Source organism: Leucopleurus acutus (genome assembly GCF_964270905.1).
Source record: "Leucopleurus acutus genome assembly, chromosome: 13".
In the NCBI taxonomy this organism is placed as follows: Eukaryota; Metazoa; Chordata; class Mammalia; order Artiodactyla; family Delphinidae; genus Leucopleurus; species Leucopleurus acutus.
The window spans coordinates 14,500,353-14,644,531 of NC_139155.1; the positions used below are offsets into that span (position 1 = coordinate 14,500,353).

The window sequence follows — 144,179 nt, forward strand, 5'->3', positions numbered from 1 at the left end:
AGAGTTTAGGAAAGTTTAGGCTGTTTCTACCCAAAGAACCACTCCAATCCAGTGGCTTAACCAGAAATCATGGAATTAGTTAGTACTCTTAGGAGGCGAAAACAACCAAACCAAAAAAACAGTCCTCCGTTAATTCTAATGGAGAGTTTTGAGTGAAAGTCTCCTGACTGGCTCTCAGTGCTTCATCCTGTCTTATCTTAGAACTTTCATTCGAATTCACTGGAGACAAATAATACAGGGTGGTGGTGCATGGGGATGTTTACAGGAGGGTGTGGAGAGAACAAAGGGACTTTGGGGCGTAGCCAAGTTAGTGCAGTTTGGGAATTCTTGCCTGGTGCAGAGCCAGCCCTAATAGTTTCCTTCCTTCAGGTATTTTAACAATTAATTGTTAAAACAAAAATAAATAAAGGTGACTGTTTTCCCTCTCTGGTCGTGTCTCAGATCTGGAAGCCCCTTTATTCTCCTTTATTGGGCCCCCTTAGCACCGCACTGGATGTCTCCCTGGGAAGGGACAAAGTCCTGCTATGTCAATTGGTTATCAATCACCCTATTTTATTTTTCTATTTTTAATTTAAAAATTCATTCGTTCATTCATTTTTTGGCCGCGCTGCACAGGCCTGCGGGATCTTATTTCCCCAACCACGGATTGAACCCGCGCCCTTCCCAGCGAAAGCGCGGAGCCCTAACCACTGGACGGCCAGGGAATTCCCTATCACCCTATTTTAAGCCTGGAATGGGGGAGACGCTGCTGACAGGGCCAGAGACACTATTTCCACCTCCTGATGAATCTGAGCCTTTGTCTCTTCAATAGAAAATCTTCCAAAAATACTCCCTGAGAATTTTCTAGGCATTATTGTCCTCATAGCATGCATTGCTGATGGGAGACTAATTGTTTTTGAACATCTATCCTGGCTTGTCTGAAAGAGATAAAATGTTGGAAGTTGGGCGTGCTGTGACCCCGTCTTCCAGGCTCCCCACCTGCTGGTGCAGTGCTTCTAGGCTGCAGGTGTTGGAAGCACAGCCCGCGTCCGCTGGACGTAGCTGGGAGGCGGGGCGGCGCCGACCGCAGTGAAGAGACCACGGAGGAGGAGAAGCGCCCTCCTGTGGCCGAAAGTAAGACTGCCCGCAGAGAGAGGCGCGCCCAGGGCGCGGGGAGGAAATGTTTTCTCTGCAAATGCCCTTTCCTGCGGATGGAAACAAGGCAAACCCAACCTTCAGCCTCTGCTGCTCTACCACCTTGACTTCCCTTTCTCAGATGGGAGAATGATGGACGCTGGGGAAGGAAAAGAAAAAGCTAAGGATTTTTCCTGTTTCGGCTTTTGTCCCCCTTCTCCCCACTCTACCTCCTCCCAGCCCACTGGCTGACCCAGACCTTCTCTGGATACCACCCTCCCCTGTTTCGCCTCCTTGTCTGTCATAAGTGTTATTTCATTTTGCCTCTCAATGAAGTAAGTGGTTCATTTGCCTGCCTCCTCTTCCAGACGGTATTTCCTAGAGGACACAGGTCACATCCTAGTTATGCATGCATGGGGCATTGCATACTCCATACAGTATGTGCTGGAAATAGGCTCGTAGCACATCGAATGGCAGAAAGGAATTTCTTGGTTATCTGGGGAGAGTCCTGTATGATTGTCTGACTGCAAGTTAGGATTGTCAGTCGTGGTGAGCCAAGAGCACAGGCTGATTCTAAATGTTGGTTCTACCAGCTCCCTCAGTGCACTTAGTTTTACACAACGTCCTAGCTCACGTGGTTTCATTGGAAACATTCCTTTTGCCTTCGAAACAGCTGAGTGAATTAGATGGGGTGAATGTGACTATCCTTATTTTAATTTTTTAAAATTTTATTTATTTATTGGCTGCACCATGTGGCTTGCGGGATCTTGGTTCCCGGACCAGGGATTGAACCCAGGCCTTCGGCAGTGAGACCACGGAGTCCTAACCACTGGACCACCAGGGCACAATCCTTATTTTTAGATAAGAAAAATGTTCAGAAAGTGCAAGTGACTTGCCCAAGGTTGTCTGGACAGTGAGTCACAGCTCAGACCTGGCCCTCTTGCCTCTCTGTCCAGAGCTCTGACATTCTTCATCAGGCTACCTTTCAGGGCTCATGCCCTCTGGGTAAGTAAATGACCTCCACATTCTCACCCAGGGTCCTCAGTGAGTTGGGGTAGCTATCTTTCCCCATCACATTTGGTCCTATCCCCAGCGGGCTGGTGACTCATTGAACATATGACATCGGGCAAGTCATTAACCTGTACCTACATTTCAGTTCCTTCATCCTGAAAATAAAGATGACAATAGAGGCTGGCTGCCTTAAATGGTGTGAAGATTAATGAGACCATGCAGGGAAGTGCCCTAAGCTTCTGGGATGAAAGGCTTAGCAGAGGTACAGAGTCTAATTACGATTTCTCAACAGTTTCAAAGGAGCCTCTGGGAAGGCTAGTTCTTGCTTCTAAAGTTAGAGAGGATGCCCATGTGGGGTGGAGGCCCTCTACTTGTAGTCCCAGCAGTCTGCTTGTGCTGGTCTTGAGGGCTCTGCTCTGATCCAGTAGCTCCACCCTTGATCCAAGGTCTACCCTTGGATCTCATCAACAATGGATGCTAGAGGCCTCCAAAGGCACTGCCCCCACCTTCCATGCCCATAGGAAGGAACAGGAGAAATCTATACATCAGATGGGCATCTTTAACTTTAGGTAATCCGGACACAGTCCTTAGTCTCAGGGAAGGCACGTAGTTAGTATAGATCAACAAGACTATAAGAAGTCTGCTGGGACATTTCAGGAAAGGTTTTTCCTCCCTGGTAAGAGGAAGGTCCAGAAGAGAACCTGTCCTAGCCCTGTCTTCGGCTTCCTGCCCTTGAACCAGTGCAAGATCTGATCCTTGGAGCTACTGCTGCCATCTTGCAACCTGAGAATTGTAGCAATATTGACCTTGGCAGCACTGAGTCACTGAGGCAACATGGGAGTTCTTATTTGTGAGAAAAAGAAATCTTTGCTTAGGTCACTGTTAGTACACCTTTCCGTTACTTAGGGACATAGACTCCTAAATGACACATGGCCATATCCACCACGATGTGGGCCAGGATGAGGGGGTAGTTGTGGATCTCTGACCTGAAACGTTACTGTAGAGGTTTTGGAACACTGGATTTTACATGGATAATCTTTGGCTTTGCTCACTTTATACCCTGTTTTGACTTCCTGCTGGCCATTCTCTCCCCCAGCTCCTCTCAAATGCTCTATCCTGAATGCAGAAATAAAATCAGCGTTGAGAGCCAGCTTCCAAAGAGTGGGGAGGTGAGCTTTGTCTCCACTCTTTCCCAGCCAGATAGCCAGAGCCCCTCACGGCCCTGACTTCCTACCCTGTTCTCACCTGTGTCTATGCCTCCTGGTCCAGGCGTGCCCTCCCTCATGCAAACCTCTCTCTCTCTCTTTTTTTTTCGGCTGCACCGAGTGGCTTCTGGGATCTTTGTTCCCCAGCAGGGATCGAACCTGGGCCCTTGACAGTGAAAGCACAGAGTCCTAACCAGTGGACCACCAGGGAATTCTCCAAATCCCTCTCTTTCATGTCCTAGTTCTTCAGAGCCATAATTGGGGGTGGCGTAGTGTGTCACCTTCACCCGTGGCACCAACATTTTCACATAGTGGAGATGATTCTAGGCACAGTTGACCCTCTCACTGCCCTTTTCTGTTCTCTTCTTTCCTCTACTCATAAAACCTTTCAAGCATCTAGTGCTTTCTTGCTGTTCAGTGGGGTACCGCTCTTAACTCTAAGGGACTCAGTTGTCTTATTTCTGAAATAGGGACCACAGTGTTCTGTCTGATCAGAGATTGAGGAATCTTTACTCTCTTTTGGGTGCTCTCTGGCTCTACATTCTGGATATATAGACCCAGGCACCATCAGAGCCCTTTTCTTCCTGGCTCTGCAAAAATTTCCATCACTTCTGTGCCCTCATCAATGCTGCAATGGAAAAAAAAAAAGTCTTGATAAAGAGGGTTTATCTCCCTCAGGTTATTTGCATTTTGAGTAAGGACCTGTAGGGGAAATGCTGAGAAGTGACAGACCTTTTCTGGAACCCAATGTGAACAGTCAACTACTTTATCTTTATGACCAGTCTCTTCCTGTTCCGGGTATAGGAAAATCCACGGGCTAGCTTTCAGTTGATTTTCCCTTGTTTCAGATTTATGGTGGATTAGGGTGCCCAGAATTAGCTAAGGCCTTCAACATTTCATGATTAGTGGTGGAAAGGAAATAATAAGATGAAATGCTCGTCTCAGAAAGCCGTAGAACTTTGAAAGCAAATACACATTTCCTAGCCACCTCTAGGGAAGGGGCCATCTTCCTGAGACCTGTAGGAAGCGAACAGATACTTTCAGATACTTAAAGGAATGATAAACCAGCTGAGCTAATTAAAACATCCCCCAAACACCACAGCTCGGGAAGATTAATGCTAAAAGATTAATTTGTCTGTAAGGGATATGATTTCAAATGATAAAGTTGACTGGAGAACCTCGCAGTCATTAAGTATCTTGGGAGAAGACCTTCAGTTGGGTTTCTCTGTGTGTGAGACAGAACTCTGTGTTTTGGTTGCATTTTAATACAGTGAAACTTAGTCCTCACTAGATTGAAATGTGCTAGTTCTTAGGTAATCAGGACTTTTTCCCAGCCCAAATGAGCAAATTGGCTTTGCCACATGCTTGGGAAGAAAGTCGAGTATATGTGGAAACCAGCAGATACCTTACCTGGGTGCCAACTCATTGAGGTAACTAGCGAATGAATAACTAGAAATTCTGTTGAGGGATGTGGTATGTGTACACAGTCATTGGTGACACAGCTATACGCACGTGGAGTCTCACTTCTGCAGATTAACTTTTATTTTTGCCTCTTAAGTCTTAGGTTTCCTGTTTTGTCCTCATTGATTAATGATGGTCTATTACTTCAAACACCCCAAGTCTGGCTCTGGTCGTTGACTGTTCCGTTGGTTGCTCTGATGTAATCATCGATGGGAATGACAATGACCATGGCACAGTTGGCACCAATGTATGGATGGTCTGATTGGCTACCAGAGTGACCCAGTTAATTGTCAGGTAATTGGCCATGAAGTGAGCCAACACTCACAGACTTAGTAATTCAGTTTTCCTAAATCACTGCTTAGTATGAGATGACAGGCGCAGAAAGAAAAGGAGTAATATCCAATGTTTGTCCTATACTTTTTTAAACAAATATAGTGGAGGCCTTGCTGTGGGCCAGGTGCTGTGCCAAGTTCTGAGAAGGTGTCAGAGGAGGGATTAGAAGATAAACAAGAGAGGGGATCTTCAAGGTGGTGGAGGAATAAGACGTGGAGATCACCTTCCTCCCCACAAATACATCTACATGTGGAACAACGCCTACAGAACACCTACTGAACGCTGGCAGTAAGACCTCAGACCTCCCAAAAGGCAAGAAACTCCCCCCACGTACCTGGGTAGGGCAAGAGAAAAAAGAAAAAAAACAGAGACAAAAGAATAGGGACGGGACCTTAACCTAAGGGAGGGAGCTGTGAAGGAGGAAAAGTTTCCACACACTAGGAAGCCCCTTCACTGGCAGAGACGGGGTGGGGGGGGGGCGGCTGGCGGGAGGGGGAAGCTTCGGAGCCGCGGAGGAGAGCGCAGCCACAGGCGTGCAGAGGGCAAAGCGGAGAGATTCCCGCACAGAGGATCGGGGCCGACCAGCGCTCACCAGTCCGAGAGGCTTGTCTGCTCACCTGCCGGGGCGGGCGGGGCTGGGAGCTGAGGCTCGGGCTTCGGAGGTCACACCCCAGGGAGAGGACTGGGGTTGGCTGCTAGAACACAGCCTGAAGGGGGTTAGTGCGCCACAGCTGGCCGGGAGGGAGTCCGGAAAAATGCGTGGACCTTCCCAAGAGGCATGAGACCATTGTTTTGGAGTGCACGAGCAGAGGGGATTCAGAGCACCGCCTAAATGGGTTCCAGAGAAGGGTGTGAGCCGCGTCTATCAGCGCGGACACCAGAGACGGGCATGAAACGCTAAGGCTGCTGCTGCCGCCACCAAGAAGCCTGTGTGCGAGCAATTACAGAAAGAAGAACAGAAAACCCCAAAGTTAGCAGAAGGGAAGAAATCATAAAAATCAGATCAGAAATAAATGAAAAATGAAGGAAACAAGCAAGGATCAATAAAACCAAAAGCTGGTTGTTTGAGAAGATAAACAAAATGGATAAACCATTAGCCAGACTCATCAAGAAAAAAAGGAAAACACTCAAATCAACAGAATTAGAAATGAAAAGGAGAAGTAACAACTGACACTGCAGAAATACAAAGGATCGTGAGAAAATACTACACGCAACTCTATGCCAATAAAATGGACAACCTGGAAGAAATGGACAAATTCTCAGAAAAGCTCAACCTTCCGAGACTGAACCAGGAAGAAATAGAAAATATAAACAGACCGATCAGAAGCGCTGGAATTGAAACTGTGATTAAAAGTCTTCCAACAAACAAAAGCCCAGGATCAGATGGCTTCACAGGCGAATTCTATCAAACATTTAGAGAAGAAATAACACCTATCTTTCTCAAACTCTTCCAAAATATAGCAGAGGGAGGAACACTCCCAAACTCATTCTACGAGCCCACCATCACCCTGATACCAAATCCAGACAAAGATGCCACAGAAAAAAACACTACAGGCCAATATCACTGATGAACATAGATGCAAAAATCCCCAGCAAAATACTAGCAAACAGAATCCAACAGCACATTAAAAGGATCATACAACATGATCAAGTGGGGTTCATCCCAGATATGCAAGGATTCTTCAATATACACAAATCAATCAATGTGATACACCATATTAACAAACTAAAGGAAAAAAACCATATGATCATCTCAGTAGATGCAGAAAAAGCTTTTGACAAAATTCAACACCCATTTATGATAACAACCCTCCAGAAAGTAGGCATAGAGGGAAGCTTACCTCAACATAATAAAGACCATATGTGACAAACCCACAGCCAACATCGTTCTCAATGGTGAAAAACTGAAACCATTTCCTCTAAGATCAGGAACAAGACTAGGTTGCCAACTCTCACCACTATTATTCAACATAGTTTTGGAAGTTTTAGCCACAGCAGTCAGAGAAGAAAAAGAAATAAAAGGAATCCAAATCGGAAAAGAAGCAGTAAAACTGTCACTGTTTGCAGATGACATGATCCTATACATAGAGAATCCTAAAGATGCTACCAGAAAACTACTAGAGCTAATAAATGAATTTGGTAAAGTAGCAGGATACAAAATTAATGCACAGAAATCTCTTGCATTCCTGTACACTAATGATGAAAAATCTGAAACAGAAATTAAGGAAACACTCCCATTTAGCAGTGCAACATAAAGAATAAAATGCCTAGGAATAAACCTACCTAAGAAGACAAAAGACCTGTACGCAGAAAACTATAAGACACTGATGAAATAAATTAAAAATGATACAAACAGATGGAGAGATATACCATGTCCTTGGATTGGAAGAATCAACATTGTGAAAATGACTATACTACCCAAAGCAATCTACAGATTCAATGCAATTCCTATCAAACAACCGATGGCGTTTTTCACAAAACTAGAACCAGAAATCTTAAAATTTGTATGGAGACACAAAAGACCCTGAATAGTTAAAGCAATCTTGAGAACGAAAAGCAGAGCTGGAGGAATCAGGCTCCCTGACTTCAAACAATACTACAAAGCTACAGTAATCAAGACAGTATGGTACTGGCATAAAAACAGAAGTATGATCAATGAAATAGGATAGAAAGCCCAGAGATAAACCCATGCTCATATGGTCACCTTATGTTTGGTAAAGGAGGCAAGAATATACAATGGAGAAAAGACAGCCTCTTCAATAAGTGGTGCTGGAAAAACAGGACAGCTACATGTAAAAGAATGAAATTAGAATACTCCCTAACACCATACACAAAAATAAACTCAAAATGGATTAAAGACCTAAATGTAAGGCCAGACACTATCAAACTTTTAGAGGAAAACATAGGCAGAACACTCTATGACATAAATCACAGCAAGATCCTTTTTGACCCACCTCCTAGAGAAATGGAAATAAAAACAAAAATAAACAAATGGGACCTAATGAAACTTAAAGACTTTTGCACAGCAAAGGAAAACATAAAGAAGATGAAAAGACAACCCTCAGAATGGAGAAAATATTTGCAAACAAAGCAACTGACAAAGGATTAATCTCCAAAATATACAAGCAGCTCATGCAGCTCAGTATCAAAAACACAAACAACCCAATCCAAAAATGGGCAGAAAACCTAAATAGACATCCAAGGAAGATATACAGATTGCCAACAAACACATGAAAGGATGCTCAACATCACTAGTCATTAGAGAAATGCAAATCAAAACTACAATGAGGTATCACCTCACACCAGTCAGAATGGCCATCATGAAAAAATCTACAAACAATAAATGCTGGAGAGGGTGTGGAGAAAAGGGAACCCTCTTGCACTGTTGGTGGGAATGTAAATTTTACAGCCACTATGGAGAACAGTATGGAGCTTCCTCAAAACATTAAAAATAAATCTACCATAGGATACAGGAATTCCACTCCTGGGTATATATGTGAAGAAAACAAAAACACTAATTTGAAAAGATACCTGCACCCCAATATTCATAGTAGCATTATTTGTAATAGTCAAGACCTGGAAGCAACCTAAGTGTTCATCAACAGCTGAATGGATAAAGAAGATGTGATATATATAATGGAATATTACTCAGCCATAAAAAATAATGATATTTTGCCATTTGCAACAACATGGATGGACCTGGAGGGTATTATGCTTAGTGAAGTCAGACAGAGAAGGACATATACTGTATGTTTTCACTTATATGTGGAATAGGAAAAATAAAACAAACAAGTGAATATAAGAAAAAAAAAAGAGAGAGAGGGAGAAGATGAACAAGATATTGCTTCTGATCTTGGTAGGGATTATTTGGCTAAAGAAGAGTTTAGGCCCTGTACCTATTTTATTCAACTCAGAAAGAGTCTCAGAAAGCACTGAGGTTTAAAATGCAGGAATGTGCAGGTCATCGTGTAAAGACACATGGTAAAAATGTCAGGCAGGCTGAGGAATGGTAGAAAGTATAGTTAAAAGTCACTGTAGTATTTTCTTAGTGTTGCCGTAACAAAGTACCAAAAACTGGGTGACATAAAACATCAGGACTTTAATCTTTCATAGTTCTGGAGGCCGGAAGTCCCAAATCAAGGTGGCAGCAGGGCTGGTTCCTTCTTGGGGGTCCAGAGGCAGTATCTGCTTGTGCTCATCTCCCAGATTCTAGGAGTTGCCGACATCACTTGGCGTTCCTTGGCCTGTAGCTGCGTGATCCGATCTCTGCATCTGTTGTCACATGGCTACATTCCCTCTGTGCGTGTCCATCTATGGGCACAGTGCTGTTTTATTCTTTAATCTTGAAAATGTGTGCTGTTAATTTGAGAAGAAATGGAAAAAAGATGAATTGGTCAACAAAATCCACTCTTACTCATGGTAAGAAACAACCAGGGCACATGTATTTTGGAGGAGGCATCGGTAGTCATCATGCATACCAGTCATACCAGTTGGTTAATTCCTCTTCTTAAGGGAAGTTAACAGTTTTTGTCATTGTCATGTTAGTCTGGATAGGCAAAATTATACTGTGGTAATAAGTAACTCCAAAATCTCAGTGACTTAACACTGTGAAAGTTGGTGTGTCTGTCCTGTGACAGCTCTCATTTCAGCTCAGGCTACAGGCCAGCAGGAGGACCCTACTTAATACGGTCACTCACACCTAGGCAGAAAGAGGTTCCATTTGGCACAGACTTCAAAGATCACTGCAGCAGGAAGGGGCAAGGAACCGGCAAATCCCACATTGGCTGTTACTCCTGCTCATGTTTCCTCAGCTCAGTGCAGTCACGTGGTCGGATACAACCGTAACCTGATGGAGAAGTTCAGACCCATGTGTACCTAGACGGAGGGTAATTGTAATATTTGTGACCTGCCCCAATGTCTACCACATTGAGATGCACATTTCTTCAGCTCCAGAATTATTACCCGTTGATATTACCATTCTTTTCAGTTTGGGAGAGGGCGAATTCTCCCCTGTAGGATGGAACTTTGGCCAAACAACTGAATACAATGCTGAGCAAACTCTTAGAACGCGGCCATGTGTAATAATGCCATTCATAAGCAAAGACTTAGAACAGAACGATACAGGATGTATGGTCATCCCTTGAATAGTCTTATGATCAGTATCCAATAATTTAGGCTCCCAAGTGTGCTAGTTAATATAGAAGTTATAAAAATAATCTATCTACTAAACTTGCTATTTATCTAGTTTATCTGTTTAGGCTTTATTAGAAAACTTGGCCAAGGATGACCAAGTAATAGAATTAATGTGAACCTCATTTAGATGATCACATTTCTCCTGTGTTGGAATTTTTGAATCTAGTTTACTTTTGGCTAGAGGGACCCTATAGAAGAGATTTCTGTCTATGCTGTTAAGTTCCTATTTCTGCAGCTTCAAGTGTCTTTTTTGCTTTTTCTCTTTGAGATAAAATGAGAAGGTTCCATCATTTCCTTTTCCTTCAAAGGAAAGTGTTTAGTCAGGAGGGAAACAAACCAACTAGGATGATGCTAAAGGATGATCCCTAATCAAGTTATATTTTAATGGAGTTTGAAGATTTACTGATGGACTCAGTGAGGATGGCACTGAAACGGAAAGAGAAAAAATAAGCTCTAGCCTTACATTTCAAGAAGTCAAAAATCTGTGCCTTTTTTTTTTTTTTCTTCAAAATAAAAGGATTGCACTGGAGCAATTTCCACTTTTTCTGTTCTACATCTGCAACAAAAGAACAACTTTGAATAATGAACAGCCTACCTTCACAGTAGGAAACTAAGCTACGGAAAGGCTCTCAATAATGTACTTAATAATTAGAAGTATGAGCAGGAACTGACCTTCCAAGATGGATATATTATTATTCACTTTACCTGCTCACTGTCACAGTGGATGCTGTCACCGAGACGGTGACTAAAAACTCTGATCAAGACATCTCTGCCAGGTCCCATAAATAATCTGTTTGCCCATTGTGCCTGAGGTGTACATGGCATATGCTTAGATCCATGTGGGAATCTGGATGTGATAAGTGGCTTGGAGTTTACAGAGAATTTGTACCCAGTTTGTAGGTAAGGGACACACTGTAAATATGGCAGTGTGCCAGTGTTCTCCAGAAATAGCCTCCCGCTCCTTTGAGAGGAGATTAACCTGGGTTATGTAAGGTTCCTGATAATGAAGTCCTCTCCAATGATATCTATTTTTTAAAAATCTTCACATAATAGTGAAATATACATACTTTCTGGAAAGAACATAGGACTGAATTTCAAAAGCATGATCACTCCCTATTTCTCAGATGATGCTTGCCAGCTGTCCTTACCTGGTTTCACTGCCCACTTGTAGGCCAGTATTCAGTTCTCTAGGGTTTAATGTAGACGGGATATCAACAATCAATGGTGAAGGATGTATGCAAAGCTCCTTACATGTTATAGCTCCCAGAGGAACCAATGGTATCAACATGAGGTGAGTGTTTCACAAATGGCTCTGTGTTCTTTTCTGGTTTTAGGTCTGTGCTCTGCTCGTTTTCAACATGATCATTAGTGTAAAAGCACCTGGCACTGTGCCGGCATACAGTAGGTGCTCAATAGTTGGCCATGACCTTCTCCTTCCCTTTGCTTCAGCTCAGCAGCAGTGACGTCTGCCTGGAGCATGCTGATGAGGCCTTGAGTCCCCTCTTGGGTGTAACTAATATTCATCCTCAGGTAATGCCCTGCATTTAAGAATCTCATCTCACACCAACCATCATATAGTCCAATAGCCACAGTCCCAAGAAGTCATTGGCAAATGTAAAAATTTGAGGTTGATGAGACCAGTCCTGGAGGTAAACACGGGGGCAGACTGTTGGTGCCCCGCCCTCCCCCAGTAGGCTAGTGAAGACTAGCAATTAGGATGAGTGAATTTCACTGCATATGGGCCTGGCAGGGAAACACAGAGGATTGTATCTGTTTCCCCGGGGCAGCAGGGGAATATCAAGTACAAGAGACAGAAGGAAACCACGCAGCCTGCTCTTTGAAGGTTAATTCTTTCACTCTGCTGTGCAGCTCTTCACTTGCAGAGTCATGCCAAGGGTACATATGCTCCGTATTGCGGGCGAGTGGGGGACACCTCTCTGAATGCTGTCCTTTTGCTGTGCTGCCTGAGGACAATGGGCACTTAGCGTCGTTTTCAGCAGCTCCTGCCTTCTCTGCTTTCTCTGTAACCTCTCTGCACCGCCCACATCAGTGGGGTCATATGAATGGAAGTGTCTCTTCTCAGCCATCTGGTGATTCATTCTTCCCTCCCGCTTGCCTGCAACTGTGAGAGCTGCTTGCAGGCTGCCAAGTCAGCCGGAGAGTTCTGCTGCTGCCTGAGACCTGCCAGAGAGCAGGGCATCTTCAGAGCCCTCTCCATACACTCCAACCATATGCAAAGGCTGAGTCGAAATAAAAAAAGATCCTGCAAAACGAACACACTGATTAGTTAGTTAATTAATTAATAAGCAACCTGGTGTGTGGATGTGTTGTAGATCCAGCCAAAGTGACAAGGACATGTAAAGGGTTCATACTGAGTTATTTTTTATGTTAAAATAGATCTTTAAAAATGTATTATATAAGGCTTCTATTGGTTTCCTAGGGCAGCCAGAACAAATTGGGTGGTTTAAAACAACAGAAAGGTATTCTCTCATACTTCTGGAGGCTAGAAGTCTGAACTCAAAGTGTGGGCAGGGTTGGTTCCTTCTGGAGGGAGAATCTGTCCCAGGCCTCTCCCTCACTTTTGGTGTCGCTGACAATCCTTAATACTCCTTGGCTCGTGGATGCATCTCTTCGATTGTCTGCCTCAGTTGTCACATGGCATTCTCCACTCTGTGTCTCTGCTTCTGTGTCTAAATTTCTCTCTTATAAAGACACGAATCATTGGTCCAGTATGACCTCAAGTCCATTTGATTACATCTGTAAACAAAGATCCTATTTCCAAATAAGGTCACATTCACAGGTACTGGGGGTTAGGACCTGAACATATCTTTGTGGCAGACACAATTCAACTCACAACAAAGGCAATGCAGTAAAAAAATTGATAGCCTTTTTCAATAAATGGTTCTAGAACAATTGGATATCCATATGCCAAAAGAGAAAAGAAAAACAGAGCTTCAGTTCATACCTAAAAATCTACAAAAATAAATCCCAAATGAATTATAGACCTAATGTAAAACCTAAAACCACAAAAGTTCTAGAAAAAAAACATGGAAGAAAATATTTGTGACCTTGGGTAGGCAAAGATTTTTTTAGAAATGACACTGAAAGCACAATACAAGAGAACAAATTGATGAATTGGGATTTCATCAAAATAAAAAAACTCCTGCCCTTCAAAAGACATTGTCAAGGGAATGAAAAGACAAGCCACAGACTGGAATAAAAATCTTTACAAAGTCTGTACCTGATAAAGACTCATATCCAGGAAATAAAAAGAAATCTCAAAACTCAACAATAATGAAACAATTAAAAATGGACAAATACCTCTGGGTACTCCACCAAAGAAGATATTTGGATAGCAAATAAATATGTGAAGAGATGCTCAGCATTATTAGTCATTAGGATATTACAAACTAAAACCACAGTGAGATACTACAACATTTCTATTACAATGACAAAAATGAAAAAAAAACAGCCCATACCAAGTATTGGTGAAGGTGAAGAGGAAATGGAACCCTCATATACTGCCGGTGGGAATTTGAAATGGTAAAAAGACTTTGGAAAATAATTTGGCAGTTTAAAAAAACCAAAACAAGAACTGAAAACATATACCGACCATATGACTCCAGCCATTCCACTCCTAAGCATTTATTCAAGACAAGAGAAAATATATGTCCATAAAAAGACTCACATGCAAGTGTTCTTAGCAGCCTAACTTGTAACAGCCAAAAGCTGCAAACAATCAAAATGTCCATCAACATATGAATTGTTATGGACTGAATTGTGTCCCCCTCCATGCCCCAAATTCATATGCTGAAGCCCTAACCTCTAATGTGACTGTATTTGGAGTAAGGAAGTAATTAACTAAGGTTAAATGAGGTTACATGGCTGGGGCACTAATCTGATATGATTAGTGTCCTTATAAGAACAGACACCAGAGAGCTCACTTGCTCCTGCCACCATGTGAGGATACAATGAGAAAGTGGCCATTTGAAAACCAGGAAGCAAGTCCTCACTGGAATCTGACCATACTGGTATCCTGATCTTGGGCTTCCAGCTTCCAGAACTAAGAGAAAATAAATTTCTGTTATTTAAGCCGCCCAATATATGGTATTTTATTTTGGCAGCATAAGCAAACTAATACGTGAATGAATAAACAAATTGTGGTTTATCTACACAATGGAATACTGCTTATCAACAAAAAGCAATGAACTGTTGATATACACAGTGGCATGTATGATACTCAAACTAATAATGCTGAGTGAAAGAAGCCAGACCCCCTCTCCCATCCTCCACACACAAGAAAGAGTATACTCTGTATGATTACATTTATATAAAACTCTAGAAAATGTAAACAAATCTACAGTGATAGAAGGCACACTGGGGGTTGCTTGCAGTTGGGGGAGGTGGTTGGCAGGGATGGGAGAGAGGTATTACAGTAGGGTATGAGAAAACTCTTGAAGGTAACAGATATATTTACTATCTTGAATGGGGTGATGGCTTCATGGGTGTATACATATGTCAAAACATTAAATAATATGCTTTACCTGCAGTTTATTATATATTAATTATACTTCAATAAAAATATATTGTGTGCCTTTTATATATCAGATATTTTGCTAAGTATTTTCATGAAATACTCATTTATTTCTGAAAGTAGTGCATGGTAGGGATAAAACTGAATTTTGGAGAATAATATACCTATAAAACAAGAATGTATTCTATAGAGAGGAGGGGGAATGGAAGAGAGAAAAGAAATGGTGAATGGAATCCAAAGTGATGCCTGGAATAGAGGAAGGAGGCAGAGTAGAAAAAAGGGAAAGACAATATAGCTGATTGGGGACTTCCCTGGTGGCGCAGTGGTTAAGAATCCGCCTGCCAATGCAGGGGACACGGGTTCGAGCCCTGGTCCAGGAAGATCCCACATGCCGCAGAGCAACTAAGCCCGTGCGCGACAACTACTGAGCCTGCGCTCTAGAGCCCGCGAGCCACAACTACTGAGCCCATGCACCACAACTACTGAAGCCCGTGCACCAACAGCCCGTGCTCCGCAACAAGAGAAGCCACCACAGTGAGAAGCCCGCGCACCGCAACGAAGAGCAGCCCCCACTCGCCACAACTAGAGAAAGCCTGTGTGCAACAATGAAGACCCAAAGCAGACAAAACAAAACAAAAAACAGAAAAATAAAAAAAAGATTGTCGTTTCACACCACTAAGTTTAGTGTCTTTTTATGCAGCAATGGTGGTAAAACAGTTGATATGAAGAAGGGGAAGAAGTGGAAATAAAAAAAGAAAAGCTAGTATCCAAACTTCCTGAAAAATAAGAAAAGACTCATAGGTAGTTTTACTAGCTTTTGGAAGTGTGTCCTCTCAGAGAAGTGGTCTAAGGTTTTCTGGGATGGAAAGTAGCCCTTGTCATCATGGGTACCAGGAAGGTGGCCTCAGCGGCTAAAATGTTGGAGTGGAAGAAACAGCCCTGTCATCAGTCATATGGAATCCTTACAAACCAAAAGTATGGACAAACACATGGGGTAGGATTTGCCAGCTTCCCATCCCAGGAGGAAAGATTTAAGAAAAATTGTGTTTTTGGTTGATGTTGTAGTTAATTACACATACTATAAATTAGTACTCACAATTTTTGCACAACATGAATCACAAGAGACAGATATGTCTCATTAGTAGGTCATTTTAAAAAGAAGATTCCTTGATCTAATTTTGTCCATTCCCTGTACCAGAACCTTGACCCTCAGGGTCAAGCAGAAGCCTCCCAAATCCAGGTATTTACACATAAAAATATCTTGAAAGTTCTTTATTATGAAGATGACAAATGGATTTGAGAATGGGTCCATCTGTGAAAAGAACTGCTTGCAAAGTATATCCTGTGCTCATGTATTTCCAGCGCTAGAAAGGAAATACTGGGAATTTTGACATCAAGGTTTAGTTCTCGATCACTAGTAAACTAGTAACAATGCATAGTCAATGTGCCTGTACTGATTTTGGCTTGTTTGAATTCGTTTTCAGGATTTATAGATTCTTTCTTGTGCAAACTACTCCCTTCTTTGCCTTTGCTATCTGCCATGTTGGGATATTCTGCTTTTATGATTTAGAAAATTCATTGCTAATCTTTATCTTTGCTTGTGTTCTTGTTCAGAATACCGTTCCAGACAAAGTCTTATCAATTGATTTCCACAGATGTTCCTTTTCCCTCTAACATAAATTAAAGGCTAGCTGCTTTACCTGTTTACAAATAAATGGCTGGATAATTTTACAGCTCTCTTTTTTAACCTGATCACACTGCATTCTGTCTGGTGGCAATGATGTTTTATTTTCAGATGAACCAGCATTTGTGGTAAACTGTGGCAGTGGAAAGGGAATTCTAAAACTCATCTGGAGGGAAGAGTCTCTATTAGCTTAGAGTGTGAGTTGAAATGGATCTCCTATTCTGTGCTTCTCTCACACTTCCTGTATCACACCATTAAACATCCTCCCAGGGACCAGAAGCTCCAGGAGATTCTGCTCAAGCACTTCATGCCCAGTATCATGGGGGGCCACATTTGCAGGATATGGGGCAATGATAATTCCCTGTGGTTAGGATAACAGCTGTTCCCAGTTTTTAAAACAAGCAACACGGAGTGAGCTAGTCAAAAAACTATCCTCAGGGCTAGTGACAGAAAAGAATGTTATAATGGTCAATTTGCCCACATTCACATAACTGGTATGTTGTAAAGCCTAGTTTGGACTCAAGTTCATGTTTTTTCTTTTTCTTTGCTAAGTTTATTTATTTTTACATCATACTTTACCCTCAAAGAGCATGTATGAGAGCTGCCTTTCATGGAGGAAAGGGTTAGTATGCTGAAGGTTGAAGATGAGAACTTGCCTAGCTATTAGTGTACCACGTAATAAAGCATGAAGCACATCCTGCTGGTTCCCAGACATCCATTAGCCTTCTCACATGTTTCTGCCAAACTCTCGTTTTTACTGGAAAAGAGATTCACAATACTATTCTACTGATGGGGTAGGCCCCAGTGCAATCTAATCTTTCTATATTTGAGAAAGCGTGACCATATACCAAAGGTTCTCAAAGTGTGGTCCCTGGACCAGCAGCATCAGCATCACCCAGGCACTTCTTAAAAATGCAAATCGCCCCAGATCAACTGAATTAGAAACTTTGTGGGTAAAGGCCCAACAAGCTATAGTTTAACAAGTGATTCTGACACACATTAAAATTTGAGAATCTTTAACCGAGACACTCAGAAAACTATTTTGTTCACAATTTGTTCCCAATGGTGAGGATAACTGTGTAAAATATCCTTTAATAATACGACGTCAAAGAAAGAGATCCCTTCCATCATGTACCCATTAAGCACTTATTAAGTACCCACTCTTAGCTACTGTGGGGAAAGGAAACATGAATAAAATATGGCCCCACTGTTCTGTGAGCTCATCCAGTATTGACAAGATGTACATATTTGTACATATTTTTGGTACATATTTGATTTGCCAACAGAACAGAGATGAAAGTAGCACAGTGGCCTGCTTCACTGGTGGCTGTGTGCAATACACTCTCACAAAACAAAAAAAATATGGGCTAAACTCACTATTGTATTGCTGGTGTTATCAAACCATCCTTTGCTCTTTTAAGGGATGGGGAAATGAAAAATATTCATGAAAAGCTTTACAGCTTTACAGTTTAAACCATACGTTCATCTGATCAGTGACCGAAATAGAATGCACAGCCTCATACTTCTGTGCTGTTGTCTTTGTTTTATGAATGAGCCCCAGCCCCAAGAACCTGAGACTAGGTCAGGATCACAAAACCTTACCTGCTCAGCAATTAAACACATGTGCAATAGACTTTCCCTTCTATTTAACTTTTATTAAAAGAGATGCTAAGGTACTGAGATGCAGTACATCATATTTATTACCAAAATTATTAACAAATATACAAAACTTATACATGTAATTTTCTTACATCCATTCTCTATAATACTGATTTGTGTTCAAGTAGGTTATCTACAGTATGTAAACATCCCTTGAATTGACCTCACACAGATTAGGAAAGCCCTCTAACCCATGCTTTTATCAGATACTTCTTTTTTTTGGCTTTCATTTGTAGAATCTAATCTTCACATTTGGCACATGGAAGAGACATCTACAGTGCAAAAGAGGCAGATTTTCTGGTTTCCTTCTGAATAATTTTGCAGGGGCACAGTTAAAGAGCTGAGAGAACAAGAGCACTCTTACTCCATGGAGGTGGATTTGTTGTAATGCCAACAACTCTTGGTTCAGCCATTAAACTTGAGCTTAAAGTCAATGCCTCTTCCTTCTCCCACCCCCCTGCCCACCCCCCATGCAAGGTCAATTAGGCCTTAACCTTGTCTTAAAAGTATTAAAAGAAATTCCATCCATCCCAGAACAAGTAGGTTAATTTCACCGAGGAATAATTTTTCAGTGTTCTTTTATGGGGGTTGGTTTGTGCAGTGTGATGAGCCAGCAAAACTTTTAAATGGAGAAAAAAACATGATTAAAAATAAAAACAAAAAACGGATAGGAGAGTAGAACTTTCTATTTGCTTTCAACTGCCACCTCTGCAATGAAAAGCACAGCCTCTCTGAGGCGGCAAAATGACCAAGTGAAAGGCGGAGAAAAGTCAAGCCCGCCATACTTAACCTTGGACTCCACGCCTTTGAATACAGTATCACAAAAACTAAAAAAGAAGAAAAGGTCACTGGAGATTCTGCCCCCCTCTGCCTGTGTTTCCTTTTGATTATTTAACTTAATCTAACCAAGTAAAGCTGATTCAGAGAGAGCTCCGCTCGCCCGCTCCCGCCGCAAACTCACTCTCCAGCAGTCTTGCTCTTGCGGTTGGCGGCGCCTCTTCCGCGAAGCCTCCGCCCCAGAACGGCCGGGTTTGGCCGCGCGCCGGCCTCCCGGCTTCCGTCACCACAGGGGCGCGGGCCCCTCCGACGCCCCGTAGAGCTCCGCCAGCTTCCGGAAGCGGGGTCCCCAGTCCGTCAGGAAGTCGAAGCTCTGCTCCGAGTCTGAAGTGGCCGACTGCAGGGAGCTCAGAGACCCGGCGACCGAGCCGTCCCCCTCGAACATGTACGTTTGCAGGGAGTCGAAGGGCGCGGCCCACAGGTCCATGTCGGCCTCGTAGAGTTTGGCCAGGACGTAGCTGTGGACGGTGCTGCTGACGGCGCACGTCTGAGGCACGTAGCGGGAGAGGCTCTCGATCTCGGGCAGCATGTCCTGCCGCGTCTTGGAGGCGCCGCCCGCCTGCGCCTCCCGTGGGTTCCACATGGCTGCGATGTCGAAGGCCTCGGTGTCCTCCTCGCCACCGCCCTCGTCGTCGTAGCGCACAATGTTCTCGTGGATGTTCTCCTCGTCGTCGATGATGTATGGCTGCTTCCGGTGCCTCCGCATGGACAGGATGAGCAGCACCAGCACTGCCGGAAACACAGAGGACCGGGTGTTGGCGGAAGAGCCCCGGCCGTGTGGGCCGAGACCAGAGCTCTTGAGTAACACAGGTAGGGCGAGGGCTGTCTGGGTGGGGAGAGCAGGGGCAGTGTTTGGATATGTGACCTCACAGGGTCTACCCTGTTCTCACTCTTCCTGCACTGTTGGAGAGTCTGTGGGCGAGTGAACGCTACGTGACATGATTCCACGTGGTTTAAGTAGAAGTTGCATGTAGAGGCTCTGCACACACCTTATCGCTTTGAAATGTGTGTGCGTTTGTACACCCAGCCACCCAGTGTAACATCTTATTAACAAAGCACGAAGCCCTGTGGCCCCGTGGAGTATATGCTAAGGATCAGATCATGTTTTCTGACTGCGTGAGGACGAATACGTGTTTCTCCATTATAATGTGAAAACCTTACTGTATAGGTGGAATCCTGCTTTTTTACATTGGCCTCTCAATAGGATCCTACTTTGTAAATATACTGTGGACCCTGGAACAACATGGGTTTGAATTACTGGGGTCCACTTAGCTGTGGATTTTTAAAAATAAATACATACTGCAGTACTACTGCAGTTGGTTGCTGCAAATGCTGAACCATGGATACTGAGGGCCGACTATAAGTTATTCACAACTTCAGGGCAGGTCTAAGCCCCTAACCCCACCCCACCATTGTTCAAGGGTCAATTGTGATCATATATTAATTAAATGAGTATAGACACATGTGTTAAATATGAGCCAAAGTCTTAGTCTTTCTATGTTTTCTCCAAAAAATAAGAGAGCATAAATGACCATCTTTGTCCAGTTAACTCAGATTCCTCAGAAAAGCCTTCCATTAGAGAGGAGGTTGTGACTTTCTAGATCTAAGGATGTTCATGGAAGAGAGGGAATGAACAGTGACATTTTATATAATTTCATCAGGTTATCAAAGACGCACCACACTGTTAGATGTGCCCTTGCAGGTTTGGATGAGTTTATCCCAACGTATGTTTTTTTTTTTTTTTCCCCAGGATGTGTTCACTGGGGTTTAAAGGAGAGATGGAGGTAATCCCATTGAACCATTTATCTCTGTGAGTAAAAATGTTTTCCAGGAAGTGTGTTGAGATTTTGGCTGTAGAACTTTTTTTTTTTTCTAGCATGCTTTGTTATAGCTGGTGAACGGTGACAGCTAGACAACACTGCAAAATAAGAGCCCAGTTTATCCAAGGGGTGGGGGGGGAATGGAGTACAGTCATATGCCCAGTAAGATAATGGACTAACTTAAAAAAATAACAATAATGGTTTTTTAAACTTGAATGTGGAATGTGCTTTTTGTAAATTGCAGTGAATGATGTTAATACATGATATTTTCCTGAATAGCTCGGGTGACAAAATGCACACACAGGAAACAGTTATATACTCTTGTATTTTATCTCTGTGCAAAAATGTAACTCATAGGCTAGAGGACTATGGGATTTCAGAGAAGTGGACTAATAGGACTTTGATGAAGTGGGGGCTTGAACTGGGCATTGGAGGGGAGGTTGGGGTGTGATTTGGATGGATGCAGGGTGGAGAAATGGGATTCTGAGTGAACTTGCTGTGTTTGTGGGATTCAGTAAGGAGTTACTAAACTCAAATATTTTTTAGACATTATCTGAAGCAAAACAGAAACAAAGTAGAATGTGACATGATTTCTGTTTTTACAAGCATGCAATCGAAGGAGATAATAGACATTAATGATTAATATCAAACAGGTGGTGATAGGACTATCATAGAGCTGCAAGAGTTTTGCAGAGAATACAGAAGCAGGGCCAGTTAATTCTTCCTGGGGACCTGAGAAAACCTCCACACAGGTGACACTGAAGTGCTAGGTGTGGTATTTCAGAAAATGCTGGGAAGCAATATTAGAAAAGTCTTTGAGTTTGTACTGGAAAGAATTCTGATGATATAGAATTAGGCAGTTTATAGAACTCTGAAAAAAATAAAGATTGCTACGTATCTTATTTTTAGGTAATCTTATATAAATATCAAGTATTATATAGTCCCCTGAAAATCAAATTTTGGGAAAAATGATCCTATTCAGCTGAAGGGCTTCCCTGACAGAAGAGAATCAGTTCTAGAGATGTTTATTCTTTAGTATCTATAGGCACAGTGCATAGGGCCTATGAGATTTTCTAGGAACTAGATACATATTTGAAACATGGAAAAAAATCCATAGTCAAAATTAATGTGTTAATATAATTATCCACAAAATATAGTATTTCTTTGACAAATCAACTGCAGTTCAGTCTTACTCAGTTTTATGAATTATATTTAATGTGGGATGTACACTGTTAGAAGTGAAAGTGCCTAAAACTCTGAGGATTTTATGAGCTTTGCTCGGTTTAGGTGCTGAAAACTGTCTGTTTATTCTGCGCAATTCCAAAAGCAAGACATAATGGGTTTGGGAGGCACGAAATAAATGGCCCCTTGCACACCGCTTCTAAGTTGAGAGCCTCTTTGTGCCAGCCTCTTTAAGTCAGCCCCGCTGAAGTGGCGGCTCCTTCTACTGTTTGTGGGCCAGGGTGAACTCATAATGTAGACATTTCCAAAGATAGAAGTAAGGACAGCCAGACTGGAAGTTTCTCCTAGGAGCAAGTTTCTTCAAAGGCCTCTTTCAGGGTGTCCTGTTATGCACTCAAGGACTCCCAGTGCCACCTTATGGACACTCAGGGAATTGCAAGAGGGTTTTATTTGTCAGTACAGAAAGGGACCAGAAGCCGTAACAATTCTCTCTGATCCAGGGATCCAAGGACTTTGAAAGGTTACTTCTTTATACTGTTTTTCCCTTCATGTAGCACTGAACTACATGAAGCATATTCCACAGACCTACTAGAAATTCAGTCAAGCAACTGACATTTTAGTTAGACCTTCTTTCTTTGGTCTGACTCAGTCTCTTGGTTTGGAGGTAAACCTGGGATCAGGGCTTAAATTCTAATTTTAATCCTCAAATCTTTACTCTTTTCCCTTACTAGGATTTCTTCCATATTGAATAATATTACTATCTACTAAGTCTGTTTTTCTCTAAGCAAAATAAGTATGCTGTGAATTATTTCAGTCAGAAGAGTTGGCAGATATGTACAGATAGTTTTTTGGTTTCAGGAATTGGTTTAGATGTTTTACTGTTTGTTTTGAGTGTGGATTTTGAGGATAATAGCATGAATGGCCTTAGTACAAGGGAGTTGGGAGCTGCTTTGCAGTATGACTTTAGATGAAGAGGAAAGGATCCCCTATCCCAGTAGTGCTCTCCCACTGGCCTGTCATCACATCTTTATTTCACAAGTAGAGGCAAACTGACCCTGGTTAGAGGCCACGGTACCCAGGGAGGGGGGTGCTAACGCCCCCAAACAGCTTACCTTCCCAGATATCCATGTGGTTCACTCTGCCACTTTTCAGATCTCTGCTCAGAGGTCGTCTTATCAGTGAGGTCCCCCCTGACCACCCTAGTTAAACTGGCACCCACCCCTGTCTCCTGTCCTCTCAGGACTCCCTGTCTCTCTTCCCTTCTCTGTAACACTTACCACATCCTGAATCTGGGGATGAACATTTGGGGGAAAGGCCGTACTGCGCAGATACAGGGATGTGCAATGCGGGGCCTGCCTGTGTTTCAGCCCTGGCTCTGCGACTGAGATTTGGCCTTGGGCCCGTCACTACCTCTTTGTGATTTAGCTACTACTTATCTGAAATGAGGGGGTTAGAAGAAGTGATCATCATAGCCTGTCCAAAATTATTATATAGGTTCTATGATGTCAAAATGAACTTGCTTTATTTTGAATTAAGCTCTGTGAAGGCTGGGGCATTTCTGTCTTATTAATCCCAGCACCTAGAAAGGCAGCCTGGCCTACACTAGATGGTTGATAAATATATGTGCTTTCATTTGGCCACAGAGGCCATGAGTTCCTTGAAGGAGGGGACTGTCTCCAAGTTCTTTACTTTTTCCCAGCCTTACTCTCCCACCTTTTCAATAAGCACGGTGTGGAAAACCAGTTCTGGCCAGCTGTGTCAGTGTGATAACGGAATGGTATCTAAGTAAGCACTTGCAGGACCCCACAGAATGGAGAGGAGCCACTGACTCACCTAAGAGGACAAAGATGCAGGCCAGGATGGCGATGAGGGCGCCGCGGCTCAGTCTGACTGGGAGCATGTAGGCCTCGGGGCTGCAGGACAGGACGTGGCCATCGTCATCACAGCTGCACACCTGGATAGTCAGCGTGCCCGTGCTGCTCAGCACCGGCTGCCCATTGTCCGATATCAGGATGGGCAGGTAAAAGACACTCTGCTCCTGCTGCCGGAAGCCAGACCTCCTAGTTAGAATCCGGGCAGTGTTATCTGAAGAAGACAGGGGTTCCGGGATCAAAAAAGGAGAGAGAAGAGGAAAATGAAAGAACCAACAAGAGAATTAATTTTTTGGATTGAGGAAAGCAAGGGGGCAGGAACTGGGTGGGGAAGGAGAGAAGGGACAGCATGCCCTGGAGGCGGTTAGCTACAGCCAAGGTTGGGTTTTTTGGGATCAGCAGTTGGATTCAGAAACCAAGATTTTTGCTTGCTTCTAGGGAAAACCCTGAGGCCTTTTTTGAGAGTCTGTCTTACCCTTTGTGACAAAGTACCCAGGGCAAACTGTCAGACTTCAGATCTAACTGAAATGTCCCTGGGGAAACTTGACAGAAATGAACAGTCACTGGCGACTTGTGGTCCCTGTTGGTTCTGGCTCAGCAGCTTTCCAAGGCCCTGTGCTGCTTTGTGCCCCCGGGAAAAGAATGCTGAGGAGCCCACGCAGCTGTGGCACATTGCTTATTTTTGCCACTTTGGCTGGAGTTCAAGTCTTCTGCTATTTTCTTTTATGCCTCTGAAATGCAGTCACCAACTCCTGTGCTTTCTGATGAACCTGCTCGTTTAGCAGAAGCTTATTTGAAATCCCCTAATCATGACACACCCTGCTATTTCCCGCTAATTGGTGGTCTAAGTTTAAGCAATTAATATGAATTTCGTGAACATTCAATACTAGTTTTTTTCCCCAGTTTTAAAGGGGATTAGCAAAATTGTTTGGTATGTTTCCACAAAGCTGATGTATGTGTGTGTGTCTGTATCTGTATTTATATTTGCCTAGTGTAATGTTTTGGGATCTTTTAAAATCTATGTTCTCAAGTTTTCTTGAGTGGGTTTGACTTATAAATCAGATATATTTTCTGGAAAGCTGGTATCTTTCAGCAGAGGAAAAGTTTGAGAGATGTGGTAGGACGTATAATCAAGTGACAAAGCTAACGTCATCAGTATGGAAGGTCCTCTAGATGTGTTTCACATTTCACAGGGAAGAGTCTAGAACTTCACAAAAAATTCTGAGAGTCTAGCCAAAGTAAACATTATTCAGACCAATATCAATATTTCTGGACATAATAAAGGATTATACTTTTCTCCCCTCTTGAATTTGGGCATGTCTGTATCATTTGCTTTAGATGATGGAAATGAGCAAAACTGATTCGTGTCACTTCCGGACAGCAGCATGTATCAATAATAGCTGGTATGTTATTCTTGTGCTCTCTTGCCTTGTTGTAATATATGAAAGAACATTAGAGATGGAGAGCCAGGCAGCCTACACCTGGACAGCTGTCCTTGGTCGCCAGACCCACAGTCAGCTTTATGTGAGCAAGAAATTAACTTTAGTTGCGTTAAGCCACTGAGATTTTGGTGTTTTTTCCTGCAGCCTAACCTGGCCTATTCTGACTAATACATAATTCCTTAATTAACTTTTCCACCTCCTCCTCCCCCGTTTTATCATGAGAGCAGTTGTGTTTTGAGTGCTTATGTGCAAGGTATTTAGACTTTACATGCAGTATCTCATTTAATCTTTATCACCATTTGGTGAGATAGTGATAATCTCACCCTTTTACAGTGAGAGTTAAGGCCTAGAGAGATTATGTAATTGGTTCAAAGTCACCAATTTAGTAGAAGAGCTGGGATTTGAACTCTGGTCTCTTGACTCCAAATACACACTCCTTCCATTGTGCTGTGTAACCGCTTACTTAGTTTTGTAACATTAATGTTGAAAATTATTCAGCTAATTGAAATCTCTTCCTACTTTGGTACAGGCCTTTTCCCTCTTATTTCCTTCTCAGTGGAGAAAGATAGCAGTTGGTTACCAACCTGAAGATTATATTCATATTTCCACCTACCACACAATCCATCTTCTTTTCTGTTTTCCAGATTTAATAGCTAAGTACTAGTAATTTTGCTTCACAGTTTCAGTTTCGTTTTGTTTTTGTCAGAAGTAAAGTTTTTCTCGAACAGAAATCTTTTTTATTTTTCATTTTAATCAAGGGCAGTTCATCAGACTTTGAGAAAGCCGGAGAAGAGCTGAATTTCATATAAGTATTACATTATGCCTACTATGCATCATAGATTTCTTGATCTCAGAATTATTTAAGATTAAGAAAAAAAGATCAGAGCATCACATTGCTGAGACTAGTCCTACAAAGGAGCTGGCAAAATTTAGCCACTTGCAAAATTTTGTTGAATATTATAACTGGAGCTTGAATAACCCATTTGGATATAGTATCCAGGGTGACACAAAGATTGTGTGTGTGTGTGTGTGTGTGTGTGTGTGTGTGTGTGTGTGTGTGCTAAAACAGGAGGTCTCAACTTCCAGTCCCAATTTTAATACTTACTCTCTATTCCATGGGCCATTTACTTTCTTTCCTTGTCTATCAGATGAGACAATGAGAATCATCAGAGGCATTAGTAACTTTCTTAAGACCTTAAAGGATTATTATAAATATCAAATAAAGCAAAGTATGAGAAAATGCATGTGAAACTGTGAAGTATATGGACAATCCTTTTCACAATGCTTTGGGGATTAAGAAAGGCTTTACTTGAAATAGTGCACTGTTGTGTTAATAAATGAATATCATGTTTTGGGCACGGGAGTTGGAGGGCTTGACAGTAGATCCACCACATCAGATGTTGGTCAGGTTTTTTTTTTTTTTTTTTTTTACCGGTACACAGGCCTCTCACTGTTGTGGCCTCTCCCGTTGCGGAGCACAGGCTCCGGACGCGCAGGCTCAGCAGCCATGGCTCACAGGCCCAGCCACTCTGCGGAATGTGGCATCTTCCTGGACCGGGGCACGAACCTGTGTCCCCTGCGTCAGCAGGCGGACTCTCAACCACTGCGCCACCGGGGAAGCCCGGTCAGTTTTTTAATGAGCCTCAGTAAAGGATACTCGAGGGATAAATTGTCATGAGATTAAGAGTTCATTCTTTCTATTGAAGATGTTCCAACTTCCGTTTTGAAAAAAACCTTCCAAGAGATGAGCCATTTCTTTTTATAGTCATCAGGTTCCAGGAGCCCATATTTTTAAGGTATTGGCCCCATGAATTGGTGCCCAAAGTCATTGTTAAGAAATTTGCAGCATTTTGCTGTGTATTGTTTCTGTATTGATTCAGACAAATATCAGAGTGGAGGAATAGAGTGACACTTAGCTGAAAATTTGAAGAAACAGTATAATGTAGTATTTTTTCCCCAGGATTTCTACTATGAAACCTATCCTAGGGAATTCCTTGGTGGTCCAGTGGTTAGGACTCCATGCTTCCACTGCAGGGGCAGGGGCCCTGGGTTTGATCCCTGGTCTGGGAACTAAGATCCTGCAAGCCTGTGGCATGGCCAAAAAAAAAAAAACCTATCCTGAAGGGTCTGAAACAATGTTTTGCAGGAAGGGTTTCCAAGTGAAGCAGATAAATGAATAATTCAAAATTTGACCCAGTAAAAAATATCAGGATATTTAATTGTAGCACTTCTGTTGTTATAATTTATATTACTCTTCCTTTCAGAATTATAGTGATTTGATGTAGATGATTAAACAGATGACTAAATGCTTTCCATTTAGAAGAAAACAGGTTTGATATTCTCTAGTTTTAATAGCAGAATATCGTGTGGGGTGCATTTAATACTTTAAGTCCCAAACAGTTGATTTTTGGACTAAGACTAGGTATGCCTAAATCATGACTTTTTGTTACCCTTTGTTTAGATTGTTCTAAAGTGACAGAACTTTAGAATTGGAATAAAAATGAGGCCACCACAGCCCAGAGAAGTGATGCCCTCCCTCTCCAAGGTCAGACAGCTAGTTGGTAGCAGAGTTAGCAACATAAGGGGTTCACTTGACAGATTTAAATTATTTTTTCACCTGCTCTGACCTTTCTCTGAAAATCTTCTGGCCAAAATACTGAAGCCCCTCCTTTTCCCATCTGTGCCCAATGAAGAGTGTGCTAGGTCTGTGAACTCCTTAGCTGGTCTGAATGCTTTTTGGAATAGAGGGGTCTATAATTCCATTCTAGCAAAGATGTAGAGGGAAGCACTTTCTGGAATAGGGAACCCCACCCGACTCTTCTTTCTGAATCATTCCAAAATAATAAAGTGGTTTCAGTGCCAGAACTACTGGTTGTGTTCCTGTATTTGTCCTTTGCTCTTAAGTAACTCAAAAGTTACTTAGCCTTTGTCTCCCTTTGGTTCTGGGAGCTTTCACTGTTTCCCCTTTGATCCTTGCTTAGAAGTGTTCAATCAGGATTTTCTCCTTGGGCCTCTTTCTGTCAGCTTTCTCAGATTCTTCCTGTAGTTAAAGAACATACAAACATGGCTGCTCTCTGTGGGGATGAAGGAAGCCTGTGTGCCTCACACAGTGTCTGGCCCAGAGCCTGTGCTCAAATGTTTGAGTGAACTGACTGACTGAGTAAAAGTTTCAGAATCAGCAGAGGATGTTCTTTGTCTTTCATGTTCTGAAACAAAACTTTAAAAGACCGTACAAATTAACATTAATGTCTTTCGTGCTATTAAAGAGCAGGTGACCTCTGACACTGTTTGCGTGGTATAGTGACCCAGAGTTTCCAGCCCACGCTGTAGAAAAGCATCGGTAGCCAGCTGATTACCTTGGTTGTCCCTTACGGTGAAGTTGGGGTTGTTAGCAGCCTCAGGAGCCAAGCTGTAGTAGAAGTGCTGGCCATTGCGTGGGTCATCTTGGTCCACTGCGCTCACTGTCTGGATCAGCTGAGGGAGGGACATGAAATCAGGTGAGTCAGAGTCAAAAGAAAAGCTTCAAGGGCGGGGGGGATCCCAAACCCTGAAATCCAGTAGTAGATTGTTTTACCTAATGAAGACATCCTGAAACTTCCCTCGGCAGTCTCTGTGCCATCACACAGTGCAGAATTGAATTTTGGTTTACTGTTGGGCCTGAGTGTGTTAACAGGCACACGGTAGATGATACCTAAATGCCTCAGATGTTAGACATCGACATAACACACTATTCTCACCCCAGGTCTGGCCCCTTTTAGGCAGTTGAAACAGAAGACTTTGAGTGAAATAATTCTGGGATGCCACAAGGTCCTGCCTGTTTCCCAGTTTTTTTTGTCCCCTCGCCTCACCTTCTTAGCCTCACATTTGGGTTAATATTTCATGGTCAGATTGCTATGTTTGAGAGCCCTCTATTTAAAAATGACCAGTACTAGTGGGAAGTAAGCAGACACTACATTGATTGTGTCAGCTTAATGGAAAACAGATGTGAGGGGGTAGGTCGCAGAGCAGTCACTCTTTGTTGGCAGGAAGGGGAGCTAGGCAAAGTGTAGAGCACAAGACCCCCAGGGTGGGCTTTATAGAACAGACTGGAGTCAGAAGCAAGGCTTGGGGCTGAGGAGAGGAAGAGGTGGAGTGGCTTCCTCTTGAGCTCTTTGGCCAAAATTTTGCCCTTTCCATGTGTTTTTCAAAGTCGTAAGTTACCATGAAGGTTATGAAGATCAGGATGGAAAAGTTCCTAAAGAAAACAGTGAGAAATAACACAATTGAAACACTGGCAGGCGGACTGGGGGGATATAGAACAGGTGTCGAAGGGGTGGTCTCCTTCCTGTGTGTTTGCTCTCTCGCCAACCAATGGCACAGACTCCCCCCACCCCTCTCGGGCCTGGCCCTGTAGACACCACGCTCCTGCTGTCAAAAGCTGGCTATTAACAGGGTAGAAAATGGAACATTCAGGGTCAGCTGGAGGGCTGAGGTGGGCTTGCTTAGTCTTTCTTTCTTCATCTGTAAATTAAGGAGGTAATGCTACCCTCACAGTATGCGGAAGATTAAATAACAGAGGGGAAAGCTTCCAGCAAGGGGCCTGCTGGTAAACATGGTGTTGCTCAGACCCCCTTTAGTGAAGGACTTGATACCTTCACCTGTCAGTCTCTTTGGCGGTTGCTTCAGTTGCTGAGAGCCACCTACCCACAATCACCACATTCTTCCAGGACATTCCATATCCAGTGACTGATGCGATAGTATAAAGCCTGGCCATCCCATTTCAACTCAGGAGAACCCTAGTCCTAGAACTCTTTGAAGTCATCCGGGGCTGTTAGTGGGTCTGCACTGCAGCTGGACTTCTCCTTTTGCCCAGTCTTGCAGAAGTTCTTCCTTTCCAAGGGCATTGGCCCCAAGGGCATGCCTTAATAAACATCTTAGACCAGAACTCCATCTCATTTATGCCTCCTGGTGAACCCAGCTGGCAGCGGGGCTCTGTTGAATCTAAAGGTCGGGGGGCTGGAGTTGAAATAAAGGAGAGGGATCAGGAGAGCACTGAAGATAAATCTGCCCCACAGTCCAGCCTGGCGTCAATGCTGCTCATACACGAGGGTCACTCCACTGCCCCATTCCTGCCGAGACAAATCCTGTACGTTCTGTCTTGTGCATGGTGCCAAACACGTGATGACATGTTTCTTCATGAATGTTATAAATAGGTGATTATGTATAACTTGGAAAACAGAAAGTCATTTCAGAACATCTGACCTGTGAAATTGTATATATGTATATTGGTGAGGTGGGGACCTGAGGCATATGATGGGTTGGTTACAGGGCTTTAAAGAATGGGTGAGCGATGATACAGGGCTTTAAAGAATGGGTGAGCGATGATACAGGTCGGGAGCACCAGAGCCTGCTCTCCTGGCCTCCCCTCTCCTGGCAGGTCCAATTTCATCCTCAGCCCTACTTGCCATTCAAGATTCTGCTCAGCAGGTTTCACGCCGCCCTCAGCCTGCACCAAAGACGTCGTCTGATTTCTTTCTGGGCTTCGTTTCTCCCTAAGAGGAAAGCACACATCCCAACTCGGCAGATACAAAGCTAACGACAGTGTCTGACAAATCTAACACAAGGAGGAGGCCTGATTCTTCATAAACCAGACATACCTACTGAGCTGTGTGCTTTTGAAAATCTTCAAAACATGTCCCAGAGCCAAAATCAAAGAGTAGGGTTTACGTATCTTGGGCTAAAGATGACAAATATGACAGACTATGATAGACTTGTGGCTCACAGTCTGAACTTGAAGTCACAGATAAACCATGCTTCAAAGGACTGTATAATAGACAATTCGAAGATGAATGTAGAAATGGGAGGTGTGCTTGTGTGCTGCAAAAACAAGAGAGGTGGTAACATGCTATTAACCTGTCCTTCTGGACTTCCCTGGTGGTGCAGTGGTTAACAATCCTCTTGCCAGTGCAGGGGACACGGGTTCGAGCCCTGGTCCAGGAAGATCCCACATGCTGTGGAGCAACGAAGCCCGTGCGCCACAACTACTGAGCCGGCACTCTAGAGCCCACGAGCCACAACCACTGAGCCCATGTGCCATAACTACTGAAGCCCACGCGCCTAGAACCCATGCTCCACAACAAGAGAAGCCTCTGCAATGAGAAGCCTGTGCACCGCAACGAAGAGTAGCCCCCGCTTACCGCAACTAGTGAAAGCCCACACACAGCAATGAAGACCGAATGCAGCCAAAAATAAATAAATGAATAAATAAATAAATTTATATATATAAAAAAACCCTGTCCTTCTATTCTGAAGCCTGTTAAGAAATGTTTCACTTTGGGGAATGAGGGGTTTAATTTATTGTGCTACTATTACTCTTTATATTACAGATTAAGAATTAGTTTCTTGTCATATTAAAATATAAAGTATTATGTTTGTCATATTATAATGATAATCTTATATAATATAAAACAAAAAATTATGTATGGTGTTTCTATAATATATAAGTAAATTGTCATGTTACAATAAAAAAATCATTAAAGTCCCAAATCCCTTCGCTCAAATCTCAACTACCTTAGCACAGTAACTATTGCTATTTTTGCATCCTGCCTCCCAATTTTTGTTCACATGCAGATACAGTTTTACATAACTTCAAGCATGTACATGTAGTTTCTATACCTCCTTTCTTATAATGACACAGATCATTTCTTATGCTGGAAAGTCTTCATTGTAACTTTATTAGCTGCATAATATTTCAGGTCTTTCTAGATTAGAAATTCAATAGATATAGAAGTAGAATTATCTTAGACTTGTTGAAAAAAATTTAGGCATGCTATAGACCATTGCACTGGGTTTCAAGAATCAATGGATGAGATAATTTAGATGAGAAGGACGACAGGACACATTTTTTTTTCCCCTGGAACAAGGGAGTCACTTTTTCTTTGAGTAGAATGGTGAAGATGTGTTGAGTCAACCTTTGGTGAGTTCAGGAAGCTAATAAAAGTTTTGGTTGTATAGAGAGAGTCTGTGCAGTGGGATGTTGCAGGAGAGTGAGAGAAGTGGAAGCAAAAGCCGTGTTACAGTCGGAAAACCTGTATTACCAAAGCGTGTGTCCTTGCCATGTGCACCCGACGTCCCCAAACCGGAATCCAGGACCACAAAATATGCTTGGGGGAAATACATTAAGGAGGACTGAAGAGTCTTACAAAAGCAGGAGCAGAAGAGGAGAGATTGCCTGTGATCTGAGGTATGGAAGGCTGGGCACGGGGTGGGCAGCAGCCTGACACATACATTAATAACGTGGCCATTCCAAGCACAGTTCGGATGTTTTTCAGTTACACCACTTGGGATTTAGTCAACCCAATATTCATTTAGGTTTAAAGGAAGACTTTAAAAAAATACACAAATATATCTGAAGATTATGAAACTAAAGCTGTTTCAAATAAGTAGAAATTTGTTCCTTCAGATGCCTTTCCTCTCAAAACTTTACATGACATGAGTGGTACTAATAAAATGGATGTTTTAATTGAGGGAGGGGAGAGTAGAATTACCTAGGTAGTTCTAGGTAATGAGGTGTTCTGAGAATAGGGCAGGCAGTCTGTAAACTTGCTGCCAGAAGGAAGGGAGGTAGGAAGATATGAAAACTAAACTTTCCTTACTACAAACACTTTCAAGGATGATCGCTAAAATGAGAAAAAGACTCTCCTTTTTTCTCCTATCTTCATCTCCATGGTCCCTCATTTCCAGGACCCAGAGCACATGTTACTGCAATTGGTTCCATACAGTTCAGTTACAAGGTGGGTGACTACCTGGCTTCACAGGTGAGTAAGCCACCTTGATTCACAACCTTGTTTAGATTATAAAATGTAATGGAGGCTCGAAATAGTTGTCTTAAATAAACTGTTGCAACATGATATACAGAAGTTGGGGACTGTCTTTTGTACACTTAGTTTCTGGAGTCTTAAATTTCTTTGATGACAAATCTGGTTATCTGAAACAGTTGTTTGCACATGTTGGGGGTTAACCAGGGTGCACCCTCACAGGCTGCCTTACCTGCCCTGCTTTGGCATTCTCACAGACAAAAGCTTCATAGAATCTGGGGAACTTTGGAGCATTGTCATTCACATCTAAGACTTTGATTGTGACAGGAACGCTTCCAACCTGGGAAGGATTGTCTAAAAGCACACACAAAACAAACAAATACCAAAGGTGAGGAGGGTTCAGAAATGCAAGAAAGCAGCTCTTTGTTGGAATAGGTGTTTACCTCCTCATTCTGGTTTTTAAAGGAATGGATAAAGTACATGGAAATAGCAACACAAGGATGCAGGGGTTGCCTGTTAAGAGTGTGGCCAGAACATAAGCATGGGCAGGACGAGTTTTGTGTTGGAGAGGTGTGTGATATCAGGAGGTTGAGGGGACGGATGAGACTCGGTGGGGGGGAGCAGGTATCACAAAATGAATCTTAAAAGGAGGTTTTGAATCTCTCACTTGGCTCATGCTTCAGATTCTAGAATTGAAGGCAGGTCGCACCCTGAGCTGTGAGAGTGGCACCAACAAGCTCTTTCCCCAGGAACTATACTTGGCATCCAGCTGCCATATCTTTGAACTGTGTCTGTGAGCATTTGTGCTTTTTTTTTGCTCATCCGTTAGCAAGATGTGTCCTAATGTAATTGCTTCTTCGTTTTACAACATTTTGCCTTACAAAAGGTTTCATAGGAACACTTTACTTTTGGATAGTGGGAAAACCTGTAATCAGTTCTTTGAATTACTGTTTCAGAAGGTTTCAAGTTATTCATGGGATTACAGATAACACTGCACATTTATTTCCACCTATGGACTAAGGGAGATAGTATAGGACACACCAAATCTGTATCTTTGTCTGGGGTAGGAGAAGTTACTCGTAGTCACTTATGGGGAAATATGTCCTTTTGGTCTGTCTGTTGCTTGGCGTTACCACACAAAGATAATTTCACAGCCCCACTAGTGCCCCTCCTGCCTTTTTCTGTTTTGGCCACCATCCCAAGAAGACAAAATAGAAATCATAAGACACAGAAATTATGCATAGTAAATAATTGCATTAAACCTCAGAATGCCCTGTTCTTTTGGTTCATTGTTTTTCTTCTCTCTCAAGAATGTCTATTCTGTGTTTTTCCCCTGAATATTTCTATTGCTTGGTTACCAAAAGTGCTGCCATATTTACATTTTTTTCATTGTAACTTGGTGTTGCTTGTTTATACAAGGAATAATGAAAAATTCAGAAAAACGTAAGAATAAATGTGATCCATAGTCCTACCACCAGAGAGCTCCATTACATGTTATGTATTATATTACATGTGTCCAAACTCTCCAATACACACACACACACGCACACACACACATACACACACATGCACTGAAATTAAAGAAAAGAAAAATGTTGAATTTAGAGCTTTAATATTTTAGGGCAGGATTATCCTGTATCATTGAAATATACTTTGAAAGCATGGGTATTAATATCAACATGATAGTCTCATTTTACTGTGTGGCTGTACCATAATTTATTTAATCAAACTCTTATTATTAGACATTTAGGTAATTCCCCCCTATTTTAAAATAACAATGCAGTGGACATTTGGGTACTTAAATCTTTGTTAATATTTATGATTATTTCCTTAAGATAATTATTAAAGGAGAATTCTTGAGAAAAAGAGTATGAATATATTGGGGGATCTTAATACAAAGATTAGTTACCAAATTGCTCTCATGAATGGCTGTACATACTTCTGCCAATATGTTAGTATTTGTCATTTCCCTTAATCTTTCTCATCACTAGGTGTTATGAAAAATATGCAATGTAGTAGTATATAATCTAATTTGTGTTGAGATTATAATAAATATGTTAATATAGTTTTTGTTAGTTTTCAATTTTTTTTAAGTTTGTGTTAATAAATCTGTCTTGTTGTAAGATGTCTGAAATTCTTAAATGCATGTATGTGTATATGTATGTGTGTAATAAGAGTGATATGTTATAAATGTTTCCTTTCATCCAATAATAATATTTTATACTATTTGTGCATTCCTAATCTTATTAAAGATTGAAAGCCTCTTAGAGTTCTCAGGAGTTTTCCCTTTTCTTCATATAGAAGTCTAGCTCTTTGATTTAAGGATGCTATTTTTTGTGCTGCTTTTGCATGTTTTATTTGTGTGTTTTTGTCTGTAGCACAGGATTAGGTATATAGAAGATCCTCAATAAGTATTTGAATTAATACATTCATTCACTTGCATAAACCAGGATTTCCATTCCTTTCCATAAAGAAGATAATTTTTGTTTCAACAAGCTCTAGAAACTTCCACTTTCTCCAGTGCTTCTATTTTGTCACTATATGGAGAGCAGTTTTTTTGTTTTACTTACTCATTTCCATAGCAAGGACAGTGATATTATGCCAAGAAAACTCTTCTCGATCAAGAGGTCTCGCAGTCATTAGGGCACCTGTTGTAATGTCAACATAGAAGAACCTTCCAGGGTCACTGCTTCTGTCAATGGAATATCTGCAAAAACAGAGATTACACACATCGTTTTATTTGGATAAGCATACTGTGGCATATTCCATAAGAGAACTGAGTGCATGCCATGTGAAACAGGATAGTTCTCAGTTATGGGCACTTGGAAGACTGCATTGCTGTTTTACCTGTCCAAAAACCCTCCCCGCCCCCGCAAAAGAAAACCCCAAACACAAAACAACAACAAACTATTACTGCTTTGATTTCCTCATTCATAAAATGAAATAAAACAGGGTACCAAAGAGTTAGGGTAGTTTCACGCTTTTTAAAGATCAATTTCAGCTATTTAAAGCTTAAAACTGCCCTAAGACTTTTGGGACACTCTGAATGTCCGCCCCTACATATCTTTGTTCAAAAAAAATTTTATTCAAATAAGTCCAGAAACGATAAATGGGAACTGGAAAAGGTATAGTTACGTGGTTCTGGTTCCTGTAAGTTGTATCACCTATTGAGAAGGAAAGATTTGAATCAGGTCTTTTGTAAAGATACTAATGACCTGCTGTCAAACACACTAACGGTATTTGCTAGATGGGATGTCCTTACCTATGGAATGTTACTAGCAAGATGGACCAGGTCTGTCTAGGTTGCTTATTGTAAAGAAGCCTGGAATTTATGAATTTATTGGGCGCAGCGTGCTGGAAAATGTCATGTGAGCTATGTAATTAATGGGGTATAAAAAGCAGATGTTCCATAATCAAAATGGCTCCTTCTGTTCAAGCATTGCACTTCATCCTTTGCTTACACTTTTCATATTCAGTGTGGACCAACATGCATCCTTATACAGGAAAAAGGAGGATAGTTACAGGCACCTACACCTGACAGTTTCAGACCTCTCTAGGGAAAGAATGCTTAGCTCATATTTTGCTGTTGTTTATATCCTTTGAGTCCTTATTTACCTTGATACTGTGTAAGACCTGTAATTCCTGTTGAATCTGATTTGGCAGTCTGACCCTTTGTATTATCTCACCTAAGTTGTCTTACCTGGTGTCCATATTAGGAGATTCACTAAGTATGGAGGGAGTCTCAGGCATCTGTATGTTTAAAAACCTTCATAAGGGGTTTTGATATGTAGCCATGATTGAGAACCATCCTTTAGAATCTTATGTAGTCCTTGGTAATGGCCAGTAGTTATGATCTGTGCTGTTTATTGAATACCAGGCATTTTATAGCTTCTTTTTATAAAAACATACATATATTTTTAACATCTTTATTGGAGTACAGTTGCTTCACAATGCTGTGCCAGCCTCTGCTGTACAACAAAGTGAATCAGCCGTATGCATACATATATCCCCATATCCCCTCCCTCTTTTTTTTTTTATATCTTTATTGGAGTATAATTACTTTACAATGGTGTGTTAGTTTCTGCTTTATAACAAAGTGAATCAGTTATACATATACATATGTTCCCATATCTCTTCCCTCTTGCATCTCCCTCCCTCCCACCCTCCCTATCCCACCCCTCTAGGTGGTCACAAAGCACCGAGCTGATCTCCCTGTGCTATGCGGCTGCTTCCCACTAGCTATCTATTTTACATTCGGTAGTGTATATATGTCCATGTCACTCTCTCACTTCGTCCCAGCTTCCCCTTCTACCTCCCCATGTCCTCAAGTCCATTCTCTACGTCTGCATCTTTATTCCTGTCCTGCTCCTAGGTTCTTTAGAACCATTTTTTTTTTTTTTAGATTCCATGTATATGTGTTAGTGTATGGTATTTGTTTTTCTCTTTCTGACTTACTTCACTCTGTGTGACAGACTCTAGGTCCATCCACCTCACTACAGATAACTCAATTTTGTTGCTTTCTATGGCTGAGTACTATTCCATTGTATATATATGCCACATCTTCTTTACCCATTCATCTGTCGATGGACACTTAGGTTGCTTCCATGTCCTGGTTATTGTAAATAGTGCTGCAGTGAACATTGTGGTACATGTCTCCTTTTGAATTATGGTTTTCTCAGGGTATATGCCCAGTAGTGGGATTACTGGGCCATTCGGTAGTTCTATTTTTAGTTTTTAAGGAACCTCCATGCTGTGAGAGTGGCTATATCAATTTACATTCCCACCAACAGTGCAAGAGGGTTCCCTCTTCTCTACACCCTCTCCAGCATTTACTGTTTGTAGATTTTTTGATGCTGGCCATTCTGACTGGTGTGAGTTGATACCTCATTGTAATTTTGATTTGCATTTCTCTAATGATTAATGATGTTGAGCATCCTTTCATGTGTTTGTTGGCAATCTGTATATCTTCTTTGGACAAATGTCTATTTAGGTGTTCTGCCCATTTTTGGATTGGGTTGTTTGTTTTTTTGATACTGAGCTGCATGAGCTGCTTGTATATTTTGGAGATTAATCCTTTGTCAGTTGCTTCATTTGCAAATATTTTCTCCCATTCAGAGGGTTGTCTTTTCGTTTATGCTTTCCTTTGATGTGCAAAAGCTTTTAAGTTTCATTAGGTCCCATTTGTTTATTTTTGTTTTTATTTCCATTTCTCTAGGAGGTGGGTCAAAAAGGATCTTGCTGTGATTTATGCCATAGAGTGTTCTGCCTTTGTTTTCCTCTAAAGAGTTTTATAGTATCTGGCCTTACATTTAGATCTTTAATCCATATTGAGTTTATTTTTGTGTATGGTATTAGGGAGTGTTCTAATTTCATTCTTTTACATGTAGCTGTCCTGTTTTCCCAGCACCACTTATTGAAGAGGTTGTCTTTTCTCCATTGTATATTCTTGCATCCTTTATCAAAGATAAGGGGACCATATGTATGTGGGTTTTTCTCTGGGCTTTCTATCCTGTTCCATTGATCTATATTTTAGTTTTTGTGCCGGTGCCATACTGTCTTGATTACTGTAGCTTTGTAGTACAGTCTGAAGTCCAGGAGTCTGATTCCTCCAGCTCTGTTTTTCTTTCTCAAAATTGCTTTGGCTATTCGGGGTCTTCTGTGTTTCCATACAAATTGTGCAGTTTTTTGTTCTAGTTCTGTGATAAATGCCATTGGTGGTTTGATAGGGATTGCATTGAATCTGTAGATTGCTTTGGGTAGTATAGTCGTTTTCACAATGTTGATTCTTCCAGTCCAAGAACATGTTATGTCTGTATCATCTTTACTTTCTTTCATCAGTGTCTTATACTTTCTGCATACAGGTCTTTGTCTCCTTAGGTAGGTTTATTCCTAGGTATTTTATTCTTTTTGTTGCAGTGGTAAATGGGAAACACTCCCATTTCTCTTTCAGATTTTTCATCATTAGTGTATAGGAATGCAAGAGACTTTCTGTGCATTAATTTTGCATCCTGCTACTTTACCAAATTCATTGATTAGCTCTAGTAGTTTTCTGGTAGCATCTTTAGGGTTCTCTATGTATAGTATCATGTCATCTGCAAACAGTGACAGTTTTACTGCTTCTTTTCTGATTTGGATTTTTCTTATTTCGTTTTCTTCTCTGATTGCTATGGCTAAAAATTCCAGAACTATGTTGAATAATAGTGATGGGAGGGGGCAACCTTGTCTTATTCCTGATCTTAGTGGAAATGGTTTCAGTTTTTCACCATTGAGAATGATGTTGGTGTGGGTTTGTCACATATGGCCTTTATTATGTTGAGGTAAGTTCCCTCTTTGCCTACTTTCTGGAGGGTTTTTATCATAAATGGGTGTTGAATTTTGTCAAAAGCTTTTTCTGATCTATTGAGATGATCATATGGTTTTTATCCTTTAGTTTGTTAATATGGTGTATCACACTGACTGATTTGCATATACTGTAGAATCCTTGCATTCTTGGGATAAACCCCACTTGATCATGTGTATGATCCTTTTAATGTGCTGTTGGATTCTGTTTACTAGTATTTTGTTGAGGATTTTTGCATCTGTGTTCATCAGTAATATTGGCCTGTAGTTTTCTTTTTTTGTGACATCCTTGTCTGGTTTCAGTATCAGGTGATGGTGGCCTCGTAGAATGAGTTTGGGAGTGTTCCTCCCTCTGCTATGTTTTGGAAGAGTTTGGGAAAGATAGGTGTTAGCTCTTCTCTAAATGTTTGATAGAATTTGCCCGTGAAGCCATCTGGTTCTGGGCTTTTGTTGGAAGATTTTTAATCACAGTTTCAATTTCAGTGCTTGTGATTGGTCTGTTTATATTTTCTATTTCTTCCTGGTTCAGTCTCAGATGGTTGTACTTTTCTAAGAATTTGTCCTTTTCTTCCAGGTTGTCCATTTTATTGTCATATAGTTGCTTGTAGAAATCTCTCATGTTTCTTTGTATTTCTGCAGTGTCAGTTGTTACTTCTTCTGTTTCATTCTATTGATTTGAGTCTTTTCCCTTTTTCCTTGATGAGTCTGGCTAACGGTTTATCAATTTTGTTTGCCTTCTCAAAGAACCAGCTTTTAGTTTTATTGTTCTTTGCTATCATTTCCTCCATTTCCTTTTCATTTATTTCTGATCTGATCTTTATGATTTCTTTCCTTCTGCTAACGTTGGGGTTTTTTTGTTCTTCTTTCTCCAGTTGCTTTAGGTGTCAGTTTAGGTTGTTTATTTGAGTTTTTTCTTGTTTCTTGAGATAGGATTGTATTGCTATGAACTTCCATCTTAGAACTGCTTTTTCTGCATCCCATAGGTTTGGGGTCATCGTGTTTTCATGGTCATTTGTTTCTAGGTATTTTTTGATTTCCTCTTTGATTTCTTCAGTGATCTCTTGGTTATTTAGTAGTGTACTGTTTAGCCTCCAATGTGTTTGCATGTTTTACACATTTTTTCCTGTAATTGATATCTCCTCTTATAGCGTTGTGGTAAGAAAATACTTGATATGATTTCAATTTTCTTAAATTTCCCAAGGCTTGATTTGTGAACCAAGATATGATCTACCCTGGAGAACATCCCATGAGCACTTGAGAAGAAAGTGTATTCTGTTGTTTTTGGATGAAATGTCCTATAAATATCAATTAAATCCATCTTGTTTAATGTGTAATTTAAAGCTTGTGTTTCCTTATTTATTTTCATTTTGGATGATCTGTCCGTTGGTGAAAGTGGGGTGTTAAAATCCTCTACTATGACTGTATTACTGTCAATTTCCCCTTTTATGGCTGGTACCATTTGCCTTATGTATTGAGGTGCTCCTATGTAGGGTGCATGAATATTTACAGTTGTTATATCTTCTTCTTGGATTGATCCCTTGATCATTATGTGGTGTCCTGCTTTGTCTCTTGTCACAAACAATTTTTATTTTAAAGACTCTTTTGTCTGATATGAGAATTGCTACTCCAGCTTTGTTTTTTTTTTTTTTTTTTTTTTTTTTTGGTACGCGGGCCTCTCACTGTTGTGGCCTCTCCCTTTGCGGAGCACAGGCTCTGGTCGCGCAGGCCCAGTGGCCACGGCTCATGGGCCTAGCCGCTCCGCGGCATGTGGGATCTTCCCGGACCGGGGCACGAACCCGTGTCCCCTGCATCGGCAGGCGGACTCTCAACCACTGCGCCATCAGGGAAGCCCTCCAGCTTTGTTTTGATTTCCATTTGCATGGAATATCTTTTTCCAATTCCTTACTTTCAGTCTGTATGTGTCCCTGGCTCTGAAGTGGGACTCTTGTAGACAGCATATATATGGGTCTTGTTTTTGTATCCATTCATCCAGTCTGTGTCTTTTGGTTGGAGCATTTAATCCATTTACATTCAAGGTGATTATCGATATGTATGTTCCTATTACCATTTTCTTAATTCTTAATTGTAGGTCTTTTCCTTCTCTTGTGTTTCCTGCCTAGAGAAGTTCCTTTAGCATTTGTTGTAAAGCTGGTTTGGTGGCGCAGAATTCTCTTAGCTTTTGCTTGTCTTTAAAGCTTTTAATTTCTCCGTCAAATCTGAATGAGATCCTTGCCGGGTAGAGTAATCTTGGTTGTAGGTTCTTCCCTTTCATCACTTTAAATATGTCTTGCCACTCCATTCTGGCTCGCAGAGTTTCTGCTGAAAGATCAGCTGTTAACCTCATGGGGATTCCCTTGTATGTTATTTGTTGCTTTTCCCTTGCTGCTTTTAATATTTTTTCTTTGTATTTAATGTTTGATAGTTTGATTAATATGTGTCTTGGCGTGGTTCTCCTTGGATTTATCCTGTATGGGACTCTCTGTGCTTCCTGGACTTGATTGACTATTTCCTTTCCCATATTAGGGAAGTTTTTAACTACAATCTCTTCAAATATTTTCTCAGTCCCTTTCTTTTTCTCTTCTTTTTCTGGGATCCCTATAATTCGAATGTTGGTGTGTTTAATGTAGTCCCAGAGGTCTCTGAGACTGTCCTCAATTCTTTTCATTCTTTTTTCTTTATTCTGCTCTGCGATAGCTATTTCCACTATTTTATCTTCAGTTCACTTATCTGTTCTTCTGCCTCAGTTATTCTGCTATTGATTCCTTCTGGAGAGTTTTAAATATCATTTATTGTGTCACTCATCATTGTGTGTTTGCTCTGTAGTTCTTCTAGGTCCTTGTTAAACATTTCTTGTATTTTGTCCATTCTGTTTCCACGATTTTGGATCACCTTTACTCTCATTACTCTGAATTCTTTTTCAGGTATACTGCCTATTTCCTCTTCATTTGTTTGGTCTAGTGAGTTTTTACTTTGCTCCTTCATCTGCTGTGTATTTCTCTGCCTTCTCATTTTGCTTAACTTACTGTGTTTGGGGTCTCCAGGTTTGTAGTTCCTGTTTTTTTGGTGTCTGCCCCCATTGGGTCAGGTTGGTTCAGTGGTTGTGTAGGCTTCCTGATGGAGGGGACTGGTGCCTGTGTTCTGGTGGATGAGGCTGGGTCTTGTCTTTCTGGTCGGCAGGACCGTGTCTGGTGGTATGTTTTGGGGTGTCTGTGAACTTATTATGATTTTAGACAGCCTCTGTGCTAATGGGTGGGGTTGTGTTCTTGTCTTGCTAGTTGTTTGGCATAGGGTATCCAGCACTGGAGCTTGCTGGTTGTTGAGTGGAGCTGCGTCTTAGCATTGAGACGGAGGTCTCTGGGAGAGCTCTCGCTGTCGCCGATTGATATTACATGGGGCTGGATGGTTTCTGGTGGCCCAGTATCCTGAACTCGGCTCTCCCACCTCAGAGGCTCAGTCCTGACACCTGGCCAGAGCACCAGGACCCTGTCAGCCACACAGCCAGGTATGTGCGGAGTTTCTTGCCTTTTGGGAAGTCTGAGGTCTTCTGCCAGTGTTCAGTAGGTGTTCTGTAGAAGTTTTTCCACATGTAGATGTATTTTGATATATTTGTGGGGAGGAAGGTGATCTCCATGTCTTACCCTCAGCCATCTTGAAGGTCCTCTTGGGTTTAAACTTGTAATCACATAAATTTGTTAGATCTCAGAGGGGAGTCACTGCATGCCATGCAGGGCCACAGAGGAAGGTCCAGGTTTTGGTTGGATGGCAAAGACAGGAGCAAGAGGAAACTCTAGGCCAGAGTCTTTAATGGGGTTTCTGAACTTGAGTTTACTGGGGAATAGCAGAGAAACTGCAATTCTAGAAGGCACAGTGTTGCAAGTTACAGGCCAGTCTGTGGAGAGTTCAGGATGGGCTGTATTTATCTATAGCTTCTTTTTAAATTCTACAGGATCTCTAGGATGTAGGTATTATCTATCTCACCTAACAGGAAACTAGGACTTAGATAAGTTAAGTCACTTTCATACAGTTACACAGCTAATAATTTGCAGCTAACAGTAAGATTTGAAACATACATGTGTTTATATATAAACTATTGTATATATAATATACAGTAAATTATATATAAATGATTCTCTTTCTTATATATTATATATATATAAGCTATTGTAACATATTGGGTTCTAAATTCCATTTAAAGTTGCCAGCGGTTGCAAACAAACCTATTTTCAAAACAGAAATAGAGTCACAGATGTAGAAAACAAATTTACAGTTATCAAGGATGAAGCGGGGGGGAGGGATACATTGGGCGATTGGGATTGACATATACACACTACTATATATAAAATAGATAACTAATAAGAAGCTACTGTATAGCACAGGGAACTCTACGCAATACTCTTGAATGACCTATATGGGAATAGAATCTAAAAGAGTGGATATATGTATATGTATAACTGATTCATTTTGCTGTAAACCTGAAACTAACACAACATTGTAAATCAACCATAATCCAGTAAAAATTAATTTTAAAAAAGTTGCCAGCGGAATTCCCTGGTGGTCCAGTGGTTAGGACTCCGGGCTTTCACTGCCAAGGGCCCAGGTTCAATCCCTGATCAGGGAACTAAGATCCCACAAGCTGCGCAGCGTGGCCAAAAAAAAAAAAAAAAGTTGCCAGCAATTGCAGTCTCTATCTTAAAGTTGTTGAAACTGGGAAATACTGCCCATTTGATGGGAGTAAGTAGTTTCTTTACTTTAGTGCATTGTTTTTCAATCTGAAATAAATATGGTGGGTTGTGACTAGTGTAGAAAGAACATGTATATGTATGCCAGACTGTATTCCAGTAAGGGTAAATATTGATGGTAAAACTTTTGTTTCAATATAAATAAATAAATAAATAAATAAAGTATATACCAGTATATGTATTATTTGGTAAAGTATTTTGTTTCGAGTATTTATTTTTTCCTGCAGAGATTCGGGATGACTGTTCAGAGAATTAGGAATTAAAGGGAAAGGTTACCACTAAAGGCTGGAGAAGTTAGAAACATTTCAGTTCTAACTCTCCAAGTGTTGGGAAATTTAAATAAGTAAAGTAATGCTTCTCTCTGCTTCTGACCCTGTTACTGTAGCCAGGCACTGCTCTAAACATCTTACCTGTATTGACTCATATAATACCCACAATAAACCTATGAGGTAGGTACTATTTATCATCCCCATTTTACAGGTGAGAAAACTGAAGCGTGGAAAGGTTAAGACATTTACCCAAGGTTGCACGGCTGGGAATCAAACCTAGGCCTATGGAATGTATGAGATTGCTTAAGGAAACAAAGCCTTAAGTGTTTTTTGAAGATAGATTAAGCCATGATAGCCGACAGTTGACTATTTAATAAAGAATAAACACATGCCTACAAAGTTAATTTAAAATTAACTGGAGCTTTTTTTTTTTTTTAGGTATAATTAGTGATTTAGTTTTAAAGTTTACTGGCTATTTTAAGATTTGAATTTGTCTTAGAAAAAAAATACTGGTTGGCTCCTGACAGTCTTTTCTTTCAGCTCCCCAAACAGGAGAAAAGCCAGCCATTCAGCCCACAGAGCTGTAACCCTGATGGCAGCTCTCCAAGTTGTAGGCATAATGCTGAGGGGAGAGGCAGCCTATGATGAACCAGCTTCCTGCATTCAAACCTACAGGGCCATAGCAAATGTCACAGATGGTAGGGGAGATGGAATGATGGAAATAACTGACAGAACCCATGACAGTACTGCTGCTGACACACTGAGAGGAAACGCTGCAGGCCTGCCTCAGAGAAGCCTCCCTCAAGTGGAATTCCTCTTCCATTTCCCAAGCGGGGCCTGAATTGAGGCAATGATAGCATTCATTACTCTGAATGGGACGCTGGGCCAATTTTCAGGACTCAAGAGAACAAATTTAAAGGCATAGATACAGATAGAAAATGAGGAAATTGGGACACACTAGTGAATTATGTAGGTAGTTTTCCTTTCTCTAATCATAATATTCTCATATGTATAGGCATAACATACACATACAAAACTGCCTTCAGACAACAGTAGCTGGTGTTCGTTGAGCTCCCTGCTTGTTTACTTGGCTGAGGACATTCTCTGAATTTAGGAGTGCTTTTGGAGGTAGGGTGTCATGGACAGGCTCCCTGAATCCATACACACTCTAGGAAGGCACAGGGGGACAAGCTGTTTCCACACGAGCAGGAGCCTATTTCAGTTGCCTAATGGTTCAGTTTCCTGCTTGCTAGAAATTCCTTGAGCATTTATTAAAAATTTAGGTGATCCAAACATTGTAATTTTCATGTACATATAACTAAATCTGGAGACTTAGTTTTGCGCTTTACTAATAAATGATGACCAGCTTATATGCCTGAACACACCATAAACTTTCTAGAAATGAGATTATAAAAGTCCTGATAATCTTTTTAAAAAGTTCAGTGACTTTTTATCCATAGCATTTGAACCTCAGGTGGTATGTTGTTTTTTGGGTGATTTAATATGAATTTTCTTTTTAGGAATGTGAACCTCATTTATTTGCAACAAAAATGCACAAGATAGACAAGTGGCATATGGCATATTCAAATTATTTTTAAAAGAAAATAACTTTTATAGTATAAATAAGGAGAAAACAAGCAATTTGGTGAAAGATAATGTAGGAAAGTACTTTCCAAATGGGTTTATTAAGTAATAGCCAGAGATTTGACTTCTAGTTGCTTTTCCTTCTCAGAATCCAGGACCCCTGGTGTTCTGCTTGGCTCCAGAGACCATTCTTTGTTCCTGTGGGACAGTACAAAGGGTCAGAGACTCTATCTCACAATATGAATTCTGTTCCTTCTTTCCAGCCGAAATGCAGAGGGACGATTATCTCTAGTTATGATAAGTGGAATTCTGCTTTATCCTCTGTGCCTGAACGCTTATCGTGTTACCTCCAGGCCTGTGGCTGTTGCCTTGTTCTTGCCAGTTTCTCTTTCAAGACCTAGAACCCTGCCCTAGAATAAGCCCAGTGGACCCTGCTCTATGCCTCCCGCCTATTCACTCTTGGATTCCTCCTGACTGGGATGTATTGGACTACACAGGCACCCTACTATAGACCTCCCTGATGTTAATTGCATCAGTGCCATGCCAGCCAACTGACAGTTTTCAGTGGCTCATCATCTGAAGCAGCATTTTCGGTTAGCCAGACAGGATTCCCTCATTTTGTATCCTCATTTTGCTCCATGCCAGCAGTGGATCTAGGCCTGCTGGTGTTTCTCCTTCCTTCCTAGATATGTGTTGAGATAACGACTTTAGTCCTGAATAGTGCACATTCGCTCTAGGGGTGTGTGTGTGTGTGTGTGTGTGTGTGTGTCTGTGTGTGTGTGTGTGTGTGTGTGTGTGAATTTCCTTGTTTCTTGACTGCTTTCAGTCTCTTTTGCTTGTCATTTAGTAGTGTGACTCCTGACAAAATCATTTTTCCAGTGCTTACCATGTAGGAGTCCAGAATCAGAATCTGGAAAGAAGATGTGGAAGCATCCACTGGATATTCTGATTGACTCTTTTAGAAATGAGATCTGATTTTTTTCAGACTGTGCTTGTTTTATTTCAAACACTTTCCCTCCATAAAGTTTTATTGTCTAGAGTTTTTTCCCACAGTAGTGTCTCTGATATGAATAGATTAATCAGAAGATAGGTATATATTCTTGGCTTCTGATATAACTATAATATTTATATTACAAATATAAATTTATAATAGAATTGGTTTCATTTGTGTTGTTGTTTTGGGGATAATATTCCACTAACTTCTATTATACATTTAGAAAGCTTAAGGTTGAAATATCACTTCTATAAAATTGTTACAGCTCATAAAGATTAGTTTTTTCTAAAAATCAAATATCAGAATTCAAGCAAAATAATTTTAGCCATTTTAATGCCTGAAAATGTAAAATGTTTGCTAATTGGTTAGAGGAAGCAGATTTCCCCCAGTATGGTTAAACTCAGGAGAGACCCATCTTTATTAGACTGCAAAAGCACATTTTCATTAAATACAAAATGGCATCAGGTGAGGAAGGTAACCGGCTGACAGAAAAGGCCTTTGATGAATCAGGGTGTGTTTAAAATGTGCTATCTGCACTAAAGCCCTAGATCCATTTGTGTAGCTTTCAACAATTAATGTGACAGATGGCCTCAAACAGCCTTGGAATCCTGATCTTTTGTGTCAAGCTTCAGAGGCTTGGCAGTTGCTCTGGAAGGTTGAAGTGTCAATCTGTCCACCAGCGGTTTGCACTTTGGTTCCGTAGTCAACAGGAGATGGCCATGGCTATAAGAGCAGCTCTCTACCCCTCCTGAGGGTGAAGCATCTAGGTTGGAATCTTGATGTTCAAAACATACTTTGGAGAGGTTGTTATGTGGGCTTGCAATAGAAAGCCACTCTACATGGCATCAAAGCTGTTGACAACAGTAGTAGTTTCTGTGTCTGTTCTTTGTATAGTATATGGAAATATGTGTTTATATATGTGTTTTCCATTTTTTAAAGTAAAAAAGTCAAAGGTTCATAAAAATTAAAAGAATGTACAGTAATCACCTTTATATTCACCACTAAGATTCAACGACTTTTAACGTTTTGACATCTATGTATCTGTCTATTTGGCAATATCTGGGGACTTTTTAGATTGTTACCACTCAGGGGATGCTACTAGCATTTTGTAGGTAGAGGCTAGAGATGCTGCTAAACATTGTACAATACATTGAACAGGCAGCCCCCTCAACAAAGAATTATCCACCCCCAAATGTCAGTAAGGCCACAATTGAGAATTGAGAGGTGTGTGTATGTGTGTTGCTGAACCAGCTGACAGTGAGTTGTAGACATAATGGCACTTCATTTCTAAATAACATGAAAAGTCCACGTTATTTAAGAAAAAAAGAATTTAAAGAAATAGGAGAGTGTCCAGAGATGGAAGAAGCAGAGAAAAAGTGCTAGAAAATTAGATATAAGGGAAGATTCCAGGATATAAGGATAAGGTGAAATGTGTAGAAAAACCTGATTGAGTTGTTGGTCACATCTGGATCCTTGGCAGAAATGATCTGTATGGTTGTTCCAATTGCCACATCTTCAGGTACCTCCACAAAATAAAAGCCAGGTTCAAACACAGGGGGCTCATCCACATCTTCCACACTGATATGCACTGTGGTTGTGTCCTGAAATGGGCCTAGGTTCAGAAAACGCATCTCTAGGTGAGGATTGGCTCCCTCCACTTTTAAGGTGTAGCTTTTCTTGGTTTCAAAACTCAGGGGCTGAAAGTAATGACAGGAAAATAGATCAGTTAGGAGCATATACGTCAGGGTTCTAAAGGATGGATGATACTGCTGGCTAGTGGGTAGATTCTCAAATGCATTAAAATGGTGGAAAAGAGGCAAGAGGAAAAATAAGGGAATTTTTTCTTTTGTTCCATGGTTCTCGGAACGCGGGCCTCTCACTGTTGCGGCCTCTCCCGTTGCGGAGCACAGGCTCCGGACGCGCAGGCTCAGCAGCCATGGCTCACGGGCCCAGCCGGTCCGCGGCATGTGGGATCTTCCCGGACCGGGGCACGAACCCGTGTCCCCTGCATCGGCAGGTGGACTCTCAACCACTGCGTCACCAGGGAAGCCCTGTTCCATGGTTCTTGGTCTTAATGTCACTTTCAACAATTTGGGTAAAGAAAGTAAGGAGGATGCTAAAGGAAGCCATTTTGCTGATGAAGAAAGGCACTGAACCCTGGGCAGTGCTGACTTAACTTGTCTACTCTTTAATCAGCATGGTCATCTTTAGAAATGCTTGTTCATTTGAAAAGGTGTCATGATAATTAAGAGAGAGTTTGAGTTCTGTTTCAGCATATCCATACAACTGAGGCCTAGGCTTTTCTGTTTTCTTTGAAAAAACCCAGTTCTTGAGTACAAAGGCAATAGTGATTTTATTCCAATAAACTATCAATAAACACCTCACAAAGGTTCTCAAAGCACTGTGTCAGATCAATATTTGTGTGTTTAGTTTATCATAGACAATCTTTTTTAAAAACCTAATCCAGTACCTCATTTTACAATGAAAGAAACTGAGACTCAGCAAGCTAGCAGACTGGCCTAAGCTGATGTGGTTACGCTGTGTCAGAGTAGAAATGCTGCTCTTGATCTGTAAATTCCTCATTCAAGGCTCACCCCCAAAAGTTTAACTTTGTCTAATAAAACCCCATGTCATAAAATATAACTTTTTTGGTGTTTCCTTTTTTGGATCTATCTCTACCTTCAGAATGTTTTATGTCAAAATAAATACAGCACTTTAGGGCAGAAAGTGGACTTGAATGCCATCTCAAGAATAATCCATTTGTGTTTCTTTTTTTTAACTGACAAAAATGTATAAAAGTTTAAAGCAACACTTACCTCAAAATATCATTAATAATTTAAAAAATGATGGAAACTCAATTCTATAATTACAGAGGATAGTGAAGCAGTTACTAAAGCTTAAAAGTCACATGTCAACTTGGTGATGACAAGTTTTTCTAGCTAAACATTTCATTCATTTGTCCCTTTTTCATAAAATGTGCTGAATGTCAGCACATTTCATGTTAGAAAGAGGCATGTGTCTAAGCAACTGGTTTGGTTTTGAGAAACAAACAGCAGTAGGAATTGCTTTAACTGAATTTGTTATTTTCAAATTCTAACAAAAAGTTTTTTGTTTGTTTTGTTGCTGTTGTTGGTTTACCACTGGTCCTGTATTTACTTAGCACCATACTTTGTACTCTTCGTTTCATGGAGTCCATCGTTCCCATTTGAACGAAGTGGCCATTTCCACCAGCCGCCCTGTGTCTGTAGTTCTTAGTCAAAAGGCAGGGTTTTCATAAACAGGGAAATCTGCCACTCAGGTTTCAATAAATTTGAAGGAATAGGTTTACCAGTTTATTTTATTTATACTACTCTTTTAAGTCTAGACATTTATCTTTCCTGGTAAATTACACTGTATTCTTTTAGAATTCTTTCCTTATGTAGAAGTAACCCAGAGTGGACACTGATTGTTTATGTTAGGTTTGAGCTAGGCAAAATATGTTGTTCCTTTAATTTTAAGTCATTTTCCTAATTTGGTATGAATTTTGTAAAAATTAAGATGTAACTTACATACATTAAAATTCATCTTTTTTAGTGTAAATTTTTGTAGGTTTTGACAAATGTATACAATTATGTACGTGTCTCCTATGATAATTAAGATATAGAACAGTTCCATCACCCCATTATGCCCTGATCAGTACCTCTTTGTGGTCAGGTCCCACCCCCCTGGCACCCATTGATCTATTTTGTGTCCCTTTTACAAGAATGTCATATAAATGCAGTCATTCAGTAGGTAGTCTTTTGAGTCTGGTTTCTTTCACTTAACATATGCATTTGAGATTCATTCATGTCATTGTGAATGTGGAGTTTGTCCCTTTTATTGTCAAGTAGTATTCCATTGTATGGATGTACCACAGTTTGTTTATCCATCCTCCACTGGAGGTACATTTGAGTTGTTTCCAATTTCTGATGGTTATGAATAAAGCTACTATGAACATTTGTATACAGGTTTTTGTGGGAACATAGGTTTTCATTTCACTTGGGTAAATACCTAGGAGTGGGATCATAGGATTATTTGGTAAGCATATTTTACATGTTATAAGAAACTTCCAAACCAATTTTCAAAGTGGCTGTACCATTTTGCATTCCCACCAGGAATGTATGAGAGTTCTGGTTGCTCCACATCCTAGTCATTATTTGGTTTTGTCAGTTTTTCTGGTTTTAGCATCCTACTGGCTGTGAAATGGTTTCTCATTGTGGTTTTGTTTTGCATTTCCCTAATGCCTAATGATGTTGAGCATCTTTATATCTTCTTGAAGAGTTCTTTATATATTTTATATTAAAGTCTTTTATCAGACAGGTGATTTGCAAATATTTTCTCCCAATCTGTGATTTATTTTTTCACTCTTTTATCAGTGAAGAAAAGAAACTCTTAAAGTCTCATTTATCACATTTTATTTTGTAGATTGGGATTTTGGTGTCATATCTAAAAAAATTACCTAATCAGAGTCACAAAGACTTTCTTCTCTGTTTTCTTCTAGAAATTTTACAGTTTTAGTTTTTCACATTTAGGTAAATCATCTATTTTGGGTTTATTTTTGTAGCTATGAATCAAGGTTCTTTATTTATTTTTTTTGTATACAGACATACAATTTTTCTAGCACTGTTGAAAGACTAGAGCGAGTTTTTAATTATTGTTAAAATTTCTTTTTAAATAAGTTACTCAGTGATTTTTATATTATTTAAGATTATTGTCTCCCTTAAATAATTTTATTATTTAAAATTTAAAGAAAACATTGCCTTAAATACCCTAAACTTTAAATTGCCCATAATTGATATGAGTTTGACATTTCTGTCTAGAAAAGTTTTTGTACTTGTTTTTACATATTTAAATAGTAAATCAAAGAGTAGTAATGTCTGAGAACCCAAGTTAAATTCAAGAAATTTCCTAGAGTTGGAGCACGTAAAAATGAAGTTATTATATCCTTGAAAATTGAGTAATGAAGATTATGTTACAAAATAGTAATGCAGTTCCCCTAAGCAGCATTAATCATTCCCTCTTCTTTTCCCATAGCACTTTGTCTTACTTCCGTTATGGCTCTTCTTATTTTGTATTATAAATATTTCTTTCTGTGTTGGTTGCCTTCATGATACTAAAGGGCAAAGATTATGATTTAGTCAGATTTTTATTCCCCAGTACCTAGGGAGGGACTAAAACCCAAAAATGTTGTTACATTGAGTAGTGCAAAAGTGTTTCAGTGTATTAACATGTATTGATACTAGTTGAGTGATGATATATACAGACTTTACGTTGCCATATTTCAATGATTTAAAGATACACATTTTTTTGTATTTTGACATTTTGGAAATAGGGTTGCTTCTCCAATTGATAGCATCTTATAATTGCTGTAGGCCCAACGAGAGGTAGGATGTAGTTGTCACCATTTGTGCTAGCCAAACCTGGTCAAAGTCGTTCATGTACTTCGGTTGTGTTCTGCACTTGTTGGTAATACATGTGTTGAACTTTACTGCCTTCTAAAATGTCTTCAGAAAGATTGTATTATGATTCAACATTGAAACAAAGTTGCTGTGTAGGTAAAATGGTATGGAAACAATAGCAGGGAATAAATCTGATATTAGTGAAACAAATATGTCTGTGTCTGCAAGGGCTTTTCCAGTAACTACAAACAAAGGAATGAGAAAGCATTGTATCATTCAAATTAGCAGGAGGTTTGTGTGTGTGTGTGTGTGTGTGTGTGTGTGTTTTAAGTGATATATAAAACAGTGATGGGGGATGTGTCAGGGAGGACCTTCAAGATGGCAGAGGAGTAAGACGTGGAGATCACTTTCCTCCCCACAAATACATCAAAAATATATCTACATGTGGAACAACTCCTACAGAACACCTGCTGAATGCTGGCAGAAAACCTCAGACTTCCCAAAAGGCAAGAAACTCCCCATGTACCTTGGTAGGGCAAAAGAAGAAAGGAAAAACAGAGACCAAAGAATAGGGATGAGACCTGCACTTCTGGGAGGGAGCTGTGAAGGAGGAAAAGTCTGCACACACTAGGAAGCTCCTTCACTGGTGGAGATGGGGGGTGGGTGTGGAGGGAAGCTTTGGAGCCACGGAGGAGAGTGCAGCAACAGGGGTGCAGAGAGCAAAGTGGAGAGATTCCTGCACAGAGGATCAATGCTGACCAACACTCACCAGCCTGAGAGGCTTGTCTCCTCACCTGCCAGGGCGGATGGGGGCTGGCAGCTGAGGCTCAGGCTTCAGAGGTCAGATCCCAGGGACAGGACTGGGGTTGGCTGCGTGAACACAGCGTGAAGGGGGCTAGTGCACCACAGCTAGCCAGGAGGAGTCTGGGAAAAAGTCTGGACCTGCTGAAGAGGCAAGAGACCATTGTTTTGGGGTGCGTGAGGAGAGGGGATTCAGAGGACCGCCTAAATGAGCTCCAGAGATGGGTGCGAGCCACGGCTATCAGCTTGGACCCCAGAGATGGGCATGGAATGCTAACGCCGTGGCTGCAGCCACCAAGAATCCTGTGTGCAAGCACAGGTCACTCTCCACACCTCCCCTGCTGGGAGCCTGTGCAGCCCGCCACTGCCAGGGTCCCGTGATCAGGGACAACTTCCCCGCGAGAACACATGGTGTTCCTCAGGCTGTTGCAACATTTTGACTTCTGCCGCCGCAGGCTCGCCCCACATTCCATACCTCTCCCTCCCCCCGGCCTGAGTGAGCCAGAGCCCCTGAATCAGCTCCTCCTTTAAACCCCTCCTGTCTGGGTGAAGAACAGATGCCAGAGGGTGACCTATGTGCAGAGGTGGTGCCAAATCCAAAGTTGAACCCCAGGAGCTGTGGGAACAAAGATGAGAAAGGGAAATCTCTCTGTGCAGCCTCACGAGCAGCGCATTAAACCTCCACAGTCAACTTGATGTACCCTGTATCTGTGGAATACCTGAATAGACAACGAATCATCCCAAAACTGAGGTGGTGGACTTTGGGAGCAACTGTAGACTTGGGGTTTGCTTTCTGCATCTAATTTGTTTCTAGTTTTATGTTTACCTTAGTTTAGTATGTAGAGCTTATTATCACTGGTAGATTTATTTATTGATTTGGTGGCTCTCTTCCTTTTATTTTATATATATACATATATATTTTTTTCCCTTTTTCTCTTTTTGGGAGTGTGTATGTGTATACTTCTTTGTGTGATTTTGTCTGTATAGGTTTACTTTTACCATTTGTCCTAGGGTTCTATCTGTCCGTTTTTTATTAGTATAGTTTTTAGTGCTTGTTATCATCGGTGGATTTGTTTATTGTTTTGGTTGCCCTCTTCTTTTTTTTTTTAAATTACATTTTATTTTAATAATATGCATTTTAAAATTTTTATGTTAATAACTTTATTTTATTATTTGTCTTTCTTCATTATTTTTTTCTTTTCTCCCTTTCTTCTGAGCTGTGTGGCAGACAGGGTCTTGGTGCTCTGGCCAGGTGTCAGGCCTGAGCCTCTGAGGTGGGAGAACCGAGTTCAGGACATTGGTTCACCAGAGACCTACTGGCCCCATATAATATCACTCGGTGAGAGCTCTCCTAGAGATCTTCATCTCAATGCTAAGACCCAGCTCCATTTAGTGACCAGCAAGCTCCAGTGCTGGACATCCTATGCCAAACAACTAGCAAGACAGGAACACAACCCCACCCATTATCAGAGAGGCTGCCTAAAATCATAGTAAGTTCACAGACACCCTAAAACATACCACCAGACATGGTCCTGCCCACCAGAAAGACAAAATTCAGCCTCATCCATCAGAACACAGGCACCAGTCCCCTCCACCAGGAAGCCTACACAACCCAGTGAAAGAACCATACCCACTGGGGGCAGAACCCAAAACAACGGGAACTACAAACCTGCAGCCTGTGAAAAAGAGACCCCAAAGACAGTAAGTTAAGCAAAATGAGAAGACAGAGAAATACACAGCAGATGAAGGAGCAAGGTGAAAACCCACCAGACCAAAAAAATGAAAAGGAAATAGGCAGTCAACCTGAAAAAGAATTCAGAGTAATGATAGTAAAGATGATCCAAAATCTTGGAAATAGAATGGAGAAAATACAAGAAATGTTTAACAAGGACCTGGAAGAACTAAAGAGCAAACAAACTGATGAACAACACAATAAATGAAATTTAAAATTTTCTAGAAGGAATCAGTAGCAGAATAACTGAGGCAGAAGGACGGATAAGTGACCTGGAAGATAAGATAGTGGAGGGCTTCCCTGGTGGCGCAGTGGTTGAGAGTCCACCTGCCAATGCAGGGGACACGAGTTCATGCCCCGGTCCGGGAGGATCCCACATGCCACAGAGTGGCTGGGCCCGTGAGCCATGGCCTGTGGGCCTGCGCGTCCGGAGCCTGTGCTCCGCAACGGGGGAGGCCACAGTAGTGAGAGGCCTGCGTACCGCAAAAAAAAAAAAAAAAAAAAAAAAAATGATAGTGGAAATAACTACCGCAGAGCAGAGTAAAGAAAAACAAATGAAGAGAATTGAGGACAATCTCAGAGACCTCTGGGACAACATTAAACGCACCAACATTCGAATTATAGGGGTCCAGAAGAAGAGAAAAAGAAAGGGACTGAGAAAATATTTGAAGAGATTATAGTTGAAAACTTCCCTAATATGGGAAAGGAAATAGTCAATCAAGTCCGGGAAGTGCAGAGTCCCATAAAGGATAAATCCAAGGAGAACCACGCCAAGACACATATTAATCAAACTATCAGAAATTAAATACAAAGAAAAAATATTAAAAGCAGCAAGGGAAAAGCAACAAGTAACATACAAGGGAATCCCCATGAGGTTAACAGCTGATCTTCCAGCAGAAACTCTGCAAGCCAGAAAGGAGTGGCAGGACATATTTATAGTGATGAAAGGGAAAAACCTACAACCAAGATTACTCTACCCAGCAAGGATCTCATTCAGGTTCGATGGAAAAATTAAAAGCTTTACCGACAAAGAGAATTCTGCGCCACCAAACCAGCTTTACAACAAATGCTAAAGGAACTTCTCTGCGAAGGAAACACAAGAAAAGGAAAAGACCTACAATAACAAACCCAAAACAATTAAGAAAATGGTAATAGGAACATACATAATGAGAATTACCTTAAATGTAAATGGATTAAATGCTCCAACCAAAAGACATAGACTGGCTGAATGGATACAAAAACAAGACCCGTATATATGCTGTCTACAACAGACCAACTTCAGACCTAGAGACACATACAGACTGAAAGTAAGGGGATGGAAAAAGATATTGCATGCAAATGGAAATCAAAAGAAAGCTGGAGTAGCGATTCTCATATCAAACAAAATAGTCTTTAAAATAAAAATTGTTTGTTACAAGAGACAAAGCAGGACACCACATAATGATCAAGGGATCAATCCAAGAAGAAGATATAACAACTGTAAATATTTATGCACCCTACATAGGAGCACCTCAATACATAAGGCAAATGGTACCAGCCATAAAAGGGGAAATTGACAGTAATACAGTCTTAGTAGGGGACTTTAACACCCCACTATCACCAACGGACAGATCATCCAAAATGAAAATAAATAAGGAAACACAAGCTTTAAATTACACATTAAACAAGATGGATTTAATTGATATTTATAGGACATTTCATCCAAAAACAACAGAATACACTTTCTTCTCAAGTGCTCATGGGATGTTCTCCAGGGTAGATCATATCTTGGTTCACAAATCAAGCCTTGGGAAATTTAAGAAAATTGAAATCATATCAAGTATCTTTTCTTACCACAACGCTATAAGAGGAGATATCAATTACAGGAAAAAATGTGTAAAACATGCAAACACATTGGAGGCTAAACAGTACACTACTAAATAACCAAGAGATCACTGAAGAAATCAAAGAGGAAATCAAAAAATACCTAGAAACAAATGACCATGAAAACACGATGACCCCAAACCTATGGGATGCAGAAAAAGCAGTTCTAAGATGGAAGTTCTTAGCAATACAATCCCATCTCAAGAAATAAGAAAAAAACTCAAATAAACAACCTAAACTGACACCTAAAGCAATTGGAGAAAGAAGAACAAAAAAACCCCAACGTTAGCAGAAGGAAAGAAATCATAAAGATCAGATCAGAAATAAATGAAACGGAAATGGAGGAAATGATAGCAACAATAAAACTAAAAGCTGGTTCTTTGAGAAGGTAAACAAAATTGATAAACCGTTAGCCAGACTCATCAAGGAAAAAGGGAAAAGACTCAATAGAATGAAACAGAAGAAGTAACAACTGACACTGCAGAAATACAAAGGAACATGAGAGATTTCTACAAGCAACTATATGACAACAAAATGGACAACCTGGAAGAAAAGGACAAATTCTTAGAAAAGTGCAACTGTCTGAGACTGAACCAGGAAGAAATAGAAAATATAAACAGACCAATCACAAGCACTGAAATTGAAACTGTGATTAAAAATCTTCCAACAAAAAAAGCCCAGGACCAGTTGGCTTCACAAGCAGATTCTATCAAACATTTAGAGAAGAGCTAACATCTATCTTTCTCAAACTCCTCCAAAATATAGTAGAGGGAGGAACACTCCCAAACTCATTCTATGAGGCCACCATCACCCTGATACCAAAACCAGAGAAAGATGTCACAAAAAAAGAAAACTACAGGCCCATACCACTGATGAACATAGATGCAAAAATCCTCAGCGAAATACTAGCAAACAGAATCCAACAGCACATTAAATGGAACATACACCATGATCAAGTGGGGTTTATTCCAGGAATGCATGGATTCTACAGTATATGCAAATCAGTCAATGTAATACACTATATTAACAAATTGAAGAATAAAAACCATATGATCATCTCAATAGATGCAGAAAAAGCTTTTGACAAAATTCAACACCCATTTATGATAAAATCCCTCCAGAGAGTAGGCATAGCGGAAACTTACTTCAACATAATAAAGACCATATATGACAAACCCACAGCCAACATCATTCTCAATGGTGAAAAACTGAAACCATTTCCACTAAAATCAGGACCAAGACAAGGTTACCCACTCTCACCGCTGTTATTCAACATAGTTTTGGAGGTTTTAGCCACAGCAATCAGAGAAGAAAAAGAAATAAAAGGAATCCAAATCAGAAAAGAAGAAGTAAAGCTGTCACTGTTTGCAGATGATGTGATACTACACATAGAGGATCCTAAAGATGCTACCAGAAAACTACTAGAGCTAATAAGTGAATTTGGTAAAGTAGCCGGATACAAAATTAATGCACAGAATTCTCTTGCATTCCTATACACTAATGATGAAAAATCTGAAAGAGAAATTAAGGAAACACTCCTATTTACCATTGCAACAAAAAGAATAAAACGCCTAGGAATAAGCCTACCTAAGGAGACAAAATTCCTGTATGCAGAAAACTATAAGATACTGATGAAGGAAATTAAAGATGATACAGAAAGATGGAGGGATATACCATGTTCTTTGATTGGAAGAATCAGCACTGTGAAAATAACTATATTACCCAAAGCAATCTACATATTCAATGCAATCCGTATCAAACTACCAGTGGCATTTTTCCCAGAACTGGAACAAAAAATTTTACAGTTTGTATGGAAACACAAAATACTCCTAATAGCCAAAGCAATCTTAAGAAAAATGGAGCTGGAGGAATCAGACTCCTGGAATTCAGACTATACTACAAAGTTACAGTAATCAAGACAGTATGTTACTGGCACAAAAACAGAAATATAGATCAGTGGAACAGGATAGAAAGCCCAGAGATAAACCCACGCACATATGGTCACCTTACCTTTGATAAAGGAGGCAAGAATATACAATGGAGAAAAGACAGCCTCTTCAATAAGTGGTGCTGGGAAAACTGGACAGCTACATGTAAAAGAATGAAATTAGAACACTCCCTAACACCATACACAAAAATAAACTCAAAGTGGATTAAAGACCTATATGTAAGGCCAGACACTATAAAACTCTTAGAGGAAAACATAGGCAGAACACTCCATGACATAAATCACAGCAAGATCCTTTTTTACCCACCTCCTAGAGAAATGGAAATAAAAGTAAAAATAAACAAATAGGACCGAATGAAACTTAAAAGCTTAAACTTAAAAGCAAAGGAAAGCATAAACAAGACAAAAAGAGAACCCTTAGAATGGGAGAAAATATTTGCAAATGAAGCAACTGACAAAGGATTAATCTTCAAAATATACAAGCAGCTCATGCAGCTCAATGTCAAAGAAAACAACCCAATCCAAAAATGAGCAGAAGACCTAAATAGACATTTGTCCAAAGAAGATAAACAGATTTCCAGCAAACACATGAAAGGATGCTCAACATGACTAATCGTTAGAGAAATGCAAATCAAAACTACAGTGAGGGGCTTCCCTGGTGGCGCAGCGGTTGAGAGTCCGCCTGCCGATGCAGGGGACACGGGTTCGTGCCCCGGTCCGGGAGGATCCCACGTGCCGCGGAGCGGCTGGGCCCGTGAGCCGTGGCCGCTGAGCCTGCGCGTCTGGAGCCTGTGCTCCGCAACGGGAGAGGCCACGGAAGTGAGAGGCCCAGGTACCGCAAAAAAAAAAAAAAAAAAGATTGTAAAAAAAAAAAAAAAAAAAACTACAGTGAGGTATCACCTCATACCAGTCAGAATGGCCATCATCAAAAAATCTATAAACAATAAATCCTGGAGAGGGTGTGGAGAAATGGGAACCCTCTTGCACTGTTGGTGGGAATGTAAATTGATATAGCCACTATGGAGAACAGTATGGTGGTTCCTTAAAAAACTAAAAATAGAACTACCATACGACCCAGCAATCTTACTACTGGGAATATACCTGGAGAAAAGCACAATTCAAAAAGAGGCATGTACCACAGTGTTCATTGCAGCACTATTTACAATAACCAGGAGATGGAAGCAACCTAAGTGTCCATCGACAGATGAATGGATAAAGAAGATGTGGCATGTATATACAATGGACTGTTACTTTGCCATAAAAAAAGAAATGAAATTGAGTTATTTGTAGTGAGGTGGATGGACCTAGAGTCTTTCACACAGAGTGAAGTAAGTCAGAAAGAGAAAAACAAATACCATATGCTAACAGATACACATGGAATCTACAAAAAAACCCAAGTGGTTCTGAAGAACCTAGGGGCAAGAGAGGAATAAAGATGCAGACGTAGAGAATGGACTTGGGGACATGGGGAGGGGGAAGGGTAAGCTGGGACGAAGTGAGAGAGGGGCATGGACATACATACACTACCAAATGTAAAATAGATAGTTAGTGGGAAGCAGCCGCATAGCACAGGGAGATCAGCTGGGTGCATTGTGACCACCTAGAGGGGTGGGATAGGGAGATTGGGAGGGAGATGCAAGAGGGAGGTTATATGGGGATATATGTATACGTATAGCCTATTCACTTTGTTATATAGCAGAAACTAATACACCATTGCAAAGCAATTATACTCCAATAAAGATGTTAAAAAAAATTAAAAATAAAACAGTGATGAGAATTCATGGCACCTTAGGTTTGATGAAATTCAAAAGTTTTCTGCTTTGTGGCCTGCCTAAGAGGAGAGTGACTTGAAACAATTGTTTATGGTATGCTGGAAGATGGAAGACATGCTGAAGACGTAAGATCATGCTCATATAGAATAAAGAACATTCTGAAAATTGTATGTTTCAAGTTATCTTTGAAAAGCATTTAAATTAAGAGACTGAAAATCAATTGATTGATTACTTAAAAGCCAAAAAGACCCAAAGTACTGGGTAGTAATCAGTGTGGTTTTATGAAGACCCAATTCTATCAATTCAACTTGATTTCTCTTTTTGAAAAAGTGTGTGCTTTTTTAGACAAATAATAGGCCTAAGGGAAATAAATCAAAAGCAGAACATTTCTTTCAATTTTACATGACATTATTAACGACAAAGTAGGAGGATGGGTGTGGATCAAGCATCTGAGTGAATGTTGTTCCAAAGGTATAGATTGAGCAGTCAATAGCCTCTAAAGTATTTATTGTATTTGACTTGTCCATCTACTCAACTTATTGACCTCTCTTTTAATTCCATTTTCTGGCACCTCATAGGTTCAGAAGAGAAATCCAAATGACCTTGGCAAAGTTGATACATGTTTTGATTAGACATGGATATAGTTTTAGCAATGACAGTGAAAGACAGTGTTCTGTCTTACAAGGCTTAATCTTTTTTCCTGGTAAGGGAGCTGGAGAAACGACATTTTGAGGTTCCTTTCAGATACAGTCTATGGCCATACCACCCTATCCAATCTCATCATATACAAAATTATAATAGTTAATATTTTTTAAATTAATGGCTTATAGTAAGGTCTAAGATATATTCTAATAATTTGACATAAATTAATATTATTTTATTATTTAGAATTATATACTATTTAAGATATAAAATAAAATTTAAAATATATTGAGAACCTCAAAAGCTCTTCTTCTGATTGCTTAATTCTTTAAAGATAATCTTTGCATTAAAGAGATAATAATTATCCCATACTCTGAGCTTTTACCTCGTTTATAGTTACCAGTCATGATAGGCAATGTATTATTAATTTTTAGCTTGAGGCATGCCACATAATAGGGGAGTGTTCTTAATCTTATGCCATACAACAACTTGGTATTATTATTCTAGTCACCTTTTATAAAGTATTATTAGTTCTCAAAGAATATGAGTAAAATAAACTGCAATATTTAAATTACATCCAGATTTATATGATGGTTCCAAAGCTAATGTCAGCATTTTGCACTGTTTTGAGGTCATTGTGTGCTGGTTATAAAGATTTCTGGTTGGAGGAATGCTGGATATATCTGTTCTTTTGCTGTACGTGATTGCACCTTAAATAAATAAGGACAAACATGTGAACTCTTCCCTTCTTCCTTTCTAAAGCAGTGTTAATTCAGCTCTATGGAACAGCATAGAATAAAGTTATTATTGACACATTAACTTGTGCCACATTCTAAGTTATGACTTTGTTGCTTTTGTCAAGGTCATCAATGACCTCCCTGTTCTTAAAATCTGTGATTAATTTTCAGTGTTTTATATGACCTTTAGCAGCACTTATCACAGCAGCACTTAACAGCAGTCACTCTCTTCTCTTGGAAACAGTTTCTTTACACCTTCCAGGACACCACACTCTCCTGATCTTCCTTCCGCCTCCCTCGGCTCTCCTCCTCAGTCTCCTTTCTTGTTTTTGCTCTCCCTGACCTTGTCACGTTGGGCTGCCACAGGATTTATTTCACTGCCCTCTTCTCCATCTATGCGGGATCCCTTGGAATATTATTATTTTTTATTTGCTTTAAGTACCATTTATGACTCTCAAATTATCAGTCCAGAACTCTTCTCCAAATTCCAGACTCCTATAACCAACAACTGCTATACATCTCCACTTGGGTGTCTGATAGACATTGCAAACGTAACATGCTCAGAACTGAATGCCAGTATTTCCCCATATCACTTAGTGCCATCTCTATTCTTTTTGTTGCTCAACCGACTCCTCTTTTTCTTTCATATCTTCATCCAATTTGTTAGGAAATCCTGTTGGTTCTACTTTCAAAATATATTCAGATTCTGACCAGTTCTCACCACATCCATTCCCAATATCGTAGACCAAGCCATCATCATCTCTTACCTTGATTATTGCAATAGCCTTTCAGCTGGTCTCCCTGTTTCCATTCTTGCCCCCTTATGGCCTTTTCTCAACACAGCTTACACAGTAATTATTTCATAATAAAAGTCCAGTGATGTCACACATCTGTTAAAATCCTTCAGTTCTCCACTTTAGTCAGATTAAAACCCAAAGTCCTTAATCTGCCTACAAGGTCCTAACACAATCTGTCTCCCTTGTTACTTTTCTGACCTCATCTCCTTCTGGTCTCCCTCTCCAGCCTTATAAACCCCCTTGCTCTTCTTGAAACAAGCCAGGCAGAGTCCCACCTCAGGTCGTTGACTGGCTGTTCCTTTGTCTGGAACACTTTCCTCAGTATTTCCAGTCCACTCCCTCGTTTACAGGGCTGCCATTTATGGTTCTCACTGAAAGTCATTTACAGGGCTCCTCCGAGGGTTGTGCACTGTCAGCCTGCCCAACTCTGTGCTGTGACTCTGCCCACTTCAAGTCTTTGCATAAATGTGACTTCTGTGTGAGGCCAGTCACAAGCATGCAATTAAATTTGAAGTCATGTTGGCTCTTCTGATCTTGCTTTGTTCTATTTTACACCCCCTCCCACATAGCACTTATCACTTTCTAATATCCAACTTTATTGATTTACTTGCTTTTTTTTTTTTTTTTTCTGCGATACGCGGGCCTGTCATTGTTGTGGCCTCTCCCGTTGTGGAGCACAGGCTCCGGACGCGCAGGCTCAGCGGCCATGGCTCACGGGCCCAGCCGCTCCGCGGCATGTGGGATCCTCCCAGACCGGGGCACGAGCCCGTGTCCCCTGCATCGGCAGGCAGACTCTCAACCACTGTGCTGCCAGGGAAGCCCTACTTGCTATTTTTGATTGTCTTCTTCCCCTTACTAGAGTAAACGTCAAGAGGGCAGAGGTTTTCAGTTGTTTTACTTACTCTCTACATTAAATGCCTAGAACAGTGCCTGGCACATAGGTAGGCACTCAACAAATCTTTGTTGAGGAAATAATTTAAGATAACTTGGGTTTTAAGTTGTATTTGAAATAGAGGAGAAGGAAGATGAAATCAATACTTTTTTGAATTAATGTATTTTATCAGTATTAGGTATTAGGATGTTAAAACTTCAATTATTTTTAGGTTTTATCTTTCAGCTGAGTATGTCCATATGTGCTTTATGCCACAGAATCGATAGCTTACATTCAGAAAACTTATTAACTCACTATGAAAACTTATTAACTTATTATAACTCCTTACTATGAAGGAGTTCCAAGTGGTAACATCACTCAGCAGGTGTGTTTGATAAAGCCTTTCCAAGTCTGATTAGCATCTTTAGATCTTTAAGTAGCAATTTAAAAATCCCTGCGTGTTATTTATTGATTAATAATAATAGTATAGCTTGCTTTATTGTTGTTTATGGTATACTGTGGTAAAAGTGAGGTTATTCAAATGCAGATATTGGTCAAGTCATTAACATCATTAGGGAATTAAGCTACAGCAGTTTTTTAAAGTGGCTAAGTAGTTAGCTAGAAGTGACATATTTATAATACATTTTTATCATGACTTGGTACCCTTTCTGTAAAATGATGACACAGCCAGTGTTCACATGTAAACAAAAGGAGTAAGAGGCTTTTTTCTTAATGATAGGAAAGTGTATCAGAGGATTTGAAGCAATACGTATCAATAATATAACAGTCCTTACTAATATTTCATACACATTCAAAGCCTCCATTGAAATGATTTGGAAAACGGAGTTGGATTACCTTCTTCACAGTTATGATGCCGACTTGGAAATTGGGATCTGTGTTAATGTCGAATGCATCTGCACCATCTCCATCCACAATAGTGTACTTCATCTCTGCATTTATTCCTTCATCCAAGTCCTTGGCAAACACCCTTCCCACAGTAGAGCTAACCGGAGCTGATTCCAACACGCTCATCTGATAATGTTCTGTGAAGAAGAGTTAGAACATGCATTTTTTGTAATCTGTTACTACCAAAAAAAAGCCTCTTCTGTATCACATCATGTCCACCATGCTGTGCAAAACATCTTTTTCATGGTCCAAAAGTTAAAACTCGAGTTTTACAGATGAAAAAACTGAGATCCAAAGAGGCTGAGTAAATGTTATTGGGTCATAGCCTGTACTGGATGTTTGATAAGTAGGTGCCAAAATACCTTGATCATAATCCTAGGAGTAGGACAGGACAAAAGCAAAAATATTTCTCATCTCAGTGAATCTACCTTCAGAGTGGTAGGAAGTATCAGTACCTTGCTTTCCAATCTTTTCTTCCTAATGAACCATTTCCCCAAATGTTAATTACTTCTGAGAAAAATAGAAAAAACATTGTGGTCACAAAGTATGTATTTACTCTGTTCACGTTTCAAATGCCCACATTTTCCTTTGTAGCCTGGCCATGATGCTGAATGCCTCTCTCTATGACCACCTGCCCAAATTTAATGGAGACCAGTGATCTACAAAGGAGGACCAGCCATGGAGAACAAACTCCACCAGCTTCAATCTGTCCATGCACCTGGGACTGCGCATTGGCAGCTTCTTCATGGACAGATCTCTGATGCTTCTTGTTCTCTTTTCCATAATAGAATGCCCGCAGAGTTCTCACATATGTAAGAAACTCAGAGCCAGTAATGTTCTCCTTTTCAACTTGATACCCTGAATTCACTAATTCAGTTCATTTTTGTCTCCACGAAGTAGTATTTTCATTAACTTACATTCTCTGGGGCTAAACTTTTTGACATTCTTCATTATTTTGTCAGTCATAATGTGAATAACTAAATATTAAACAATCACATTTTCAATATGTACATGGCCTCTCTGATTCTAATATGCATTGCAAGCTGTGGGGATGTGAACCTGGGAAGTCTGGGATGTGATGGCTTGAGTCTCACAAAGATTTGGGGAGGCTGACAGCACCCAGCCAGCTCACAGCACCCTCCCCTGCACAGGAGGAGAAATGATGACTGTTCTTTGCCAGCGTGAGCCAGGAAATTGCTAATGTCTGTACTAAACTGGAGGCACTTGGATTTCATGATCTCTTTACATTCACTTCCAAAGTTGTTGATGGATTAGACTTTTCTATTGCAGAACACGTTTGGGAAAAACAAATAATTTTCTCCAGGAAAGCTGTATGTTCTGTGTTGAAACAAACATATAATTTCTACACATAATGCATTATATTAGAAATAAATAGTCTGAGTTTTTGACATTCCCTTATATCTGGTTCAATTAAAGGTGACTGAGCTTGTTCAATATAAAATAGTAGGTGTGTCATTGTGTTGACACCTAATCAGTTATGATAATATTTGTGAAAAAGAAGGAAAGTGGGATTCCTAGAATGAAGAATCAGAAGATTAATAATGCCTAAGAGTTTATCCAAGGTAGGTTATGGAATAATGAGATCATTTAAACTTAGTTTTAGCAAATAAGAGAAATAATTAATGGTGAGATAAAGAAAATTTTTTATAAGCCCAAAAATAATGACTATTTTACTTTTTTTTTTTTTTTTCCGGTATGCGGGCCTCTCACTGTTGTGGCCTCTCCCATCGCGGAGCACAGGCTCAGCGGCCATGGCTCACGGGCCCAGCTGCTCCGCAGCATGTGGGATCTTCCCAGACCGGAGCACGAACCTGTGTACCCTGCATCGGCAGGCAGACTCTTAACCACTGCGCCACCAGGGAAGCCCAATAATGACTATTTTAGAGGAAGCAGAGATAATGTGTGAACAATGTTTAGAGACACAGAGATTACTTTTATACATTTCCATTTTGTCTTCTGTGCAACATAGTCTGTGTTTCCACTCTATTCTAGGTTCTTCATTATTTAAAAAAAATGACGACTCAAAATGTGTGCTTTAGAATGGTGTTAAGATGTTGCCTTGTGGGGCAGGACTAAAACCCCCAGTTATCACTGTATTGTGTTATGCTTCTGTGAAGCTGCCGTGTTTGGGGTGATATTGAGACAGGCTGGGACCTGGGCCCCTTTGCTGCAGGGCTGCAGTGCTTGCACCTGGACACACCTCTCCTCCAGCAACAAAAGACAGAGAAGCTATATGAGACTAAAAATAACTGGGTCCATGCACAGTTGGGGCAAATTCTGGACAAAAGATACAAAGAGACCAAAAAACCCACTGCCACTTTTGAAGGGCCCAGAGCAAAAGCAGGGTACTGCGCCTGCCCCCTGCACACCACCTAAGTGGTGGGCAGACCTCCCCAGCCACCCCTCTGTCCTGACCCCTGGACACACCCCTACCCTCAACCCATATAAGGAGTGAGCTCGCCCCTGCGCAGGGAGCAAGCAAGGGAAACTGTTGTTCTCACTCCCCGCTGCTGCAGCGGGGTCCCCAGTAAAGCCTTGCCTGAATTTCTTGCCTGGCCTCTGATCAATTTCTAGTGATTAAGGAGGCCAAGAGCCCTGGTAGGTAACAATACAACTTCCCTGCAATATGTCCAGATCTACATACTGTGAGCTGTGTAAGAACTTCGTTCTTCCCTTTATGCCTCAGAGATACTGTCTAGTGTCAAATTACAAAGCCAAATAGGATCAAGGATGTTCAAGAATCTGTAGTCTACAGTGTGCACAGTGTGAGCCATTCATGAAATAATAAAGATGGAACCCCCAGGGTCAGCAAAGCAATTAAGAAGCCAATCCATATGGCATTTCATAAACTGTTTTCATGATGCACTACTATTCTGAATTGTAGAACCAATCAACTTAGTAACCTACTTATTTGTACCACTTGTGAAATATTTAATATACTGTCTTTTAGTTTCACGAAATCTCATGGGGACTTTATGGATACCAGTTGTATGTAAATATTTGAGTTCTCTTCCTCTGTTTACATAGATAAAATAGATGGCTTCTTGGTTTGACTGACTCAAAATGTAGCTATTCAGCTGATGGTCTGGTTTTTAGTTTAGTTGTTGTTGTTGTTTAACCTGATTCCCCCTGGTTAAGTCTTTCACCTGGAGTTGTGTCTGCTGCTCTCACTTCTCCAACTGCTCCCTTTTAGGTATCTGCTTCTCAAATTCACATCTCTGTTCCTGGGCTCCATTCCACAGTCATAGCTCTATATTCCACCTTCCTTAAGGACCTTCAGTCTGATTGTCCTGCTGTCACTTCATATTCAAATTGGAATTTGTCTTCCTCCTTCCCTGCCACTAGTTCCATTATGTATCCTCTATTTCTATCAGTAGTACAATTCTTCTCCCTGTCACCCAGACTTAGAACATCACTGTCATCTTTGATTTCATCTTCCCTTAGCCAAGAAATCAAGAGACAGAAATCGAAGTTTTCTTATTTGCCCCATTCCACCCCTTCTGCTGTTTCCTTACATCCTTATCAGTTCAAATCTGGACCACTCTAAAAGCCTTCTAACAGACTCTCCTGCTTCTAGTCTCCACCCCTAGCAACCAGTGCTGTACGCGGCTATCATATTAGCCTTCCTTTATGTCTCTCACTTGCTCAAAAACTTCGCAGTGACTTCCGTTAGAAATATAACAAATTTGAAACACTGAAGAGCAGGTCTTCATTTTAGGGATCTTTGAACATAAAATTACATTTGCAGCTTTATTTCTAGGTCTTTATATCCCATATCTAGAATGTTGCCCAAAGCAAATATTTTTTGAATGAATAGCTTCCCCCTTCTGGAATGTTTTCCTTTCTTCCTATTTGAATCCTTTATATTCTTCAATTCCCTGCTGAGCTCTCATCCTTTTATTAAGCCTTTACTCATCTTGGTTTCTTGTGAAGGCTTCATTCTACACTAACCAGGTGGCACAGCAAATGCTGCTTCCTGGTTAACTTTTGATGAGTATTGAGTATGTACTCCCCAAGTGGACTTTAAGCTTCACAGGGGCAGAGACTGGGTTTCAGTCATCTTATGCCCCTCATGCCCAGGGCCCTTACAAAGCAGGTGCTTGGTACCTGCTTGAGAATTGATTGGTGAAGGTGGTCAGATGGGTCACTATGTTCACCTCCAGCTGTGCCTTAGTTTCCCTGCATGCATTCTCAACAAGGGCAATATTGCCCCCTAGGGGGCAAAAATCGATTCTTGTTGGGGAGAGGTGAAAAAATCTTAGATACTTATTATATATTACAATGGTTTGTGGCTCTCTAAAGTTCAGCCCTACCCAACAAAGTCTTACTGCTTAATATTTAATTTTATGGGGAGTGGTCAGGGCATGGCAATCAAGAAAAAAAGAGTTTAAACACTGGTTTAGTGCTATGGGAAGTTGGTATCTAGAAGGGAAATAATTATGTGAGAATTGCATGATAAATGTCAGAAAGGAATCCATGAAAAATTGAACTCAAAGAGGGACTCAGGCCTTTCTCTTTCACCGCTGTCACAGCTGCATCCCTCTGGCTTGAGACCTATACTCTCACTGGTTAGGTACTCACTCTGGGGAAAGCGGGGTGGGTTATCATTGACATCTGAGAGGGTGATGTTGACCGTTGTGGTCCCAGCTAATCCGCCAAGCTGCCCTCCCATGTCCTTGGCTTGGATAATCACTTCATAGTATTCTTTGGCTTCTCGGTCCATGTTCATGAGTGCTGTCCTAATTACACCTGCAGAATAGAAATGACTTTGTTTTTAAAAACAAAACCACAAGTTCCATTTTAAAGATTGGGTTCTAGGCTTCTCCTTGTGCATTGTTAATGGCTAGAGTTGAGATGCAAGTCACATCTTTTATTAAATTTGAGGTCAGAATCCCAGCGTCAAAAAAATGCTGTGCTTAAACAAAGGGTGAATAAATAACTATTCCAGCCGGCAGAGCTTCGTGGGCCGATTTCCTTTGGCAACATTACTGAGAAAGAACAGGAGGTGGCAGCAGTGCTTCTCTAACAGGCTGGGGGACTGGCAGTCTGAGACAGTTTCAGGCTGCTCTGTCTCACCAGACAAAACGGGCTTCGGGTCCGGAAAATAAAGCCTCATATGCCTGCAAATCTGTGATTTTAGATAATTCTCCTTTAGCTCTTTCTTTCAGCCCCTAGAGCCCTTGTAGTGTGAATGACTCTTCTTTAGGCAACTCGTTCCTAGTCTTCTTTCTCCTGCCTCCACAGTAATTGTAAGCAGGGTTGGAATTCAGATTTGCTTTTCCTTTTGTTATGTGTTCATTCTGTTTTGTTAGGTTCTGCTTACCTCTGTGCTTCAGTGCATTCCGTGAGCTAAGACATGAAAGATGCTCTGTGAGTTGTTTATTTTTAACAGACATACAGGATGATCTCCCCCAGACCGTAGGGAACAGCACTGCCGTATGATGATATGGTTTCAGTTAGGAAGAGGGGTCTAAGTCAAAATCCTGTGAAATGCGTTGTTTTGATCCTGCCAAGGATGTGTGGTAATGTTTTATATTCCTTTGAACACTTCAACTTAGAAAAGTTGACTTCTGTGCTCTCTAGGTAAAGATTAAAGGCTTGTTTACTTCAGGTTTACAACATGACCCTTGGCTAAGCAGACCTTTTGCATGCCAAGGGAAGGAACTGGGAACCACAAACCTGTCCCCATTTTACTCCTATAATGTATACATATTGCATTATAGTAACAACATTCTAAAGTGAAATATTTAGCATTTTCTTTTTTTAAATGGCCTATGGGCATGGCAATAACGATCTTTTCATGTATTTTTGACCTTAACACTATAGATGCCCCCTGGGAGCTGTCAAAATAATGTAAGGTTCCTCTTGGGATGTAAAGGACACATTACCGACTTCCTGTCTGTATTTTTCCTCCCTGTGGGCACCCCCTCACTCTCCCTCCCTCCATCTGTAGAATGGTTAAAGTTACTGTTTTATGGAAGTCCCTAACAGCAACCTTTTTTCTTTCCTCCTACTAGTGTATACTCCCTCACTTTCTACTTTTATGATACAGTTTTCCAAATGCCTGGTTCCCCTGAGGACTTCTGGAAGAAAATTATATCAGGTTGCTAATAGAAATGTGTTTTTTCTATTTCCTGTAAAGGGATGACTTTGAGTGTTTGTCATTGACTTTACCTCTGTGGCTGTAAGTTTCTTTACTCAAGTTTTGTGTTAATTACTCTTCGGTCCTCAATTTTCCTGTATGTGAAATGGGAGTAACAACACTTCCATATATTTCACTAGTTCACAAGATTATTGGGAGGCTCAAATATGGTAATATTTATGAATGTATTTTAAAAGCGAGAAAGTCTGGCACAAGTGCAAGATAATAATCCTAATAATTGCTCGGCCCAACTTGAAAGTATTAAAGGGAGTCCTTCATAGATAAAACATAAATTCTGTAGTCAAAGCTCTTGGGTAAAACTGAAAACAAAACCAAACAAAAATCCCGAAGCCAGATTGATTTGTTGATTGTTGACGTGCTCTTTCGCAGCGCATTGCTCCTTACCTCCTTACCCACCCGGTAAGGTGTCCTCCCTGTTAGAGTGTCCCACTTAGCACCTCCTTTCGGGGGGCCACGTTCCATGCTCTGTGCTCTCTCCCCCCTCATCACATTCATCCGCTCATTCTGGCCTTGCTCTCTGCTTAGTACGGGGTGGCTCAGTGGGAAGAACATCAGACCACATGTCAGGGGACACCTCTACAACCAGAAGTACTTTGTTAGGTCTCCGTTCCCAATTTCCTTATCCTTTAAGTGAAGAGTGATGGACTGGATTATTCCCCTAAGGTTCTTCCTAGTTTCAAAATCAATTATTCTAGTTCTGTAGTGAGCCCAGGTTAATATGCCAATCCTCTTAGATCTTCTTGGCGTTATAAAAGACCTTACGCCCTGGGAATAAATACAACCATGGTATTTTTGCAGGTTAGTGAGGAGGCATACTTTTGTGTAGGCAGTTCTTTGGGCCTCTCCAATCAGACTTTATCCACTGTCTATGCATTGTGCTGCTCTTACCCACGAGGGCAGTGCTAGTTTGGTCTCTTGATCCCAAAGCTTATAACAGTCCTCTCTAGTTAATACATTCCCTGGAGAGTTCTTGAAAAGGAGAGTTGGGTCTGGCATAAATAGCAGTTACAAATCATTAGAGAATAAAATCAACACCTCTGACTCAAGTATTACATCACATACCTGTTTTGGAGTCCACAGAAAAATATGGCTGGCCCTGGAGGATGCTGTACATTACCCGGGCACTGTTGCCATAGGTTGGGTCATCAGCATCTGTGGCTGTCACCTGGATAACAGAAGTTCCTGAGGGAGAGAGATGGTGGAAACCTATTCAAGTTGAATTGCTAAAGGCTGAATGCAATCCTGAATGGGCAGTTTTAAAGCATTTGCTTCCTTGGGAGGGCCTCTTTCTAGGTCAAGTTTCCATAACTGCTTAGTACAGAAGTACCTCTTCAGTGGGGATGGGAGTTACTTGTGTTTTAAATTCTTAGTAACTCGTAAGGACAACACAGTCTTTGGGCCCTTCATTCTTCTTTTTGATAGTACTAAAATGCTTCTCCCTTATGAATCAAATATTATCTATCTATCATCTATATTTTGTTTTGCTTTTTAAGAACCGGAACTGAATAACAATACTAAGCTTAGTATTACTACTGTTTTATACTATGGCTGTCTTCATTGTCTAAGTAGCTTGGTAGAGTTTTATGATCTGTGAACTGTTGTGCACATTCTGTCCTTCTCCATGTTTAGACAGGAGGATCTTCTATAGTGGAACCGCTGTTTGTGAGAATCAGTGAATCTCCACCTTACCCACTGGTGACATTTCTGGCACAGTGGCGACATAAGGTCCATCCAGGAACTTGGGCTCATTGTCATTGATGTCTTGGATTTTAATGATGAACTCTGACTCTGGCTCCATTGGCCTGCCCGTCCGCCTGTCCAGGGCTTGAGCCCTTAAAGTGTACTGGGCCCTTTCCTCTCGGTCAAGCCTCTGAATGGCATGGATGTCTCCAGTGGTGTCGTCGATGGTAAACACGACACCTGCACCTTCTCCAGAGAGGATGTATTTGATGGATCCATCCCCCCGGTCCATGTCTGAATGAAGCTGAGGAAAAAAAGCACCGACATATGAACAGGTGTCAGAAGTAAATAGAGTTTTCAATATGGTCTAAATTTATGATTTCCTTTCAAACAGAAAGACTTTTTTTCACTCAGATGTTTAAAATGTCTACAGAGAACTAATACGCATTGAACATGATTATATCAAAGAGCAAATATAAGTTGATGAATAAGTAAAGTTTCTCCACATTCCATTCAGTATCCTTAACTTAGTACTGTTTTTGAAGTTCCTTTCCCTGAGAAGTATAGAAAACAGGAGTTCTGGAAAGTGTAGGTCCCAACGTGTACAATAGGAGCAAGTCTAATAAGAAGGAGTCCAGCCTTTCCATTTAATTTTTTTTTTAAGAAAAGGACAAGCTAAACATTTAAAAATTGTACAAGTGTTGATATAAATTAAGTTTTGGAATTTCAGAAACTTTGTGACAGTTCGAGTTGGCTGAGAAGCTGATGAAATAGCTGATAAATAGACCAGTGGCCACCATACTGGAAATACAAAATGGCTTCCAGGGGCTCTTGAAATTCTCTGAATTCCGTAGTTTCACTCAGTGGGACTATGCTTGTTTATGTTTCAGGCATCAAAATGGAATTTTACTGCTGGTTATTATTCTTTGTATCAGTGTATCTCTCCTTTTGGTGGGACCAGTTCTTGGCCTCATAACTGAATCACTCAAATCTATATGTGGAAGGTTCTGTTAGGGACATGCTTTTATCTGTCCATCCAGCTATATTTCCTCCCAAATTACTTTGTAACGACTCTCGAAATGAGTCCAGGGGCACTATTTTCATATTAAGCCTAGAAATAAACTCCTGCACCCCTAATTATAGACAATGTATATAGATGGCAAGAACCCTGGAATTTTGTGCTATCTTATAATAGTCCTTCTCTAAGGGGGCAACAGAAAATTAGTTAACTTAGTCAGCTACCGCCAGCTCTGTTGCTGCTGGGGTAGTTAGCACTTTGCATAGCTCAGTGATGAAGTCCATGAGATATAGTTTATAAAACAGACAGCCAGCGTTAGGGTTAGGCCAGAGAGGCAAGTATATCTGGCCTGAACACTGTCTGTATCAGTTATAAATTGAGTGCCCTTGACAAATTATTTAACGCTTATAACTCTCAGGTTCCTCATATTATAAATGTAGAGGACAATGTTAATTCTCACTGTGAAGGTTTGTTGGGCTCATTAGAGATTAATGTATGTAAAGCACCTAGTACAGTGTCTTTCCCATAATAGGAAAGCTATAAATGGGGCCAATTACCATGATGATATACGTGCATAGAGAGAAGGGTATTAACATGCCCAGCTCTTCTGTACTCCCTTCAAACCTTCAGGAGTGTAGCAGAGACGGCAAAAAAACAACCTGTTGGCCTTTTTGTTATGCATAGCCCAATGGTAGAAGCTGGAGAAGGCTGCCTGAAGCATTGCTGGGACAGTGTTAGTCTGAGGATTAAATGGCACGGACACCAAGAAGACACCTGAAAGTGTATTCACGACATCCTCAGACAAGGATGGGTTTGCAGGTTGTGGCTGGTTTTGAGCTGAATCTCAAATTGACTCACGGCCAAATCACACAGGCAGCGATTTTGCTGCCTAGAGGAATTCAGCTGTGTCTTATCTACAGAAGGGAAGTAAGAGAACAAAATTGACCGAAAAAATAGCTGTGGATTTTTTTCTACTTAAAGAATTCTATTTAGACTATAAAGTTCTCCCATTTTCTCATTCCATATACAGTATTATTAGTTTTTATAAAGTTCTCCCATTTCCTCATTCCATAGACAGTATTATTATTTTTTTATCGCAATCCAAATCTTCTGTTTATGCAGTTAAAAAGGCAGAGGTGCCTAGCTCTTACTGTGTAGAGTAGAAAGCCATTTTATTTGGACCCGGCCACAAAGAAATGAAAATCCATTCCATCTGGAACTGTGTTCCCAGGCAGAGGAATGGAATTGGGAGGAGGAGGACAGGGGTCTAAGGATTAAAAAAAAAAAAGTATATATTTGTGTGTGTTTACATATATATGTCTATACATATATAAATATAAATATACATATACATATAAATACACGTAGTTTTAAGGCATGTGGCATAGAACTTTCACTTAGGATGAAATAGGTTAATTCAGGGCATGGCAGATTATCCAGGGGAAAAAGAAAGGATAGAAGCTGACGTTAAAGAAAATACCCAGGATTGTTTTGAGGTGTTCTATTTGTCATCTAAAAAGTTTTGTCCTATGAACCTTAAGAAAGTTAAGCATACTTGTGATCATCATAGGCCAAGTTGAAGTGCTCTGCCTATGGAGAGTACTTAATAAGTAACAGGAGGCTAGAAATCTTTGCTGCTGTAGAGAAAGTTCTGGTTCCTCAGGAGCTACTCGGCTGGCTGATGTCAGTGGAGTCTGGGCTGAACGTTGGCTCTGTTATCTTTGTTTTTGTTTGTATTGAGAGAAGAATTGGAGGAACTCTGTAGACTGTGAGGTCCTTGAAGTCAGGAACCGCGTGGCTTTCATCTTAGTGTGAGTCCTCACGTGTAGCAAATGCTCAATAAAATTTTATTGAATGAGTGGTGTAGGGTGTAGTAGTAGGGTTAAAGCTTTTAGTGAAACCACGTTACCTTTGCCTTAAAAGAGCTGGCAAGCACCTTTCAGGTACCTTCTTTGTGTGTGTGTGCTTATGGGCAAGAAAGGGGGAGAGGAGGGGGGAAGGGAGGGGGGAGGACATCCACGGAGAAGCAGGAGGGCCTCCTATGAACAGGAGGAGTACCAGCTATGTAAAGGGCCAGGATCTGCTTACACAGAACTAGGTTCTGGGGCCTATACAGCTGACCCTTGAACTACATGGATTTGAACTATGAGGGTGCACTTATATGTGGATTTTTTCAATAGTATATGCTGCAAACAGTATTACACATGAATCTGTGGATGCAGAACCACGGATACAGAGTAAATGGTGATTATGGAGGAACCATGGATATAGACAGAGGGCCGACTCTAAAGTTAAAAATGTATTTTCCAGGGTGCGGTTGGGTGGTGCCCCTAACCCCCACGTTGCTCAAGGGTCACCTGAAATTGTATCAGTTCAGGACCTAGTCAGGGAACAGAGCCCACACCAGTCATTTTAGCAGAGAGAATTTAATATGAAGGATTGAAAAGGCAGAAAGGGAACATTGAGGTATCATAGGAGAGATAATAACTCCAGGAAACAGCTAGCGTCCCTCTGGCTGGGGGAGCAGAGGGCAGAAGTTGGGGCTCTTGGAATCTGGGCATTTGGAGGAGGCTGGGCCAGAGACCTCTGAGAAGGGAGCGCTGCCCCATCAGGCTGGAGCTTCAGGAGTTTAGAGGAGGTGCCCCCCAGCGCCCACCTCCCACGGAGCAGAGACTCAGACTTCTGAGAAGGCGGCGCCATCCAGTGGTGCTGATACTTCTCAGCGGGTGTGATGAGGCTGGGGCTGGGAGTGTGGAAAGAATCCAGAAACTGGAATCAACTGCTGCAGGTAAAAAGAACAAGTCCCTTCTCCCTCCTCCTGCCTCTGGTTCTCCCTCTAGTGCATTCTACTCTCAGAACCCAGTGGGAGCTGGTTGGAAAAGGAGAAACTGGTTTGCAGAGTTCCAGCCCCAGCATCACAAAGTGGAGTATGGAAAGGTGACTACAGAGCTGAGACACTAGCTTAATAACCAGCACAGTACTGTGCATTTAATATTAGGTTTACCAGCCATAGAATACACATTTGGTTGTGAAAATTGAAAAGAAGAGATATTAACAGCTTTTCTCTAAGTCACTCAGCAAATTGGCACTGCAATAAAAATGTGTTTTATGTTTATCCATTCTTAATTCAGCTAACACTGACTGAGCACCAGCTCTTTGGAGGAAGGTAAGGAACTTCTGGAGTGGAGTTGGCAGCACGTGGTTATGTACTTATACTAGACAGGCAGGTGGATAGTCTACGTAACCTAACAATTCTTTAGTCTATAAGATCTTGAGCCAAAGGAGTAGTGAATGATGGGAGTACATGAAGATCATGAAAAAATGTTAAACACAAGGGTGACTTTCACTCCTTTTGCTGTCTTTCATGGTGCCTCGTATAGTTCCAGGAATGCAGCAAGTGCTTACAGTTTGTGGTTAGACAGCTTCCATGTAGTTGTTAACCTCAGTGTGACTTGGGACCACAGGTTCGTGCGTAAGCACAAGCTCTCTGCATCCCCCTCTTTGCATATGTCAATATAATCTAGCTTTAACTCGACACTGCCTTGTCCCTGGAAAGCCCAGTGTGGATTTTATAAGGCCATACCAATTACAGCTGATAATTGTTACCACACTCCTTTGTGAAATAAGCAAATACTCAGGCCAGCTCTCTAAACAGACATCTTCCAGAGCTCAAGGTGACAAGCTGAAATGCCCCTGGAAGAGAGGGAATGAAAGGTGGTTGGATTCTCTTTCAAAAGAAAGTAAAGGGGAAAAGTGCCTGGGTAAGTGAATACATAATTATCTTCTTCATGTGGAGGTGACATACCCAATTCAGGGTAAAAACTTTCATTGTTTGCTGGAGTGTTGGTTGGACAGGATGACTGTGGAGATGCGGAGGTATCCTGTGTCCTGGGTTGGGGTGATTAGGAAAGGGTGAGCACTAATCATGAGTACTAGAGGGTACTACACAGCTGTGTGCTCCCACCTTCAGGAAACAGGCTTGGTTACATTCCTGGTCTCACCGACACCATTGATGCTTCTGTGTATCTTTCAGGGCCAGGTCTAAAGTCATGGTCATGTGCAGGGCAGTGTAAAAGAAAGCCCATGGCTTCGGTTTCAGATTTCCTGTTGCCTTCTGTGTAACTTTGGGCAAGGAACGTAACCTCTCCGAGCCTTGTTCCCTACTCTAATTATCAAAATAGTGAATTATACTTACCTCGTAACATTGTTATGATGATTAAATGATCTGCTTTATGAGAATATGACTGACACACGGTACTGTGGTAGCCCAGAAACTTGTCAGATACTCTTGTCTTTCTGCATTTTTGTATGTCCAGTTCTGTGCTGGGTACTCAGTGTTAGGGAAATGTAGGGAAGGCCAGGGATGGCATCTCAGTTTCTATCTTTGGGAGGAGGGAGGAGGGCTCTAAACTGTACAAATACACAAAACAATTACCGAATACAAAAACATTTTCTTAAACCTATTTTAGCGGTAGCTATGTGTGTCTAGTTGGAAGAAATGTTTTACAAATATCAAGTTGATAGAGATCTTTGGACTCTGAATAGGTGGAAGATGTATTCATGATGGAAAAGGCTTTTAAGCTGGGGACGGTTTAACGGACGGTTAAAACCATAGGGATGACGAATCCACCCAGGGAATGAGTGTGGATAGGGAAGACACCCAGGGCAAAGCTTACAGGACCACCAGTGGTTGGGGTCAGGCAGAGGGAGAGGACCAGCAAGGAGGCTGAGAAGGAAGGAGGAAAAATGGGATTGTGAAGGTCATGAAGCTGAGAGAAGAATGTGAGTCGAGAAGGAGGGACTGGGCAGCAGTGTCCAAGGCCGCTGTTGGGTGGTTCCATAAAATGAAGCCATTGGGTCTGGTGGTGGGGAGGTCCTTAGGAGCATTGAAAAGACAACTTTAGTGCAGAGTGAGGGCAGAAGTCAGATAACTGGGTTGAGAAGTGGGTGGGAGTTGAGGAAAGAGCTTATGTAGACAGCTCTTGAGAAGTTGTGGTTCTCTTATTATGTGGTTTTCCAAAGTCACTCTGGAAGCAATTGGCAGAGCTGGGTTTTGAACCCACATATGTTTGACTCTGAAACCCACACTCTTAGCCTCTGTGCTAAACAAGTGTTTGTTATTTGAATGAATTATTTATTTTCTAATTAGTTCCTTGTTTCCCACTTTCTCTCATTTGGTTGCTTTTGCAAAGTGGTCTCTGATTAACATCCAAAATAAGTAAACACAGGAGAAAGCCCGGATTAAAAATGAAATGATGACAGATAAATCAAGGGAATTTGAATATAAAGTTTATAAATATAGTCATTGATTGTCTCCAACTATCCTGAAGCACAAGCTAGGATCTTCTGAAATGAATGTTTTATTCTTTTTATTTCCATTAAATTAAGGCCTCAGGCAATACCTGTGGAAATGCTTTGAAAAAAAAAAAAAGGCAAAAAACCCTCTACTCCTACCTTTGCATTTCCCAGTTTATATCTTCCCCATCCTGTTATTCCTGAGGCTGCTGCTGCCTCTGGGGGGACTTGAATGGTTCTTACAGGGTCCAAGGCTTTTCCTGCAAAAATCCAATTCCTAATATTTCCCACTCAGAACAGAGGCAAGAACAAGGAGAGAAATCTTTCCTTTCTGATCGGTATCTGACACAGCAAAAATTAGATTTCAGCTAGCTGTCAAGTAACATATATCTAGTTAAAATTGTTCTCAGGCCTTAGACTATGTGAGCTTTCATAGGCAATTCATATTCTTATTCAATGTCAATATTCAATATTCTGATCATTTATCTTTCTCTTTGGCAGTTCTTACCTTGCCGACATACAAAGGGTCAGTTCCAGTGTATTCTTCCAGAACAAAAAATTGGTTCCAAACCCAGCTCCTCTTTGTCCGAGAGTGTGACTGTGGTTTGTCTGACAGGAACGCTTCTAATTTGCCTGGCGGTGTTGGTGTGCCCGAGAGAACAGTGGTTGTAAGGTCCATCAATCCCCAGAAGTACAAGGACATGCCAAGTCCAAGCCAGCTCTTTGCATTGCTCATTCTACCAGAAGTCCACATGGGATTGCCAGGTTTTCAGAAAGTGAAGTTCAGGATGATAAAGCCACTGAACTTGAGTATTTTCCAAATAAAAAAGTAATGCAGTTTATTGAACACTTATACTTCCCAAATGAGGTCCTGATTCAAGTCAGTCTACTTGACGTTGACTTCCTGTCAAGTTAAGGAAAACACAGTGTGATGATGTCAAATTCTTTCTTGTGGGCTTACAGCAAGTTTTCAAGAAATGTTAGTAAATATTCATTTTTTCTACTCAACAAATTGAAGAGTCATAACACTGCTTTAGAAGTGTTTGAGTAATAAATAATATTTTGATAAAAAGAAGACAACTTATGTTGACATAGTCAATCCCAAACCTTTAAATATGGATTTTAGAAAGAAATAAAACTAGTGAATAAATTTCTTCTCACTGGTAACTAGAGGGCTATGCTGTATTATTGATTGACTTGAATTAATAGTGTGCTCTTTGAAATATTTTTAAGACAGTCTCCTACATTCTTAAAAATAGTATTCATTTCTAGAATTTACAGCTAATAACTAATATTTTCATTAGCCCAACTGCTTTCATTAGAAAACTAAAAGCAAAATCTAACTATTTTTTTGTCACCCACAATTATACTTTGTCTACTCCATGTTATTGATAATATTGGGACTCTTGGACTTCATTTATAAGCAGCCATGGATCACTTCTGACTTTAATCATTCTCTGAGCTCATGGTGGAATTCGAGTTTCACACTCTACTGCTTCAGCTCTGAAGCACTGATAGTGGCTGCTAATGTAACCTTTCTAGGATTTGAAAGGTCAGTTAATCATTATATCATTCACAATAGACTTTAAAGTGCTATTAGTTACATGCTATCCTGGGCACGCTAAGAGAGTCTAGCCAACAATTTTTTTTTTCTGAGCTTAAAGACTCATTTAGGCAAAGGGATGCTGACTTCTACCCTGGGGACACCTTTTCATCAAACTTCTTTTGTTGCTATGAGGTCAGATTAGCTGGTGACCTCACTCCTGGGCTATGACCTCATCAACCTTTTCTTCCTTTACTTTGGCTGGATTTAATGAGTTGGCATAGCACTCAAGCCACTCTGTCAGAACAACTAGAATGTCTTCTGTGGGCTTAGTTTCACTGTTAATGTGGAGAACTGCTGTCATCTTCTCATAACAAATGTGTTTATTTGGGGATTTCAGACCTATGCAACTAAGCAATGCTCCATTTCTACAAGTGGTTTAAAATGAATGCATTGCTGCTAACTCAATTACCACCTTCCACCTGTCATCAGCAGAACTCGTTTTAGCTTCCTCTCAAATACTATTAAAATGAACAAAAGAATTAAAAAGATATAATCATTTCATACAATATGCCATTTCATTTCTGTATAAGAAGTCACTTCAGTGAGAGCTGATAAAGAGGAAAAAGCTATAGAATTTCTTTAACAGAATGAGAGGCTGTGCCTCTTATCAGTTAGAGCTCTAAAGGCAGATTGATTGTCAAGTAAAAGCAAGCCACCTGTGCCTTATTTGGGGTGATGTGTTTGTTAATAAAGAACAGTGGTTTGCTAGAAGGGGGGTCACCAAGTATTAGCTGTTCCCTTTCTCTTTAGACTGATCGACAGACACCCAGCTCATGTTTCTCTGATCCCTGTCTAAGGGGAGACATTCTGGAGAAAGGAACCTTAACCCCGGAGATGAATTAATGAAAAAGATTGGTGAGAATTAGCTATGCTGTTTTAGGGACCTAGAAGATGGACTAAAGGGCAATACCCAAAAAAAAAAAAAAAAAAGGTATCGCCAAAATGAATACTGGGATTGGTAACCACAATGGGAATGTTCCATATGTTGTGAGATACAGACCTATCTGTAGTTTCCCCAAAGTTCACTAGACAAAGGGTCACTAGCCAGTTTGGCTCCTGGTTCTGCGTTCATCACCTCTGACGTGTTCACTTCTATGAATTTTTGTTCCTCATCTGTTAGGCAGTGAATGGTAGTTCTCCCACCTACTTCACAGGATGACCATGAGGATCTGTTGGGATAACGTAGGTGAAAGTATTCCGTAAATGGCTTAAGGTGTCAACGGACGTTTGAACAGCTACATAAGGAGCAATTACCTGGGTCATGTGTAAAAATGATGAAGCTGAGCCTGAAACATCTTGTGGGCACTTTTTGGACCAAAATTCTGAAAGAGCCTAATGTATATATATTAATTTACAGATCTCTGCATCAATGATAAATACTATTGGGTAGTAAATCTGGCCCAGCCCAATTCTGTAATAACCCAACTTTTTTTTTTTTTTTTTTGTATGAGGAAATATCAAAGGACTATCTCTTCGAAAACTCTGTAGAATAGAGAAAATTCTCTTTTTGGGTCATACTTATCAAAGATAGAACTCAAATATATATACTTTAATGTATTTCCTTTAATGTCTGTGTTTCGTATGTGGACATTTTGTCTAAGCATTATTTTTGATGATTTTCTCTGTCTACTTTTAGCATCTTGTTTTTGGGTTCTAAGTGAGCAGGTGCATGTGTGTGTTGTGTGTGTGGAGGGGGTGCAAATGTCTCCTCTCCTGTTTCCACTGGGTAAATTTTCTGGAAAGAATGAGATTTGAGGAAATTTTGAGGACTTTTAAGACTGTCCCTTATATTCCCCCATCTCTTACAAACTAGACATGCATTCTTGCCAATTCAAACCTCCTATCTTTACCTGTAAGTGTGATCTGAAGAGCTCAGGAAAAAAGAAGGCATTCTATGGAATCTTTGTGATGAATATTTTGTAGGCCGTTCAGTTGCCTCAGCTTTCATCTCTCTTTCCTGCCCACTTTGGCCTCCTATACACCAGTGCAAAGCCCTCACATTCTTCCCTTTCATGGGACACGTACAAAAGTGGCTTTTGGATGTCTAGGACCTGTGGAGTCCTTGGTGATCCTGTGAAAGCTCTGGTGGTCCATGTGCCCCTTTCACATTCCCCCTGACACACCTGAAACTTCAAAGCCTGACGTGCCTGTAAACTCTCTTCTGTGTTAAATAACTTGATAGCTACAGTTGATTAGAAAGCACTTTATTCCTGCTTTCTCATGGCAGAATGCATGGAAAATACCCCCTGCCAAACTTTTCAGGAAGTAAAATCTGGGTTATCCAATAGTTACATTATTCTTTTCACAATTAGAGCTGTTTATACAAGTGAGGGGAAAATCAGTTCTGTCAAAAATACTAACCAGTCTGCAATTATTGTAAATAAAATGATTCTCATATTCATTTTTTTTCCTATGGGATAAGAATAGCGATGATGTGTTTGAAGGTAGGCTAATTGCTGTTGTTCTTATTAAGGAAGAGGCTAATATATGTATACATGTGTATATAGGTCTGCTTTGGAAGACCACATATGCCACACGAAGACTACATTAGTGGAAATTGACTTCTGTGTTAAATGAGTCTTTTAAAAGTTTTTTTCCCCCCATCCTGCCTGAAGAAAGTAAACAGCTTGGTAATGAACACAGTAGGAAGAAATTAAAGTTGTACATAAAATGTGCTCTCAGTGAACTGTTTATTTCTTTACTTAGATTTGTTGTGATATTTAAAATGTAGGGGGAAGGGACGGTTACTGCTTTCTCCTTGAAATGAACTGGGCTTTTATGGTCTCCCTCTGATTTCTTTCTTCATTATTCCAGTTTTCCTGAGCTTTCCATGGTCAATGGAAGATGTCATTTGAGCTTTACTATTCAGTAAAGCTCAAATGACATCTCTACAGAAGGAGAAAGTCAGTCGCCTCTGCTAGTGACTCCCCCTGTGAACAGTGGGGTGTTTTAATTTTCTATTGTCGACTCACACCTTTACAGAGGTAAATGGAGGCTGTCGTGCTGTGGTTTTAGGCAGCTAAACTTCTTATGCCATCACTTTTACTTTTACTTATAAAAAGAGTTTCAAAAATGTACTTAAAAAGAAAGACAAAACTTTGTGAAGATCCTAGGTATTAAAGTGAGATATGACTGTGTACCCGAGGTGCATCAACATTCAGTCAGAACACAGCTCGGTGTCACAACATTATCTCACCTCCCAATCAAGGGTCTCTCTTGAGAAATATGAATAAACACATTTTACTTCAGAGTCAAATCCTTCAGATTGGAGTATAGAATCCACAGAGAACAGGTGGTCCCAGGTATAAATTGGAGTGAAAAATTGATATGCTGATGGTGTTTTTGACTATGTACAGTTCACAAACAACAAGATTCCCATTGTGGAATCCCATGAAGAAAATATTTTCAGTGCTTCTGTAAACAAACTTTCAACATTCCTGGATCTGTATGTGTATGTCTGTGCTACTGACGAAAGCTTACCAGTGGGGCTCTGTTTTGGAAATGGTGTATAGTATGGTTTTGTATGCTGGGAGGTGAGATAGTTTCCTGACCTGAAGTCTTTTTCATTTACTACAGGTGTTCCATCTCACTTTTCAACTGGATAGTCATTAAGTGAGTAGAAGCTCCAATCCTCTTTTGTGGCCATCAACTCAGCAGTCTACCCAAAGCTAGCCATCTGTGGAGGTGACCAACTATCAACAGAACCAGAAGAGGTTGTCCAGGTACCAGATTTCCTGGATTTGGGCTGTGCTCTCACTTCCATTCACCTACTCCACACCTTACCTGCCTCATGACACTGCCCCAAACTCCAAAGTTAACCTTTCTGAAATGGGGTATATCTTAAAATCATTATGTAGATTTAATATGGTCATATTTCCTCTCCCATCCCTCAAAGAAGCTGTTAATAAATTGGTGGTGTGTCTAGAATTGAAGAATTATGCTATTACCTTTTTGTTTTTGAAAAAAATCAAACAGAAGAAGAACAGAATACTTAATTTCCATGAAGAGTTCTTAGAAAAGGTAGTCATCACTCTTGTTTATTCTAATTTTGATTATTTATTATTCTATGAGTTCCTGCTCCTCCAAGTTCCTCAAAAACTGTGGAAACCCTGAGCCTAAAGGTTCAGCTCTTATGGTGTTCATTCAAGCTGTGATCAGTCTCTGAAATCCTCCCTTTCTCACCACTTGTTCTTTTTGCTCTCCTTCTCCTTCCCACCACAAAACTAGTTTAGGAGAGAGGGAGTGCTGTTTTAAGACATTGAAAAATGGAACTGTGGGGTTGATGTGGCTGAGGGGGAGGTATAGGGTAGCTCAAATGAAGATTTTAGGAACAATATATGGTCTTATATAAGGCTAGGGTGTGTGAGTGTGTGTGTTTCCACATGTGGGTGAGAGGAATATAACAAAAAATGATAGAAAGCTTGAATTTTATGTAATTAAGAGCTGGCTTTGAAAACCTGATCAGTCCCATAATAAAACCTGCTTTGTGTATTCTGTATATACACTGACCCTCTAGATATAAATTCCCTAGCTTGGGTCACGAATAAAGGAATTTCCACTTTAGAAATCCTTTTGCTAGAGTTCATGCCCAATTCTTTGTTTTTCATTCTCTTTATAATCAATTTTTCCAGTTGAGGGTGTCCTGTCTTTCTTTCCATATCCTCCAAGAATGGCAAATAGATTCTTACTGATCCTTTCACACATACTTAGTATCTAGTAAATGTTTTAATCCTAAAGGAGCCAGGAGGTTTTTGACCTACTTTGCCCTTCCTCCAGTTTTCCCTTTTAATCAAGCTAATGAAACTACCTTTCAGTCCCTGGGCACTTTCTGTGACACACTTAGACAAGAATGATCAATTTTGATTTTTCAGAGTTGTCTCACATGCTCATTAATTTCCAGCCTTATGCGACATTTATAATTATATTGAATTTGTGCTTGTTCATTACAAAAAAGCATGGCTAAAATTCTTCTTTGATAAGAAGTTACATGTACACCTGAAACTATCACAGCGTTGTTAATCAACTGTACTTCAATACAAAATAAAAAGTTAAAAAAAAAAGGAAGTTAGAAATAATCACTACTCAGCGTTTTCTCTTATAGCTTTGACTTTGTACAGAACTTTAGGCAGGTAGGACAATTCTGCAGTCTTCGCTGGACCATAAAGATTAATCCACAGGAGGAAGAGTTTGGGGGAAAAAGTTAAGTTTGCTGTCTGAAATTAAGACAATTTATTAATTTGATAAATACTTGAGCATCAAATATGTTTAATCAAAGAACGGTTCGTGAAGCCAAACAAAACTTCGTTTCAATTTTAGCCCTACCACTTCTCATCTGTGCGCTCTTTGAGCAAGTGACTTGAGCTCTTTCAATTTCATTTCACCATCTAGAAACTGGAGATAATTATAGACTGTCATGGGGTGATGGTCAGAATTAAGGGAGAAAATATATATGAAGCTCTTAGCACGGTGTTTGGTAAAGCCCTGCGCTTGAAACATAGTGAGTAGGTGCTTCCCTACTTCAAGGAGTTTGCAGTTTAGTGGGGCAGATCCTACCATTAATCCGAGCGTGGAAATAGTAGCAGGAGTAGGCTCAGGCATAGCACCCTTACTAGCAGCGGTGACGATTGTGCTGGAGCAGCAGCGGGAGTGACGGGAGCAATCACAGCAGAAGAACTAGCATATGGCGTGTTTACTCCGCGCCAGGCTGTGTTAAGTAACATACATTTTCTTTGTCATTTAATCTTTACAAGAATTCCATGGAAAGGTATTCTTTTCCCATTTTACAAAGAAACAAATGAATACTGGTGTGCTGGGGTCAGCTCCTTCCGGCTATCACTAAAGCCGGTTTGCACGTATCTTTCCAACTCCTTGAAATCAACCATGGTATGAATATTTGCACCACAGCCATTGGCAAATGCCACATAGCGAGTCATGGGATGAACTGGAATTCTTCCTCAGGAGTGACTCTGTAGCACGTGCTTTGTACATGACTAACTATAACATGGATCTGTTTGTGATAAGGGCCCTAAGACCCATAAAAACAAAATGCTACACCTGGTCGGAAGAGGGAGAAATGATTTCTACCAGGGAGGAAAATGTTTAAGGTAGCATATGAACTAGGCCTCGCAGGATAGAAAGGAGGGCATCCAAGTGAAAGAAAATGCAAGTGCAGAGATGTGGATGCAGGATGGAAAGGGCCTGTCTGGGGGAGAAAAATAATTTAATTTGCTTGGAGAATGAGGTCGATTCGGGAGGGTAATGAGAGGTAAGACAGGAAATACAGGCAAAACCCAGTAGCTAGGAGCTTTGAATATTGCTGGACTGGCGTGTTTGGAATATATTTAATTGTCCATAGTGAGCAATTAAAGGGTTTTAAGCATGTCAATGTACTTGTTCAAATCTCTGTTTAGCTGTGTTGCTGGAGGGGAGTGGAGAGGGATGAGGGACTCAGCTGAGAGTCCAGGGAAGCTGGTAAGGAGACCTTCAACCAGGGATGGGGGCGGAGAAGGTCGGTGAGACATCTGAACTCCTGAGGCAGAGTCCCCAACACTTGCAAACTGACTAGATATGAAAGAAGTTGGGCGCGGGAAAACAACGACAAGGAAACTTCCATGCTTAGGTGATGGCAGGAAGTTGAGAGGAGGCACTAGTTAGAGGCAAGGTAATAAATTTGATTTTAGACTTAGGGATAAAAAATTCATTCTTCTATGCCTGATTATTTAAAGAGGCAAGAACTTCCCTTCTCTTTTTAGTCCAAAACTTCAAAGCAGCTTTGGGCATAAAGAATGTGAGCTCCTGCCTCTCCCTTGGAGCAATTATCGCCACTCCCCGAGCCCGCATGCTGAATCCAGGCTCACCGGATGAGTTGGGTGGCGGGGGGCGGGCTGGGGGCTGGGCCTGCTGTAAGTGGCTTCCTGTGGCCGACTCGAACTTCAACTTAACTAGGGACTTTTTTGACCTGTCAGTCCCCACATGTTATTCCTTTTACACAATACTGACTCTCATATTGGAGTCGTGGGTATTTTATCTTTCATTCTTCTAATGCATAAAGGATGAACACAAAGGCAACAACTGGATAATCTGTTAAAGGAAAAGAGAAACCCCTGGAAAACAAAACAAAACGAAGCAAAAGTCTCATTGATATTTATTATTTATTCTGTTAAAGGAAAAGAGAAACTTGTCTTCTAGTACATGCTTTCAAAAACAAAATCTCTCTTTGAAGGAATGGTGCATAATTGGAATCAGGACACCTTGGTAAGACTCTTTCCAACTCTGCCATTCGATATGTGGCACATGGGTGTCTCCTTAACCTTTCTGAGTCTCAAATATGAGGATGATAATCTTCTTTAAAGGAGTATCACAGATTATCGTACCTATTGCTATAGATTAAGTTCTGTTTTTATTTATCTATTTTACTTCCTATATGTTTCCCTTTTTGTCTATCTTTTTCTCAAAGCACCCTGTGCATTTCCTGTCTTGGCTTTTCATTATTCAGTATTGTAATTATTTACTTGTCTCTCTCTTCCCCATACTGTCAGCTCCTTGAAGACCCAGAGAGTGTCTTTTATCCATGTATCCTTGATACCCAGTGTAGTATTTGGCACATACTAGGTGCTTAATAAACATGAACTGAGTGCAAACGTATTTTTAAGCTATAAAAAGTATTTAACAGCTTGATATTATTCTTTCTAGGTCTTCAGGCTTTTATTTTAAGTTAATTAATATTTTTCCATGCTGATTTTAATAGCTATTCTTACCAGCAGTATATTAAGTGGTGTGTAATTAGTATAAAGGCAACAGAAGTCAAGGAAACAGTGAGATTTTACAAGTGATATTTTTGGACACTAAATGTAATAAACCTTTACATGTCAGAAGTGCTGTAGACACCAAATGTAATAAACCTTTACACGTCAGAAGTGCTGTAGATCTTGGCATCACTTGTTGTAATGTAAAGAATCCTTTGTAGAGATGCTTGGAAACCTTATGAGGGAATCGGGATTTGAAAAATTACAGTGGCCTAAAATTATGTAATATTTTGTAGTTGTTTACTTAAAGGGATAGGACCTTGAAGTTATCTCTGGTGGTTTAGCTTTTTACTTCCTTAATTTCAGGGGAGGGGGGAAGGGGCTGATACGCGGTCTTTTTTCTCTAATTCTTTTCAGGGTCAACCTCCACCTGTTCCTTCACCGTTCCCCATCCGCTCTTCATTCATTGAAGAGTCAAATGGGAAAAAATAAACCTTGAAAGTTAGTAGAACACACAGAAAAACAAAACAAAAGATACTAAGAGAAGATGTAGGTGAATATTATTTTTACAATACCTTCCCAAAGTATTATCAAAGGTAGTGAAGGAAAATGTTGATAGGTTGAACTAAATACTTATTAGGAATTGTTATATTTTTATGTATAAATATTAGGCAGCATGAGTGAGAAAACAAAGGCTTATTATCCTTAGCATATTAAGGAATCTTTATGTTCAGTGTTAAAAATGAGTTATTCCAATAGAATATTATCAAATGACAATAAGAGAAATTCATAAAAGAGGAAATAACATGACCTGTAATATATGCTAAACATTTTACTTTCACAATTAGCTGAAGAATACAAGCCATTTTCAACTGATTAAGTTGAAAAACATTAAAAAATAAGCTGGCCATGTTTCTGAGAATGTGGGGAACTGCACATTCTCGTATACTTCAGACAGGATTGTAGGCTGACAACAGTTTTCTTGAAAGCAGTTTTGCAATGTGTCATGTCTTTAAAATGAATATGCAATTGATCCTAAGGAAAGAATTATGATACATATTTTATTTGAATTTAAATGCATTTATATTTATTATAGTATTTTTATTATAGCAAAAACTAGACTAATCTTGATTTCCAACAACATGATTTAAAAAATTATGATATCCCATGCAAAGGGACACTATGTAACTCTGCCTTTGAAAGAAGATCAAGAATTGGTTTAAAAGCTGTCCTGAAAAACACCATTTATTATCAACTTCTTAACACATGTTGCCACACACCCTTCAATTGGAGAAACAAAATTTAGCCACTTCACAGTTTTATCAGAAAGGAAGAAATCTACTCTAGAAATACCTCAAATGAACTAATACAGTAAGTCAAGTTATGTTAGAATTAGCTGATCCTAGGCTGATGCTGTCCACTATCTATAGATCTCAATGAACTTTTGAGAAGGTAATTGTAGAAAGCATTGTCCCTAAGCCTGAGATTCAATATTCTCTTCTCCACCTTGGTACCACTTGTATCTTGGATCTCCCCAACAGACCATGACCGGCTGGGCATACACATATGATAAGAGTGGTTATTTGATCTGTAGGTTGCAGCAGCAACCTGTCTCTAATTATATAATAGTAATACAATCATGGGGCAGAGATTGGTTAAGTGTCCTCATTTTTCTGGGCTATTTTTATTCCCTGATTGCTCTTCAGTAGTGTTCTGTAGCTCAGTAACTGGAATCACCTTTCAAGCAAGTGTGTGAGGTGGTCTTCATTTGGACTCTGAACAGAGTCCCCCTGCCTCCGAAAGTCTAGTCCCATTAGCCTCTGTTAGGATTGTTGAATATATACCCGAGTTTGTATTTTTCTTTATGGAGTTCCACCATGTTAACAAGTGATGTATAAAAAAAGATTCCCAAATGGCCCAAGACAAACTGGTCTAAAACTAGGTCCTTCCAAGCAAAGTCGGGTCATCCTGAAGTGACCAGCATTCTCAGGAGGGAGAATTGTTTTGCATCCAGGATCTTCTCAGTCCTTTCAGGCTCATCAGAATCCAGTCTAGTTTTGGCATGAAGGTCATTAGCTAGCTAGGCTCAGACCTGGATCAAGAGGCACAAATGTCTCATTCAGTGAGGAAAGGGGGATCTGATCCTCTGATCTTCAATCATCTGACGTTGGACTGGATTATTTTGGCACTACTTCCTGATTTCTGGCTAGCTATTGCTATGAAACAAATCACCTCAAAACAGCATTTTATTAGCTTTTGTGGTTTCTGTGGGTCAGGACTTTGGATGTGTGTCGGCTGGGTTGGTCTGGCGTGGCGTTTCTCAGGCCAGGGCTCCCACATGGGTGCTACTGCTCCCATTCTTAAAGCAGAAGCCACTTCCCCTTTCATGACCCAGCCTTGAAATCCTCTCAGCTTCACTTCTGCTGCATTCTGTTGGTTACGAGCCACTAGCAAGTCCACACACACAAAGGGAAGGGAATTAGACTCCACCTCTTAATGGGGGAGCGGCAAAGCTCCAGAAGAGCCCGTGGGATGGGAGCTATTATGGTGGCCGTTTTTAGGAAATGCAGTCTGCTATACCTGGATTGTCATTAGGCCATTCAGGGCCATTGAGTTCAGAGTGGGAGAACTTTTGTAATCTCAGAATAGCAAAGGCAAGTTTTTGTATTTAGAAGGGGATTGGTGGTGGTGGGGATAATTATTCTTTGGTTTAAAAAACATATATAGAACATATTCTGTCCAAATGACCTAATTTCCATTTAGGAATGGAATATGTTGTACAGAGATGGGTGCATCTAAAGGAGGGGGCTCTATGTGAGCTGTACATACAAAACGTTTGATTATGTCTTACCAGGCATAACAGATGAAAAGGTATGGTTCTGACTGTTCAGTACTGAGTGTCTGGAGAATTGTTATCAGTGGATCATTCTGAACTTTAGTGCATTGACAAGTGCTATTATAGTAAGTTCTGTATCAAGTGTTTAATATTCATTCATAATTTTAAGGATATCTAAAGCCATGGTCACTGAGTACTGAGATTTTACCGAAGCGAACAAGTGAAAATGATGGTGATAAAGGATGTGGCTTGGCTTTCAACACGTGGCTCTTTTGGAGAGGTGTTAGAATATAAACAGAGCAATGATGACTACAATAAAATCTAGTAACATCTGGAAATGAGAACTCATTGAACAAACATAAGATTGGTGGGTCTGGACTTCCCTGGTGGAGCAGTGGTTGAGAGTCCGCCTGCTGATGCAGGGGACGCGGGTTCGTGCCCCGGTCCAGGAAGATCCCACATGCCGGGGAGCGGCTGGGCCCGTGAGCCATGGCCACTGAGCCTGAGCATCTGGAGCCTGTGCTCCGCAACGGGAGAGGCCACAACAGTGAGAGGCCCGCGTACCGCAAAAAAAAAAAAAAAAAGATTGGTGGGTCATTGTAGATATTTCCTCCCAGTATGACTCCTAACTTTTTTCTTTATTGAGTCTGTTGCTCTGTTTTTTTCTAACCTGGAGAACGAATGGCACTTCTAGCTATCCAAGTAGAAACTCAGAAGTCAGATTCCTTCTGTCCCCAACCCCCCATACCTGGTTACTTAGACCTGTCAAATTCTACCAATTCTACCTTCTAAGTCTTTCTCAAATCCATCTTTCCTCTCCATTCCTGCTGTACTTGCCATAGTTCTAGTGTTTTAAATTTCATATTTTCACCACTGCGGCAGCCTCATAACTGGTGTCCCTGTTCTAATCTGTTCTCTTATCAGCCAGAGGGATCTTACCAGGCCACTCACCTGCTAAAAGGTCTCTGATAGGTCCTCATTTCTTAACTGAACTCCTTGACAGACACTTAAGGACCTACATGATCTGACTCCTACTACCATTCTAGGCTCATCTCCTGTCCCTGCTCCCCTCACTTTTTTGTCCATCAAAATAAACTACAGACTGTATGTTTGTTTGAACACTGTCATGCTTTTGCTCAGACATGAATGCCTTTCCCAGGCCCTTCTTTGCTTAGCAATCTCTCTTCCAGGGAGCATTTATTAATTACCAGACCTGCCTTTTGTGCCCTCATGCCACTCTGTCCATTCTGCCAGCACAGCCCCCATGGTCTGCTTTCCCCCCTAGCCTGTGAATTCTCTGAGGGTAGTGACTGTCACTTCTGTATCTTCAGAATTAGCACAGTGTCGGCACCAACCAGGAATATAATAAAACGTGGAATAGAATTAAATAAAAAGTGAACAACGATTCAGCAATATAACATTCTCATTTCAAAAAGAATCTTGGCACTTGTATGGCAATATTAACAGAGTAGGATCCCCAGGAACCACCAGGTGGGACTGGGATTTTCCCCAGAGCTTTGTCAGTTTCTGAGAGCTACAACCCAAAGAGGATTGGGGAGTGAGATGGGAGCTTGAAGCAGGTACAGAGGAGTCATCAAGACCCTAAAGATGAAACCTACAGTATCTGAGGAAAGAAATCTTTAAGGCTGGAGGAGAAAAAGCCACGGTTCAGCTCGATAACGACATCCAAATTTTAAAAATTCATCTTCACTGAAGATAGGCATCTCCTAGGAATCAGGAGCAGGGAGCATGGCCTGAGTAGCAGAAGAGATTTAAACAAAGACAGATTTTCTGACAGTGAAGTTTAAACTGGGACAGTGTTTATGGAGATTAAGAAATCTGCCCTTTTTTGGGTGGGGGGCAGTGGGGAGCAGATAGGGGCAGGAGACTGCAAGGGAGAAGTTTCCCACTGACTTAAGTTTAGGTCTGCCGAAAGTTGGGGATGGAATCGAAGGGCCATAAAGTCTTTTACAAGTCCTTTAAGTCAATGATATTTTCAAATGCTGACTTTACATCATAGTAAGAACATTTCACTCATTTTTGCGTAGGAGAAACGTTGAATTTATAAGCATACAGTGAAAAGAATTTGTGGTCCTTCTCTAGAGAGCAATCAATCGATGATGATGCTTGATTCTAGCTATTTCTCCGTTTACTTGCTCTAAAATATCAGTAAAGAAAAGAATTTTAAAAAATGACCTGCTGATTGATCTCAGGTAACATTTGTGGCAAGATAGGATTGTTAGCTCTTCCGTCTGGAGAAATTGTGTGCCTCCCTTGCCTTTATGCTGACACTTTCCCCCCTTTCTGATATTTAAATACCACATAGGAGTGCCACAAAGATGTTCAGATGTTACCAGTGGAAACTGCATTAGCAGTTAAAATTCCTGTATATTCTTTTTCTATGTCAGTAAAGGAATTGGGTTTCTTTGGAATGGAAAATGCTCTTATGCATTTTTGTAAAGTTTAATTTATTATTTTTCTCCTATAATCCCTTTTGTCTTTCCTATACAGTAAAAAATCATTGAAAGAAACCCATATAAACTCTACAAGTTTTTGTTCTTACACTTTAAGGCTAAGAATAGTTTAACGGGAAACAATGCATATGCTTTAATCCATATTAAGGAAGCAGATTTTGCAACTGTTTTTCTTCAAAGTACTAAAAGTAAATGAAAGCTAAAGATAGAGAGTAGCAAGAAAGGCTTATTAATGGGAAACTCATTCTGATAAATCAAACTGATTCCAATCTTAATAGTCGATTTAAATAATGGAATTTGTTAATAGCATCAAATTAGGATTAAAGAAAGAGATAAAAATCTATTTCCACAAGTTGTTTCAAAACAAGGCATTCACTGGCTGATGCCATATTATATCAATCTGATTATACACAGTAAAGCATGCCCTACAATAAAATCCTTCTGGGAGATGTGTTTAATCAGATGCCTTTGATATTATTTGAGCAAAAGCTACTTTGGATTCAAAAGACTCAAAGAGAAAAATCTTTAGCTCCTGCAATCAACCTTAATCCACTGTGGACGCTTGTGCTCTGTATACACCCCATCCTAACCTACTCCCAAACATAAGCATGAGCTGACTGGCTGGGATTTCAGATTTGTCTTTTCAGAAGTCATGAACAGAAATTTGTTTTGCTTAGTAACCATGTTCCACACATAGTGTTCATTTCTAAGCTTATCAGAAATCAAGTCAAGATAAAGGTTTTCTGTTGGCAGGAATTTTAGTGGACACAAGTGACTACAAGTAACAGCCACCCAATAATAATTTAGAATTACCGTCTTAGCTAGCTTTGTTTGGCTCCCACAGGAGCTAAATCGACACATTCATTTCCCAAGACAATCTTTCTATGCCACGGACCAATTTTAAACCAAATTTTGTGACGATATGTCATAGAAATAACAGCCCACATGAAAAGTTTTATAACTTACTTTTCTCCTTCTTCCACGGAGTGCACTATTTTTGCATTTTCCTGAGCTTGTCACTTTAGTTGTGGAGTTCACTTCATGCTGCCAGCTCCCACTGTATGTCAGAACAACTTAAAGTGGTCCTCCCTTTGCCAGTTTGAAATTGGTCATTAAATTATAATCCGCTCTAAAGGAGGCAATCGGATGTAGGGAATTTAGTCCAGTAACTTTGAGGGCAGAAGGCTACACATGGCTAGGGCTTTTCATCCCCCTCTGCCAGTGCCACGGGGTCTGAGTCCATCTCTGGGGGGAGATAAGACCAGCCAGCTACCAAATTGCTGATGCAACCCAAAGCTACTTGGGAAGGGAGTGAGAACAAAAGGCGTCACTTATGTTAGGTGATTAGTGGCAAATGATGTATGGGGGCGGGAGGGAGTCTGGCGTATACAAGAAAGGGGGGCTGGCAGTTGCCCTTGTCTAGATGGGGGAAGGACAAAGAATGCTATCCCTGAATATTTGAGGCCCTGGGGGATTTCTTAACGGAATCAAACGGCAAAAGACTGTTAGCAGCCTTGAACAGTAAGAGCTAAAGTTCTTTGGACATGTTGGCCTCACAGACAGCTGAAAATATCTGGTGGCAAATACCTATTAGCTACTTATGTATTTCAGAAACAGAAGATAATTGGAAGGCTAACAAATTGCACGTCTTTTCCACTTACTGTTGCTTAGTGTTTCCAGTAAGTAAATGCAGTATCTCAGCTGAGCTGCTCTTTCAAATTATTGTTAATTAAATAATACTCCCTAGGAAATCTGTCATTAGCCGCAGCCAGGAATGGGTTTGTTGAGTTTGCCTGAGGCTGTTACTGCTCTAACAATCGGGCTCTTAATTGCCATGAGAGGTCATTTCATTGGGGATTGTAGTTCACTTTTCCCAACAATTTTATGGTATATTTTATATCTTAAACTTTTCTTTTGGGTTTCTTTGTCTGCAGTTTCATAAGGCCAGAGGGATCATTCTCTAATGATTCATCCATTGAATTAGCCATCCTTCGTAATGGAAAAAGTGCCTGTTGTTATTGAATCTGTAATTTTTATCCCTGTCTTCCATTATGAGTAAAGAGAAGCAACTAATAACAGATTTTAAAATTAGCTTAATTTTCTCCTGTTCATTTCATTACTTATTCTTTGAGATGTGTGACTTGCTGGAGAAATGATTTCTGGTATGTTATAGACGTAACTCTGACATTATTGCTTGTCAACTTTTCCTAGTAGACAGGAATGTTGGACGGTAGAACAATTATCATTTGATACAGTCGAAAAGGGAAAAGATGAGGGCTTTTGGCTCCAGAGAGGAACATGTGCCATGGCCTAGAATTTAAAGTGACCTTATCTTCAAACATTTTCCTTCTATTCATGAGCAGAGAATAAGGACAAATATTAAGAAAAAGTCACTTTTTTTTTCAGTGTTATAAAAGCCTCCATATGCCATTTCAAATAGAAGGGCCATTTCAGCCTTTTCTTAAACGACCTCTTTTTCATCATAATGTAATATATTTTTTCACCTTTTGACTGGTACTTTGGTTTTTTAGTAAAGTTACATACTTGTTTCAGAAAAATTACGCTTTAGAATGCATCTTGGTGGTGTTTCATCTTAAGAGTTTCATTTGGTCGAATTAATGTGCACGTGTCCCTTAGTGAAGGGAAGAGAGAGAGAGAGGAAGTAGAAGATAGAAGAGTCCAACCTCCAAGCATAACTTTTTTCAGTTTCATATTTCAGTATCATTATAGTAACCTTTGTCTGTAATAAAAGCGTAATTTAGCTGGATAGCAGTGAAACATATGTATCTACATTATATCAGTGATTTACTGTCTTGTGGTCAAAATAGTTTCCTTTGTTCCCTCTTAACCAAGTTCACGTTTTGTTGTCTGGTGTCACTTGATAATCTTTCATTCTCCTTTTTTTAAAAATCGGGTTCTTCTCTCTCTCTTTTTCCCATTAAGATGTGAATGGGCAGGCATCTCGGCCAATATGTCTATACATGGCTGAATACACTTGGAGAAAAGCAGGGTCTCCTTTTGTCTGGACCCTGGATGGCTGCGTGTCATTCCGCACCAATGGGCAGGGGCTCCCTCACAGCAGGAACTTTGCAGTAAGTGCCAGAAAAAATTGAGCTCAGGCTTACCGGTTCCTTTCCTTTTTCAGTTGGAAAATGGAGGGAATGGGAGAACAAGGCCATCTTTGACCAATGACAATATAGTGTAGAAGTAGATTGGATACAGCCAGTACCCAGTCGTGTTGCAGACGACAATCACGGGATACATCGGGTACAGGGATGATGAGATGCGCCCACACGATCCCGATCACCAGGCTAACCGAGCCTTGTTCTCCCCACACGCCTGAGGATCCTGGTGTACACTGTCTGCATATACAGCAGTTGGCAGGGGGATTAGTGGAACTTACACACAGGTAGCCAGCAGCACAGGCAGCCAGCAGAGGTGAGCACACATACATGTGACTGTTTGGCACATGTGTTCTTTTTGCATCTGGTGAAGACCAGCAGAAGCAATACTCAAATTGTTTTTACCAGAGAGCAATGAGAAAAATGGTCTTTGGTAAGAAAGCTGAATACAGGGGAAAGAAAGCCATTTAAAAATCAATTACATTTTTTTCCTACACACTTTTTTAAAATCAGAATCTCTGTGAGTCATTTGACATATTTCATATATGCCATTGGCAGTGCATCTAGATCCCTCTCTGTGTTTGTTGTATATTTACATGTATATATGACTATAGGTTTTTATTAATCATTAATACCACATGCATGTAGGCAGCTGGAAACTATAATGTACATATGTAAATGCAAACAGTTGCAGTAGCAGGGGTGATTTTCTCTCTTTTGTATATATTCACACTCCACAGGTTAATTCTAAATCTACAAAATGCCACAGGCTCACTTCCAGAAATCCTTCCATCTTAATGAGAGTTCGTGTTGGGTTACATGTACAATCATGGCTGTGTACTGTGTTGTCGCTACAGGGCGGTCGGGAGGCATGGCTCGACAAACTGGGCTGCCGGCCTGGTGTATCAGTACTGCTAGAGCAGCCAGACCACCTGTCCATGCGACAGCCCAGCCTATATTTTCAAAATAATATTATTTAAATAAACATTTGGAAGTGTGTGTGTGTGTGTGTGTGTGAATTCTCATTCAGCAGGGGTTAAGCTTTGCTCAGCTGCTTCCAAAGCAACTAGAGGTTAGACGAGACAGCGCTACGGCCAACTGAATGCCTTTCCATCTGCCCTCTGCTTTGCTGGGAAATAACCAGCCAGACCAACGGTTTTTGCTTTGTTTGGCTTTTTTTCCTTTTTTTTTTTTTTTTCATTCTGATCTGAAGCAGAGGTTGACATGAAACAAACATGGCATTTCCTTTTGAAAATTGGATTCTGAGATTGGCTTCATCTTTCCAGAAGCACAGTGCTATTGCAGTTCTTTTCCAGTTTTGTGAATGTCATAAACAGTTGCATATAAAGCTCCAAATTTGGAGGCAGTTACCGCATTAGGTTTTTTGCAATTTGTTGGGGGGAGGTGTTTGGGTGTTGGTGGACGTGAAGGGATATGTTGTAGTGGGAGGAATGGAAATGGTTTCCCCTGAACAGAAAGGGATGAAGAAAATGGAGGAAGAAATTCATAATAAAGAACGCGTCTGTCTTTTATTAGCAATTTTAAAGGAGACACAGCAAAATATGAAGTCATGAAAATGTGGCTTCTTGAAGAACTTCATTAACATCACCCACAAGCTGTAGTTTACAATAAATGGCCACAAGGGCCCCCACAGGTCATGGCCTGTGGCCAGCTCACTGCAACTGAAGTGATGCTTACTGTAAGGAGAGTCCCCTGGACACAATGTATGAGGAATGGATGACACTACATTATCTAAGCCAGTCGTGCTGTAGCGGTTTGAAATTGGAAGACTTTTAATGGAGCAAGCAGGGGAAAAAAAAGATACTAGAGTTATGCAGACCATTAAAGGTCTCCTAGCAGAGAGAGACTAAATATGCTTATGTTTAAAAGGAGAGGAAAGGAAAAGATTCTTAGAAGAGAGCTACCATTATTCATTATTCTTTAATATTGCGCCCTTCGTCTCCCCAGACACACTCACAGACCTACACTAGATATGAAGAGATTTCCCTCACTTATAACATCCTTAGCATATCTTGATGTCTTGAATCTTTAGGGGATATAGGGAGGAAGAGCTTTTTTAGGATGAAGTAAGGATTTGAGAATCCTGGCTACCAAGATTATCATTTCCGTTCTCCACACATGCAGTGAAAAGACGAGCTACGCAATTTTAACCTGATTTCACTTTGACCTTGTGATGAAATCATGGCTGCTCTCACAGATATCTGCAGTTGAGGCATATTGACTCAATAATGAGAGCAGTCACCAAGGAGGCCCTGTGCCGTCTACAGAATCAAGTGCAGGCAACCTGACCTGCCGTGCAGCTGGATTGCCTGGGTCCTAAACTTAGCGCTACTGTTTATAGGCTTAAACTGAACTTCTTTGTGCTTCCCTTTTCACATCTGGGAAATGGAGCTGATAGTAGCTGGTTAATACATTTACTGCATAGTCAGTATACATGAAGTGCTGGGAACTGGGCCTCGGCCCACTGTCGGTGCTCCATAAATACTAGCTATTAGCACTAGTGAGAGGAACGCCATGGGCCATGGGATCAGAGCAGAATCAGGTTTAGATCCTACTTCTGTGCCTTTTTTTTTTTTTTTTGGGTGCAAATTATTTAATCTCTCTGAGGCTCTGAGAGTTTTTTCCCCAATCCACAGAGTTGCACTGTTGCTCTAAGGATGAAATCATCTCATGTACACAGCAGGCAGAGCATAGTGTGGGGAACATAATAGATGCTCATTAAAAGTTGAATTCTTTCCCAAAGTAGAAGAAACAATACACCTATGGTGTAAACTGTAATGTTAGCCTTTTCTCATAATCATTTGGATGTTTCCCTTCATTTCTGAGGGGGAATGAACCTTTGCAGCTTGGGATTTCACAGCAACTATTGACCAGCAGTGGTGATTTCCCTGAAGATGTTGAAGTTGCAAACCCTATGTTTGGTGGATAGTGGGAAATGGAAGCTTGCTAGTAAAAGGATGTAAAATTCCTCCTGGTTTGTTAAAAGGACACTATTCTTGACATATCTGGGGGGATAAACAGACTGAAATGCTGCAAACATGCTTCTTCATTGTGATTATGTGGAAATTGTCAGATTCTCAAGAGGAGGGGAAGGAAAATTATGCTGCATAAGTCTTTCCAAATATAGAAAAAAATATGAAAAATATTTTCCAATAAAATAATTTGCAAATAATTTTAATGATAGAATATGACTGGGGATATCTTAGCATCATGTCTCCCTGATGGCAGACTTATCCATTATGTATGTAGCATATTATTAGAAACTGTCCCAGACTTGTTTTGGGGCACCTGTGCAATGTATTTCTGTCTTGTCTGTGACATGCCCCCTCCCCCAAAGGATGGGTCCCCACAGCCTTATTTGTAACAGAGGACTCTGCCTCTCCCTTAGGCCAACACTGCCTGGAGTAGAGGCGGAGCCAGCTGCGTTCTGTTTTCTGGCAGTGCGGACTTGGGGTGTGCAAGGATGGCTGGGGTGCTCCGTCCTGCAGAGGCAGTGCAGAGGAGGTCGGATGGAAAGACACCTAAGGAGGGCATGGGGAGAGAGGCTCTTCCCCCCAGCTCCTGTCCTTTGTCCCTCGAGAAACTAAGCTGAGCTTCCTGCCCTCGTATTCTGTGAGATACCAGTGTAACTGCACTGATTTCTCTCTTTTTCTTAAAACTAGCTTGAGGGAATTTTGGTTCCCTTGGACCAAAACTTTACCAGCAGGAGTCATATCTACGTCATGGAAGACTGGCTTCAAGTTGTGGATTCAGGGAAAAATCATTTCAAGGTTTTCACAGTTATTCCTCTCTCCTGACCCCTAGATTGTTTCAGACACCTTTATTAATAAGGTGAACTGCAGAAGGTAGAGTCATAACAAGAATGGCCTTGGAAGAAATGGCGGTAATGTCATGAGCTGCATATTCTGTAACGTTCTGTGACTGGAACATCATGTCATGGGAAGATTTATGAGTACTAATTTTTAAGGAAGTTCTCTGTGATAACAGCATTTAAGTGAAATAGTAAGTTTCTATTGTAAATGTTAGAAAATAAGCTTTGAACATTTGTGGATAACTAAGGTAGAATTCTTTCTTGTTTTGTAAGAAGGTGGTAGAGAATCACTCTCAGAATTACTTATCTATTGTAAATCCTGCATTTGTATTTATTTCAAAAAGTGATGGACTGCGTTTCAAACAGTGAAAAGAAGTTGTTTGCTTCTCCTCAGGAATATGGCTTCCTTCAGCTTTATATTGTTTAGGTGACAAGTACACCTGCTTCCCAGGGCAGATCCCTGAATCTCAGTGGGTTCCTAAGGTTTTCTGTAGAATTAGAATGAGGATAGTTTTTCTTTGCCCTCACAAGTATCCACTTCTGTTTTCTGGATGCTTTGGTCTGCTATGCTGTTCAACCTTCTTGTTTCATTTCAATGTTAATTTTTAAAATGAGTTATTAAAATTCACCTGGTTTGATACAAAAATTCCAGACCATTAATTCATCCTAAGAATTAAGAATCATTTTATTTCCAAAATATGAAAGTTTTAAAATGTTTTAGAAATCAAATGTCAATTTATTTTTGCAAACCTGGCAACTCTGACCAACTTCAGGATTCTTATTGCCAGTTCTGTTTTGTGTTTTTCAATGTGATGGGAAATATGTATGTTACTAGCAAAAGGTCCATATAGTTAGAAGATGGCAATGGGACCATTCTTTGTAAGAAATGGCAGCTGTAATCACTGGATGCAAAGTTATGATTGACAGAGGCCAGGAGGCCAGAGGATGACTAAAGTTAATAGATTTGGTGCTGTTCTTTTTAGTAGCTGTAGGAATACACATGTAGGAAGTAAAGAGTGCCAGTGCCTGTTGACACTGACCCTATTTTCAATTTCACTTAAAAAAAATATATCAGGGGATATTTGTGGGCAACCAGGCCAACTAGTTTCTTTCCAATGAGCTCTGTGTTGATCACGTTTGAAATATTTTCAAGGATTTACTTGGGAGTTGAAGTTGTTTGCTCTTAAAAGGCTTATTTTGAAATGATTGATTCCATTTGTGGATATTGTCATTTCCTGAAGTTAGTGATAAATCAAGATGTTGTTATACAGTGATAAATACCGTTGAGGATTTTCCCAATATGTTCAATGGCTCCATAGATTTTTTTAGTAAGAATTTTCATGTCCAGAACAAGACAGAGGGTTCCAACTTACTTCACCACAACCTCAACTTTAACTTCAGCTCCGTGCTTGGTTCATTAATATCTGCTTTCAAGTTGGAGAGGTCTATTTTTCACCCGGATGCTAATGTTTCCTTCTAATCCCAGATATTGATCAATGGGTGTGGTTGCTTTCAGCTCCCTTGTGGCATCAAGTCACAGCCCACATTCATTCCCAGCGAGTGTTTTGATCAGGGGTTCTGTGGTGAGGATAGTTTTGACAGGCAACTGTCACCTCCTGTAGCACACCCTGCCATGGCTGGTGTTCCTAGACTGCTTGGGTTGAACAGTGTGTGAGTTCAAAGCCTCCAGAAACAGATGGAAGGGGATATTCCTGGAGATTGCCTGGTCTTTGCTAGCAGTGTAACAAGGGAAAACGGAGGGAGTGTTGTGTGGAGGTGAGAGGAGGGAGGTTGGTGAGCAGCATCAGAGTTGAGGGGTGCCAAAGGGTTAGAACAGGAAGAACAGTGAGGGAAGTGATAGCTCATGCTGCAGAACGTGAGCTTTTTTTTTTTTTTTTACCTTGTTAACCCCCTAAACTGTTCTTCCCTCAGATGTTCTCTTGCATTTTTTTTTTTTTGAAAGTTAGGTACCAATGACCATGCTGCATAAGCAGAAAAACTCTGAGCTTACATAAAGCATATCATGATGTTATCAATAAAATTTAAAAACAGAATTACCATAGTGGTACATATTTAATTACACGCACACTTCTTACTGTGCTATATGGTAATAACAGCAAGCAAATCACATAAACAGGGTAGCTGATGTTACTTTTAATAGGGAAGGGAACTAATATTTATTGTTTCCCTAATATCTGCTGGGCTCCACGCTGGGTGCTTTACATATGTTATCTCATTTAATGTGTAGCTAAACAAGGCATTTCCAGGGTCCAATGTGGGTGAAGGAGGGAGAAGTTACACTTCCAGGCCCTTTGGAAGACCCAGGATTCTCTTTTCTTTGGCAGGGGCACACATTTTCCTGATGGTTCGGGGACCTTTGCCCTCTCCCAGGTTTGGGTGTGTGGACTTCCTGGGCCCTGGAATCTTAGCTGCACTTGGACACAGTGAGGACACAACTTGTCCCCTTGGTATCTGATTGATCTTACCTTCAAGTTTTACTAAGGGCTGGGAGTTGGCCTGGCAGCCTTCTTCTGATCCAGCTTCCAGATCAGAAGGTTGTTTGAATACAAGGAAGCAGAACCCAAAGCAGCTCCTCCTTTAGTTTGAGGGAATGTGAGTAGGAACCCTGCTGTAGCCCCAGCTCTGCTCCCTCCCCCTCCCTCATGAACTGCCACACAAAGGGAGAGGAAGATAGGCAAGCCTTGTGCTTTGAGAGGAGACCTCTCCGCCTTTACCCCTCTCATGCCCTTCAAAACATGTTTATTGATAGTGCCTGACCTTTTTACTATTTAGACTATGGCTTTTTATCTTTTGGGATTAGGAAATTCTTTGAAAGTCTGATAACAATCTTGACTCCACTACTCAGAAAAATGTACCAATATTTACACTTCAAGTGAAGACTGCTTGATTTAGAGATTCACACAAACCACTAAAGAAAACCTCTGGGAGGATGGGGAGGGTGGGTTAGGAGAGTGTATCAGCCATTTATTCTTTAGTAGGGTTATTTTATTCATTTGCTTACCTGAGATATGCCTAAGGAAGCAGGAGCTGATGAGAGAAGATGGATGGGTGGTAGTGTAAGAGATCATTTTGAAGTAAGGGACCTTGGGAGGCCCAGCGGGGGAAGGTGGTGGGGATTATTTGTAGTGAAGGCCTTGGAGGACAGTCAGTCAGGGTGTACAGACTTGCAGTGTGGTCCATGGACAGCACATGGGCATCACCCAGGGGCTTGTTAGAAATGCAGGATTGCAGACCCCACCCCAGATGTACTAAATTGAATCTGCATTTTTGCAAGCTCCCACATTGAAGTTTGAGGAGCATGGGTGTATACTGAGGGTACTAGGATAGGAGTGGGGAGCCGGGGTTGAGGTTAGAGGAAGCCAAGAACCAGGAGAGTAGTGCTGAGGATGCCCGTGAAGGTGCCTATGGGTGCCTGAGAGGAAGAGAAAAGGAGCCCAGACAGGAGGACAGGAAAGAGACAATGGAAAGGGCCCTTGAAGTGGTACTCCAAGGAGAAGGTGGGAAAGTTGTAAGTCTGGAAAGAAAATGATGTATTTAAATACAGGCACAGAATTGTAACAAAAAAAAGAGTTGTTTACTACAATATGTTAAATCATGAATGGTACATAACTTAGTGTGAATTATGTTTTCTAAACATTCAGCTGGTATCAAAGAATTGTCATGCTAAGTTACTTATGATATTTATGGAGTAAATTATTTTAGGCAGGCTTCTATCTCTTCCCTTGGATGAATCTTTTGAACTTATTACTTTGTTTTTTTGAACCATAAGCCACCCAAGTAGATGGTTTACTTGAAAATCTCAAGGATCTTGAGTTATTAGGTCCTATTATTAGCAGCTATCATTGACATGCCCTAGATGCCCTTTCCTCTTTTCTAAGAGAACCTCTATCAAATACTTGTTGGGCACCTTACATTAATAACTGTTGCTTGGTTTCTAACTGTTCCTTTGTTTTGTGAAGAAGGCAGGTAAAAAGAAATGATAATTTCTGTATCAGAGAGAGAATAATACTATCATTTTGGTAATGTTACAGGTTATATTCCATCACTGAGAAAATGCTAGACACGTGTTATAGGTTGAATTGTGTGCCCTCCAAAAAAGATATGTTGAAAACCTAGCCCCTGGTACCTATGAAAGTGGCCTTATTTGGAAATAGGGTCTTTGCAGATATAATCAAGTTAAGATGAGGCCATTAGGGTGAGTCCTAATCCAGTATGACTGATATCCTAATAAGAAGAGGGGAAGACAGAGACGCAGTAGGAGGGTGGTCATGAGACGATGGACGTTGGAGTGATCCTGCCCCAAAGCCAAGGAGCTCCTGGGGCTGCCAGAAGCTGGAAGGCAAGGAAGGATGCTCCCCTGATGGCTTGGAGGGAGCATGGCCCTGCCGAAAAACCCTGACTCTGGACTATAGTTTCCAGAACTGTAAGACAATAAATTTTTGTTGTTCTAAGCCACCTAGTTTACGGTACTTTGTTATGGCAGCCTAGGAAACTAATATACCATGCTTAGCTATTTTTCTATGGTTAGTTATCATTTTGATCCAATTTTGAATTCACCAGTTTTGTATACTCCTGTTTGAGATGGAATGGTGATTATAAAGAAACTAAAACATTTTCTGAATTAATACTAAATTCACATCCCCTACCTGTATAGGCTGCTTGTATAATTTTTATGTAATCTGTATATACTATGGTTCAAATTTACCTTTTCACAAAATGCCAAAATTGCTTTTATATTATCTTATAAAAAGATATAAATAACAATGCGATATAATTCATTAGCACTTACTACCTGAGATAGTCTAAATAAGATTCTGATTCAAAAATACTGAAAGATATATTTAATCCTAAATCAGTAAATTATTTAAAAATAAATGAAAAAAGTATTGAATTAGTGTTTGACATTAGTAGCTACTGATGTCTAGGATTTCTACTTATTGAAAACAAAATGGCGAAAACATAAGGAAAACACAACTGGCTAAGGAAAAAGGAGACTGCAAAACAGCTTATGTAATAAATACAACATATGGTCAAGGGATGTCAGAAATCTCAGATTTATTTTGAGACCAGAGTCAGCCTGATCCTGAGAAGTACCTTCGGGAAAGGATGGGGGACCTGCCATTCACTCCCATGGATGTCTTTCCTGAGCGGGAGGTCCAGGACTGTTAAAGTGCAAAGAGAGCAGCCGATTCTGAGACGCCGTTAGCTGTGTATGCGCGGCCTTTGCGGTGGTAGTTGCCCGTTTATGTTAGGACTCCCTTGTCCTGCATGAGGTTTCTGTGATTAGCTCCTCCACTTAAATTGGATGTGGTTTGGATCCTACTACACCTCCCACTTCTTGTCATTTGCCTAAAGTCTGTTGTTTTGAACTCAATGCCAGGAAGACTGGTTACATATGTATCCGGAGGAGCCTCAGAAATGGCTCTGAGATGTGAATATTATTGCAGAATTACATCAAGGTCACTTGTATTTATTTTTTCTTGAACAGTTTCTTGACTTTTAAATGCCTTTGGAATTTCCAGCTCAAAATTCTTAATTCCTTTCAGTGAGCTCAGTCTCTATGTAAAACTTGCTTCCCGCCTGCCAAATTGAAAGCATCTGGATGGAATACTGAATTTAGGTCATTTTTCCCCCAATGTGTCCTTCTTTAGAAGAAAGGAAATCAAATCCAATAACATCACACAGAGAAGAGGGTAAAATATTTCCAAGAGCTTTTTGTTTCAACCATTGGTTGGAATTAAGGGTGTGACACTTTCTGTCTTCCCTATCTCTGCCTCTCCTACAACCAGATCTCAATGGTCGATTTGAATTTTTAAAAACTTACAACCTTTTACTTTCCATTATCTCTATAGCACCATTCTCTGCTAAGGGGAGTGACTAGAGTATTTCTACTTAATTCCTGAGGTTATTCAAGGCGGACTTTCCCATCTTCCCAGTGGAGGCTCTGGGAGAGGTATAGACAGGGCTTCTCCGACTTGAAAGTGCATAGGAATCCTCTGAGGGTCTTGTTACTGTGCAGATTTTATTAGGTCAGCCTGGGGTGGGGTCTGAGCTTTTGCATTTCTAAAACGCTCCTAGTTGGTTTAAAGAGCTGCTAGTTGGTAAACCACATCTAGAGGGGCAAGGGGTGGCCCACTTTGGAAGTATCTAGCTTCAGACTCACTTTCTTGGCTCAGTCTCTCCCCTGTAACCATTTCTGGGCTTGATATATGTTGAGTGTATATAGGATTTAGCATTGAGTAATGTCTCCCACACATGGAGGTAATCTCACCATTTACCTTTCCCTTGATTCCATTTCTTTCCCCACTAAGTGCACTAATTGAGAGTTCAAAAATCAGTGCACACAGAAGCTTGCTATTACAGAGAAGACATTTTTTTTTTTTTTCGGTACGTGGGCCTCTCACTGTTGTGGCCTCTCCCGTTGCGGAGCACAGGCTCCGGACGCGCAGGCTCAGCGGCCATGGCTCACGGGCCCAGCTGCTCCGCGGCATGTGGGTTCTTCCCGGACCGGGGCGCGAACCCGCGTCCCCTGCATCGGCAGGCTGCGCCTCTACCGCTGCGCCACCAGGGGAGCCCCAGAGAAGCCATTTTTAACGGAGTAGAGAGAGGGCAAACAAGGAAAGATTTGTATCTACATTGAACCTATATTCTACCATCAAAGAATTCAGAATTTAATTTTACCAGAGGTGATAGTTTCTTTAGTATTTACTTAGCATTAAGGTAAGTAATAGAATGATAACAGATTGAGGCATATTTAATTTTCAGGTTTCCAAGTGCTCTAAATTATAGAGATTATAATAATATGACCCAAGCTGTTATATCCCCAGTGGCACTTAAGACTGATAGATATAATGTTACACTTAGGAGCTATCATGGTACAATTAACTAGATGGTATTAAAAAGAAGTTTCTTAAAACACTTAAAGTCGTAAAGCTATTCAGAAATAGATCTGTGCTTCTCAAGTAAATACAAACAAGGACTGCAGTCTTTTTAGTGGATAATACAAGAAATCAACAAGCCCAATTCTAGCTTCCCACGGATGAGATTTAAAGCAACAAATCTATGCTACTTTATGCAATTACCATAAAATATACTTAAATTTAGAAGGTTTACTCTGTCATCACCTTCCCACACAACAAACACAAATCCTGGGCTAATTTGCATTCATTAATTCACATACAATTGCAGGGCTGACTTCTGCTCTCAGATGCTTAAGCACAGTCTACCTTAGTTAAGTTACTGCATACGGGCCCTTTAGCTTCTGTTCAGATCCTAAAGGAATCACAGGATACACACATTATGAGCCTTTCAGCCTGATTCCCTAACCCTGAGGGAGGCTATATTGATGTATGCAGATCAAAGAGGTTTGAGGGGAACAATTTCTTGCCTATCGTCTGGCAGAGCTCGGACCCAGCTGCCTGGCTCTGAAAGGGAGGGGGATGTGATGGGCCTCATGGGAGAAGAGATACTTTCCAAGATGTCTCTTTGACAGGCTATCTTCCTGACCCTCCTTCCCCGACTAGTGCAGGAATGGGCCTAATAAACTGTGATTGAGGGCTAAATAAATCATGAAAAATTTAAGGTATTTTGGCTTTCTTTTTTAAATGGGTATTTAGAATATTCCACTATTCTCCTTAACCAAGGAAAACCCTCTTCTGAGATAGAGTAAATATTGGTTCAATATAGTAACCACTTAGGGTAAACTAAAAGAAGATGGAGGAGCAAAGGAGGTTATAGAAGAGAGAAGGCACCAGACGGAGAGGGTCTCATACCAACAACAAGGCAGACAGAAGGAAGGAGAAGTAGTCATGGAGAGTAGATGCAGAGGCAGAGGAAATAGCAGAGCAGAAAGACACTTGTGTTTAAACACTTGGGATATGCTCTGTGTGTTTTAAGTGTTTGAAGGAAGTCTAGTTCCTTTGCTCGTAAAAGGAGTCAATTGAGGACCCAGATTGTTCACTGGAGAATCTGCATTTTAAAATTAGATATATCATACAGAAGAGGGGCAGCAGCGTTGTGACGCTGATCAGGAAATGGCAGTGGATGGCCATGGCAGTGGAGTCTCCAGGCCTGACTGGACAGAAAAGGGGGAGGGGCAAGGAGGCTGGAGAATCCTCAGCTTCCTCTGTTTTCAGTGTTGGTTTGGTTTGACTCTAGAAGGCACTCATTTCCTACCCAAATAGCTAGATCTTGTCGTGTGTCTACCAAACCATGTGGAGAACATAGAATACCTAGGTGGGGTCATGTTTTGTATTTGATGACCTGAAAGAAGGAAGGAAAAAATTTGAGCCTGTTACTATCAACTGTGCTAAAATTTATTATTTAGCAACCCCTTGGATCTCATACCTACCTAGGAGCAAATAAGAGGAATGGGGCTCCCCAAACTATAGGTTAGAGGATTGAGGTTAACAACTTACTGTGGAATGGTAAGTTGCCAGTCTGTGAGCTTATTAAGTGATAGAGTCATGGGAGTTCATTTTTTAGAACTCTGTAGGAGAAATTCTATAGTGAAGCTGGGTACAGAATTTAAACTTATATGCCTTTGTTAAAACATTTTCAGTAACTTATTAAAAATTCTTTCTAAAAGGGGTGCTCATCATGGAGATAATGTTAACTGTTCAATTTATATAACAAATATTAATTTGAAGTAAAATTAAAGAGTCATTTTTTCAATGTGATTTAGCACAGAATTGTATGGTGGTTGTTCTTTATGGTAAATTATGTTTTTTTGTTTGCTTGTCTAACTCACGTTCTCATAATATCTTCACATTCCCACATTTGGCAAATAATTGTATGCTTGTGGAATCTCTTAGAAGATGACAGTGTGGTCAGAAAACATTATTAAGAGAACAATATGAACTTCCAGTGGTTTTATAATTAGCCATATTGAAGACACTCAAAACATGGAATAAATTACTCAAAAACCATGTCATCACAAGACGATTTAACTATGCATATTCACATTTGAAAAGAAGAGTTGACCTCTTTCCAAAAAATAATTTCATTAATGGCTCCAGAACCTTTATCTTACCAACTGTCCCGTTAAAACTTTTACCCATCAATCATACTTTTCAATTAACTAAACTACAGACTTTATTTAGATTTTTCCAATTTTTCCATTAATGTCCGTCTTCTATTCCAGGATTCAATCCAGTATCCCACACTGCATTTAACTGTCATGTCTCTTTAATCTCCTTCAATCTGTGACAGTTTCCTGGGTCTTCTTTGTCTTTTGTGATATTGAACAATGATCTAGCCATCATTCTTGTTGAAAATGGTTTGCAACTATTCTTTTTAACTTGGTTTTTGGTGGAAGAGTTTTGCTGTAATTCTAAGTAGTGGTAAAATATCTGTGATAAATAATAATTTTAAAAAAAGAAAATATAAAAAATCCCATAGGGCTTCCCTGGTGGCGCAGTGGTTGAGAGTCCGCCTGCCGTTGCAGGGGACACGGGTTCATGCCCCGGTCCGGGAAGATCCCACGTGCCGCGGAGCGGCTGGGCCCGTGAGCCATGGCCGCTGAGCCTGCGCATCCGGAGCCTGTGCTCCGCAGCGGGAGAGGCCACAGCAGGGAGAGGCCCACGTACCGCAAAAAAAAAAAAAAAAAAAAAAAAATCCCATAGAGAAGGTACATAAAAACAATAATATAAAGTATGTAGAGTTTTGAAGACTAAAAATGTGTAGTGTAAATATGAAGACAATGATAAGATTCTAACAATGAATATAAAATAAGAGCTGAATGAAAGGAGGAGATGTTACTGGAATACCATGTGGTTGAAAGGGAGGTTGAAAGAGATTTTTTTAAGTTCATCTGGTGTAGCTGGGTGGCGTGAGAGAAGAGGTGAGTGGTATTTGCCCTTTTAGATACTAAATGCATTTTAAAACTATAATAATTCAATCTTTACGATACTAAGGCCATAACACAGAAAGATCAATGAAACAGAACACAAATTTCAGAAATAGCCGACTACACACAGGAACTTAGAATACAATACATGTGGTATTTCAGCTTTTATAAAGAGAATGTTTCTCAAAATACAAACCCTAAACAGTAGTGTACCATTAAATGTTTAACAATCAGCTCTCTGAAAAAAATGTATGCAAATATATATACATATATGTAGATAAATATTATATATTTTACTAATCTAGAGGATGCATAGCATACAATTTAAAAACTAAAAATCCATGATACTCTTTATTGTAAATAAATGTTATTCTGTATAGTCAATTGATTTTTTTTTCAGAATGCTTTTTTTGATTTTTTGTCTGATTTTGAATTTGTAGTCAGTATTCAGCCATGATCTGACAAATGGAGTTGCATCTCAGTCAGCTCTTTTCTCAATAAATGCATTGTCATTAAATCTGATATGTGGCTTATTAAACTTCTTCTCACCCCCATATAAATTATTAAACTAAAAACTCAGTTTCAACATTAAATCAAGCCCTGATTTATAGCACTTGCTGATTTCCATGGTGTAAATACTCCTATCATGACCAATTTTAAGCTACCAATGTCACTAAATGTGGAGTTGGGAAGAGATGTGGGGGTAGCACACCACTATATGGTATTTCCACTATCTGCATATGATAGTCATAACTGACTTCAAAAGCATAGATAATAGTAACATTTAATAAAGTAACTAGGAATTAGTGTGCTTTGAGTATTTATTGCTTTTGTTTTAAATATAATTTATTGTAAGTTTATGTAATTTTTAAATAATGGCTACATTTTACAACTGATTCTCAAAATTCCTGAAAATTTGGCAGTTGACTTTCAGACGTTGTTGGGCTCTTAATCCTACACATTACTGTCTCTAAGACAGGACCACAAAGTAAAATATTTGAAACTAAAATATTTAGACTGTAAACAAAGTTTAAAAATAAGATGCAGAAACAGAAAGTGGATTAATTACCTTTCTGGAGGGCAATTTAGCAGTACATTACAAAATATAAGATTTACCAATTCTTTGATCAAGCCATTTCACTTTTCATTCATCCATTAATTCAACACATTTATTGAGTACCTATTATGTTACAGGAACTTCTAAGAATTAATTTTACAAGCATATAAAGATCTGTAAGATAGGAGATTTGCCACAACGTGTTTATGGTAACAAAGCATTGAAAAAACATAAATGTTCATCAACAAGGGATTGGTTAAGTAAATGATGGTTCATTGATATAATGGAGTGAACATAAACATAAAGAATGAAGCTATAATGACAAAAGTCCATGAGGTAAATATAGAGAGAAATAGACTAATCTAAATAAACAAAAGGAAAAAGCAATCTAAAAGAAAAAAAAAAAAGAATGACGCTATAGATCAGTGTGCATTGTATTGGAAATATGTTCATGGTACATATTAAGAGCAAAAATCATCAGGTTTTAAAAATGTATAGGGCTTCCCTGGTGGCGCAGTGGTTGAGAGTTCGCCTGCCGATGCAGGGGACACGGGTTCGTGCCCCGCTCTGGGAGGATCCCACGTGCCGCAGAGCGGCTGGGCCCGTGGGCCATGGCCGCTGGGCCTGCGCATCTGGAGCCTGTGTTCCGCAACGGGAGAGGCCACAACAGTGAGAGGCCCGCGTACCGCAAAAAAAAAAAATTAACACTGAAACCCTTTCCTTTAAAAAGTGTTGTGATAAATACATCCAGATAAATACATCCATCTCATAAATGAAATGTTCTAGAAAAAAGACTTTAGACTTTGGACTAAAAGTCTTGTTTGGAGTACATAGTACCATTCTTTATAGTTGGGTATCTATTTGAAAAATCCCATAATTAAAAGTAAAGTTAAAAAAAGAGAGGTTTGAATTTCGGTTTCATTTCTCTTTAGCTGTGTGACCTTGATTGAGATAACTTTCCGCTCTGAGCCTCATTGTCCTTTCTCAGAGGCAGGATAGACTGTATTCTTTACTCACTGGTGACTTTGAGCCAATTACTTAAATGTTCTGTTGTTTAGTTTCTCTGTCTGGGGGAATGATGGTAATAATGGAGATGATGGTAATAGTTGTACCTACCTCATAGAGTCATTGTATTAAATGAATTAAAATGTGTGCCTGGTATTTAACAAGTTTTGATTATTCTCATTATCTGCAGAATGGGATGATGATGATGACAATGATGCTAAAATACACCTGGAAGGTTTGTTGTGGGGATTAAATTAAATACTTAAATGAAATACTCACACCTAGTAAGTATTCACCAAATGCTAGTTGCATCTACATTGGAAGTAATGTAACAAAAACACAGCCTGAATACTTTTTCTTCGAGAGAGTAGCCAATGTAATTTATTTATCTCATGTCATATCTGGTAACTAGATAATAGAAGATTGAATGCAAGACTCTTGATTTTGATTCATTGAAGAAAATACTCTTTCTCTGTTCAATTATCCAATATATGTTCCTATTTCAAAATCTGGACTGTCATATTAAACAACACAAATATTTGTATATAATTTTATTTCCAGAAATCTCTACTGGATCATTGTAATTCTTTATTATTCCATTAACTCAAAATAATTTGTACTGCCTCACTTGATATTCTCTGTAAATGGAGGCGATACAATTATGCTATTTTAAATAATTTGAAGTGCCATGTTCCTACCACCTATCCATTTGTATAGTATATTATTCTGTGTGCATGCCTATCGGATGTCAACACACTGCCTGGTCTTTTAGTACAGAGCCATTAACCATGTGAGGGTCAGAAATGATGTATGTGTTAATGATATATTTTAATTTAACACATGACAGCAAAGGAAGGCTGAGTGACACCTCATATTTAGTTACAAATAAGGGAAGAACTCATTGCTTAGGAGTGTTCAAGTCATAGGTGAATAGCAAAAGGTTTTTATTCCTTCCCTGACAGAATAAATTTATCTCCTTAAAAGTCACCTTTATACTTTCTACTTATCATCAGGAAGGCTGCATTCTGTATTTCAATTTTATGTGGACAAGACTATTAGTTTTAAGTGAAAGACATTGCTCTGTGCTGGAATTAAATGATATCGTTATTGGTTTGAGTGCTAAAGATGTGTGAGGGGGGTTCAGGCTCATGTTTGGCTTTGATGAGAAAAGTGCTGTGTGAATATGGTTCTCTTGACTTCTTTGGCACCGAAAGCAAAGTATAAATGGGGCAATGAAGTTGAAAGCCATCAGTAGCCTCCCTAAGTATCTGGAGTCAGAGTGTGCATCTGATATCAGATAGGGAATGTATGCAAGAACATATGGGTCCTTTCTCAGTCGAGAGATTGGTATGAGCACTTAGAATTGATTTTAGATAGAGGAACTCAAAGCGCATTAACTTCTGTTATTGAGAAAGGGACTTCAGAGGTCATATAGTTTAAACCAAAGTTTAATCCTTTCAAGAATAATGTCTGTCCACTTCTTTTTTTTTTTTTTTTTGTGGTACGCGGGCCTCCCACTGCTGTGGCCTTTCCCGTTGTGGAGCACAGGCTCCGGACGTGCGGGCTCAGTGGCCATGGCTCACGGGCCCAGCTGCTCTGCGGCATGTGGGATCTTCCTGGACCGGGGCAAGAACCCGTGTCCCCTGCATCAGCAGGCGGACTCTCAACCACTGCGCCACCAGGGAAACCCTGTCCACTTCTTAAACACCCCCAGAAAGAGACTTAGCCACTCCTCCCAATACATAAATGTCATCAAATTGGCAGGACAGAGAGAAAGCTGGTGATTAGAACAGGATGAGTATTTATTTACTATTATTATTTTAAATAAATTTATTTATTTATGGCTGCATTGGGTCTTTGTTGCTATGGGCAGGCTTTCTCTGGTTGCGGCGAGCAGGGGCCACTCTTTGCTGTGGTGCACAGACTTCTCATTGCCGTGGCCTCTCCCGCTGTGGAGCACAGGTTCTAGGTGCATGGGCTTCAGTAGTTTGGCATGTGGGCTCAGTAGCTGTGGCTCACGGGCTCCAGAGCACAGGCTCAGTAGTTGTGGCGCACAGGCTCAGTTGCTCCGCGGCATGTGGGATCCCCCCCGGACCAGGGCTCGAACCCGTGTCCCCTGCATTGGCAGGTGGACTCCCAACCACTGCGCCACCAGGGAAGTCCCCAGGATGAATATTTAAAACAACCTTAACACATTCTATATCTGAGAGAAAATAAATGAGGTTTTGTTCAAATAAGGCCAAGAAGACCAATTCAGCTCTACTCAAGGAAAGTTCAGGTGATTGTAGAGGAGCACAAGCTAATTATAATTAAATAGTGCCTCGTTCTACTTCCTGCACCACCAGGGAAGTCCCCAGGATGAATATTTAAAACAACCTTAACACATTCTATATCTGAGAGAAAATAAATGAGGTTTTGTTCAAATAAGGCCAAGAAGACTAATTCAGCTCTACTCAGGGAAAGTTCAGGTGATTGTAGAGGAGCACAAGCTAATTATAATTAAATAGTGCCTCGTTCTACTTCCTGCCAGAGGCACACTTCCCGAAAGGGAACTTTATGTCATTTTCACATTCTCACTTCCCGTTCACTGCAACCTAGTGATAGCTGGCTTTTGCTTCTCTGATCGATTGGAACGGCTTTTGAAACTCACCCAAGGTGTTCTTGCCCAGTCCACGGACACTTTTCAGGCTTCTGTTATTTGACCTCTCTGCTGTATTTGAGAGAGGAGGAGGTTCTTACAATTATTCTGAAATACACAGTTCCCCATTGTTCCCTTAACTGGTGTCATAGGGTGAGGGCTGGGCTTTCTATACCTCCCTTCTAAATCAAGGGAGGTTGAATTGTCCTAAACACATATCCAGTTTTCTTTTCCTTTTCCTTTTGATATTTAATGAGCATTAGGTCAAGCATTGTGTTCTGTGCTTTAACTGTTATCTGATTTAATGCCCCACAATATCAATAGAAGGGAGGTAGCATCACCTTCATTTTGTAGATGAGAAAATTGAAATTCATAGTGGTGAAGTACTTGTCCTTGGTTATGTAGCTTGTAAGTGGTGGAGCTTGGATTTAAACCAGCCTTGAGCCCTTGTCCAGTATAGCATAACAGGACAGCTGAGAGGAGCACTTCCAGGGTCAGAAATTGGCGGCTCAGGGCATCTGTTGCAGTGACAGGAGTGAAGTATAAGAGCAGGTGGTAGAATGTTACTGGGATGAACACATTGGGACTCAAAGAGTAGACTCATGTATGTGAGAGTCAGTAAAATGGCTTCAGACTGGCTTTGTAGGAAAGCAGAGAACAGTAAACTGAAGTCACGACGTGAACTTAGATTTAAACTTCTCTTTCCAAAGAGAATTGTTGGTTTAACTCATCACACTCATAATGACTAATTGTCTCTTCGCTCCATGGATTTTGCTCACTTCTTTCATTGCTGTATTCTCAATCCATAATACAAAAACAATTAATGAATTTATTAAATGTTACAAACCCCTTTCTTTCCTCTTGAAATTCTCTGACATCTATGCAACCACACCATCCAGGTTTTCCTTCCGACTCACTGGCTGCTCCTCATTAATCTCTTTATGTACTTTACTTTCTCTTTGACTTCCCAGGGTTTCTCAAGAATCTACCCTTAACATACATGGCAGTCTACCATACTTATATCTTAGGGGCTATAAACTCCATCCGATGGTGTTCGCTAACCTGTATGTATTACCTCCACAATCTCTTGTTCATTTTAAATTTCTCTTCTGAGCATAATAACTTTATGTTCAACTATCTTCTAGCAAACTCTACTTTGGAGTCCCTGAGGCACCTCAAATTCAATAAGTCTAATATGCCGCAACTTAGCCCCCGTATTCAAACATTTGTGTCTCTCTGTAACCATTTTTTATTCCAAAGGGAGGGTCTAGAGCTTTCATTAGATACTTCAAAATTTCCATGGCCCAAGAAAAGTTTAGAACTACTGCACATTCTTCCTAAGATAAAATGCTTTCCTGTGAATCATGATCCCAGTGGTTGGGGCAGATACTGGTGTGCAGACAGAAATGTTGGCCATTGCAAGACTTCTTATCTCAATCTCTTGCTCCTTGTGGGGAGAACATGATTATTTGGTCTACATATTTGGCAACTTGCTTTGCTGTGCTATCATTCATCATATAGCTTACACTCTGATCTGCTTTTAGGACTGGGCTTCCTGTCAGTTTGTTTCAGGCTACTGTGTTAAGGTGAAGTGAATTGAGGCAAGAACAAATATATCCCAGGATATAAAAATGGGAGAAATTTAAAGAAAGTCAGAATAGGCAACCATATATAATCATGCAGAAATGAGAGTGAGAAATGAGAATAGGTAATGATTAGGAGGTACTTGGTAATTTCTGAGTAAATAATTTGAGAGGAATTGTGGGAAAGACAGGCTACAAGTGATAAAAAGGGAATAGATAATGAAGAGAGTGTGAAGGTGCTAGAAAAGGCAGCAGTGAAATTCATGACCATGGAACCCAAACTGAGAGATGAAGGACTTGAAGAATATGGAGAAAGGGATTAGAGTTTTTTTTTCTTTAACTTATTTATTTATTTATTTATGGCTGTGTTGGGTCTTCGTTGCTGCGTGCAGGCTTTCTCTAGTTGTGGCGAGCGGGGGCTACTCTTCATTGCGGTGTGCGTGCTTCTCATTGCGGTGGCTTCTCTTGCTGTGGAGCACGGGCTCCAGGCGTGCAGGCTTCAGTAGTTGTGGCGCACGGGCTCTAGAGTGCAGGCTTCAGGAGTTGTGGCACACGGGCTTAGTTGCTCCACAGCATGTGGGATCTTCCTGGACCGGGGCTCGAACCCATGTCCCCTGCATTGGCAGGCGGATTCTTAACCACTGTGCCACCAGGGAAGTCCCAGATTAGAGTTTTTGATGGAGAAGGTCAAGTTCAGGAGCAAGGTAATGAGAGAGGTGAGAGCAGGACAGTGTTAAAGAAGGTGAGCACCAGAGGCAAAATCTTGCGTTTGATATTTTCTTCGGGTGATACTGAGTAAGTTGATGTGTTTTTATTTTCATGGGTAGGTTAGCAGAATGGAGGTGAACTTGGTGAGAAATTGTGGGAGAAGTGTGTGTGGTAGTTTTTAACATTTTTGCAGATTATTTGATATTCTTCCCTTGAGATGTGGTCTAATACCCTTCCTCTTAAATATGAGCCAGGCTTTGTGACTTCTAACAAACAAAATGCAGTGAAATGATGCTACATGGCTTCTGGGACTAGGTCATCAAAGGTGGTACAACTTCTGTCCGGCTCTCTTGTGGGATGCCTGTCTTTGGAACCCAGCTACTATGTTTTGAGGAACCATAGGCCATGTGGAGAGATCCACATGGAGAGGCAACTAGGCCTATGACCCTCAGCCCAGGCTGAGCTCCCAGTCAAAATCCAGCACCTACTTGGCAGTCCTGGAAGTGAACCATTGGGAAGCAGATCCTCAAACCTTTGGTTGAACTACCCCAGCTGATGTCACATGTAGCAGAGAGGAGCCTTCCTTGCTGAGCCCTGCCTAACTTGCAGATTTGAAAGGAAAATACATGATTAATATTGTTTTATGCCATTAAATCTGGGTGGTTTATATGCAGTGCAGAAAACTGGAATAGAGTTTTAGCAAGGCAGTCAACAGAGATGTTTCACTTTGAGTGATCTGAATTCAAATTTTTGACCACCAATGTGACTTGGAATAGGTTACTTAACGTTTCTGAGGCTCACTTTTCCTATCTTTAAAGTGAGAACGATTTAGACCTCGAGGGTTGTTTTGTGATTTAGAAATAATTGGTATAAAGCCAATGGCTGTTATGTAATAGTCATTCAGAAGATGGTAGCCATCCTTGTTGTTGTTAGGGAAGCTTGGAAGGAGCTTGGGCTTTGACGTCAGTTATATTTGTGTTTACCTTCTGGTTCTGTTGCTAACTGTATGATTTTGGGCAAGTAATATAACTTCTCTGAATCATGCATCCTTCTTGTGTAAATGGAGGATGAAACCTACCTTGTAGGGTTGTTATAGATTGGAAGACAGATTAGAAACAACATAGTGACTAGCACATGGTAGGCACTCAATAAATAGAAGACATCATAATTATAAATATAATAATGACTATTATAGCTCTGAAATTTTTTTGGCTACTGGCAGGAGTTGAGCAGACTAGAAAATTCTGAGCCAAGCATCAAAGCCTTTGAGGCAGTTGGAGGAAGGTTCTAGTAGAAGATGGTGATGAAGTTTTGGGAAGGATGATATTAATAATTGATATGTTTCAAAAGAAGGAACTTTTGAATGATGAGAGTAGAATAAAGACTTACAAAAAGCATTTAGAGTGACCCCTTTCTTCTACTAGTACTGAGAATAGGAGGAAATAGGCTAAGGAGATTGGAAAAATAATCAGTTTCTAAATATTAGAAAAGTCCACAAAACTCCAACATAATGGATCTGAAATTATGAGAGAACAAGGGAGATCAAGAGGCTGAAAGAAAAGTAGTATGATTGATAAGCAGGCTTAGTTTTAGGAATTTTAGTAAAGAAGAGGGAGATTTAAATCTCAGTCATTCAACAAACTCATGGTCATAGCTCTGTTCTCTGCTCTAACATTAGCCACACACGTAGGCTTGCACAGGACTTGAGGTCATTCACTAGTCTTCTACCTTTGGGCTGAATCTCTCCTGAACTTCCTCAGACAGGTTAATCAGCTATGCACTAGGCACTGGTCTAGACACCCTGTCCTCCTGGAGCTTGTAATCTACGGTGAGGCTGGGGCGGGGGTGGCAGTAATGAGGAGATAGACAATAAACAAGTGAACAAGTTCTACTAGAAAGAACATCCATAACATGCAATATGTCACCCAACTATGAACCCCAAACTCTTAGGTGCCTGAGAGAGCACAGTTTTGGGCATGCTGGGAGAAGGAAAAGAGTAATGGTTCTGGATGGCTGACGGGCTGCTTGCCCATATTGTATACTCGGATCCACTGGAGTACAGGCAGGTCCTAATCCCTGGCTTAGTCTGGGGCCTTCCGCAAGCAATTTTCCAGACCCTACTGGAGTTCTACCTCCTTTCCCCTTCCCATCCCTCACAGAGTACTGGGCTTCAAGGAGCCAAGGTACTGGTTCTCAATTCTGAGATAGCATCATGAGAAGGGCCCCTGGAAGTTCCTTTCTAGGGTAGTGCTCCTCAAAATTTCATCTACAATGAGATAAGGAACTTGTGCCAGAATATAAATCGGTGCCCTGTGTCTTTTGTAAGGAAAATCTCACTATGGAAAAGATGTCAGCTGAACTAAACAGTGTTTAGTGTTGGCTTCCTATCTTGCTGGAGATTGGAACAAATAATTTGTGAACAGGTGCCAATCTGTGAGCCACACTTTGAGAAGCACAGTTCTAAAGTGAATATTGCAAATTGGGGGTCCAAGTGGCTACATCTGTCCTGCAGAGATATATATATATATATATATATATATATATATATATATATATATATATATATATATAATTTTTTTTCCTTTGGCCTGCCACTGTTTTCAACGTTTTAAAATGGAAAGATTTCACATAAAATTTCCTATTTCTAAAACCTCTTAATCATGCCTTTATTTTGTGTGCCTTCATCGTCAGATGTCTTGGGGGGTTCCACATTCTTACATGGCAACAGTCAGATGGAACTGAGAAGTGACTGTCTCTTTTATATAGGGCATGGACCTTCAAGGAGCCCAGTGGACCCGTTTAACCCACTTCGTGTATTTATGTTGTCTACCACTCCCTAGAGGCATTTGATTTCATAACCCCTAAGAATCATGGGGTGGGGTCACTGAAACAGTCATGATTATAGCTCAGTCCTGGCAGGGAGAAGAACTAGGTTGGAGTGTGATTAAGAATGCCCCTCCTCTTCCTTTCTTTATTCTTCCATCCATTCATCTTCTCTTGTACCCTCTCCATCATAAAATTACTCAGAATTTATTGCACTGAGCCTGCTCAGTGTTGAGATTGGGAGAGAAAAGGTGATATGCATATGTTCTTTCATGCACAGCAAAGTCACAGATCCAATCTGTTAAGCACTGTTTTTCTTGGAACCTGGGGAGCCATTAGATACATAGACCTGAGGGCAAATCGGCAAGGGGTAAGAGGGTGTCTCAGAGGCCAGCCCTGTGTACCATTGCTAACTGCTCAGAGATGAATTACTACTAACCTTCTCAAGAGAGGAGGTTATATCAAAGTGCTGCTTTAGAAAGTGCCTTTTGGTTTTCTAATGGTTCAGCGATCTTCTTATTACAAAGATTCTCGTTTCACTGCTCCCTCTAATCCTTACAAATTTTACAAAATGGTGTTTGATCTGACGTCTCTGAAAGCACACAATAGTCTCTAGTTTCAGTCAGATTTCTTGATGCTATTTTTTCATCAGTTTAAAGCCTTGAATATATTTTCCTGTGCCTTATGAAATATATTAAGTAAAATTAAAGATTATCAGTGAGTATTTGTGTTGCATACCACTTGATTTTGGGTAGCCCTCATTTAGCCAGATGTGGGTAAAGTTCTGGAAAACTACTGTGATGTCCTAAGATAGATGCTCTACCTGGCAAATCCCCGTGACCAGCACTTTGCTTGGTGCTTCCTGAGTTTTGTTTGCATTTTCTTTGTTTTTCTTTGTTTACTTGATACAAAATATTATAAGATTTTATGGCGCCTGAAATGAGAGGAACGGGAGGAAAAATGGGTGGAGAGTCACCTCTTCCTCAATCTAAAGCCAGCTGAGTTTAGAATTTTAAGCAAGGCATGGTGGCTGGGAGAACACAAAAACAGTACAGTTTGTAAACTCCACACAAACAGGAACCCTCATTGGAGATGGCTTAATAGAGAATGTGGAGTTGTGTACATAAAAGACTTCAAAATCACATTATAATCAATCTAGATCATATACCTTTGGGAATATAAGTATATAAATGAACAATAAAGCATTCCCATTAAAACGTAAAATATTCTACAGAATAAACAGAATATGGGAATGTTGAAGGGACATACAATAAATGAGGAATCAAAGTTGGGTACTATTAAATGCTTAAAGGAAGGTGGCTTTGCCAAAGGTACTAGGTCCCATTGCTATCAGCATGACTGTATTTTATGGGCACAAAAATCGTTCAGTGTTTCTCTGTTTCACCATCTTCAGTGCAATATATGGAATACCTCTGTGTGCAAAGTTTATATTTATTGCTTATTTGGTTCACCTAATAAAAAGAAAAGACAGTTCCTGGATGAGCTCCAGCCTTTAATTGGTTCTTTCTTAAGTTCTACCTCCCCTGTATCTATACTGTCTGCAATGTGACTGTAGCTCTTTCCTTAAGAGGTGGAGTCGGCTTCCTCTACTTTGAATCTGGGTTGCCTTGTGACCTGCTTTGGTCAGTAGAATGCAGCAGAAGTGACAGTGGCCTCAAGCAGAAGTTCAAAGTCTAGGCCTCAGGATACCTTGTGTGCTCAGAACAAGCCTAGTCTGCTAGAGGATGAGAGGCCTTGTGAGGCAGAGCTGAATAAGCCCATCTGTCTCAGCCAAGCTCTCAGATATGTTGAAGAGTCTAGCCAAGATCAGAAAATGTTCCTAGCTGGCTTGAAGCTGACCAGAGAGGCATGAGTAAGTTTCATCAAGCTCAGCTGAGACCAGAACTGTCCAGATGATTTTAGTGTTACTGGTAACAACAAGTGGTTGTTATTATAAGTCATATTTTTTTTGTTGCTTTGTTACACAGCATGACTGTGGCAATAGGTAACTGATACAGAGGGAGTGTATCAATCAGCTTGGGCTGCAGTAAAGCCATATAATGAACAACTCCCAAATCTTAGTGGTTTACAATACTTATTTTTCTTTTTTATTTCCCTCATATCTGTTTCAGGCTGATGGTAGGGTTTAGGACTCTTTGATGTATCTATCATTCTGTGATCAGGGGCTATCCAGGACATGATTTCCTCATGACAAATGGCAGAAACACAAGAGTCAAGCCAACTTATGCAAGCAAATTTAAAGTCTTTGTTTGTATCATGCCCACTAACATTCTGTTGGGTAGAGGAAGTCACATAGCTAAGCCAGAAGTCAGAGTGGCAGTTTAGTTTACTGATACTGCTGGGCTCTGTGAAGTCACATGGCAAAGGAAATGATGTGTAATCTTATTATAGGAAAGAAATGAAGAATTAGGAACAATAATTGACCACAGGGAGAATTATTCAGAAGGCAAAATGGGGAAACTGTTTTCTGAAATACTTGATGAAACTCATTAATGCAATAAAGAGTTTGCCCCAGTAAAAGCTAAAATAACCTATTAAAGACAGGTGACAGTTAATATACTAGTGTGACTGTAGAATTGTTTTTTTTGGAAACAAATTATCTGGAATAGGAATATGTGAAAAATATTTTCATTTTTCTTGGTAAACTCACCTATTAGTTTCTCTTCATGTTCAGTACAGTTGGGGGTTATGTGATATTTCTCCTTCTCTTGGTTTTATAATTTTATCTACTCCACTTTTAAGTTTCCTTGGGTTTACAGTGTTTAAAAATAGGAAAATATCTTTCTTCTGCTCTAAGAAATTGTGAAGCCAGCAAAAAGTCATATATATGGGTGTAGGCTAATATGCACTATAGTTATTCAAATGCCTTTTAGATTGAACTGTAAAATGAATTGAAACAATGAAACAAGAATAAATTAATGCTACTATAGAAATGCAGGATTCTATCTTGTATATAACAGACTACACAGAAAAATGTTCTAAATACCCTATAATATATGGCATGTTGCACTCTTCTATGAGAGTTTCAGAATCTAGACTTTGCTTTTTGTGGTTGACTGTTAACATTGCTTCTTTCATTGATAGGTCTTACCTTGCATGCTGCCACTTTATTATTTAGGAAGTGTGACAGTCAAAAATCATTTTTCTTTGTTAAAAATGAATATATACCAGTATGCAGTATCTATAACCATTTATCAGAAAAAATTGATTTGAAATAACATATTGAAAAAAATTGAAGTACTCTATGTGTTTTTGGCTGGTTTGCCCAAAAGACAGACCTCTGTCTGTCTTCCTGTGTCAAATATGTTGGGGTACCTGTGGCAGGAGCACATATGCTTGGGAGAGAGTCAGGGCCCTCTCCAGAACCATTCTCCACCTCCCCTGTCGTCTCTGAATCAATCCCTCTCTTTTTCCTGTCCCTATCCACACACTTCATCACATATGATGCCAGGGAAGAAATCTGTTCTGTCCCTTGGGACCAATCAATGTCAGAGGAGTTGAGGGGAAAGAAAGCAAGAGAAACAGGCAGAAGTGCAATAAAGGGTAGAGAGCTAGTGCGGGAGAACAGTGCACAAGGAGTGGGTGGAAATAGAGACATAAGTGGGTTTGAATGTAGAAACAGTAGTGACCCGTTTTCTGAGCTGAAGTACACCTGTTGAGATACCATTGATCCCACTTTCTAGCTTCAAAATATTTATTCGTGGTCATCCACAGCACTTCACTCTACTGCCCAAGTCTTCTACACTTGGTTGGGGTATCTGAGCCAAATAAAATCAATTTAGGCAATTCTGCCTTGAGATTCTTTGTGTTTTATGTTTCATCCAGCCCAACCTGGAAACACCGTGCAGATAAAATGAATAGAGAATTCACTGAGGGGAAAGAAAGAGTAGTAGAAGTAAATTCTACATTGAATATTTTTATGGATTCAGAGAATGCCAAAGCTGGGAAGGAAGCTGGACATTATATTGTCCAAACTCTCATTTTATAGTTGAAACTGATGTCCAGAGAAGTACAGTGACTTGCTCCAGGTAATGTGAATGCTAGAGCCAATATCTGAACCCAGGCTTCTGACCCCAAGGTCAATGCTCTTAACCTAGAACTTCCTTTCTGCATGGCCCCTTTGGACCATTTAACAATGATTTTTGTGCAAGGAGAAATCAGGGAAATGTGACAGTTACCTGCTATGGCATCAGTGGGGTTAACGAATCCTTTCAACATGCAGTCATTTTAGTGCGCCTCTTCAGCCCTTTATTTAACAATATTTAATAATGTCTGTTGTAAGTTCCGTATATTATACAGTAAGCACACAGGGCCAATAATATTTTATGCATTCTCATCAAGAGTGGAATTGTAAGGGCCATAAATGGCCTGATGGAAGAGGATGATGAGCACGGCGGCTCACAAATCATGTTTCCTCAGCTGAAAGAGCTGAGTGACTGTGGACATGAATTCTTCCTGTCTGACAGGCCCACAGGGAGCCACCTGCCAATGGGGCAGAACATACGAAGACATCTACCATTTACATTTTGTTCTGCTCAAAGGATGTTGGTAGCAATGGAATGTTTGCCCTTGCTACACATTAATTTTTACTGCTTGCATGTATTGAGTATGAATAGTAACTGTTGAACACTTACTGAGTGCAGGACACTGTGCTAGGTACTTTTTAGTCACGTGTTCATTCATTGATTTCTATTAATGAATGAATTCATTCATTCTGTCGTCATTCAGCCTTCATTTATTGAGTGCCTACTATGTGCCAGGCCCCATTCTATTTCTTTTATATTCCTCACAATAACCTTAGGATGTGGATATACATGTTTACTCTTCATTTACAGCAAAGGAAACAGAGTAAGTAAAATGTCCCCAAGTCAAGCAGCATGTAGTGTGTAAGTCAGGATTTAAACCCACAGGCAGGGTGTTTAATTCCTAGCTATACAGCCTCCGCACCATCAGAAAGTCCCTAGACATAACACAAAACAGGAAGAGCCTGATTATAATTTCCTTAGTGAAGGCTAGTCTTGGGTGTGAATAGAGTTAGTAGTTACTCATGTGATGCAATTTGTAATTCTTGGGAGAATCCCATGTTCCAAATAATTTCCACTTAATGCTGTAGTGCCTAAATCCCACAAGTAGAAGTGCTTTCTTTTAGTTCATTACACTGATGACTTCCAAGTGTAAATACAGCAGCTACCCCCACTTCAGAATTTCTACTAAACTTAAAGCTGCATTTTTAGAGCTTTCTAGATGTTTCACAGGCATCTCAAATTCAAGGTGTCTAAAACTGAACTTCATTAGTCATTGGGAAATGCAAATCAAAATCACAATGAGGTAGGTTGCACTTCACACTCCCTAGGATGGCCAAAAAAAAAGACAGACAATAACAAGTGTTGATGAGAATATGGAGAAATTGGAGCCCTCGTACATTGCCGGTGGGAATGGAAAATAGTACAGCTTCTTTAGAAAGAGCATGTCATTTCCTCAAAAGATTTAACTCAACAGTTCCACTACTAGGCATATTCTCAGTAGAATTTAAAACATATTTCCTCACAAAAACTTTTACATGAATGTTCATAACAGTGTTATTCATAATAGTCAAAAGGTGGAAACAACCCAAATGTTGGTCAACTGATGACTGGAAGAACAAAGTGTGGCATATCCATACAATGGAATGTTATTCAGTAGTAAGAAGGAATGAAGTACTGATATGTGCTACAACATGGATGAATCTTGAAAACACTGTGCTACAAAACACCACATGTTATATTATTCCATTTATTTAAAATCTCCAGAATAGGCAAATCTATAAGTACAGAAGGCAGATTAGTAGTTGCTTAGGGCTGGTGTAGGAGGTATGTGGAAATGGAGAGGCTAACGTGTGCAGGATTTCTTTTGGGAGTGTTTAAAATGTTCTAAAATTGATTGTGTCGATGGTTGCACTACTCTGTGAATATGTTAAAAACCATTGGACTACCCACTTTAAACGGGTGAATTATATGACATGCAAATTATATCTCTATAAAGCTGTTACATATATTTAAAAAAACATATTTTTACCTATTTTCTTGTTCTCGGGTAATGGCATCCCTCCTGCTTTCCCTGGCTGAACTGTGTGTTCTTTGCCAAGGAGAATCTGGACAGGATGAGACTCTTGGGAACCTGGGAGAAATGGGTGCATTGAAAGGAGGGAAAAGAGCAGGGTATGGGATAACGGGAGGTACTGAGGGCGTCCTGCCTACACAGTTTTGTCTGAGGTTGGCCTGTTTGTAGTATATAGTGGCACCACAGGAGGCAGTATACTATAATGGGCAGAATGTCAGCTTTGCTCAAGGTCACAGAGAGAGGAAGTGATGGTGCCAGGCTGTGAACCCAACTTGGTGGCCTGCATAACTATCTTTCTCCTGCAAGCTTCTTAATTTTCTGATCTGTAGAAAAAGGATAGAAATACTTACTTCTAAGAATTGTGAAGATATAATGAGAATGCATATAAAGTTGTCTGGAATATGGTGAAAATGCTTTGTTTTTATATTATTATTTTGACTTTGAGTCCTGTCCTCAGACACTATCACAGTAAAAGGCTAAACATAGGAACTGTACTGTGTTTTCTCTCTCAGTCCTTATCTCGGACACCTGAGAGAAAGTATTCTGGAAGAACCGTGAAATTGTACAAAAATTGGAATAAGTTCAATTACTATTCACTTTATGGATCAAAATGCCCACATACATTATGACTTTGATTTGTGTTATATTAATTCTTTTCATCAGTCTTAGCTTAATAATTGATGAGCTTCAGGAGGGTTTGATTCTGGTGCCTGGACTTGGTCCTGGTGTCACTGCCCATAGATGGCTCCAGGACAAGTACCACAAAGGAGAGAAGTGGGGCTCGTGTGTCAATCTCACTCTGCCTCCTATTAGCTGTGTGGTCCCTCGGTAGGTGATTGACCTCTAAAGGCCTCAGTTTTCCTGTCTGTCAGAGAAGTGAGGTCAGCATGTGAAACACTTATTACAATGTCTCATGCTTAGTAAGCCCTGAATAAATGTGCTTTAAGCTGAAGGATACTTTGAAGACACTGTCCATGTAACCAATAAACCAAACTCAGAGTTCCATACCATATTTTATAGCTATTTACCTCAAAATCAGTTCAACAGGTATTTATCATTACCTGAAATGCCAGGGACTGTACTACCTGTCCTTGTCAGGGACTTCTAATAGATGAAATGGACCAGTTAACTGACAGGAAGATTTATATATCATCAAGCCTCCTTAAATTGATTCATATACATTATGTTTATTTGTTTTTTACAGAATGCTATATGAAAATGTATTCAGAAACATATGGACTGCTTATGAAATATATCATATGTCATAGTGCAAAGGGCTCTTACTGCTATTATATTGGAGCTCTAAAAGAGTACATATGCCTATGTGTGTCCCCCCAAATGTAGCCCTCCCAGACTTTTCTCCAGGGAAAACCTAGTCAAATACTCGAGAACTCAATACTTGTTCTTTGTGTTGTATTGATTCTACCCCTGAAGTAGTTTCTAAGGTTCTGTTTTCTAAGAGTAAACAGAAATTATGCTTTCTGATTTCTTATTTCTCAACTATGAAAGCCAATACAAGCTGAATCCTTGCTCTTGAACAACACAAACAACAATGACAAACAAACAACAGTCCCCCAAATAGAATAATAAACCCCCCAAAGAGGCAGTTACTCAAATACAATTACAAAAACACTAGCCAAAATTCATACTTTGTTGAGCCATACTATATTTAGCTTGGGTTGTTCCTTGGAGCTCATTAAGCCTCTTGCTTAGTGCCAGGCCCTGATGGTGCGTCTGGGTTTGAGGATCTGGGGCTCGTAAGAGCAAGGGGCTACCAAAGACATCATTGGCCCAGACGTTTTACTTTCAGTGGCCCTGTTTTTGTGTGTGAGAATGGTGATAATTCAGAAGGAAATTATAATCCTCAGGGAGTTTCTAAAGTAGTGGTAATATATGATGTTCATTAATTATTTTTTAACATATACTTTCCATCATTATATTTCAAAATAAAAATGCAACACAAAGAAATATCAAAAATGACCATGCAGATCTATATTTAATCGTAAAGAGTTTTGTATTTTGTTGAACAAAACACCAGGTACCAGATTTAGAATGTGGGTATGAACTCATGTTGGAAAAATTGGTGTTATTAGCAACACCTACCATTCACTGAGCATCTATTCTGTTCTTGACACTGTCCTAAGTGATTTACATATATTATCTTGTTTAATCCTAATGTAAATAATGATATAGTATATTTTAACAATATATATAATTTATCCCCATTTTACACATGTGAAAACTGAGACTTAGAAAGGTTAAGCAACTTGTTCACAGTCACACAGCCAGTATGTGTGAGAGCCACGAAACTCTTGACTCCAACAGTGCTCTGTACATTGGTACACTGCCCCTAACAGATACAGGGAAAGATACATGAAAATGTCAATAATTGTTATCTGTGGGTGTGGAATTTTTTTTCTTTTGGCTTATCTGTATTTTCTAATTTTCTTCAGTGAGTTTATTTGCATAATAAATAAAGGAGGGAAGTAAATTGAACCATAAACAACCTCCATATTAAAGCAGGAGGTGAAGGGAGAAAGGAAAGATGAAGGGGAAGTAAGATAAGAAAAGAAAGGAAGAAAAAGGGGAGGGAAGGGGGTGGAGGAAGAGAGGAAGGAAGGATGGGAGAGAAAGAAGGCTGTCTTCCTAAGTTGGCTGTAAGGTGGTGTGTGTATACAGCTCTGTACCATCATGCCTCCTCTTGGGGATGGCACTGAATGCAGTCCAGCACAGAGGACAGGAGCAGAGGAAAATGTCCTTCAGAACACAAGGGTTTAGGGAAGGGACTCGTACACGTTTAGAACACTGTGTTCTTTCCAGCTGTGGAAAATTGAGTATTGTAGTACTGAACTGAGTTGTAATTTGTATTGAAGACCATATCTTCTACAAAGCGTAGTCATTAGCAAAATATTTTGAGTTATTTTGGCAGAAGACTATTAGCTACAAACAATTTTACCCTGTTTAATTGTCAAGGTATGTTTTGGGCACTGGCAGTGGAAAGGGACAGAGTAAGGATTAGCATCTGGAATGGTAGTACAGTTATGTGGGAGAACACACACAATACATGAGGGCAGCAGCAGGACATAGTTGGTGACCATATAATTTATCTTTCTAAATGAAGGGGGATCATGTTAATCATTAACTGGGACAGCAGACATATATTAAGACTGTCCCTGATAAACTGGGAAGTTTGATCACCCTAGAGAATCCAGATAAACAGCAGAATCAAGAACCTACAGAACCAGATAAAGGACATGGATATAAAAAGAAAAGAAAAACTTAAAAAAAAGTCCAGCCTCATTAGTAATCAAAGAAATTAAAACAACAAAATGTTTCCTTTTACTTTTCAAAATGGCAAAAATCATTTAAAAAATAATGAAGCTACCATATGTTGAATGCTTATATATGCCAGGCAATTTCTAGGCCTTTTAAAAAAGAACATGTAATAAACTTTTAATTTTAGAATAGTTTTAGGTTAACAGAAAAATTGCAAGAATATTACAGAGAGTTACCATATACCCTGTGAAACACGTGGAAGGAGGCAGGGCACAGCCTTTGAAAGGATGACATAGCCCGGGGACATGACATAAACGGATTAGAACCAAATGGGTCCAAGATGGTGGACAAGTTGACTTCCACTAGACCTTGAGCCTCAAGACACTCACTGTAACACATCAGCAAGCTAAATGACACACCCACAGGCACCACAACAGTTCCAAGACTGACCATAATGATCAAAAAGTGGGAGGTGGTCCAATTCCTGGAAATCCCTGCCCCTTCCTGAAATAGCTGGAATTAGCCTATGAAATTACCCACTCCTATAAAAACTGACAGCCTTCTGAGATGGTCCACACTGTCTGTGGAGTGTGTTTCTCTCTAAATAAATCCACTTCTTACCTATCACTTTGTCTCTCACTGAATTCTTTCTGCGATGAGACATCAAGAACCTGAGCTTCATTAAGTCCTGAAACCAGGTGTGTGATCCCAGTTGGAAGACTGTGGGTTTTGGCTGGGTTCGAGTCCCGGCCACATGGGTTTGAGTCCCAATCTGAGGTGCGTGGTCTCACCTGTACTCAGTTTCCTGTTATATTACTATGGTACATTTGTCACAAGTAATGAATCAATATTGATACATTATTATTAACTAAAGTTCAGGTTTTATTTGGCTTTTCTTAATTTTTACCTAATGTCCTCTTCCTGTCCTTGTATTCCATCCAGGCTATCACATTATATTTAATCGTCGTGTACCCTTAGTTTCTCAGACTTCATTGTTTCTGATGACCTTGGGTTTCGGGAAGTACTCGTCAGGTATTTTGTAGGATATCCGTCAATTTGTCTAATGTTTTCCTCATAGTTAGACAGGGATTATGTGTTTTGGGGGAAGAATATCACATAGGTAAAGTGTCATTCTCCTCACATCATATTCAGGATACATACTATCAACATAGCTTATCACTGTTGATGTTAACCTTGGTCACCTGGCTGAGGTAGTATTTCAGGCTTCTCCACTATAAATGACTCTTTTCCCCCTTTCCATACTGTACTCTTTGAAAGGAACTTAGTATGCAACCCACAATTAAGGAATGGGAAGTTACGCTCCACCACGCTGAGGGTGGAGTACTTACATAAATTATTTGGAATTCTTCTGCATGGAGATTTGTCTCTTCTCCCTTTTAAATTATTTATTTAATCATTAATTTTTATTAGTATGGACTCATGGATATTTATCTCATACTGTAGGTTATAATTCAATACTATGCTCTTTATTTTATTGCTCAAATTGTCCCAGTGTTGGCCACTGGGAGCTCTTTCACACGGGCTCCTGTGAGTCTCTGACATGTCCCCATCATTTGTTTTCTGAGCACTTTCTTACTTGCTGGCACCAGAAGATGCTGCAGGCTCATCTTGTGTGTTTTCTGCCCCAGCCCCTTAATCAGCCATTTCTTCAAGGATCCCTGGTTCACTTTATTGGAGAATGGTATTAGAAACCAAGATATGGGCCCTAGGTGTGCTCGATGCTACTGGGGTGTTACTTCTGGCCCTCCCAGGGGACAGAGCCAGGAAAAATATATGTATATGTTAATTAGTGTATATGAATATATCTATAATTATTTCTCTGTCTGTATCCATCTGTGTCTGTATTAAGCTAAATATGAGCTATTCTTATGTCTCTGATTCTCATCCAGTTATTGCATGGTTCAGTCTAACTTCTCACTTTGCTTATCTGTAACCTCTCATTCCAACAGTGAGAAATTTCTACCACCTGCCGTTCATTGCCTTATGCTCAGTTTTGGTGAGAATGCTGGAAGATTGGCACTCTTGCACTGTTGGTGGGAGTGTTGGTACACTTCCTTTGTGGAAGGCAGTTAAGTAAAATGTGTCGGAAGCCTTAAAAGTATCAACTGGTCAAAGGGTCAAATAGTCCAGTCTCCAATCAAAAGGGACAAAGGCAAGAAAAGCAGAAGCAGATTCCCTAGTGGGGAGGAGAGCAGTAGAACTGGGAGGCAGCTCATAGATTCAGACTCAGTCACCTTCATTTCACCCCATACTCACGTGAGAGGCAACACTTCTGATCAAAGCTTGCCTGGGGACCTGTAGCTGATGGTAAAGGCGATACAAAACATTTAATGGGTGAATGCAACAAATTCAGTTCTTTATCAGACCTGTTTTCTTGACATTTTCCGAGAGAATTGTTCATGGTTTATCTTGAAAACAACTGACTGGTAGTTGTTGAGAACTCATTTTATACCCATCACTGTTTGAAAGAAAGAAAAAAAAAAAAGAATACTGCTATTCCCAGAGAGTTTACAATCTAGGTACTGTGAAATTTATGCTTGTAAGTATGACTAACCTGTAAAAACAACTCAGGCATTTTCCTAAAAAACGAGCAAGCAAAAAAAAAAAAGATACCTAGGATAAGGGGGCAAAATTGGGAGCCAAAAATTCTGCTGTCATTATTGAATCCTTCCAGGTGCCCTGTGCTGTCACACCAGTGTGGGTCACCTATGAAGTTACAGCATCCTCACAGTTACACATATGATATGTGACACAGACTTGGGGGCTGAAGTGTAATGATTCTAGAGTCTTTTTTTTCAAAGTATCAACTACAAAGGAACATAAGTCTGAAGTAAGGGAGAGAAGCGTAGCTATAATTTGAAACAAGAAATAATAATTGTAAATCATCACTGTGTATTTGAGAAGGGCTTAGTGAAGAATTACTTCTCATAATGAACTCCCCAGAGCTTCTGTCTGCTCTTGATGTGATAGGCACGTTGCTGACTTTGAAAGAATAGCCGTGGTGGTTTAACTCTTTTGTGCTAGAGAGAATCAGGGGAGGAGAGGCCGCACAGGTGTTCTGGAGAGAAGAGGAGGGAAGAATGCTCTGTGCTTCTTTCAGGTGGTTTGGAGAAGATAAGTCAAATTCGGAAAAAAAGGTAAAAAAAAAATTAAGGTGTGGCTGCATTTGAAAACCGGGATTTCCCTTTAGAGCAGAAGTCACCGGATGTATAGAATTGGCTTACTATTTATTCGAACAACAAACATAATAATGGTGATTATTTGGAGGTTATATACAATTGAAAGGGCAAGACAAAAAACATATCTTATCTGAAAGTCAAGTTTTATGTAAGTTAGAACAGCTGAGAGAGGAAATATGACTCTAAGATGTAGGAGGTATTCTGTAAAACTTCCAGAATCAACACCCAGTGCAATGGTATGTGTTTGGAAGGAGAATAATGGAGAAACAAATGTCAAAAGATATGTGAATTAGCATTTAAAAATCTAGCACATTATGATTGTCCAAAAAGTTCCCTTGTTTGCTGTGTGTAGCAAAGAAGTCACAGGCTTGTGATTCTCTGCACACCTCCACATTGCCCAGAGATTCAGATAAAAGCCCCATCACCCCCCAGATTCCCGTATAACATGATCCACTGCTGCCTGCACTAAATAGGTTACTGGGTGTAGTGTTGTGGAGGCTTACTGAAGCCTGGAATCACCGTGGCATATAGACAAATGGTGATCATTAAAAATGAAAGGAGAGGGGATGTATTGTCGAGCTGCAGGCATAACCTTGAACAGGTGTTCTAGCTTAAGCCTGTATCAGGCCTGTCTGAGGACTGGTGGGTCCATTTTACTTGAAAGAACTAAGGGGACTGGGATGATTTCATCTCAGAGGGAGAGGTGAAGTGCACATCTCAGAGAGCCTTGCACTAGTGTCTGAGAGGCGTGATTCTACCTAGAGTCCGTCGGTGTCCTTTCAACCCCGACCCTGTGAACTGAACCGAGACTTCAGTTCCGTACAAGAGAAATGAGGCAAGCACAGTGGAACAACAAACAAACTCTCGGAGAGTTGTGATATGGGGACATTGATGGAGTTCTTCAATGGTGATAGGAAATGGAAAACTTGACCAGATAGCGGGACCTTCCTTATTGAGCACAGGAGACTCTAGTGGCCATCAGTGGCTGAGCTATCACTTACCTACATACATAAGAGAAGACATCACCACAGTGAACCAGCTCAAAGTAGGAGGAAAACAGCCATGATGTCCCATGGGCATCAAGGGGAGTAGTTATGGAGTATACATGAGACATCTTGCGGGCACCCAGACCTCGTTGGTAGAAATATTAAGGAGGAAGAGGACCAGGGTTGCTGTAGCATGGGTAAGGGCAAAGCCCAATTAATGCTGTGACTTGACTGGAGATTCCATGTTTATGCCACCCTGACACCTCCCCACCCTATACTCAGCTGGTAGAACGGATGGCTTGGGACTCACAGTTTTCATTCCGTTTATTTCTCGAAAGGGGCTGAAGTAAGAGAGAGGAAAGAACATCTCTTCTTTTTGCTTTTTTTTTTTTTTTTGTGCTACGCGGGCCTCTCACTGTTGTGGCCTCTCCCGTTGCGGAGCACAGGCTCCGGACGCGCAGGCTCAGCGGCCATGGCTCACAGGCCTAGCCGCTCCGCGGCATGTGGGATCTTCCCGGACTGGGGCACGAACCCGTGTCCCCTGCATCGGCAGGTGGACTCTCAACCACTGCGCCACCAGGGAAGCCCTGTTCTCCTAATTCTTGATGCTCTCCTCTCACTCTGCTCTGACCCCCAATTTGCTCTGTGCCCCTTTCACACTGTTTATTCTTAAAACATGTTTCATCATTGTGGTTCCGTCAGGTCCCTGCCTAACTGACCACAGACCAAATCATTGCTCTCCTGTGTTTGGGGCCTTTTCCCTGCTTGAATCATCCCAGAGGTCAGCAGGGCTAGTTGACGTCCTGACAGTCTTTCGTTAAGACTGCTGCTTAACTAAACAGCGAGGATGTGTCACAGGAACATCGCAGCAAAGATGAGCAATGACTGCAGATGTTTATGAAAACGATGACTGACTTTCCTGCAAAGAAAATGAATCTCACAATATGCTGCTGATGCAGGCCATTAAGCCAGTCCTTGTGGCACAAGCGATATTGACCTGTCATGGAAAGAACAGTGGGAGGCAGTGGGCAAGATGTTTTAATTCTCCTCACACTCTGCCCATACAAAGGAACTGATTTACTTATGAGACTGGAGTTAGAGAGTCTTACTTATGTTTGGTCAAAAAAACAAAACAAGCAAACAAACAAACAAAAACTGCTCCCTTGCCCATTTTCTAGGTCTATTAAAAATACTGTATTTCGAGAAGATAAAGAATGCCATTTTCCTCATATAATTCCTCTCCTTTTCCCAGGCTTTGAAAAACCATCTGCAAACCCTTTCGAAATTTTATGTCTTTAGACCTCTTGTATGCCATGCTGTATTTCTTACAGAATGAATTAGTGAGGGCTTACTGTGTGCCAGGCCCTTTTCTAAGAGCTTTCTGTATGTTAACTCATTTGATCCTGACAGCCACCCTGGGAAGTAGTTTCTCTTTATTCCCATTTTAAGTTGGGGCACAGAACGGTGCAGTGAGTGGCAGGGTGAACATGCCCCGGGCGGGGCAGGCCTTGCTGGGGTCACCTGCTCAGCACCGCCTGAGGGGCAGTGAGGGAGGCACGGGGTGCCCCTCATTCCGCTGCCCCTCAGCTGTCCCGCACCCCCTTCTTCCTCATTCTCTGTCTCCTTCCTTCGAGCTTCCTCTTATCTGAGAGTAGAGGCGTACACTTTCTACTCTATGGGGCAATGACAGCATCTTTCCTGGACCTTCCCACCACTTTCTGTTCATCTTTCTCTGCCTGAGAACAAATCTGAATAAAAAAGGTGAGGAAATTGTAAATACAGACCCTGCAGTCTGACATGAGCATCTCGAGGATTTTGGCTTTCCTCTCAGAAACATAATCCTCGGTTTTCTCTTGCATTTTCAGGAAGATGTTTTCAGGAGGGAAGGAGAGAGGGGGAGGGGGAGAGAGAGAAAGGGAAAGGGACTGTTGAGTAATGGGAGATATTTTAGCAGCTCTGGAATCTAATGATTAACACTGTCATTGATTCTGCCCTGGCAGGGCTGACAAGGAGGCCACTAAGGGGATATAGCCCCCTCCAAAAATTATTCTCCCTGTGCTCTAAATACTCATTCTCTACTTCTTTGGTGCTGGCCTGAGTCTGTTGAGTGCATCTTTCGTGGCCCACTCTTCATGTGATTCTTGACCTGCTCAGGATTTGCCCTAGTTCCTACTTCTCCCATTGGACAAAGCCATTGCGTTTCCTCCATGCTTGATGATTTAGTTTTAACAGCTGACTAGCTTACTAAGCTTTGGCTCACTCACATGTTTTCTAAAGTAAAAACATGATTGTCAGTTTCATAATTTTGCTTAGGATGGATGCTGTGGGTAACCATTATGTGTAGTAGCTAATGCTTATTGTGATGTTGGTTAAAGGGAAAGAACAGGAAGCAATAAAACCAGGTGATAATTATAAAGTTGTGTTTTTAGTTAGTGGGTAAGCTGGTTGCTTATTCACAAGCCTTACCCTAAGTTACAAAATTAACAATTTAATTTTTTCCTCTCTTCTCTCCTGCTGCTTCAGAGAAAGTTAACTTGCCTAGAAGGGAAAGAAGAGTTGCAAATGTTTTAAATTCACAGAAAATATTTCCTCCTTTGCTAATTGTTAATGTTTATAGACTCAGGACACTAAGTAAGCAAGAATAATAGAAAAACACATTGCTGTCTGTGCAGAAGAACAGTCAAGAGCAAAATATAGTCATTGGAACATATTTCTCTAGTGTTTCATAGAGTAAGTTTATGTTAAATAGATGAGTCATGGGCAGTTTTATTTATGAATTATAGGCCCTTTTACACTTACTAGTTATACCTATGAAATATGGCTATTTATAAAAATACATATATTTAGAAATACATTCATATATTTGACATATGTTTATAAATATGTATGTATTTATATATTTACTACATATTCATAGAAATATAACATTTAACAAATATATATTTTCATTCTTATTTATAGTGTAGTCTGTGAATAATTTCTGTTAAAGCTCATGTAATCAAAAGCTCACAGTGTGATGATCTTTTTCAGAATCCTGGCTCCCATGCTGAGTAGCAATATTTCTCTGAGATACAGAAATAGTTTGGGTTTTTAAAAAAATGTAATTTGCAGTTATTAGTATGTAGTTTTCTTCTAATAACAGCTTTTCTCAAAGACACAGAGCAAGGGTCAACAGAAATGCCTGGTTAACTAGAAAGCAATTAGAGAAATTCTCATTAATTTGGCTGTTTAATTTTTATTCACTTGTAGCAACATCATTTTTTCCAGTAAAACACTGATTTCTGATTCAACAAATAACATCAAGCAGTGGAACATGAGGTGGAGAGACAAAAAGAGAATTTGAAAAGCCATAAAGTAGCTTATAAAGAACCAGTAGTTTTCCTTTTGACTGGAAACTGCCAATTGCTTTCCCTGCAGCTGTTATCAGATGTGCTCAAAAGAATATTCTTGAAAGAAATGAAATATATGTTTAATTATGGCTTTAAGCTTATGTAGGGAATCACTTTTCCGTCCCGTGGAGCTCAAGAACTACTGATGTTAATTTAACAATGCACTTCATGAATTTTTTTTTTTTTTTTTTTTTACGTCCAGATTCAGGTCATGAATACATGGTCTTAAAACCATATTAATCCCAAATCAATATGCTTCTTTTGTTATTTTAGATATTAAGCACAGTAAGTGTGGTATTATATAGATTTTTAAAAAGCAGCTTAGAAAAGGAGCTCGTTTTATGATATGGAGTTTACTGAAAATGGAATTTGTGACTATTCAGATGAAAACTGCTTAAAAAAAGCTCATTGACACTAAACAAACCAAATTCAACTTTTCCAGTGGAATTGTTAATTCTGTGTTACCATGTGCCCTCCTGAAGAAGGAATACTTATGATAGTTACATTTTGAGACATTTGAGACCCACAAATCTAGGAATAGAGCTGGGCATTTTCATAGATATGGACTACATGATTAAACAGTGAAATCTTTAAGCTTGGTTGCCAGAGACTCAGAGACTTAGATCCTGGACTTCCTTTTTGGAATATGCAAGTAGGGGATGTGCCTCTGGTGATAGTGAATTTGCAAAGATAATAAGAGAGAATACAATGAATTTCATTAAATGAAATTTATCTTCAAGTTCAATAGATTATATTACACTACTGTTCAGTGTTCTGAGTTTGTTGTAATCTTCTTGCTGTCCTCTGTTGTCCTTTTCCGCTTCATTTACTTACCAAAAAATTCTTGAATTTTTTTTTAGACACCATTTTCGTAACTCACCACTCTTACTGTTGATCAAATAATGCCAAACTTAATCATGAGTTAGCTATTTACTTTTGGAAAGATTAAGTAAGTCCCTGACCCATTGTTTTCATAATGGGCATACTTTTAGAATGGATTATTCGATAGAAGCTTTGGAACACTCAGCAAGAGGTGTGGCGGACTTGGAGCCAGTATGAGCACAGTGATCCCTCACCAGACTATAAGCTCTGCAAGAGAGGCATCATTTTGTCATGTGCACCATTGTAATTCCAGCTCAGGGGCGGCACCTCTCATCTAGAATATGGTCAAAAAATCTTTTGAAAGAATATACGAACAAATCAGGGCAATGCTAGCTAATATCAGTTCCTAAAGTTACTCATTTGGTAGACTGCGTGATACTATGCATAAACTATACCTGGATTTCAGCAAGACATTGATGAATTTGTACTAGGATCTTTCGCGGGGGAGACAGGTAGGTGTTAGGTCACAGCTTAGTTACGTCAGAAGCTGGACCACAGTGGTCACTCAAAAAATATTTGTTGAAAAAAACTGAAAGCTTCTGGAGAGAAGCTGTATGGCATGTTGTGCTCCTACTTAAATCTTTTTCATTGAGATGAATGAAGACATTCATAAATTAGCAGACTTAAAACAGTTCACAAAGAGCTCAATGGGCTGATAGAATAGCTAGAAAGTGAAAAGATGAAACATTGAAAGAATAATGCAAATGCTCAGCACTTAAATTCAAAAAGTATAAAAAATATAGGCTGACAAAGATGTAAGTTTCCAGTATTTAAATATATAATGTAAATTAGACTTGAGATTTAGTTGACTGCAAACTCAATGTGAATCAACAATAATGTGATATGGCTACTACAATATAAATGTGATTTGGAGCTGCATTAATAAATGATTAACTTTGGATCTTTACTTCATGAAACCTCTGACATTGTATGCATATTGCATGTATGTGTACCTTTTTTTTTTTTTTTTAGGAGAAAAGGTTCATACCTTTTATTGGATTCTTAATGAGAACAGTGACTCACAAAATATTAAGATCTACCAGTTCAAAAGAAGATAGGTAACAGTCCTATTTTGTATACAGGTCAGGTCAAAGTACAGTTGTATACCATTATAATCAGTTCTTGGAAATACATTTGAAGAGCTACAGTGATGTGATAAACTGAAGCATCTCCAGGGGGCAAGCTAGGATAGTGAAGGGTGTAAAAACCACAACCTATAAAGGTAGGATTGAAGGAACTGGAGGGCTAGGCTTGGAAAGAAAAGATTTTAGAAATATTGCAAATGACTTAAAAAAAAGTGGTTGTTTCGGATCAGGAAAAGGCACAGATACTGATCGTATCCAGTGTTGGTGAGAATGTGAGGAAATGGAGACTCTCATAATCTGTTAGGGTCTGAGATGGTATAGTTATGTTGCATGCCAACTTGGCATGCTCAATTTTTGAAAAATGCACATTTTAAAATGTATAGTTTTGAAAAATGCGCATTTTAAGACGTATAGTTTTTAAAAATGCACATTTGTAGGTGATTCAGAGAAATTTTGTACACAAGTACATATGCACAAAGGTACATATACAAATAAATTTACAAGGCTCTTTAACAGTTTTGTTAATTGCCTCAAATTGGAAATATCCTAAGGATTTATCATAGGCTATACCCTTGACACAACAATGGAATACCATGCAGTGGTTAAAATTAGGGAGGCAGATCCATAAATCCTGACATGCAAAATATCATGAAGGTTTATTAAGTGAAAAAAATGTTGTATATAATATGTGTGTATTATAGTTTATGGGAAAACCCCACAAAACAATACATTTCCCTATGTGCATAAAGAGATAAAGATCTGTAACAATTCATAACAAGCTGATAATAATGATTCCCTCTGTGGGATTCAGGGAGGGTCAAGGGGCTCTTTATTTGTATAAATTTTAATTTTTACATAAAAATGTATTCAAATGGTCTTTTAAATAAGAATAAGTGGAAGTTATAAATGAATAAAAGTAGATAAATAAAATTTTAGAGGATTTATACATGGAAAAGTGGTTAAATTCCTTTTTCTATATAGTTCCAGAGAAGAAACAGGGTAAGTTGTATTAGAAGGCTCATTTTAATTTTGTATAAGGAAGCATTTTTTAGGATTAGAAAGATTTTAAAATGGAATTGGTTGCCAATTATTGGCTCTATCTTCATTTCAATGGTTCAGCCCTTCCAAGAGTTGAAACAGCATTTTAGATAACTAGCCTCCAAAGATGTTTTTAAAATAATCATCCTATTCAATGGGAAAAGATTACTTCTAAAATAATTTTAAATTTTGTGAGTTTATGATTCTGTGGGTAGATAATGTCTAAGTACCTGTTGAGGTATAAATTCCAAAATTCTAATTTAGAATTCCTTGACCTAGCAACCAGTTTTTTACTTTTCCAAAGTGTGGGAGGCACACTACTGGTCATTCAGGAGGTGATTTTAAGTGTTACATAAATGTGTCATTAATCATACTGAATCACTAAATCAGATCATTGGTGGGAAATTGTTATTGCCCTTTTCAGTATTGACTGAAGTCAAGGAGAAAATCGCTAACATTTTTCTAGCACTTGATATTTTCCCTTTTTAACCAAGTGAGAGAAGCTTTTGGGCTTTGGACTCCAGCTGTCAATAATATATATCTATCTATAATATTATTTTTTCTTGTGTGGGTTGTGATTACCTTCTGGGTTTTGGTAGTTGTGGCACAAAATATTGGTTACCTACCCTATTTTCATTACTACCTTCCTCTTTATTAAAGGAGGCTGTTTGTTATTGGTAGTGGCAATATATCCAGCTGAAAGACTATAATCCTAGCCTTCCTTGCAGCTAGCTGTGGTCATGTGTCTTAGTTCTGGCTAGTGAGATGAGCAGAAATGCCATGTGTGACATCCAGGAAGGATGCTTAAGGAGAGCTGATTCATCTGAGAGATGCACACTTTCTACCCCAGCCCCATTCTTCTTTTCTGCTTCTCATATAGATGAGATGGCTGGAGCAACAGCAGTTGAATTAGATCATGAAGCAATCTTGAGAACAAAGGACTCATGCTAAGAAAGACAAAGCAGAAGAATAAGAAGGATACTGATCTCTGATAACCAAGGCACTACCATAGCTACCTCTTGACTGCTTTTTCATGAGAGATTTATTTGTTAGTTTAAGTGGGTATATAAAGGAACACAGTACTAACAGATACAGCAGGTATCAATATTATTGGTTTTCTAATTATGTTAGTGATACACAGTTTACTTCTACAGTAATCTATTTCATTGGGATCCATTGGATCCAATTTTAGTTTTGGAGTGTATTTTTTGAACAGGTTTAGCTATTTGTAAGGATTGGTACTTCATGACTTCTATTCTTTCTTCAAAGCCTTCTAAAGAACAAAGAGAAAATTTGCCATATCTTTTAAATAGGAAAAAACCTCGTTCAATCTTGCAATTTCTGTATGAGTCCATTCAACACTTCTGTAAATCTAAGATATGAGATCTTAGTGATCTTATTATTATCATTACTTTTCATATCTTGGAACATTGTGCTAGTTTATCATCTTAGGAATTATCTCATCATTACTCATCAATAAGAATGATAGAATCCCCTAAATTTGAAGTCCTCCGAAAATGATATAATAGTAAAATAAATCATTCTTCAGCCGTCTTATTATGTTGCCCAAAGTATTGTATCATATTTCAAGAATGGTATAAGACTGAAACATCATCTTTGTGGTCTGCTTTTAGTTTTCATTGAAAAGGTTGAGAATTCAGAATTTTACATTGCTGCTCAAAATGGCAAAGGGAAGAAATAGCGGAAACTGCTTCAAAATTATAGGATGAATCAAATGATAAATGCAAAGAGGCAGATCATAAATTGATCATACAAACAAAATTTGAGATTATTAGTTTTCAGATGGAGCTGTCTAGCTTGTATTTTCCCAAATTTAAAAACCATTGAGTGAACAATTTATTTCTAAGGACACAAAATAGGTCATTCTCATCTAGTTTGTTGTTCAACTAGGAAGGACTTCAATATGCCTATATTTTGTGACAAGACTCACAAAAAGTATGTATGACAGTACTATTTCATTTTGTATGATGTTTGCGCATCAAAATTTACGTGATCAAACGAGGTTTTTTATGTTTAAATTCTTGTGAAATTTTAAATAGTTTTAAAATTTTCTCTTTATTCTTCTGTAATTTATTTGTAAAATGACTTTAACACATAAAAAAATAAAAAGGGTCCATTGGACTTAGATGATAAACAGTGATGAGTGTTTTTTCCAGTGTACTGGGGGTTAAGCAGAAATAGCTAGCTAATCAGATAATAAATATGAAGTTAATAAAAATACTAGTTAATAAATGTGCTAGAATATAGCAAAAAAATCACAAAAGACTTTTTACATTTGGGAAACATCACATTGAAATCTATTTTCTTTAATCTAAGTTTGACTTACTAAATAATGTATTTGTACATTTGTTGATATTTTTCCTATATTTAAAATTTTTTACTATGAATAGTTATTGTTTAATGAGTGTGGAATTTCAGTTTGGGAAGATGAAAAAATTCTGGACATGAATGGTGGTGATGTTAGCCCAACCATGTGAATGTACTTAATGTTGCCGAACTGTACATTTACAAATGGTTAAAATGGTTAATTTTTTATTTATTTATATTTTACCACAAGTTAAAAATTAAAAAATTTCTTACCTCTTCTCTGGCAAATTAAAACTCAAATTGTTTTCAATAGAATGCTTTAATTAGTGACTGGTTTCATTCTTACTCATGCCTTTACTTTGGGTGGGGTGTTCTACATGTTTTAGGACAGAATTACTATTATATGGATATTGTACTATATGAATATGCATATAAGAGAGCAGATACAGCATATAGAATCCTAAATCACTTCATTTTGACACTTTTATACAATGGAGCCCATATCAATTTAAGCACACAGTATTATACTATTTTCACTTAATATTTATCTATATCTTTCTATAATTAACATCAAATTAAGCTAGCAAATGTTTAAGTACCCTAATTGCTATGATTCTTTTGGGGCTATTGTTTTGCACAATGTGAGAGTCATAGGAGACGGATACATATATATATATATGACAGAGATGAATTGATTTTGGTGAGTAGCTTCTTTTGTGCTTCTCCAGTTTCTGAGTCAAGCTGCATGTAACAAGATTCTGAGCTCTTCTTACACTTGAGTATTCCATATCCAAGACCCACTGGAGTCCAAACTTTGCATCTGTTCCTTACTTGTCTGGTTTCCCACTGGTTTAATTTCATCCCATATTATCCATATTGCCATTCACACCTTCATTTGATAATACTTTAGAGTTTGATTTCTGGAATTTGATAGAGGGGCTATAAAGTCCACAAGAAAACTCATTTATAAGAATTCAAATAAAGATAATTTTGATTAAGATCAGGAAGCATGGGAGCAAAAGAGCTGAGGGAGAGATAAAGCCATGTCTACATCAAAATTAAGTTTCTCTTGATCCACTTAGTTTTATTATGCACAAGTTTCCTGATAAACTAATTTTCTGAAGTATACCGCATTATACTAAGATGTGTAGCATTTGCATAATGAACTGTGACACAGGAAAAGTGTTTTATATGTTCCCTTTGAAATTTCTTTCTATTTGTATGCTTAATGTTACTGTTACATTTCTAAGTAGACTCCAGTTTTTCCTAGGAAATTGAAATGCTTTTGTGCTCTATTCATTGCAGGGATTTTCCTGCAATTTTTTTTAAAAAACATTTCCACCAATGGGGTCCTTTCAGAACACCTACAGAGGATATAAAAAATATATTGTAGTGCATTGTATCGATGTCAACAGAAATGTGTGTTTTCACCCTGGTGTGATGTCAGAACAATGCAGGGCATCTTTCACTGTGCCAACTCACTGGAATAAAAGACCCATTCAGAGAGCAATCCTTGGATGGTCACAGTTTTTCAGAGTTTTTATGCATGGCCACACAAGTTTACAACTTAAAATTTTTCTTACAAGGCATTATATTCTCTTCCCATTGCAGCTGAGCTTTCAAGTTGAAAAGTGAATATTTTTATGTATAGCAGCTGAAATGTGTATTAATTCTTTGGTTAAAAAAATAAACACGTTTTGTAAAATTATTGTATCCCAAGGCTAGGGTTAGCACACTTCATTCATGCTACTTTCTAAAACCCCTGGTGTTAAGATTGACAGCAGAATGTGGACTTCATAGATCCCACCATACAGATTCTAAAACCCCCAACATAACAGATTAACAGATG

At 40.1% G+C, this 144,179-nt stretch overlaps 1 protein-coding gene across 1 annotated transcript; it reads right to left on the minus strand.

Moving 5' to 3' along the window:
• Positions 1–19,253: 19,253 nt before the first annotated feature.
• Positions 19,254–79,483, minus strand: CDH20 (cadherin 20; the record flags this gene model as incomplete). Its single annotated transcript, XM_082853480.1, has 11 exons — positions 19,254–19,759; positions 23,866–24,117; positions 28,702–28,819; positions 33,374–33,495; positions 35,712–35,848; positions 48,510–48,763; positions 64,502–64,689; positions 69,155–69,322; positions 71,799–71,918; positions 72,426–72,720; positions 79,238–79,483. 11 exons carry the CDS (start codon positions 79,481–79,483, stop codon positions 19,254–19,256), a joined length of 2,406 nt encoding a protein of 801 aa, XP_082709606.1.
• Positions 79,484–144,179: the final 64,696 nt, after the last annotated feature.